Source organism: Pteronotus mesoamericanus, unplaced genomic scaffold (genome assembly GCF_021234165.1).
Source record: "Pteronotus mesoamericanus isolate MK-2021 breed Mesoamerican mustached bat unplaced genomic scaffold, CSHL_Meso_final contig_221, whole genome shotgun sequence".
In the NCBI taxonomy this organism is placed as follows: domain Eukaryota; kingdom Metazoa; phylum Chordata; class Mammalia; order Chiroptera; family Mormoopidae; genus Pteronotus; species Pteronotus mesoamericanus.
Window position 1 is genome coordinate 6,492,557 of NW_026555092.1, and position 111,815 is coordinate 6,604,371.

Sequence of the window (111,815 nt, forward strand, 5' to 3'; positions counted from 1 at the left end):
CCTTGCAAATTATTTTAAAATATTTTTTATTTTCCATGTACATTTATTTATACCAAGTGGTTAGTTTTTACTTTTTTGGTGAAATTAATCATTCAGTTATTAAAGGATGCTAACTTGCTAACGAGCTCTTCAGATTTTTATGAAGCCTAAGCCTTACTTAGGATCCTACTCAGCTGGGTAACTGGGATTCAGAAAAGACACAGGAGCAAACTGTATAGAAAATAAAAACTTTATTTTTTTCAAGTTTACAAGATAGTTCCCATTACATATAACATTATGGTCAAAGACTCTACAGCCACGAATGCCCGCAGTCACATAAATATATCCAATTCAATCAATGCCTTTTCCTGCTAAATGAGGCATGAGTAATCTGGAGGGTCAGGTTTTGAGTAGAAGTCGTCCTTAATGGGATGGCTCCTGTCAGTGCATTAGGGACTAGCCAATGAGCCTCGCTTGCGAGAGCTGTCTGACTCAGAGGAGAGGAAGAAACAGAGGGCCTGCTGATTGGGGATGGGCCAGAACTAGATTTTTCTCTCGTGGTTTAAGATATTTCAGAATCTCAGAATTCAGATTTGGCTTGTATAATGTGAATCTGGGGAGTTCCTACTTTTGGATGAAAAAGGAAACCAATTTAGTAGTAAGAAATAGAAGCTTGCTTCAGAGGGGCGCTACTTGCTCCTTCCTGCAGGAGCAAAGAGAGGAAGGCCCCAAGCTCACCACCCCTTGGCTCAGACCCTCACTCTCCCAGGAAGAGGGAGAATAGCTGCCCTTCCCCTACCTTTCCCTCCTGCTTCAGTGGCACTGACACCCATTCAAGGGAGGGAACATCTAGAAGCTCCATGTGCTGCAGCTGGAGTTTGCCAGATTCTACTTGGGAGCCTTAAAACTGAGTTTGTGTAAACTGCGAACAAGCTGTGGCACAAGTTTCCTGGGACACTAACTTTGACACCCTCCCCTCCCCCCACAATTTGCAGAGCTGAAGACAGGAACACCCCAAACCAAATAAAAGCATCTAAATCTGGAGCAGGAATCCATTCTCCTGGACATCACCAGCTGCCCCAGGGGGACTGGACAGGGTGATGCTAAGGCACAGTCAGTTTTACATTCGAAAGTCAAGCCACCTCTTAAACCCACACTTGAAAACTCCAGATCCCTCACTAGAGATAGTCCTCACCACGAAATGTGCAGACCCATCTTATAGAACCCACAGTCCCCAGCTGGGGGAAGGGTTCATCATGTGGCTAATTTCACGGGGACTCTTTAGTAAAGAGGGCTTCCCCCTTGATGAAAGGACCGCTAGTGTCCTTGGGCCCTCAGCTCCCAAGAGCTCTTGGTGCTACCCACTTATTTTCCTTTCCAGATCTTTGTGCTGGGGAGGAGGAAAACACAGGGTAAAAGAAGAGCACTGTGTTCCCTGGACAATTCATTTTGGCAAAGAGAAGCCAGGTCCCATTTTCTGCCTGCCGTCTAAATGAGGGCGGCAACAACCAGAAAAGAGCAAATGTGGCTCTGCTCAGAGAGCTTCCTCTCCTCTCTTGGTCAATTTCAAGTTCCTTTTGCAAACACCTAGGTTGGGCAGTCAGGGCAGGAGGGAAAAGGCCATTGAAAGAGGGGTCTGAGTCATAGTCTAGGAATAAAGAGCTTTTCCCAAAGGGCAGGGAGGTGGGGGTATCTGTGTGCATAATGGGGGTACCACTCCACAGCCTCAAAAGCCTGAAGCAAAGCACCCACCCGGTAGCCTATGTCCAGGGCAGGAAACCAACAGTTATACTGCTGGTAGGTAGAGAGCTTGGGGACTGAAGAAAAGACCACCCTAGAGCTTTCTAAGATCAATTATTAAGCAAGGCAGAACAGCATCTGGGCAGCTGTGCTGAAATTAGACCAAGGCAAGGTCTGCCTCAGACTACGTAACTGCCCCCCACTCCCAAGCCATCAATGGAAACAAGTCCAAAGCAGCAGCTAAGTAATGAACATTGACTTCAACTCCTCTCCAGAAACCTCTTCCCTAAAGTTGTAAGTCCTAAAGCAGTTTCTCAATGAGTTCTGAAGGAATGCGCACAAACAGCCTTTCCCTGCTGTATGGGTGGCCTGGACTTGGGAGGAGTCTGGCCTCTGTGTGCTGCAACATCTCTGGAAATGGGTATGAAGAATCTCTGGGCATAAAGAAGTTTAACAGGTTGGTAAAGGATGCCTCCTACTGAAAAGCCAGACTACATCTCTCTGAGGTGCTTATATAGTCACTCCTCACTGCAGCCTGGGAGGGGCTGAACTTCCTCAGCTCCAGAGGAGTTTATCCTTCCTTAGCAGATGCCTGGGGTGGTCTTGGAGGGATGGAGCATCCACAAACACAGTTGGGATAGAAGGCTGGGACTAGTGCCTTGCACCCACCAATCTTCCCAGAGGTCAGGCTGGGAGATGTTCCTGCATTTGGCCCAGGCATGGAGGAGAGGGTCCAGCAACTTCATTTAAAACAGGAAAGTCGTTCTGGCTTCTGATTTCCCATTTCAGATTGAGATTTGAGATGTGGGAAGGCTGTACCATGGGAAAAATGGGTGTTGATCAAAGCAATCTCCTCTTTAGTTTCAGAGATCTGGGTAAATATAGGCCCAGAATACCCTTCATAGGACTTAAAGGTTTTAAAGTAAGTCAAGTACATTGACAGTTTTGCCCAAAATGTAGTTATGAGTTCTTAGGCTTAATTTGACATTTTGGGTCCAAAGGCTAGGGATTGGCCAGAGCTGAATGGAGGTGGCTGTGAAGTACACAGGGCAGGAAAGGGACAAGAGCCTACACTGATGTCTAAGAAGGAAGAGAAGGCTACAAGGGTGAGCATCTGTTGGGGGAAGAGTGCTTCTGGCAGGGGGAAAAGTGGAATATTCCTGTTTCAAGAACCTAAGAAGTGGAAATTCACACGAAGAGGAAATTCACATGAAGCCTTAGTCCCTTCTCTCCTTTGGAGGTAAGCCCCCAGGGCCTTGTCTTTGAATAAGAGTCAAGCTGAAGGCTTAGCATTTACTGTCTAAGAGAAGGAGTTTCCAAGATTGTGCCATTTGGTTAAAGGGGAAGTGGGATTAAAAAGGGGACTAAAGCTTCTAGGACGGGAAATAACAAAGTCTAGAGTTAATCAGTGTCTAGTGCCCCACAGTTCAGCAAACTAGGAGATGGAAGAACAGGAGGGAAACCATCCTAGACAGCAAACCACTGGAGCAGCGACAGAGGTGCTATCGTCACAGAGAGGTATTTTAGATAGCTCAATTACTATTTTCCAAGGAAACTTTATACACCCCTTTCTGGCTAGAAAAAGGAGGGAAAACCTGCTTCAGAGACCAGACCCCTTACCTATAAAAATTACATATACATTCACTGGGAGTATGTTCTACAGCTAAGGAGATTATAAAGACTGCAAGAGATGTTATTACAAAAGTCGGCCACATTTATCCTATCACAAGTTAACAGCAGTTCTCAATCAGGTCATGGACGAAGAGTGCAACTCTGCCCCAAGAATTTCCTTTTTTTTCTTCATTTTTTGAAACAACATAAAACAAAACAAAACAAAAAACCCAGAAGAATTAAAAGCACTGTAGCTGCAGTGAGTCTACTGTTCTCTCAATCCAACTGTCTCCTGCTTCTGCACAAGGATGAACACACGGGGCTGCAGCTCATTCTTAGCAAAACTCTAAGCTTCATCCCTTGCAGCTATTGGTTCTGATTGTGTTCTCGCCAGCATTCCAGGGAGAAAGAGAGAGAGAGAGAGAGAGAGAGTGACAGAGTTCCCAGTTGGTTCCGGTCTCCAGCTCCCTTCAGGAGTGAAAAGGATCTCATGGGGAAGGTTCTTCATTCCAGTTCTTAGAGAAAATCAAGCTCCAAAGCCTGGTGGAGGGACACGAGGTCTCCATGGTTTGTGATCCTCCAGAAAGGCATGTTGTGCTGGAAGAGAGCGGGGAGAGCTGGTTAACCCGACTTCTTTTGGGAAGTCATATGTACCCAAACCCCTTTCTCTACAGATCTCTCCCCAAGGTACTTGGTAAACCTCTCTGCTGCTGCCCACCTCATGGGGTTGTCAAAAGGATCAATAAGGCATATGTATAAGGACTTTGTACACTATAGGACCCACAAATGCGAGAGATTGCTACTAGGTTTCAGTGGTAACTCTGCTTTTATGAGAGATATACTTATTCCAGCTACTTTATAGGGTCTTCAGGATCAAATAGAATAGCCACATAAGAAATTAGTATTAATAGTACATTTTTTTTAATGATGGCCCAAATCTTGTCCATGACCAAGATTTGGAACATACAGATCTGGGAAATAATAATCCCATTATATAATACAGCCAGAATTATGTCCAGAACACTGTGTGCTATTCTGAAAGAGGGCTTTGACAAATATAAGCGTTAGAAACCATGTTTTATGAAGCTGAAGGAGATTCGCTTTAGTGATTGTCTTGTTCAAACTAGTTACAAATTACCCAAAATTTTGAAGTCCTAGAACAGTTCTTTTGGCATGTAACTCAGTTTTCATGTAGCTTGGTGTTCACACATATTTAAAAGGTTTTTGGATGTAAGAGGAAGCAGACTTGTTATGTTGTGCTCAGGAGTGCCAGACTAGGACCAAGAGGTGAAAGGCAGAGAGAGAAACTTAAGTTCAGTGGAAGGCAGAACATCCTAACAGTGAGGACAACCCCACAGTGGGACAGGATACCTGGGAAGCAGCCTCCTTTATGTTTAGGTATGTTCAAACAAGGACTAGAAAGTCTGTTAAAGAGGCTGCAGAAAGGATCCCTTACAGGGTGGAGGCTGAACTGCACAAAGGCTTGAAGGCATTTTCCAACAGGTGTATTCTACGGTAGATGATTATAGGCATCACCTCAGAGACACCTATTCTGCTGATGACTTGAGTTGTTCTTTATCTCCCTTCTCCCTTCTTCAGACAAAGAAACACGGATACCTACATCTACTAGTATCTTTCCCAGAGGGCAAGAAGAACTTTAGAATCAAAACTCCAAAATAACACAAACATGTGGGAAAATAATAAAGGTCTTTGAATTGCTACATAAAGTGGCAAATGAAAACACAATGAGTTAATAATGCCAACCAAATCACCACCAATCTCACAGTTCATTAATTGTTGCTCATGGTTTGTATGTCACTGAATGAAGAAAATTAGGACAGCAGTCCTAGTTGACAAGTTGACAACCCACTGCCTCCAAGTTTAAGAAATACAGTTGCTGGAAGAAAATGGGTAGAAGGGAAAGAACTTCGTCTGTAGATCCATCTAGCAGATAAGGAAACTCAAAGAGGCTAAGTAAATTGTCCAACTTCACACAGTCAATTAATGATTCAGATTTGGATTTGTGTGATTTTTAGATTCCATAGCCAAGGCTCTTCGATCTGTTTCCTGTGTTTAGAAGGGACAACTGAAGATGAAGGGTTAACATCAGAACAATCTTCCCAGAGCTCAGAAGCAGGAAGGACTTTGTCCAAACAATGCCCCATTGATTGTAGTGGTTTTTGAAAATCTGAGGCCTGGAAAAGTCAGAATTATTTGCCTTTTTGTAGCCAAGTCTCAAGCTCTTCAGAAGGCACTGCCTGAAGGGCAACTGTGATATAGCTGCTTGAGAGGTGCTGACCCACCCCAGAGAGAGCTCAGGAGCGAGATCACCCCTCAGAGTTGAGAGAAAGAGACTAGAGCTGTGCCCCCACCCTACCCCATCACTGACTAGAAGCAAGCTGTCTCTGGGAAGGTGATGTAGCCTTAGGTAAGGCAGCTTCTGCGGAGGGCAATTCTGGGAGAGGGTCTGGGTGCACACCACAGCATCCTCTACAGATCATAAATTCTCTGGTCAGTCTTCCCAAAACATTACTTCTCTCAGCTGAGACACTGATAACATCTCAGTAACAATGAGTTAATATTTTATGAGTCAGTATTACTCTGAACTATAGATTTTTTGGCCTGTTCATTTAAATATACACTCAATGTGTGTTATCAGACAACTCAGAAGTCTGATGTCCTCCTCAGGAAAAACTGAGCAGCCTAACAGAAAAAGTGCTTCTGAGAAAGCCACTGACTCTCCAGGTAGACAGATGATCCAAGGGAGTACACTGAAGGTCAAGTTCAGAGTCTCCTTAGAACTGTTTTTTTCCTTTCCAAAGCATATACAAATGAGAGCTTCAGGCCCTGAAATCCCACTCTACATAGCATGGAAATATGGCTTTAAAAATTTCAGCTTGCAAAATGAGAAGCCATTTCTTGGATTCTAAGCTTCATTCAGCTTGAATAGCGGGTGGATGCTAAAGACTTATAATCAGCAGTATACACAGAAGGGGACTAGAAAATTAACTGCACTGCTATGGTGAAGGTTAAGACTTGTTATAAAATATACCACAAAGAGTCACAAAGCTGGTGAAATGAAGTTTCAATATTGTTTCATTCCTTAATTTCTTCTATAGATTTCAAATGGAATTAGACAAATCTGCTGTTTCTCCTGATTTTTTTTGGTAAGAGTATCTATCATTTTCTTCTGAATTCCTAGGACTCCTCTAAGATTTTCAAACAAGATTCCATTTATCGGATATTAGAATGTATATGACAGGCTTTAAATTATATACTGATAGACCTAAGATGCTGTGCCTGTGGTGCTTTTCAATATGTAGCTGGTGCTTTCTCAACTTCTTCTATCAGTAATGTTGGGATTACTATGTTAATGAATGCTAACTGGATTTGGGGGATATATTTTACTTTTTCTTCACCTTCAGAAATGAGTTATGTCATTTCAGTTTGCAAAAGATTATCTTTTTCATTTGTTGCAGTCATTACTTCCTCCAATTCTCAGCACACTCCTGGCCCACCTTTCAGTGTCATTATCTACCTACTGTGCTCCAACCAGCTTCCTGCCTCCTTCTCCCTCTCAGGTTCTCATTTCTATAAGCCAGACCACAAAGTCACAGCTTCAAAATACATTCTAAGGAGATTCAAGTCTATTTCTATAAGAGAGAAAGACTACTTCTCCAAAGAAGCAATATAATTATGCCTAAGCCTATCCCGATCACCTACAAGTTATTATTTTAATTTCACATTTCTTAAATTGTTTATGAGGTTGAGCATTTTTCATGTTATTCGTCATTTGGGTATTTTCTTTTTTGGTGAATTCCTGGCCATTGTGTTTGCCCATTTTTCTATTGGATAGGTGTTTTTCTTCCTATTGATTTGAACCTGATCTTTACCTTTTTAATCAATTTTTCCCCAATCTGTGATTTATTTTTAAATAAAGTAGAAAAAAATATCTGAATACCTGTATCAAAATTACTTCAAATTCAACTTTTGCAACTGAGCTCAAGATTCTCCTATCACAAACTGGCATCTTTTTAATATGTTCATATATCTGCCCATAATATCACCCTTATCCTAATCTCCAAAGCTAGAATCTTCTAAATTATCTTTAGCTCCCAGCAGACTCTGTGATTTCTTTCTTCATAATAAATTCCTCTGTCATTCCTCATGTCAGTTCCTGACCACTCCCCTGCTGTCTTAGGTAAATCCTTTCTCTCATTCCTCCCTTACAGTGGTGCTATCTAACTGGTCTCCTTGCCTCCAGCATGAAAGAAAACTGTATTTTTTTCCTCAAGGGATACTTAATTAACTTTGGTACTGGCATCAGGCAGGAGGCCATGAACTGTCTGAATTACAAGAAAATAGAAGTTTTACACGTTTTAAACATTTGAAAGAAACATGATGATAGTATCATTTTAAAAATGTAGACATACAGGGCACAAAAAGCATGTCTAGGCATAGATTTACAAAATTGAAGAATTTTCAAGCAAATTGAGCAGATTTTATAATCAAAACCATTCATTTTACAGATGAAAACACAGGAATCCAGAGAGATTGAGTAATATAGTCAAGGGAATACCTAATTATTACATATTTATACATTATTGTATATTATAAAATACAGGCAAATATTTTATATAAAAATATTAAAAAGTAATTTTATTTTATTAATGGTACAAAATCCTTTTTGCTATTACTATTAATTTTGGGGGGGAGTGCTAAGTGACTATGCATTATTATTTAAGAAAAACTCGGGTTATTACTTTTTGATACAACAAACCAAAAGTTGAGTTCTAAGTTCAGCTTATCTTGATACTTGATTATTTAAAAAAAAGAAAAGAAAAAAGATAACTCTCAGAGATCTGTAGATCCAATACTCACTTTTCATTGTTCAAAAGTTTTTTATTGAAAATTAGTTAGTAGCCCTGGCTGGTGTGGCTCAGTGGATTGAGTGCTGGCCTGTGAACCCAAAGTCGCCGGTTTGATTCCTAGTGAAGGCACACACCTGGGTTGTGGGCCAGGTCCCCGTAGGGCACATGTGAGAGGCAAACACACACTAATGTTTCTCTCCCTTTCTTTCTCCCTCCCTTCCCCTCTCTGTAAAAATAAATAAAATATTAAAAAAAGAAAATTAGTAAATTTCTACCTTTTCTACTGTCGGTTAACTGTTTTTGACAACTGAAAGGTACTGTATTTTCAAATTTTAAAGAAGTGTTTGAATCCCAATGAAGTGCTTCATTTTAAAGTGATGACTTTAAAACAAGTTAGAAAAATTCTGTCTTCAAGTGTGGAGATATGAGAATTTTCACAGATGACAGAGTTATATCTAACTCAAAAATAAAATTAAATGATTATTTTTTAAAAAAGGCACTGCCCTCTACAATGAAGATGGAAGACAGGGCCACATCAGGTTTAATGATGGTGGTCCAATAGCAGGGTTCAAAGAGTTTAAGATTTCTGAGTGGCTGCAAGGAGGTGAAAGGAGAGAATCTAACAACTTACAGAAAAAACCACTTGGGGGAAAAAAATGATCCTCTTTCTTAAAAATGGGAGAGGGAAGGGAAAAGGGAAACAGCACTGTAAATGCACGACAGACTGCTAATATTCTGGGGCTTCACCATTTTTCTAATTGTTCAATGCATTCCCACACAGACTAGTTTCTTTACCATAGTTACCTGTTTGGCTGCAATTTCTTCATCTCGTCCATCTCCAATCACGACATATGTGACTTTCTTTCCAAACCTTGACACAATTCTCTCAAAGCAACTCTCTTTACCTGATGAGAGAAAGCAATCTCCTATTAGGACATTCCACCCTACCTTTTTCCCGACACCAAAGCAAAGGGATGCTTCTAGGTTTACCTGCCTGTGCTTAGATAAAATAAGTGGCAGCCTCTGTAGTTTGCTTCGTGGGGAGTAGTGGTGGCAGCTAGAGATCCACCAGGCCCTTTGGATCTATAATTGGGAGGCTAAGTGACTGAGGCTGTGTGAGAACTGTGCATACCACTTCCCTCTTCCACATCTCCTGTATTTTACAGTTTACAAGGCAGTTTTCAAGTTACTCTTATGAGATAGGTATCATCTATTTTTTTAAAAAAATATTTTATTTACTTTTAGAGAAGGGAAGGGAGGGAAACATCAATGTGTGGTTTTCTCTCAAGTGCCCCCTACTGGGGACTTGGCCCACAACCCAGGCATGATCCCTGGCTGGGAATGGAACCGGTGACCCTTTAGTTTGCAGACTGGCGCTCAATCCACGGAGCCACACCAGTCCGGGCTCATTTCCTATTTCAACAGACGAAATGGGACTAGTGACTTACTCTAGATTCAAATAAGCTTATACCTAGACTTTGGCTTTCTGACTCCAAGTCTAGGACATTGTGCCATGATGAAAGGATATTCCTGAGAGGAAACTGTTGTAGTGTAGGAAAGAGGAAGTGGGAGTGTAAGACCCTGATTTCTTGTTAGTAATAGGAAATAGACAAATAGTCATTCTCCTTCCAATTCTTCACTTCCCAGAAACAGTCCTAGGCATAGGCCTTATGTCTTTCAGTGCGGGAGGAGCCCCAGAGTACCAATGAGTATGGCAGCCACATTTGTCATATCTGGAATTTCCTCACTTTCATACTTTGTAACTGCAACTGAGATACTATATCACTGAACTTGACCTTAGGAAGTAGGTGATTTAACTCCACTGCAAACTGTTTTTAGATATATGGCAACATATCAAAATTCAAATCCCATCTGGAACCTACATCTAAAACATGCACAGATGATACTATATTTTATGTGCAGAAATAAATACAAAGGAAATTATTTCCATTGCTTTTCCTTCACCATCTCTTATACTGTATTTCCCTGCTTCTGCCACCTTCTTCAGTTAAGCAAGGTCCTAATTCTGCTTCCTTTTTCACTCAGGTCCAATAACCCCATCCTTTCCTCTTGTCAAATCCAGTGTTCCTGAGTGAATAAAAAAAGGTAACTCTTCCTCAAGGCACTTGACTGCCATCTGCTGGAAAACTGTTGTAATAAACACACAAATTCACAAATCTAAGATGACCATATCACAATTGACAGGCACTTATATACCCATACTTAGAAGTCCTGCTTGGTACAGCCTAACTAAAAGTGGGTCACGGTGAGTAGTCTTGTCTTAGGTCTGCAGCTTCCTTGACAAAGGCCAATCTTTATCTTTGAAATTGTCTACTGTCTTTGTGCATCTAAGAAGATAACGTACCTCTAAAATGTCAGACTCATCACTTTTTCCAGACCGCTCAAAGGCACGTTCACCAGCACCAAAACACCAGACCACACTGTTATTTTGTCCACATACTGTCTCTATGTTCTGTAAATGTTAACTATCCTGTACCCACCAATGTAAAAGAAGTATGTGTTTCTCCATTTTGCTTTTTATCTAATCTCAGATATTTCCCTGCTTGCTTTCCCCAGCCTCTGTACTCTAAGACCACTGAATTTCCTGTAATCCCCTTAAATCTTCTCCTTTGATTTTAATACATAAAATAAGCTGCAAAACTGCCATTCTCTCAATCCACTGAGGTTTTGCTTCCTGGCAGCTGTTGGTTAGTTTGGCTCAAATAAACTCTTACAAGACTTTTTCTCAGGCTTGACACACCTCAAGATCCAAACATTTAATTATCAGAGAGCCCCAAGGCTGAGTTCTTACACCTCTATTCTCCATCTGCATTCACTCTGACCTCACCCAGTCTTAAATAATCATAGGTACACAAAGAACCCCCAATCATGTATCTCCAGCCAGTAGCTCTCCTTTGACTTCCAGAATCAGATATCCAATTGCCTACTGGACATCTTCACTTGAAAGTCTAATAATTATTACAAACTTATCGTCCAAAACTAAACTCTTAATCTTTGTACCTGAGCTTTCTCCATCTCAGTAAATTACATCTTCATCCTTTCAGTGGCTTAGGCCAAAATTCTTGGAGTCATCCATAACTCCTTTTTCTTTCACACCTCACATCCAGACTATCAGCAAACGCTGTCAGCCCTGCCTTCAAAATATATCCAGTAACTGACTACTTCTCAGCGTCCATTGCTACTACCTTGGTTCATGCCACCCATGATCTCATGCTGGATTATTACAATAACCTCCTCACTTGACTTCCAGTTCCCTCCTCAAGATGCTACATAGCAGCCAGACTGATAACTTTAACTTGTCAGATCATGTCACTCTTCTGCTCAAAACTTTAAAATAGCATTTCATCAGAATAAAAGCCAAAGTCTTTAAAATAATCTGTAGGCCCTGCTGGATCCTCCCACTTTCCCATTTAACTTCTGTGACTTTATCTCCCAACATTCTTCTTCCTTGAACATGCCTCCAACCTCTTCCACTTGCTGGTCCCGCTCCATGGCATGTTCTTTCCCCAGACATAGGCTAATGGCAAATGCCCTCCCCTCCTTTAGGTCTTTGCTTAAAAGGTAACTTTTCATTGAGACCTTCCTTAAGTATCTTTTTAAAAACAAGATCTTCTCTCCCTGTTTATCCATACCACTTATCACCATCTGATATAGTTTGTTCTACTTGCATCTCTATTGACTCTTTCCTTCCGCTAGGCGCAAGGACTTTTGTCTTTTTAAATTACTGTTGTATCCCTATCTAAAAAAAATGCCTTGCACATAAAAAAGGCGATCAATAAATATCTGGTGAAAGAATGGAAAAAAATAAGTATCAATTGGTGGGTTTATAACCTCCACAGATATGGTGTATTAAAATAATTAAACCTGGTTTAGTTTTGGTGGAAAAATCTGATCAATAGGCAAGTAGTAGATTAAAAAATAAATGATCACAGCTCATCTTTCATCTCCAGGTCCTTCCCTCCCTTGCTACAATAAGAAGTATGAACTCTAAGTATAGACTAAAGGGTCTGGAGGGGTAAGAAGATGGTTGTCATAATCCTCTTTCTCACACATAATGATCAGAGAGAGGCATTCTGCTGCCTTCTCAGTGAAACAAGCTAGTTTTGTATTAATTTGGTGACAATTAATTACTTCAGCAAATATTTACTGAGTACCTACTATTTCATATACAGGTATACCTTGGAGATACTGCAGGTTCAGTCCCAGACCACCATATTAAAGCAAGTATAGTAATAAAGCAAGCTGTAATCCTTTTGCTGGTGAAGGGTCTTGCCTTCTATTTGTAAAAAAAGTAACATCTGTGAAATGCAGTAAAACAAGGTATGGCTGTATCTGGTACTGAATACATTTTTAGAGGTTAAAAAATACCTTCATAAATATAGTCTCATTTGATTTTCAAAACCCATCTCTGTTAGTTTCTCATTTTACATAAGAAAACTGAGAATATGGAGATAAAGTAATTTGCCTAAGGAAAGTCCTAGTAAGTGGGGAAGCAAGTCCTTATTATTTTTTTGCCTTTTCAAAAAATTGCAGTAAAAGAACACACAACCTAAAATTTACCATCTTAACCATTTTCAAATGTACATTTCAGTAACATTAAGTGTACTCACATTGTTGTGCGACACACCTCCAGAACTTTTTCATTTTATAAAATTGAAATTCTATACCCATTAAAGAGCTCCCTATTTTCCCTTCTCCTAAACCCTGTTTACCAGCATTCTACTTTGGTTTTATGAATTTGACTACTCTTGGTACCTTATATAAATGAAAACATACAGTACTTGTATTTTTGTGATTTACTTTAGTATAATGTCTGTCAATGGTAACCTGTGACAAGATTTCCTTCCCCTTTAAAGCTGAATAGTATCCCACTGTATGTACATACATTTTATTTATCCTTTCATTTGGTGGGCATTTGAGTTACTTCCACCTCTTGGCTATTGTGAATAATGCTGTTATGAACATGGTGTGCAGATATTTGAGATCTTGCTTTTAATTCTTTTGGATGTACACCCAGAAGTGGGATTGCTGGATCATATGGTAGTTCCATTTTTAATTTTTTGAGGAACTGCCATACTGTTTTCCATAGCAATAGCATCATTTTACACTCTGACTAAAGTGCACAAGGGTTCCAATTTCTTCACATCTTTCACCAATGCTTGATATTTTTCTGTTTTTTGATAGCAGCCATCCTAACAGATGTGAGGGATTTAACCATTTTAAATATACAGCTTAATCCTTGATTTTTAACCTAGTGACTTTTCTATTATACTATACTGCAGTGCTCTTTCTGTGAAAAAGAAATCTGAAATGAGGCAAAAGTAGACTTCTAAATTAGATACTATGCTCTTTCAAATATTATAAAGGAAAAGAGCATAGTAAGTTTTAAGTCCCACAGATCTGGAATTGAATTCTGTTTATGTAACTTGCTATCTATGAAGTCTTGTGCAAGCTATATAACTGTTAAGCCTGCCTGACCTGCTTCATCAGCATTACCAGAAGACTTCTGTGAGGGCTACAGATATACATAGTGTCTAACAGAGAGAATGGTAAATAGTAAGTGCATCACAAATAGGAAATATTATAGTAAGACCAGTGACAACAGTGCAGAAACCATACCAATTTTGGTAGCACTATAGATGTTTTCAATAGGAAATATTTCTCCAAGCCCATATAGGAGAACCTTGGCCAGAGCTGGAACCAGCTGGGTTGTAGTGATCAGAACATTCACACAATTCTTTCTAGAAGTGAGAAAGGAAGTAAAAGAAGAGAGAAAGATGAAACCAAAGCAACCCAGGAGCAAGCATTCAAATGATCTTCTCTTTAGGATCTAATTATTAAAAACTAACCTTAAAGGGCATGCATGGTATATTTGTTCAATGACAATGCTCAGTTATTGTTCTAACTATTTCAGGTTTATCTACTTTCCACATAAAGGGCAGAGATTCTATAGTGAGCACAGAGAAGACACTTGCTTCTTGCCTCATTTCCCTCTGACCATTCCATCTTACTGCACTTGTTAGCAATTACCACCAACCCACGTCACTGATACCACTCTCCAGAAAACAAATGACAAAGACTTTCAGTTACAGAGCCATTTCATCTGAATGCAACTCAGCCCTTAAATGAGATGTGATTTAAGTCCTCTCCGCTCTTCACGTAACAGCAATATAAATTCCAGAATACATATTAATTTCACATGTTCTTTATAAAATTCACCAAATAACCTTGGTGTCACTTTTACTATTTGCTCTATTAGGTTATAGATCTGGTATTTCTACTTCGAGGACGGAAGCAGTAAGGGATATTGGTACCAAATATGACTATTTATTTTCCATTATAACCTTCAAGCTGAAATCTCCTAATCTGCTTAATGTACCCTTTTCTTTTCAATTCTGTCTTCCTGAGTTGATTCTGGTACATTTCTTTTGAGCTTCCTGTCCTCAGGATATTTGAGCTATGTCTCCTATATGTATTCTTTGATGTCACCAGGCCCATCTCATGGGCTGAAGAATGAGTGTTATTGAGTTTTAATTTTGTGAGCAAAAAGTAAGGGGATAAAAAAAGGCTTTCATATATATTCTCTTAAAGCTCTAAGGTGTGTGGTTAGTGTTAAATGACCTTGCCTGCCTCCTAACCTAAATACTTCCTTGCTTCATTTAAACGCTCACCCCTACCCCAAATCCTTTTGTAGGAGCGGCCTGTCCTGGACTAGCATAGGAAAGTGTGTGTCTCTGAGAGGATGAGAGACCTAAAAGAACTATTTTCATACCTGGACTGGATGAGAAGTAAGGACTTTAATGCAGTTCCTAACCAGGAATCTGTTAAAACTTCGATCTCTGCTCGTAGTCTCTGCAGTGCTTCCTTTCTCTGGGGACTGAGAAGGCCTTTGGGAATAAAAACAGACACATTTATCATATGACAACATATCCTTGCCGACACTGAGGAAAAAACTTCTAAATTCAATTTAGAAATAGTGTGCCACTGAAATATTCTACTGAGCTAATATATTTCTCTTCTTAGTAAAACTTTAGAGTAGCCTACTCAAAATGCCTTTTTGACTTCCTTCGTCAGAATGTTTTTGCTAGAGGGCACAACAACAAAATCAGCTAATGAGAGCACTGTGATTAGATTCTGACACAAGGTCTTTCATCACAAATCAAGAGGAGAACCTGCAGAATGGTGGATCATGCCTTGAGTAGCACTGATTTAGGAATCACCTCAAGAACCAAAGCAGAAAAATGTGTTATAGCTGTACGAGTCTGCAGCATTTCTAATCTCTCTCTAAAGAAACCAGAACCCAGGCTGGAAAGGAGTGCTAAGATTACACAGAAATGTAGTGGCTTTTGGTCTGAGTCTTTCCATTACCATACCCTGCTCCCATGGTGACTGTACTTTTACCCCTTTCAGAACACGTCCACCTGAGATTCCAGGTTAAATGGCCAACTCTCTGAATGTCATTTATTTGTACAGTATTTACTTCTGAAACAACTCCAGCTGATAATAGGCTAAAACACAGTTTCAGATCAGACAATTGAGCATAATGAAACAATTTATCTGAGAGCATTTTATCAGACACTTGAGTTATAACATTCAAATAATAAATCTGGCCCTGAATTTTCTATAGTGAAGGTAAAATGAGAAATCCCGAAGTCTATTACTAACATTCCATAAAAACAGAAGACATTTCTATGAGGACTAGAACTGTGTATAATTTATTTGCACACTGATAGTTTCATAATGCAAGCCTAGAATTAGATGACTCTCAATGTTTCTAATAAAACAAAACCAATACCTCTGTGTCATGTATGATAAACACATTAAGTATATATACATCATATGCTTAACGAATAACATGATGTGGCACCTTTATAATTCAAAATTTTTACAAAATAGAGGTGGACATTACTTTAGGCTCAGGGGATTCTCACAGAGGGTTATATTACTTTCTTCAGGAAACTAGGTCTAGGCACTCAGTAGGCAGAGAAAGAATCAGACACTTAAATTAGATTCCCAAAACCCAGATGCCTGTGATTTTTACCTGGTATTGGAGGGGTATAAAAGAAATGAACCAAACTGACCTTCAAAGCCCTATTTTTACTTCCTGTACCACAGAAAGTGGTAGCGTGGTATGGCAGGAAGGTTCTCTTGACCTGGGGTAATATTATCTCTAGGCAGTTTCTGGCAGTCTCTGGAATCCCTGAAACTTCATGCAACATTTTGTGTGTATGTAGAAGTTCAAGGGTGATCGTTCAGTTTTAAATATTTTCTCATAAGGGTATGATACTAAAAAAAGAACTACATAAATGTAAAGTAGAACAAGAGTTAAGGGATGTGAATTCCAGCTGTGATAGGTCATTAACTTGCTACGATAACTGCCCTTGTTACTTTCACAATGGACATCTATTCTCTCAAATGCAAAATAAGGAATTTAGATATCTAACATCTCTTCTAATTTAGACAATCTATTGCTAATTAATTAATTAGCAATTAATTTTAGGTCTGGTAGCACCTGACATATAAGATATTTCTAGGTAGGAAGAATTCCCAAGGTCCTTCAAATCATAACACATGGATACCGCCAACCTATACTCCTGGACCTAGTTTTCCATCTACTATACACTTAGTCACTAGTTCTATGTGACTTGTCCTGATACATCTGTAAAAAAAAAAAAAAGGGCAGCAACCTATTAACTAGTATTGACAGTAGTTTTGATTCCAGAATAAAACACACGTCATCAAATATAATCAATGAAACACATTTCTTTTAAATAGGACTTTGTCTAAAAAGAACAAGAGAACTTTGCAGTTATGCTAAAAGAAGTCCATGAGAAATGCAGAGCTCCTCCACAAAGGGTTTCATTCAAACCTTCATGTTTTTAAATACAGAATTAAAAATGTTATTATGGCACAAATTCATAAGCAGTTGCTGGGAGTTCTAAGAAATCCCTGGAAAAGAAAGCAGGAAATAAGCAGGAAACAAAATCAGACTGGCTGCATGCCACACTTACCGCCCACGTTGCTTTTATGCTTATCATAGATTTCTCTCACTTTTCGGTAACGGAAAGCCAGTTTTCTCATCCAATCCACACCTCCCTGTACGCCCACAGAGGAGCCATGGCTGCCACTGCCTCCTGAGCCACTGAAACCATCTGTTGAGAAACTGTAGTTGCTGCAGAGAGAGAGGATAATGAAAATTAAAATCTATACCTCACGGGGTTTTTGGATGAGTGACGCCTAGGATTCTCTGCCCTGTTCCTGTCCTCTAACACCAAGGCTAATGGCAGAACCTATCTTTCACTAGTCCTCTATCTCACCCCTATTAGCATGTCGAAGAAAGGATAAATAGTAGGGCTAGAGAGACAGGAACAATTCAAGCACCAGCATCCCATAGAGGCTGGCTTACAATACAGCATCCTTTCATTAATGACAGTATCTTACAGTGAAACTACCCCCCCAAAACAGAATATAATTTTTTTTGTGTATGCACATACCAAATGATAACAATTATATAAAAAAAGTTAAAAAATAATGGAAGTAAATAACCACAAATATTAATAAGAGTAAGATAATGGGGATATTCTCTCTGTGTGATCTGTTGGCTAGTTTATTAAGTTCATGGTTCAGACTGGTGGCTTTAAAACATGCACAAATTCTTTAATACTCTCTTCTAGTTCTTCTCCCTTTGGTATGTACTGTGTTTGAATGCAAAAAGAATGTGGTGAAAGTGATGGTGTTAGACTTCAAAGACTAGGCTTCTCTTGCTCTCTCGGAGAATTTATTCTGAAAGAAGCCAGCTGTCACATGAAAACACTGGAGCTGACCCATGCAGAGGCACACAGTGAGGAACTGAGGCCTCTTGTTACCAACCACCGGTGAGAGGCTGAAAGCAGATGCTCCAACTCCAAACAAACCTTTAGATGATTTTTAGCTCTGGCCAGTAGCTTGATTTCAATCTTAGAGACCCAGATTCAGGACTACCTAGCTAAGTCACTTTCAAGTTTCTGACTTACAGAAACTACAAAATGATCAATGTTTATTATTTTATGCTACTAATTTTTGGGATAATTTGTTATACAACAATAAATAACTAATATAGGCATACCTCGGAGATATGGGTTTGGTTCCACACCACCCCAATAAAAGCAAATATTGCAATAAAACAAGATTGGTCAAGATTTCTGACTTCTATTTGTAAAAAATGTAACATCTGTGAAGCACAAGAATATGAAGCACAATAAAATGAGATATGCCTATACAGTTAAACAGCCTGGGAGGGACTAATACTTCCTAAATAAAGATTTTAAAATGACTGACAGAATTATAAATAAGTTAGTTTAATCAAAAGTCAAAACATAGTTCAATTAAGTTGTGTGATATTCTATATTTAAGAAAATAAAGCTGCCAAGACATATAGTAGGCAATTACTGGTTAGCTACAGTAATATCTCATAAGAACAGTGGGCTGGGCATTGCCCCACAAACCAAAAGGTTGTGGCAGGTTTGATTCCCAGTCAGGGCACGTGCCTGGCCTGGATTGTGGGCCAGGTCTTCTGGTTGGCTCTTGTACATTGATGTTTCTCTTTCTCTTTCTCCCTCCCATTCCTCTCTCTCTAAAATAGTAAATAAATAAAATCTTTTAAAAAATATAACCAGTGTGAAAGCACAATTCTGACTAAAAATGTGGCCAGAGGGAAACCAGTATATTCTTTACTTTGGAATGCTTTTTCCTTATCCCATCACTGCTACCCATTCTTCAAGGTCACACCCAAATTCTATTGCACAGAAAAGGCCACTCTAATGTTGGCAACCATCTCCTCCCCAACACCCATCAGAACTGTTTTCTTTTCTGTGCTCTGTCACATTTTCTATTTTCACTTCACTGTGTGGCATTGTTAACTATGTCTGTCTCCTCTAACAGATTGTGAACTCTTTTAAGGCTGTGTCTTATCGTCTTTTACTCTAAACCTAGACAGTGTTTTGTTCATAACACATGCACTGATGTTTATAGCATCATTGTTTTTATCACCTTAAGTCTTGGCCATTGTCATCAGAAGCCACATCTTCCACATGCACCTGGTCACACTCCTGTTAAAAGACAAAACCATATACTACTTCAGTCCAGTGAGTAAAAGTGCTATTACCACCACGACATATTGCAAAAACAATGGGATGACGAAATACCTTATGGCTTCTCTTACAGGTGGAGGATCACTCTTACTCCCCTTGCTGCCCACCTTCTTTTAAAGCCTAATTCATATACCACAGTCTCCCTGAAATCTTCCTTGACTACCCCACCCTCATTTATGCTCTTATCTCAATAGTTCATTTTTCCAACAGCTCATGAGTATGAGTACAAGCTCCCTTATGCTGTGAGGTGTGTCCATGATCTATCGTATAGACTGAAAGTTCTACTACACTTAACGCCTCTTATGGCACGACCCCTATCTTACTTCTCCTTTGTACCCCTCTAGTCTAGTCCAGTGACCTTATGTAGCATATACCCAATATATTCTTGCAGACAAAACAGACGGTAGAGTGTGGTATGAAAACTGAGAGTGACTGAAACAGAAATTTATAAATTCAAGCTTGGTACTCAGAGAGGTTGTCTAAGTCAATCTCCTCATGTTATAAAAATGAGGTGAGATGATTTACCCGAGTGGTAGAAAAAAACTAGAAAGAGCCTGGGTCTTATTCAAATCCAAGGTTCTTTCCACCAAGGTCACATTACTCCTGACATAAAATGCCACCCACTGCCTAACTCTCAGACACACTCCTCAGATACCACCTACGACAGTGTCATCATGTCCACATGCATCAGAATCCTCTGGGGAAGTTTTTAAAAGGTATGTATTCTTGGGTTCACCCCAGACCTACTTGAATCAGAATTTCTGGGAGTGAAGTCCTAGAATCTTCATTTTTATTTAACAAGATCCCCAGGTGATTCTTATGCCCCCTAAAGTTGAGAACCACTGACCTGGGGGGCAGGAACACATTCAGGTCAAATTCTTCACAGAACTTTCAGTCCTGAGTGAGGACTATGTCTAGAAAATCATTACAAATACAATTTGGCAATAATTATTGGCATGTAGTAGGTTTTCAATAAATGTTTGCTGAATAAAAACTCTGATGTCCTAACTTATCAACATGTGAAGTTGAGGAAAGATATTAAAGCACTGTGGAGCTTAACAAGAGTACAGGAGTTTAGAGCTCTATTAATTTAATTTGTTGGAGAATTGTCCGTTAAGTAGAACTAGGTTGTATTTTAAGAGGAACAGAGTTATTTCGTATTTATAAAATGCTATCTTATTTTATTTAAAAATTTTCACTATTTTTAAAACTAGGTAATATATGTGGTACACAGTTTGAAGTTCAAAAGGACATGAAGTGACACATCTGCTCCTTCCTATTTCTATGTCCCAACAACACATTCCCCTCCTGAGACAGAACAACTGTTACTAGTTTCTTGTGTAGAGTAACTACTTAACTGACGCCCAAAAATGGGACAATAACTTTCCTAACCTGGGATTCACACTCTGGTCTTCTGATTCCCAGTTCTGTGTTCTTTCCACTAAACCATGTTTACCTCAAAGGTGAACTCGAATATCAAAGCCAAAAATCCCCCAAGAAGCTCAGCATTTCCTGGTTTTCCTTGCATCTAACTATAAAATGATTCTGGGTATCAAGGTTAACCTATACATGGAAAATCAGCATGTATAAAATATAATGAGTCACAGCAGTCATTTATAGATCTGACAAATCCAGAGACTCTTTTAAGGAGGTAAAATCAAAGAACAGTCAAATATACTTAAAGCACAAATAATCAAACCCACCTTATATATTATTTAATATACATGAATAAATTGGATTGTTGGTTTATGTATCAAGTGTTTTGCCTAATGGGTTGAGATTTCCTCTAGAACAAGATTGCTTCCAGAACAAAAATCAAATTTTTGGGCCAATAAAATTGAGAGCCAGAATCAAAACTGTGGTGGCCTAACCAAGGCATTATTCCTGCAAGACTATATAGATCTGCTTGGCCAGCCAGCCTCTCTGTACCCGCCCTAACCACATTTCCTCTAAATACAATAAGCATAGGTTCAATAGTTACTGAACAAATGATTCACTGAAGAACAGAAACAATTTAAAATGCTTACCTCTAAGTCATTGAAAAACAGGTGCGTATCAGCCACTTCAAAAATCATTTCTTCCATAGTTAAACCTGAGCCAATCACTACTGTTGGGTCCTGGAAGACAAAAAGAGAAAAATTTGCCTAACTTGGTACTCACAGCACTTGTTCTGATCCTTAAATATTTCAAAATTATTTTGGGCCAAGGCCAAACAACACAGACCCACAATAGTGCTTCCAACTATTACTGATGCAATTTCATTCACAGTTATAATAATCTGGAATTGTGAAAAGTTAAAAATTTCAGGGCTTTATTTCTTAGAAAACTAAACCTACTTAAAAAAAAAACAACCTTAATTTTCTGGGTGAGGGGAGATTCCCTGTTTCAGGAAAAATTCTACCTATTGCTAAAATGTTGATATTGTAACGCCTATTATCTTCTCTACACACACAGAAACACACACACACGCAGGGTAACACCAGAAGTCCGTTATCCGATAATCTCAACAACCAGGAAATAAATAAACAAAGGATGAAGAGTCAAAATATTTGTGGGAAAAGCAATGTACTTAGCCTCCTTCCACCCCCCAATGCATTTAGCTTTAACATGAACAACAGAGACTGTACACTCTGTTTAATTAATAAATACATAATTTATTTATTTGTATTAGAGTGAGGGGAAGGGAGGGAGAAAGAGAGGGAGAGAAACGTTGATGTCAGAGAGAAGAATCAATCAGTTGCCTCCCACACGCGCCCCAACCAGGGACCAAACCTGCAACCTAGGCATGTGCCTTGACTGGGTATCCAACAGCGACCCTTCGCTTTGTGGGATGAGGCCAATCAACTGAGCTACACCTGTCAGGGCTGTATGCTCTTATGCTATATACCTTTTTAAACAGCCTAGCTATGTAGCATATCAGTGTGCCAGTCTATACATTAAAAGCCTGTTGAAATTACTTCTAATAGAAACATCAGTGACAGTAGTAACTGGGAATAGTAAGAGAGCAAAGGAGGAAGATATTTTTATAAAATGTATTCATAGAAACAGAAAAATAAAAGCCTGAGGTAATTTAGCACAGAAATATACAGGTAATAACTCAAAAACAGCTCATCCCTCTACTAAAGCTGATGTTTATATTGATGACTAGACAAGTTAAATTCTGCTTGGTATATTTAAGAAGGTATGTAATCTATTTTAGAAAGATATTTTATATTTTACCTATATTTTGAATTTACCTATCTGGCATTTACTCAGCTAAATGAAATGTTCAGTTTGGGCTGTTAAAAGCGACGTAAGGGATAACAGATTGGTCTTTGAAATACATAATCCTGAGACTCCACTCTGTTTCGAGAATCATTTCCATACTTCATTTATACAAAATGCCACTCTCAAAGAACTTCAGCTTTTAGCACTTGTCCCAGGTCTAGTCTCTAGCTTTATCACCAACTCTGTCTGACTACGTAGCCTGCCTAGTACAAGCCATTAGGCGAAATTTAACATGGAAAGTATAAAAGGCCAACAAGGTAAGATGGAGGTAGTAGAGAAAGTAGTTTTGGTTGCCTGCCCATATAGCAGGAAAGGGAGAGTTACAAAAAAGGAAGAAATGTTCAAATTACCTTTCCATACTTCTGGGCGTAGGATCCAGTAAGAAGGGAGTGGAAGATAATGATGGTTTCATCCAAGTCCCACAGAAATACCCGCTGAGGGAGGAAAATATAAAAAATAATGGGTGAACGTCTTTTCTAATTACAATGGAATAAAGCAAGAAATCAATAAGAGAAAACTGAAAAATTCACAAATATGTTAAAAATTAAATAATACAATCTTAAATAACTAAGGATCAAAGAAGAAATGACAAGTGAAATGATACTTCACTCTTATATTCTCATTTTACTTTGAGATTTTTGAATGGCAAACAGTATGACATTACTTATGATACCTTCTTCTTCCTGAATATGATGCATTGTTCTTTCTGTTCTCCTCTGGAATATAGAGAACAGCTTATTCTTTCCTTTAAAGAGTTCTGGTTCCATACATTCAGAAAGGCTTTTTTGATGCTTTTAGTAAAAGCATCTAAAGTGAGATGGAAAGTTATGGGCATAGAGAAATGTGTTTTTACATTTCTCATTTCACTTGGCCAACTCAGTTGCTCTAGCCCAGGAATTAAAGGGTACACTACACAGACCATATTATTTTATGAGTTTCAGATATGTTTGATAAACTTAAGAAATGAGGAAAAAAACAAAGGTGGTAACTTATATGAGGTTCTTCCCATACTTCTAATTCACTGTCCTGGGAAGAGTTGGCATCAGCTTTCCTCTTGCCCCGGTTCTTTCCAGTCATGTTCTTCCTAGACTGGTCATCGGCATCTTTACTTGGTGTAGTCTGGGACAATGATGGGCTTGTAGAAGGGTCTCCTGGAAAGGGAAAGCAAGATATTTATTGCCAGTAGTCAAAGTCTGTAACAACCAAAGCAGGAAGAGAGTCAGCAGGTTTTCTGCCCTTCAGAATCATATTGCAGGGATAAAAAATGAAAAACCAAAGTAATCTTAAGTAATTTGAGAATGCAGAAGTGGGCGCTGAGCATCAAAAGTTCCTGACATTGCTAAGAGAGTTATAGCTAGAATTTAGATGCCTGCCTCCCATAGAACACATCTATGAAGTTATTTTACAAAAACAAAAAACAATAACAACAAACAAAAACTGACCCTGATCAAGCCTCTAGATCAGAGTTTCTCAACTTGGCACAATTAACATTTTGAGCCAAATCATTTTTGTTGTGAGTGTGCTGTCCTGTACATTGTATGATGTCTGGTTAAGGAACATCCTTGACCTCTACGTTCTGGATGCCAGTAGCACTCCCACCCAGTATGACAACCAAAAATGTTTTCATACATTGTCAAATGTTAAAGGAGGGGTACACAGCACAATATTGCCTCTAACTAAAAAAGACTGCTCTATGTCCATGTACTAACTTACAATAACATACAAAAGGCAGCAGGACATGTTAAACTACTCCATAAGAATATAATAAACAAGAGTTTCCATCAAGATTGAGGCATAGGCAGACACGCTTCGCCTCCTATGCAACTACAAAAAGAATTACAACTAAATCTCAAAACAAGTTAACACCCAGGACTGTCAGAAAATTGAACTGTATGGAAGTCTGACAACCAAGGATTTAAGGAAACCACATTCATCCAGACAGGTAGGAGGGGCAGAGAAGCAGAGATGGAGCAGAGAGGCAAGGAGACATGGTGTCGCATGGAGAGGCAGTGGCACAGGCATGGGCAGTCCCACATTCATGTGTGGTGGATAAAAATCAGGAGGGATACTTGGGAGCAAGTGATACCAGGCACAGGCCAGACCACACAGTCCAGGGTTCCAGTGCTGGGAAGATAAATCCCCATAACTTCTGGCTGTAAAAACTAGTGGGGGTTGGGCACTGGAAGAACTACTGGATTTCAGGGAACTTCACTTAAAGGGCCTGCAGTCTTAAAACATATACAAACCTACCCACTCTGGGATTCAACACCAGGGCAGCAGCTGGGAGGGCACCAGTTGCATATGGGAAGTGGGTGAAGTAACTAGAAATGGGGTGAGTGCTGGGCAAACCCCCAGAAGGAAGGCAGCAGCATAATCCCCTCTCTGAGTCCCCCCTCCACACAGAGCCACAAAGTGGTGAAGCTGGTTGCCCACCCCGTAGATTACCTAAGGCTCTTCCCCACACAATTTACAGGTGCCTTTTATAGGGACTCCCTATATGCACGGCCCATGGACATGAACTAAGGTGGGGCACTGCTGGAGGGAAGGAGGGTAATAGGCAGAGGAGGGCAAAGGGGGAAATATTGGGACAACTATAATAATATAATAAAATATACTTTGAAAAATATATAATAGCCCTGGCTGGTGTGGCTCAGTGGACTGTATGCCAGCCTGCAAACCAAATGGTCATTGGTTTGATTCCCAGTCAGGGTACATGCCTGGGTAGTGGGCCAGGTGCCCAGTAGAGGGCGTGCAAGAGCCAACCACACATTGATATTTCTCTCCCTCTCTTTCTCCTTCCCTTCCCCCTCTCTAAAAATAAATAAATAAAATCTTTAAAAAAAGAATAAACAAAATTCAGGGAAATAGTATGGGATAAACAATAGTTCCTTCAACAAATGAAGTATGTGAGTGACTAAAACAGAGATGGGGAAATTTATAGCTTAAAAGAGACAAAATACACATCTACCAATCACAATGTATGGACCTTACTTGGTTCCTCATTTAAACAAACTGTAAAAAGATAAACAAAACTCCTAATATTTATGAAACAACTGGAAATATGAATAACTTTTGCTACTTTATGATATTAAGGAATTATTGTTGAATTATTTTAGGTGGGATAATGAAATTGTGGTCATGTTGAGTACCTATCTTTTAAAATATGATGCTTGGAATTTGGGGAGGGAATTGGATGAAGTACAGTTGAAAAAAGACTGCCTATGAGTTGTTAATTATTGAAGATGGATGATGGATACATTAAGTGTTCATTATACTACTCTGACAACTTCTATGCTTGAAATTCTCCATTTTTAAAAAGTTAAAATTACTATGAAGAACAAAGATATTTAGAGAAATGATTTCAAAACTAAAGCATCAGTACATGTAATTATTTCAAAGTTATATAAGTTGGAAGTTACCATCTATATGTCCATTACTCAGAAGAGTGGTAAAAAGCAAGATACACAGAAAATTGCTTTAGTTGATGTAGAGCATTGTTCTGGAAAATGCATCAGTGGTAATAACAATAAAGAGTCCTTCCTCCAGTTATGTTACATGACAGCAAACCATCAAATTTTCATGAAAAACAGAGATAAGTAAAAAAGAATGTGCATGTATTTATTGAATGTGTGCTTAAAACCTTTAGGTCAGGTTTTTTGTTTGTTTGTTTTTGTTTTTTAACCTGGACATCATAATTCATCTATACATTTCAAAGCTAAATGTACAGATCTAAATTTGTAGGTTAAATTTCATGAATTTCTTTAGGTTTCCTTAGAATCTTAAAGGTATCCATGACATAGAAAAAGTTAAGAACTACTACTCTGAAGCTGAGCAGAAGTCCAAAACATTTAGACTAAAACTGGAGTCCTCCAATTTTTATAAAATGTGCCACGATTCTGAAGTTCCCTGGGACAATCATGTTAAAGCCATAGGGAGGGTAGTGTGGGAGCAATAAAAAGTCTTTTCATTCTTGGTACTTTTCTGTTCACAGCATCAAGTATTTTACACTCAACCTGGCAATGACTCATTACAGTCTGGTTCCAATGTCTGAAGACTTCTGAGAGGGAGAGCCAATAGCACAGTAACTGTAACTTAGACCAGAAAAAGATAATCATCGCCATCACCTGTTGGACGAAGTGCACTTAAGCCAAAGTTTTCAGAGCTGTGGTGCTTACCAGAGGAAAGTCTCTGTGCTGCAGGCGCAGGTACCATGACACTAGGCTTCTCTGTCTGGTATGTGGTTGCTGCTAATGCGGTGCTCTCAGCATCACTGTTAGTCTGGCCTGTGACTCCAAAGCTAGAGCTAGGGTAGCAGGCCTGGTACTGACTCTGACCAAGGATAGTATAGGTGGGATAGTCCTATAGACCAAAGAGATTAAGGGAGAAAAACAAGTCTTTTAGAAAAAGCAAAACATTAACAGACTTTCAACACAAGAGACTTTCATGTCCCTCTTATTCACGATTATTTTCCTAAAACATTAATTTGATTTCTCATTTGCCTATCTATTATCTTCTACCTAAACCCATGATTTTCAAAATGCATTCTGTTGGAAACCTAAGAGTCAAGAGGAGATGCCTTGGGGCTTTCTGGGATGAGGAGAAGGCTGTGAAGAAAAGGTTCCATGCATTCTACATACAATGTCCCTTTTTCTACTACAACAGCTGTTTTTTCTTTCTTTCTATTTCATGTACTGAATTTTTGGATAAATATCAGCATGGAATTCTTGAAGGAATATCTCTATAAAAAGTTTATAAACCATTGCACTACATAGTTGTGCTTCTTCTAAGGACAGAAGGACTTAAACAAACAAACAAAAAAAGAAGAACAAAAAGAAAAAAGAAAACCACATATCCCACATTAAAGTTTCCTCATTTAAAAACTGAGTATTTTTTCTAAATATTCAAAGAGGCCCTGGCTGGGTGCTCAGCTGGCTGGAGCATCATCCTGTACACCAAAAGGTTGCAGGATTGATTCTTGGTCAGAGCACATACCTAGGCTGTGGGTTCAATCCCCAATAGGGGTGCATAAGAGAGGCAACAGATCTATGTTTCTCTCCTCTCTCTGAAAATCAATAAACATATCCTTGGGTGAGGATTAAAAAGAACAACAAGACATTTGCAAAGAAGTTTTGGTGGTTTCACAAGCACATATATGTCAAAACTTACCAAACTGTACAATTTAAATCTGTAAAGTTTATTGTATGTCACTTATACCTTAATAAAGCTGTTTAAAAAATGAGTCAAAAACACACCTTAAAAAATTCCATTGATACTGATCTTGGTGATAGGTAGGAAGTTGCTAAATGATCAGATCATTTATAAAGAGTACATAAGCATCTACTGTAAGTGTGTATGTGTCTATGCACAAGTGGGAAGAGAATATTAAAGAAAAGAATAATACTAGCTGTATTCAAGGGAGTTAAAATTTTAGCAGGAGCTAACACAAAAACATTTTCAACAAATTGGCAGTAAATTGTATGTCAAATGAGTGAAATATAGAGGAAGACAACTACTACTGAAAATTGTGATAGTCAGGGAGCTTTCTGAGATAAGTGGGCAGAGAAGATAAATACACGAACAGGCTCTGAAAAGGTTCTATTAAGGGACCAGAAATGCTGAGTCTGGCTGAAAGGATCTCTGTATAATTTGGATACTTTAGGGAATGGTGGTTAGCCTATGTTGGGGCAGGAAATGGGGATTATCTAATTCAAAGCAACAAATAAAAATACAAAAAGATAATGAGCAGGTGAGTATAGGATAAAAAGTGGCATTTAGAGGAAATTAATCAGATAATGTTTTAGAAAATGAACAGACAGCAAAAAATGGGATATCTAGGTTTATTTAAAAATGGTCTTATTGGTAAGAATTCAGAAGTGATAGAGAAAAGTAGTTTTACTGTTGAAAAACAAAGGGACAGAAGAAAGGGTACAATGAAAGGTTGGTTTTAGATATGGTGAACTTAGGGAAGTAGAAGGACATTAAAGAAAATATGTCCACCAATCAGCAGGAAGCCTGTAGATAACCTAAGGTTAGGACTAGACTCTTTATTTCAGAGGTAGTAAATGGATATTGTAAATATGGTGAAACATTATTGGGGATGAAAAACATGTGAAAAACTAAATAGAGACTGTCTATGATAGAAGACGATATCAAAAAGAAAAGCTAAGAAAAGGGGGAGAGAGAGATGTATCCTGAAGAGTTCCAGGTACATAGTAAGAATTCAATAAATATTTATGGACTAAAAGAATGAACAAATGCAAGAACAAACATTTAAAAAAAAAAGGAAAAGAAAGAACCAGAATAGTAGTATGTTAATTGTGGCCAGAAAAAAAGATCCATGGATACAGGGGTTGATAATACTAATTGCTGAAGAGAAACAACAAATAAAAACAACAAAAGCACTAAAACATTACCAGTGATCTAAGTATAAAATGTTAATAGAACAAGGAATGAAACCATACCAGGAATGAGTGGCTAAATAGAAATGTGGAAGCAATGTTTATTCATTCCACAAATATTTATTATGTGCCTTGAAAAGGAGTGTCAGGCATTTTTATAACCTGTGGCAATATATAAGTGAACAAAATAGAAAAATAAATCTCTACCCTCATGGAGCTTACTTCTTAGAAGGGGTGAGGTAGGAAGCAGAGATACACACAGTAGATACAGGGAGCAGAAAGAACCCTATCACTGAGAGGCTTAACAGAGACATAAGAGAAAGTGGAAGGTAGCCTGAGAAACCATCCAGGGTGCTGGTTCTCAGAGCATCTAGAGAAGGGTCTCTCCAGCTCATACTGGTTGTTTTTTAGATTGGCAAATTGACCACAAAAAGAAGAGAGGAAGAGCTAGCTAGATGAACAAAAGCACTGTACCTGGTTTGAAATGCTGGAAACTGCTGCTGCTGGAATATTGGCAATTGTAGATGAAGTGGATATCAGGCTGGCATTTGTGCTTGAAGCTACAGGATTGAGAGTGTTGAGATATTAAAGGTATTATGTAAAATGCTGGAAGAAATTTAAAATATACTGTATTTTAAATAAACAGATCTACAAGGATATAGAGAACATTAGCAAAGGAAACAAATACTGGTTTTGCTCTTTTACATGCTATACTATAATTTAGACTTGATAAGATAAAACAGTTCAAACATTTTTCTGTTTCAACTTGAGTCTTCAACTATTCCTACTTAAGCCCTAGAAGGATACATACACAATGCACTGGTTCATACTAATGATACCAATAAATTAGAATGCAGTCCATCTTCTCCAGCAGTTTAAAAATGACTCACCTGCAATGTGGCCTACTGAAAATTAGTAGAAAATACAAGAGCTCTGGTAAATCCACATGTAAATCCTACAACATAGTATTTGTCACTTGCCTCAAATTATGCCTTTCCTGAAGTGGCATAATTCCTTTGAGAAAGAAAGATGGTCCTCCAAATTCTAAAGTACTTGGAGGTGTTTCTTGGGCACTACTCAAATAATGCATTTTAATGAATTATTAACGTGAATCAACAAACACTATGATCTGGCATTCAATTATTTTACCAGTAAGCCTGGAAAAACTCAGACAATATTAAATATTATTCTGGCCAGGTAAATATTTACCCGATAATTTAATTAGGCTGCCTATCTTGAGATAAGGAATTTGGGTTAAGTTTTTCATACCCATCTAAGAACCGCAGATTCCACTAGGGTTTTAATCAAATCCTCAGTGACAAGTATTTGCCACAGAGACTTTTTTTCAGGTGGACAATGCAACTGAGATTGAGGTCTTAAATTCCTCCCCTTCACTTATCATAAGCATATTTAGACATGGTTCCCACTGCAGTCAGAAACACCATAAGGGTTCAGCATCAGGTAGACCTGGCTATATGGGTAACTACCTAGCCCATTAGCAAGAAAGTCCTCTAGAGGGGAAGTGAACAGGAACCCTCGATTAAGAATAGGCTGATGAACAATGCAGGCGAAACTTGAGACTACTGGTCAATATCAGAGGAAATTTTTTATCTCTTTCCTCAAGGGAACTCTGCTTAGAAGAAAGTGTAGAAGAGATTAAGGTAAATTAGATATAAGGAATAATTACTGCTGCAACGCCAGCTTTCAGATGAAGGACCTGGGACAAAGAAGAGTTAATTTGTCCACAGTCATGGAGCTAATGGTAGATAATCAAGATGACAAAACTGGGATCTCCCAATTCTTCATCGGGTGCAGATTTAAAAACAAAAGCAGCAGCAATAAGATATGCAACAAAAGGTACAAATTTAGAGAATCAAATAAAACTCAAGTGGTAACTCCTATTGATATATATCTAAAGGCTATTAGCTCTCCAAATGCCAAGGGAAACTATCTTTGGATAAGTCTCCACTCCTGCTTTGACAATGGAGCTGTGAAATCACAGAAAGACAAAGCATCTGAGAACCATGCCCCCGTAGAGGTCCACCTAACTCAGTCAATACACAGACAGTTCTAATCAATGAGTATAGTTATAGAACTCTGAGAGGCACAGTTGAATCAAGTGACACTGTCCCGAAGCTGGAGGGTTAATGGTACATGAAAGTTGGTGCAAGATTTAATTTCTACTCACCCCTTTGCCTGGATTATTCTCCCTGGCCTGTCCCTCTCCTCCTCACTGCATGATGGCTCCTCCTTCTCAGAGAGACTCTCTCTGACTTCTCCATTAAAACTAACTCCTTTACTGTTTTTCCAATAGAAATTTATTCTTTATTCCTTTCAGAGTAATTTTCAAAATCTCTTTTTTTGCTTGCTTGTTTTCTTATCTCCTCGACTAGTCTGTAAGCTCCATGAAGGCATAACCTTAATATCTTACTCATTATCTCCAATATCTAGTAAGGCACCTGGCCTACAGGTGAAGTGATGCTCAATAAATACTTATGGGATTCATTTATATCTTGTATACATATAAACTTGTAAAATTCATGTATGGCATGTCAAGGTCATCAAAATCAAGGAAAGTCTGAAAAACTGCACAGTCAAGAGGAAAATAAGGAGACAGGACAAATGAAATGTGGTATCATGGATGGGATGCTGGAAAGAAAAAGGACATGAGGTAAAAACTAAGGAAATCTGAATAAACTATGGACTTAGTTAACAATAACATACCAATATTGGTTGATTAATTTTAACAAATGTTCCAGTCTAATAAAAGATGTTAATAATAGGGGAAATTGTGCAAAGTGGGAGGATACATATATAACTCTATACCACATGCTCATTCTTTTAAATAAATCGAAAACTCTTCTAAAAAAATAAAGTCTATAAAAAAAAAATCTGGTCAATGAAAGACTGCTGTATAGTACCAACAGCCTCAGAGCCCAAAGACATTTATTAAAAGATTGAGTTAAAATTAACTGAAATTTTTGTAATTACTTTTGCCACTTGAATATTAATCATTTAACCCATCTCAACTAAAGAAAATTACCAGAGTTTGGGCCACATACAGACAGTCTAGCAAGATTGATATCAAGAAGCTAGATCTACTTAATCAAAGGGTTTTCATTGTACTGAGGTATCAATGAAAGGTTTTGGTCATAGTTGATCAAGCCAGAAGGGGAATTTGTTTTTTGAGATAACTTCCCTAAGAAAGAAGAGCTGTTGTCAATTACAGAATGCTTTGGGGTGGAATAAGGGAACATTGCTGTTTTGACCACTTAAAAAAAAATCAATGCAATGTTCTTTGTTTTTATTCTGTGGAATGACTAGCTATTTACACACAGGGGTAAGGAAGAAGTCCTGGACAGCTAACATTAATTATCCGTGCTAAAGGAAATAAAAAGTGGGAGTGAGGAGAGTGAGTAGAGAACCCAAGCAATTTAAATGTGTGAATAATACTCCTATTTCATTTTAGCCAATTGTTTCAATTTGTTTTCTATCATTTTTTTCTTCAAAATAAGTGGCAAAAACCAAAAATGGATTAATTCAATGGTAAACTTTTTATTTAAGAAGTTTTTCTATTATAATTGACATTCAATTTGGTGAACTTCTGCCTTAAAATCTCTGTCTGCCACAGTGTTAATGAACAACACAATGTACCAATTGGTTAACCAGAAAAAGGGAAGAAAATGAATTTAGATATTTGTCACTCTAGGTTCTTAATTATGGGAGGGTTGATATTGATACAAGTTTAATATTAAAAATAATAACTTTTCAATAATAAATCACTCATGCTCTGGGGTCAGACTGTCCAACATCTTGACTTAATTGTTTACTTTTTGACCTTAAACAAGCCCCTTTGCTTTTCTGTGTCGTATGTTCCCCTTCTTTAAGTTGAAATATCTATTGCTTATAACAATGCTAAGAGCAGAGTAAGCACTTAATAAACATCAGCAATGATAATTAGCAAAAGGTGAGGAAACCAGGTGAATCTAACAGAAGGGGAAAAAATGTATTAACAACTCAGGATAGTGGATAGCAGAGTTTAAAATATATTTTCACGACCCTTTTATAGCAATGAGTTCTAAAGACCTTCAAAAGGTGGTTCCTCTTGTTTTACAAAGAGGGAGAAGCAAGCATAGCTATTAAGTTTACACCTTGGAAAAGGGTTAGTAACACTAGAAAAGAGAATCGTATGTTTTTCTTTCATGACCGAGATGTAGTCAACCTAGATGTGGACCTCAGGGATCTATCCGTTAGAGGGATTTGGCAACTAGATTTGCCTGTAGTTGGACTCAAAAAGGCCTCCCAACCTAGAGAAATACTTTATTAAAATGAAAAGGGGTAGAGGGCAAGACAGACAAAGTCATGCTCTTTGAGGTTTTTTTCACTGCTGGGTTGTTCTCATTTTAGAAAGAAAGAAGGGGGAGGGAACAAACCTAGAAAGAAGGGAAAATAAATAAGAGGAGACTTGGTAAACAACAGAAAGTAAAAGTAGCTCAAGAGCAATGTCTTAGAATGTAGTGACCAGTTCTGTTCTCAATGGACCAAGCAGAAGTAATTCTCAATCATTTAACTGAAAACAGTTAAAACTGAAAATCAAAATATTTTGTTTAACATAATCTACATCAAAACACTTTATCACCGAAGTTTGTATCTTCAGAGTATCTCAGACCAGTTTTTCCTGTCCCACCCTTATTCCCTGGGCACCCATTTTATAAGGAATAAAATTCAAAAGCTGGGCTATGTCAGGAGTAAGGAGACAGATGAGAAGCCAGATACATGGACATTAATTCTCCATCTGGATCAATGGTAAATTGCCTGCACTGGACTTGGAAAGGTTGAGCATTAATTCCATAGTGCCTTTTGAGTTTCTTGGTCTTCATTCCTAATAGTCCCATCATACTTCTAACCTTTTAGAGAAGAACGTGGGAAGGCAGAGATGTTTAGAGTTCAAGCTTTAATGCTATGCTTTTTATCATGAAATAGAAACAAGGCAACTTTGTGAGCAAAAAAAAAATGCTCTCACCAGGAAGTGGTAAATAGAGGTAGAGGTATGACAAAACCACAGCAGAAAAGCAGCACATATCTTCCAAAGCAGCACTCATTTCACATTCCACTCTATCTGGACTTCATATACAAGAAGTCAGCAAAGTTCTAACCCATGGAGTCTTCTGCTCATTCACAGAACAAAATGCCACTGAGAACAGATAGGTTTTCTGAACACCAAACATGCAAAAGGAAAGGCTTCAATTCTACCAAGCAGTTCACATTCAAAGGTTAAACTACTTACAAACCACACCCCCAGGTTCTGGTTTGCCTAACATGAAAAGCATGCACAAGTGCACATATCACCCCCTTCTATTTTAGAAGACAGAGCTCCTATTACCCAATTTGCCGGAGATACAGAGAGATTAAAAACAAAAACCAACAATAAAAAAACACACACGACCATGCCTATTTACCTTGAATGGGATAAGAATAATGTGCTGGGCTTGGCTGGCTTGTGGTTAACCCTGTAGTGCAGGTAAGAACACTGTGTTGACTTGGAGATGAAGTCTGAATTAAACCACTTTCAGGTTTCATACCTGGCCACAATGCACCTGAATCAGATAAATTGGACCAATTACAACAATACACTGGGACTGAGGAGCATGGTTATGCTTTCAAATATCAGCCAGTAGTTTAAAATATAAATCTTAAAAGAAAAATAAATTTGCTTGTAAGAGAATACTACTGATTCTCTCACTTATGTACCACAAGCAAATACAATTTCCAAGAACTGGGGAATGGGGCCAGAGAAACAAAACTCTTGTCAAAACCCCAATAGTGATAAATACCTATATCTATATATATATATTTTTTCATTTCAGTAGTTGGGGAAAATTGACCAGGGTTCAAAAAAGAAGCTACTGAGACCCAACCAGAGTTATTTGTTGTAAAGAGTGCCTGATATTCATGTACAGCAACAAATCACTTATCTGCACTGTCAAGGCGGGAGACATTCCACATAAGTTAAAATTCACTTACCCATGAAACAAGCACCAGAGTTTTCTAAAATGTATTAAATATTTCTCTGCCTTCTTAAGCTGGTTAATTTGCTGCCTTTGTTTCTTCTGATTAAGAAAGACACACCTGCTCATTTTTATAAATTAAAACATTACAGAAATATGTGACTTAGAAAAATCAAAGTCATCCAGACTTAATCACTATGAAGTTTCCGTAAGAATTACTCAGGTTCTCCTATGTATTGACTAATCTTTTTTCTTAATTTTAATAAAAATTAAAAAAAATTATACATACTGTTCAAAATTTGCTTTTCCACATACCTCTAAGAGACATATTTCCAAGTCAGAACATATAAATCTATTTCATACTGATAGACATCATAGCTGTTCAGTTTTACTTTATTTTTATCACAATGCTCCTGAAACAATCTTTCTAAAATATATTTATATCTTTTCCTGCTTTCTCAGCAGGGAGGAAATAGTAAGCATACCTTTAGATTTTCTCACAGTTATTGTTAAAAGAGTATATTGTGCTGTGCTATATATACTATAGAAACAGAGGCTATTGTGATATGTGAAGACATTTGCTCAGTAATAAATAAAAATTATGGTTCTATGATTTGTAGATTCTTATACCACTTTGTCTTTTCTCTGTGATTTGTCACTTCTTGACAATCTCCCATCTACCTATCTCCTTCCTTTTTCATTTGTAGTAAACTAGGAAACCAAAAACAAAGCTTTCCTTCTACATGAGAGCCTAAGGTTGTCCTTTATAAGTGAATAGTTTTTGTGATAACTTTGGCTATGTAAAGTCTATTTATTAAAAACAAAACAATACAAAAAACAAAACAAAACCTTACTGTCTGGTTATTCACTGTGTTCTGAAAAGCTATGGTTGCTGGATCAGTGTAGTTGAAGCTGGTAATTTGTTTCAAGAAGTTCACCAATCAAACACATTCCAGGTAAGAAAGTCAATACCAACATCAGCCACAGCTTCCAGTTCAACATTACCTCATTTCATTTAATCCTAATCTGATAAGGAATACATAGAAATGTAATGCTTTAATAATAAGAATCTCTGCTTCACCAGGGCACTGAGATATCTTAGCACAACTTGGACCTGTAAAATTTGTCAAAAAAGTAAATATAAGAATAGTAAAGGGAAAATTTTAAAAAGGTTGATAATGGGACATGATAATTGCTTTGACCCAAACTAAAAGCATTAAAAGAAAAAAGTGATGTTCTTTTCTCACCTATTAAACACAAGAAACGACTTATTTGAGACTGAGGAACATCACCATCTCTATCATGAATTAAGAGGACTGACTCCACCCCCATCCCACCCCCACAACACAGTTCATGGTCATTTAAAAATTCTTGTCCAGGTTAGTCATAGCCAACTATCTTCCAAAAGCAGAACTGATTTCCAGCAAAAAAAATTATTTAAGGTTATTCTTGTTATATCTGATTTCCAGCAAAAAAAATTATTTAAGGTTATTCTTTAAACATTTACAATGTGAAATTTGAATATTAGTGCCATGATTCTAGGTGGTATCATAATTTTTAGAAAACAAATTTCATTTCAATGTCATAAAAACTTTCAGATTTTACTGTAATCAATGTGATTTTTTTCTAAATAGGTTCTGAACCAGAGATGTTGGATTTGTGAACGTTTTTTATTACACTGTACTAAAATGCTACCTTAGTAAAAATAGTATTAACTGAGAATGTTTTGCTAGTCTCATTATTTAGTATCATTTTAAAGTTTCAAAATGTAAACAGTCTATAAACTGGATTTTTTTATAAGGTCAAAAATTAAGGCAAAATGTCCAAGTAGGGGAGTAGATTGTTTTGAATGTTTTTGGCCAGAAATACGATGTAGATATTTAACACATAATTATTTTATGAAGACTAGAGAAATAAAAGACAATATGGCACTGCCTCCAGTGTTACTATAGCCTTGCTCTTTAATAAGCATCTTCCTTTAAAAGCACCCTTCCAAGAATCCCAAGTAATATGTGGTATGATTTGACTGTAGAGCACTATTTACCGCCCATAGCAAATGATGAAACCAAATCCTGGTTTCCTGACTACTAGTCCACTGCTCTATGCCTACAACTACAAAGCTTCTTAGGTCATTTTAAGCACAAAAAGTCTTATATGCAGCAGCAGCTGAACTAACAATGGGTAAGGAAGTCTGTCTCTGAGTGCTATTCTCCTACTGCCCCATACAGGGGTCTTATCATGAACTTTGTATCCAAGTCTCTGAGCACAAATGAGAGTCACCATTAGTTAGTTAATAACCAAACTAATCTGAGCAGTTCAGTTTATAGTAACACATATCAGAGTGGTGGATCTTTAGAGATTAGTTTGGTTAGGAATTGAAGTACACATTAATGCTAGGAAAAAACAACAACACATGAAAGAATATCTTGGTTTGTTGATTTAATAGCTCACTGGTATGAACTAGTATAAATACTAAATAATTTACTCTGATTACTTATCCTAGTAAAATATAAATATTTTTATAAATGTAAAGTAAGTAGATGTATATTATAGAAAATTAGGAAAATATATAATGTAAGGAAAAAATTCAGTCTTACCACACAGAAAAAAATATAGGCAGTTCTCACTTTGCATGGTTCTAGGATCAAACTGTATAGTGCCTGGATTGTTAATTTCACATTTTTTTTCTTCCAAATTAGTCTCTACATACATATTTTTAAAAAATACTAACTGGGGATATTATATTGTATTTTCAGTTTTACATACTGCTTTTTTCAATTAATAATGTTTTCTCAAGATGTTAAATATTCTTTAAGAATATGATTTATAATGGCTACATAGTTTTCCATTCTATGGATACACTGCAATTGAACACATTCCTCTCCACTGACTTTGTGCGCTGTATCCAATCTTTTACTATTATAAATAATGGTATGATGAATATCATAGTAAAATTTTGTGGATATCTTTAGTACCATAGGATACATTCCTAGAAGTGAATTACTGAGGGAAATGGTATGAACATCCTTTGGCTCTCAATATATAGTCAAATCTCCATCTCCCATAAAGATCTTTTAAAAGAAGTCAGAATAGTGGCAGCTAAGGCAATCTTTTATGAGCCCTGTTAAAATAAATAATTACCCTTTTCCTCACACATTCAGGTCTCACTAGAAGTTAAACCTCTAATCCTCTTTCTACCATCCCACCAAGTTTCTATATAGCTCTGAAAAAATAATATGACCACTATTCCTTTACTTTTAAATATTACTCATAGATTTCCTGGATTTCCTTCCTCTAGTCTTTCTCCTTTCTTTAAGAGGAAAAGTTTTAAATTCCAAACAACTGTGAGACTATCTTTTTCATATAGACCTAAACCAGTGATTTTTCAACCCTTTTCATCTCATGGTACACATAAACTAATTACTAAAATTCTGTGGCACACCAAAAACTGTATTATATTTTTTTGCCAATCTGACAAAAAAAGGTATAATTTTGACTTATAAAAAATAAATACTAATAATTTACTCCCCTTTTTGCTCCAAAGTGACTTTAAAAAAAAGATTTTACTTATTTTTTAAAAAGATTTTTATTTATTTTTAGAGAAGGGAAAGGAGGGAGAGAAACATCAATGTGAGGTTGCATCTCAAGCGCTCCCTACTGGGGATATGGCCTGCAACCCAGGCATGTGCCCTACACTGGGAATTGAACCAGCGACCCCTTGGTTTGCAGGCCGGTGCTCAATCCACTGAGTTACACCAGCAAGGGCCAAAGTGACTTTTTAAAAAATCAGATGCCTATACTTGTATATAAGGATTCTGGTACCAGTAATTAACCAGTAAGACGCAACCTTATGCAACATGACCAATAAGATACAACTCTATTATATGACCTATATATTTATGGTTCAATACAGGGCATTCACACTAGATGGCTATTGTTGTGTTGGCTGTTGTTATTTCTTTATTTGACAATCAAAAGGAAAAGCGGTCAGTGCCCATGACTAAATAGTCAGGTATTGTATGTTTTAAAAATCCTTGTAGCACACCAGTTGAAAGTTGCTGACCTAAACTATGAGGACTTCTAGGTTAAACAGACCTGGGTTTAATTCTAATCATAGGCATTTTTACTAATTGTATGACCTCAGGCTAGTCATGCAATCCTTCTAAGCCTGTTTCCTCATCTATAAAAAGGGATACTACTACTCCTTACTTCTGAGGTTCAAGAGAACAGATAAAACAATAATGTAAAGTGTAAAGTATTTATTCTTAGCATACTGCTTGGTATAATAAGCACTCAATATATATTAGACAATATTACAGTGAGACTTTCTGAAGCCCTGTTTACACTTGAAATAAAATAACAGATTGGCTAATCTAGTTTTAGTGCTAACAGGAAGCATTAAGATGACAAAATTTTCAAAATCTTCACAAGAAGAAATGTTTTGTATTTGAGTGAACACATAAAAAAAGCCATGTTAAAACATAAGAAAATGTCTTAAAAACGGTTACTTTAAAAAGTATTCCAAACATCTGTTTATAATGTCCTGTATGAAATATGAGAATATGCTACATCTATCATTCATACTACCCCAACCTAAATCTCTCTCCAGTAAGTCTCATATATTATTTAAAGTCAAATTAAACTAACGATTACCTCTCTCTGAATTACAGATAGATGAATTTATAAAACAAGCTTCCCTGGTTCCCAAATAGTAAACAAAAACAGAGTAATAAAAGAATGTTATGACCAGTATTTCTTCACCATATAACACTGTTTCCTTTAAGTTTTCAACAAAGATTGATCTATTTTACAGAATTTTCCTGTTTCTTTAATACAAGGGAAACACAGTGATCACAAAAAGATACCATAATATCTAAGATCTATATTCACATGGCACTATGTTAGGTATTATATAATCTGAGTTCAAAGATATAACAGGAGTGTTATTTAACACTGAACAATAAGAATGATCAACAATATAATAAAGGGCTTTGGCTTGCTAATAATGAATTTAAATCAAAACAGAGAATTAAATAACAAGGTGAAAATACTTACTTTATATTTGCTAGCCTATTGTTAGCCAGCTAATGAAAATTCAGTTTTAATACAAACACAGACACAGACAGTTCTGTTTCCAAAAGGACTGCTCAGTCTTGGCTAGTTAAATATATCACAGATGTAACATTTCAGTATACCAGCTGAAACTGACAGGCATGCAGACATGGACTACAAACGGGGAAATGAACAATGAGCATTTCTGTTTCTCTTCTCTTGCGAAGTTACCAACAACCACTATCATGAAACATAATCCCCCATTTTTGTTTCTAGTAGTTATCAGGAGCCACAGAATGCCTAAAAGTTAGAAAGGAGTCACTATCATAAAAGATTAGCTACATGGGCCAGGAAAAGTAGCAATGTAGAAACCAAAAGCAGGCAACACTAATACATCCATAATCTGTGGTGATCTGTCTGGAAGATTTTTCCAATTCCCAGCTAGTTTCAGTTAAGGCAATAGAGATAGAATTTTATTAATATGTTGCATATTTAGAAATAATACAGTATTCTTTCAATTTTTTTGACACCACTTCTAGGAAAGCAGGGAAAAGGTAATAAAGCACACTAAGTAGTGTGCTTTATATACACAAAGAAAATTTATATACACAAAGAAAATTCAGTGCAGATATTAAGTGTCCAAAGAATCTCAAACTGTCTTCTAGTAAATGATTCTAATTTATAGTTCATGTCCAAGATATCTAAAACCAAAAAATAAAATTTTCTATGCATGGAAGTTTGTACAAAGTTGGGGACTTCCTCCATCATTAGGCACATTCCATGTGGGCATTTAGATTACCTGGCTTTAGCAAGAAACTGGTCACCTCAAAATATATTTATTATGTTTACCTAACTAAGGTAACATGTTTGGTATAAATTAAGTAAAATCCATAGTAATTTCTCAAACAAACAGGTACTGAAAAATAATGCTTTTGTATTACATGCATCAAATATACTGTTGGAAAGCTGTCTACACAACTTCTATCACACCTGCAATGGAGTAGGTGCTCTGCAAAGAACAACTCATCTCTTGGCTTCCTCATCAGCCATGCTTGCTTTTTGGGGGAAGATTCTAGTTTTTGGAGGATAAAAGTCAACATACTTAGAAACTGCTTATAATAGGACGCCTTACCAAAAGGAGGTAGTCCGTACGTTTGGGTTGCCTGAGGGTAGACAGCATACGGTTGAGATTGCTGTAGTGTCTGGTACTGAGTTTGCCCAGGATAAGCAGTTTCGGAAACAGGAACTGAGAGGATATGTGCATAAGGTCTAGAAAAGTTCAAGACAACAAAAACATGCATGTGTGATTTTAGTAATGAAAAACAGGAGAAATAGCCGATACCATTAAATGCAAAATACCAGCAATGAAGAAACTAACAAAATGCTCATCCTATACAAAAAATCTTTCTTACTGTGGTCAAAAAGTAGAGCTAATATTTCCTTTCCAGGTTCTACCATAACCTACCTAAGAAACAATTTTATAGAAAATATAATATTTTCAAATTTCCTCACAAGGTCCAATTTGTGGTATGCTATGTATACGCCCCTTTGTGAGATACAAGGATGGATTAAACTTGTTTATGTCTTTATGTCTACATATAAAATAAAAACTAAAATAACAGAAAATTGGACAGAACAAGATTCACAACTGGCTCTCTCTCACTCTCCACCCAGCTCTCTGGGCCAAACAAAAGTTGTAAGAGGAAAAGTGGGGCTTGGGAAAGAGGGTGAGGCGACAGAGAAAAGACAAGCAACTAACCATTAGAAAACAGGGAATAGGAGTGGGCTCAAATATTGCCAGATTAAGCCTATAAAACAGGAGCCAGGTAAATAGTAAAATCTGGGAAATCCCAGATAGGACTCAGAATTTCCCCATGATATTTAGGCCAGAGTATACGGCTTCTAGTTGTGGCCAATCACATCAGGTTTAACTAGGGATTTGAACCCAGCAGTGAAACTTCTGGGAATTTAGACTAGCTCGATGAGCTGGTCATTTCATTCATGTTATGCACTGAATTTTTAGATACCAGTTATATTATATGGTGAGTTATTGCTGCACTTATGATATAAAAAAGTGTTATATGTGCCATATAAGTAATAATGATAAAATACTGGAGGGAAGGGATATTTCGGACGGCAAAAACATGAAGGAAGGCTATATAGAAGTGATGTGTGAGCTATGCACATAGGATGTGGAGGAATGGATAAGAAAAGGTGTTCTAGGAAAACAGAAAAACTCCGAAAAACTACTGAGGAAGGAAAGCAAGGGCTTCAGCCTGCAAGAAGCATAGATTATATTAAGGGAAGTATATAAAGGGAAGGGAAGTAGTGAGAGACAGAAAGATAGGTAGCTAAGACCTTGAATATTAGGCTAAAAGAGCTCAGACAAATCAGAAACAAGTGGGAGTCACTGAAATTGCTGAGCAGAGTGACAAGATCAGAGCTGCTCTTTTAAATACAAATTAGTTTGACATTTTTTGTAAAATGGATTACAAGGGAAACAAACCGGAAATAGATGTACAGTTACAAAACATATACAGGACGTCTGAATTAGGATACAAGGCATAGCTAATAGGGTATTCTGAATACAGCTTGTATGCAAATCTCTTCTGAATGAGTAAATGAATTTGGAATATGCAACATATTCCCATCTCAGTGAATGGTAAGAGACTGAATTTGAAAATTCCTATTATCCTTAGCCAGATCTGAGACCAGGAAATAGCTCAGGTCGTAGCTGTTAAATCAAATTTAACATGGGGAATTACTTAAAACCTTAGTGATTAATCTCCAGCTACATTGAAGATCATATTCTTTTTCATACAGTGTCTTTGTAACTCAAAGTATTTTGTTATCACCTTCATAATGATCTTAGAGAAAAGGTTTAGTCATTTCAGAAAACCACAGGAAAATGACTGGCTCAAGGATGCTATTAGTGTTAATACCAGATTGGAATTTGGAAAACTCATCGAGTTAACTTTTTGATTACAGTATTTTTTAAAAGATTTTATTCATTTTTAGAGAGAGGGGAAGGGAAGGAAAAAGAGAGGGAGAGAAACATTGATTGGTTGCCTCTCACATGCCCCCACCTGGGAACCTGGCTCGCAACCCAGGCATATGCCTGGACCAGGAATTGAACCAGCGACCTTCAGTTTGCAGAACAACGTTCAATCCACTGAACTGCACCAGTCAGGGCTGATTAGGGTATTTTTTAATTGATGCAAAATCAAGGTATATATGGGCACAAAAGTGGGGAAATGCCAGTTTTCTTTTTACAACAGCCCCATAGGCATCACTCATCTCTATTACCAATTTCTTTGTATACTGCATTATATAAGCACATAAGAATATATCCTAGTTTAACAAGCACATGTGTAAGTTTTGGGTTGGCCAGAAAGTCATATTTTTTTCCCGTAAAATAAAAGACACATATTTCATTTTCACTAATAACTTTATTGATTTGGATGTTTTGAGTATGTCGGCTATCTCCTGCTATTGGCTTCTAGTGGGTAGAGGACAGGGGTGCTGCTAAACATCTTCCAAAGTGTAAGACAGGCCCAAAGCAAAGAATTATTTGGCCGAAGTGCCAATAGTACGAAGAAACTTTGCAAACCACTTCTGATACGTTCGATCAGTCACAGCACCTTCTCCATACACTGCATGGAGTATATCATTTTTTGCATTTCAGTTGCATTTTTACCTTTTTTGAAATAACAAAGCATAATATGCCAAAGATGTGTATTTTCTTCCATTTTCAGTATTCAAATGGCTGCATAAAAATTCACAAATTTTGACACTTTTTTAAAAATGCACACTGATATGATAGCTGTCACAATACAATTTAACAAAATTTGTTTCGAATGAAGTTAAAGACAACTAAACACTACTAGGGCCACTGTATGGAAAAACGTAAGACTTTCTGGCCAACCTAATATTTATGTACATTATGTATAGTATCATCAATGATGATGATGCATTAATATGTATCATGAATGGTAGCTTGAAATATGTACTGTTCTGCACCTCCTCATCCTGGAAATGATTAACTTGGTGAATCTTAAATGCTGATCATAACCCCTCACAGGCTCAAAATGCTTCTTGGTGACTTCAACGCACTAAACCTGTCTAACTTCAAGTCCACTTCTACTTTGAGGACATTCAACAAGAAAATGAACATAGATTGGGCTGAGAAGTTCTAGTGTAAGGCTGGCTTGAGTTGTTTTTATTGGTCTATCAAGGTAAAGGAAAGAGAAAATGATCAGAGGTCAATCAGTGATATGCTTTGATCACTACCAGTATTTTTCATTTTCAGTGCCTATTCATTTAGAGAAATCTTCCAGGTAACAGTGATCCATTCTAGACAACCATCTACTTTTTTAAAAGGGTCTTACATGGACTCCATATTTGGAGGGAATAAAAAAATTGGAGTAGGGACACAGAGAACAAGAGAGGTGAAAATAAGTTAAATGTCAACTTAGTTAGTTAAATATCAAGTTAAATTTTTCAATGAACCTAGAGAAAAAGTGTATGAATTTCAAAATAGTTATTCAACTTACTTTGCAGAATACATTTGTGAGGTATAATCATTGGATGAGCGAGGGATGTAATCGGTGCATGTCATAACTGAAAGACAGATATCACCAGGTAAAAAGTTAAAACATTTCAAAAATAAAATGAGAATTGCGTATCTCACTGTATAGTCTTTCAAAATACATTACAGAATACAGCTTGGGCATCAGAAACTTAAAAAGACTATGTAATAGAAAATAATCTTATTTTTTTAATAACAGATTAGAGACTTTCAGACAGTAAAAGAAACCAGAATGTGAGGGATATGGTAAAAAGCTGAAGGTTAATACCAGCTGATCTCTATCTTTACCTTTCCCTGGGCTGATTTAAAACTACAGATGAAGCAACCTAAGCTCTTAGCTGTGCTCATAGGCAAACTTAAAAAGCAAGACCCATATCTAGGAAAACACACTATACTTCTTCAACGTATTCATTTTCTAGGTGCTTACCCTCTATTTTGGCCATGTGGATGACTTGCAGGAAGACCGATTTATGGGGGAATACCTAATTTTATTAGAAAACTACTGCTACTGCTGTATATAATCAACAGCAGAAAAGATGTAAATAAGTTTCTATACTACTATTTTTTCAGTTCTGTGGTAAAGGCTTTAAGTTTGGCAAAGCAGAGACAGACCCGAGGAACTGATGTGATGCTCTGATAAATGAGCAAGGAGAGAGACTTGCACAGCTTGACTTCTAGAATAGCTGCTGTGAAGGCTTGACCCTCACGTTTTCATCTTGGATAAATGCTATGAATATTCAACTCAAGTCTGACAGACAGCAAAATCCTATTCATAAGGCACTATTTCAGTCCATGTTATAGACAGAGTTATGTCATAGAGCTTGTACCAGACTCCTGAACTGTTTAAGAACTTCCTTCAACATCTGTAAAGGAGGTTGCTCTATTATTATAAATAGGGACTAGGAGTGAACCAATTAAGTTTATGTCTAGCTGGGTTCCCTCAGTGTCTGATCCAAAAAAGGAACTCTGGTCAAGAGCAGATGAGGGGAATAATCATGCTCAACAATGAGACAAATGAACATCTATTGAGTTTACCATTTAAGATTTTGTCCATTGCCATTGTTCAAGGTCTAACAATAATGACTGGAAATTTGGAAGTCACATTCATCCATAGTCATTTTGACAGAAATGAAGGAAATCTCAATTAAATCTGAATTTCTTACTATCAATCACAAAGAATGTAAGTTCATTTGAATTCTGTATGATGGTTCCTTCTCTGCTGACAAGTACTTTCAAAAACCCAAACACTTCTCCTCCTGATTTAAGTTAATTCTAGAAGAGACTGACAAAATATCCTAGGAGTTTAGGCCAATTTTTACTTTTCTAGAGGATGCATGAGCCTTGATCTTTGCAGTATTTGGGAACTATAAAAGGATTATAAAGAGTCAAGGCCTAATCTGCTATTATATTAGAGTAACAGCAGTAGACATGAGGAAATACTTTGAAATATATTCTGAAGGTAAAACTAACAGGGCATTTTAATGGATTAGTGTGCAAGGGGAAAACAAGATAACTTCTAGGTTTTCAGCCTGAGAAACTGGAGGGATAGTGAAACCATCCCTCCTAAGATGGGAAAGTTTGGGAAAAGAATAGATTTGATGGGAGCTAAAGAAATAAAAAGCTTTACACATTTTATGTATGACTTTTCCTTTTAGAGCTAAATTGGACTGGAAACATAATCATGGATGAGAGAATGCAGAGAGAGAAAACATGGTGGACTAGAAACAAATACTGAGGGTCCACCAACATTTAGAGTTCAGACAGAAAAAGAAGGGCCAGCAAAGGAGAAAGGTGGGAGGAAAAGTAGTGAGAGGCAGGATAAGAGAAGGCAGAAATGCCCACTAGAACTAGTACTTGCAGTTAGTGAAAGTAACTGATGACCTTGACAAGAACAATTTCATTGGAAAAGTGGTATAGAAGCTAACTTTGAGAGGGTTGAAGAGTGAATGGGAAGGGAGAAATCAGATGAGGGCAACTCTTTTCAGAGGTTCCAATGGGTCATGGAACAAAGAAGAGGTCTACAACTAGTGAGGGGTATGGAGCCAAAGGACGGTTTTTTGTTATTAAGATGGTAGATACCGGATCATGTCTCTTTACTGATAGGAAGTATTAAAAAGAGAAGTACGTGATGATGCGGAAGTGTTCTTAGCATAACTACAATACCAAAGTCCTAGGGGAAGGTGAGAAGGGACAGGATATGGAGCACAAATAAAAGGTCTTATCTTTGACAAGAGCCAGAATACTATTTCCATTCTGACAAAAATGATGTAAAAAACCATGAGTACAAAAACAGGTAGCTTCGAGTATTTGGTGGTGGTGGGATAATGGGGGGGAGGGGTTTCCTGTCTCCCGCTTCTAACTGAGAAGGAGTCATCAGTTGGGAATAAGAAATGGTAAGTGAGTACTGGGTACTTAGAAAGGAAAAGAAGTGGTGTGAACTGTTAAAAGATAAAACTCATTAGGGAAATGCAGTAAAATTTCCAAACATTCTAGGTGCCCACTTGAGGCTGAATAATCAGCTAAATAATTTATTCAATAATGTTTGGCTGTTAGAATGCACTCACAGAGAAGGTAAAAAGTTGGATTAAATTAGAACTAGGGTTTAGCAAGGAAAGCACAAGAGTCAAAGTTATTATTGAAAGTATTTGTAAGGGAGTAATTATAATAAAGAACCATAGAGTCTATGCTGAGTACGAAGGGACATGACAACACAAGGGATATCATGGGCACTGGACAGGTCATCTACATGGATGCTGAAGTCACAAAGAATAGTAAGAGCCTGACGGAGAAGAAAACAAAGAAGATCTAGTCTTTAAAGAGCAAAATGACTAGGAGTTCAGTCTGAAGTAAAAAGAAAGGTAAGGGGAGGCATAAACGTGAACTTCAAAGGAACTACAGTGTTTGAAGGAAAAAAGAAAAGAGAAATGATTTGAAGGAGCAAAAAGACAACTTACTTTCTGGCCCTAAAATATGGTAAGAAACAGGTCTTTTCTTGGGGATGAGTTGGACATTCAAAAAACTAGAGGAGAGCCCTGACTAGGTGGCTCAGTTGAGCATCGTCTCCATATGCCAAGGTTGTGGGTTCAATCCCGCTCAAGGCACATACAAGAATCAACCAATGGATACATATGAGTAAGTGGAAAAACAAATCATTGTTTCTCTCTCCCCCTCTGCCCCAAATCAATAAATTAAAGTTTTAAAAAACTAGAGGAGACATTTCATTGATTATAGCAGTTTCCCACAGTATGGATAGTTTTCTGTATGGATCAGAACCACCTGTCTTCTTGAAAATACAGATTCCCATCCACATCAGATCTTCGAATGATAATCCCTGAAGATGAAGCTGAAATTATATATTACAAATAGGCACTCCAGACGCTTCTTTGGTACAGCAAAAATTTGAGAACCACTAAAATATTATCTTTGAGAAAATAATATATACAACTCACTACCCACCTCATAGCATGCTTTTTAAAGTCATGTTATTTTTTAATACATGGAAAGTATATAAAATTAACCATAATCATCTTAAGAGGAAAAAAATATCTGAAAAACAAGTGTCTTTTTTTTTTTTTAGTGTCTTATACAAATTTATTCTTTTAAAGAGTGTGGTAAAATAAGGGCAAAGCCATTTATTTCCAGTGAGGACTATTTGCCCTATAAAGGCAATTTGCGGAAGTGGGTGTGCTAGAGAAAGCTTATGTTTCCATGAGGAAAAAACAAACAAACAAACAAACAAACACTACTCACTACATATTTTTCTGCATGAATGAATATAACTGTTCTACAGGAGAGTGAGAGTTAGTAAGTGGAGGATATATCTTACTGAACTGAATCTCCCTGAGGGTCCAGTATTAATCTTAGGTTCTTAAGGGGATTACTTTTCTTTTTTGGCCTGAATTGATAGTATAATTCAGTTTTGGAGAAGGCAGAAACATATCAAGCCTTCTGGGGTAACAGAAGTAGACCCATAAACTTTTCTGATTTTGAGTAAGGCACTCTTATCTTTAAAACATCCAACAGTCCAATAGAAAGGAAAACATAAAATCACCAAGTGTGACTCCTGGGTAAGTGAATTCCATGTGATTTAGTCTCATATATGTATGAACACACACACACTCACAAGGAAAGGCAAGGCTTCTGAACATTCTGGGACAAACGAGGCCCAACTGGTTAAAACCAATTATAAAAGAACAACCTCACCTGGTTTATAGAAATATCGCTTCTGTCATGCACAGAACGTGGTACTTACTTTCATCTGACATGGTAAGGTTTGAAGCAAGGCTTGAAGTTTCAGGTTTCTGATCATTGACTTCGGGGTTGCTTACTTGACTGGGAGAACCAGAATGAATAAATTAGCCCCTGACTGATGTGCTGCATTGCTAAAAGTAATTAAATCAAACTCATTTCTTCTGAGGCTATACAAGAAACAGCAAAGGAAGTCTTCATGATATCCTTATTCTTGGTTTTTAGCAACCACCTGAAGAGCTATGACCAGGGTTAGTGCCCACAGCATTCTACTATTCTTTCTCATATTCCTATGCCCCTTCAGTTCTTATATCACAGAAATTCCAACTAAGTCACAAGCAAGTCAGATTTTCTCTAAAGACAATGTGGTAAAAGAAAAATTCCACAATACCTAAAAATGCTTTAAGACAATGGTTCTCATAATAACTTGAGAAGTTTCTTCAAGTTATATATGCTTGCTTCCTGGGATTCTGAACCTTAAAATGGCTCATTCCACTGTATTTCTCTTCTACCCCAATTAAAAATAAGTAAATTTTAATTTGTTATTATACCCAAGACTAAGTAACATCATTTTTGTTTGTTGTTTAAAATATAAGGAAAATTAAGAGAAATTGCAAAAGATGAATCATGTAAATTGGGAGGATAAGTCATTGTGTTGAACACTTGAATGTTGAGAAGATTCTCACTGAAATTCTGGAATGGAGGTGATACTAACTTTCATCGTTCACAATGTCCTTCCTCTTCCTTCTACTTTAATTTTCACTCTTCAATTATTCCCTCAACTACTAGTATAGCATGATCTTTGGAAGTACAGATTCTAAGGCCAGACTGCTTGAGTTTATATTCCATTCTGCCAAATCTAGCTTTACGACTTTAGACAGGTCACTCAACTCTTCGTGCCCTAGTTCTTCAACTGTCAATGAGGGGTAATAATAGAATCCACCTCACGGAGTTGTTATAGAGATTAATAAATTAATATATAAAAAGTACCTAGAGCAGAGACTAGAACAGAGTAAGTACAATATAACTACAGCTAGTATTACAGTACAACTTCTCCCCAGTTGAGGCATCCTTCCTACACTCATGTCCTAGGAAGAAATCTACTTTGCTGTTCTATACTCTAGGGAGAAATGAAGGACACTGTACCAGAGGCTCCAAATATCTGGAAAGATAACACAAAGACTAGTTTCTACACAGATAATTTTTTTAAAGAAATGTTATTTATATTAAAAAAATACACAGCACCAAAATGCTTAAAGCTCTCATGTCTTTTCTGAACAAAACTCTAATATTGGACTATAGTATCAATAAAGTTTTTCTCCTCTGGTATATTCTGAATGTTCAAACATTTTTTCCTCAGTTGAGAGAAAGGAAAGAAGGGAAGAAAGATAATTTTAGCGACTTGGAAATAAAACACACCAGTAAAGTTGGTTGGACCACCAAGAGTGTTTAAATGCCTGCTTGAGATGTAATTATGATCGAAAACTGAGGCTGGTTTTTCTCTCACAATGTTCAGGTGATTGGAAATAAATATGTAATAGGTAGAGCTAAGTTTAACCAAGGCTGTGATTTTGCTAGGTAAGTACAACACAGAGGAAACAGGGAGGAAGTTAAGACTATTTGCAAGGGACTGACTAAAGTAACAGATCTTACAATTTAAGCAGCGTAAGAAAGATATTGAAGACTTTTTTTGAGAAAAGGGTCAATGGTTGATAGGGAAAATATGATATATCATTTCATTGCAAGTGTATAGTAAGACACATGGATAGTGTGGCAGTAGAATAAATGAGGTTGAATGTAATGTGTGGTAGTAAAAGAGTAGGATTCTTGAAATTAAGATGTTAAGAGGTGATGCGATTACTGGTTCATATAGTTGGTGGACAAACAACAGGAGATAAGAACTGTGGAAAACTAAAACCAATGATGTTGTAGAAGCCAGAGCATGAGGTGCATAGAAGCTGCCTCTTTTCTAAAGGGAAGCAGAGCTAATGACTGAGGCATCCCATATCTATTTGGTAGTTAATGCCTAATCCTCTGCACTTCCCTTACTTCTTATTTTTCCCATTTCATACTCTCTACATCTGACTAAAGAATATTCACCATTGTGTCTCCTCCATATATCTCAGGCTCTGACAGGTAACATGAGTTTGGTACATACTGTGGAATAAATAATGAATGGATAAAAAAATAAATAAATTAGCACTTATGTTTTTCAAGAAGACTTTTGGAAGGAATTTTTATTTTAAACCAAATAATTTCAAAATGTAAAGACTGATGCTAAAAACCATAAAAAGGGTAGTCAACCTAAATCATGCCACCACCAGCATGTGAAAAAAAGTATATCATTAAAAGGAAATTCAACTTTACATACCTTAAAGTTTGCTCTCCCGATTCCTGCATCTTGGCTTTTTTAACCTGTAATAATAAATATACAAAGAATAATGTAGTGATCTGTTTTTGAAATCATCTAGCTACTCAAATGTCAGGGTAACATGAACTAATAAATTTCAGGATAACTGTCTTGTCTTGCTTAGATTTACTTAATTAACCCTTATTAATATTGATGAGTTAGAGATAAACTTTGTTTTTCACAAACACATGTTTTTTAACTTTAAAGAAAAAAATGTTTATCAGATTCAAGGTAAACTGTTTATCAGGATGATATATTTAAACTTGGATATAAATTAGTTGGTTATAAATTTTAACAGATACATAATTATATCACCAAACAGTAAATATGGAACTCTTGATATCATCTACCCAAAATTTATTTAACAAAAATGTCTTTACACTTAAATTACCTACTTAGAAAAAATAAAGATAAACTCTTATTAGGTTACCAGTAATTAAAAAAAAATTCTTCACACTATTCTGTTTCTTCCCCAAATTTTCATCTTTCCTAATTCCTTCCGAGGTAAAAACATTTACATTAAAAGTTTAATCCACAAATGAAAATCAATGTTTAACACTGCTAATGATTTCCCAGCTTTCATGTTACAAGATAATCTGATAGAGCTCTCTGGCTAGAATAACTAGTTACAGTAGAAGCATGCTTAGTACACTTAGCCATACAAATTATGAATACTTAAAAGTATTTCAAGCTAACAATAGGCAAAAATGCTGCTAAATAATTTTAAACAAATGTAACAGGAGGGACTATAGCTACTTAATATGATTACATCTAACATTTCAGATACTGTTCTCCTTAATTTGGGCAATTGTATGTCCCCCTATAAGTCAGGGATAGGGCACACGTGCTACCTTGGCACTACTGGCAGGTAAAGGAATTAAAAAGATACAGATATACACGTACTTCACTATATTACAAACACATAGTCCAGAAATAACAGAATGTAAAATAGTGTGGCTACTAGTAGTTCCTCAAGACAAGGGAAATAATAAAAGTAAAATAAATACATGGCTCATAAAATTTTTCATTCTTGGTCCCTTGATTATGGCATATCAATAGATGTTACATTTAATGTTGTTTTAACTTTCTTAGGTACCAAAAATAAAGATAAAATAAAGAAAAAGGGGGCATTAAAAACCCTCTAAATTTAAAAACAAAATTACAGAAGCAAATGGAAAAGAAATAACAAAAACGAAACTGCTTGAGGTAGATAAACCTTTACTAAGCATGATATTAAATTCAAAAGCCACAAAGGAGAAAATGCATTGGTTATGCAAAAATTCAAAACTTCTATATGATAAAAGATACCTTAAACCAACCAGGAAGTCAAGGAATCCCAGGCTGATATACAGACTGGAACAAGAGAATTTAACAAACATACAACATGACTTTTCTGAAAGGGGCAGGAGAAAAACGAGCTGACTTAATAAAGTTAGAAAACAGTATTTTGACTGGAAACTGCAAGGCTAAAGCAAAGAAAAATTAAACTATCTGCCCTCCATAATTTCACAAATGACAAAATACAGGCTTTTGTTAGAAAATGTGCTGCCCTTCCCACTTGAAGATGACAGTATTTATATAATGTCAGATAATAATGTAATTTTCCAATAATAGGGATGAATTTACGCTTAGCTTACCCAAAGACCCTCTTTGTGATCAAAGAAATGTATTTATGAGCTGGTGGTTTAGTAACCAAAATAGTCTCTAGTCTTCAAACAGTAATCAATACAAAGAGAACTAGATTGAAGAATCTATTTTATGTTAGTCTTAATTTTAGTAGAACCACAGAACACTTTAGCTAATGAACTAAAAAAAAAAAAAAAAAAAAAGTCTGTCTTGGAGCAAAATTTTGAAATATACCATAAGGCCTTCCAAGTAAAAACCATGGTCTCACTTTTTTATTACAGTGCCAACCCAGTATAAAAAGTACCCATAAACAGAAATGAAGAAAATATACCTGAAGTCCTACCAAACAAAAAGACTGGGAGAGGAAAATGTGTTATCAGCTAATTTTTTTACCTTTCACAGCCCCTTGTGTGTCTTGATTTGGGTAATTACGTCCCCTTGTAGGTCAGGGATAGGAAGCATGTACTACTACCTTGGCACCAGAGGCAGTTAAACTCAAAGGATACAGACATATTTTATTGGATTACAAAAGTACTGGTTCAAACAACATAACCCAGAAACTCACAGAATGTAAAAGAGTACAGCTACTTTAGTACTTTAGTACTAGTGCTTCAAAAGGTAAAACACAGAGTTACCATATAACTCAGCAATACCACTCCTAGTTATATAACCAAGAAAAATGAAAATACACATCCACACAAAACACTTGCACATAATGTTCATAAAAGCATTATTCAAAATAGCCAAAAAAATGAAAACCACCCCAATACATATGAACAAACAACAGTAAAATGATGATATTGAATATTGAGTTTGATATATACATTCTAACTTTTTTTTAAAGATTTTAATTATTTATTTTTAGAGAAGGGAAGGGAGGAAGAGAGGGAGAAGAACATCAATGTGTGGTTGTCTCTCACGCGCCCCCTACTGGGACCTGGTTTGCAACCCAGGCACCTGCCCTGACTGGGAATTGAACCAGCGACCCTTTGGCTCGCAGACTGGCACTCAATCCACTGCCACACCAGCCAGGGCTAAAATTTTTTTCTATACATATAATGTCCTTTCAAAACTTGAGTTCAGAGAGCACTCCTGATAGCCACAAAGGAGTTTTTTAAGTGCTTCCAGTTTGCCAGAAATAGTCTTGGTTTATACCTCTTATCCCAAACTGAGTTTGGTTAGTGCCCCCTTTCACTCTTTAAAAGAGCTGCAGTTTGGACAATAATATGAGCTGCTTCAGAGCAGTTAAAAAATGTGAAAACTGGGAGAAAAACATTGACTTAGGTAAATAATGACCACTGGGAAAAAGAATTTATGATTGCAGAAAATGGAGGGCTGACTGGCAATAAGGGAAAGTGAAAAATAGAACCTGTGACTATGATTTATGTTGCAATGTTTACAATGACCTGAACAAATCTTAAAACTTAAGATAGAGCAAGTAAGAAGTAGAGAAACAAAAGAGGGGTAATCCAATAAGAAAAAGACAGATCCCCAATGGTAACATCTCTTGATATGCAGGTAAACAGTAGGGTTAAAAATCTTGGCTTTATTATCATCAACTTGGTATAGAACCATTCTTTCCACTCAAGTGTCCAATCTCCACTATGGCCTGTAAGAATTTATTTTTCTCCTCAAAGTCTGACATTAACTCTTCTATTCTAATTAATTTTCTTTGTTTTCTTAGATTTTGTATTTATTTAGCATCCATTAATCACAGAGCCAAAAATTGTTTATATCTCACCTGAGCCCACATTCTGAACCACCTCCTTGATCTAACTCATACACACCAAGTCAGTATGCCCCTTGCTCTAAGTCAACTCAGGGCCAGATGAATACCAGACAACGGCCTCTATACATCAAGCTCCCTGGAATTATTCAAGCTAACCAATCGTAAACTCTTTACCTTGCCTTGCCTTGCAATATTTTGCCTGCAGAAACCCCAATAAAGGTGGCCTATCTATGCATTCCCCTACTTTCTTTCTGCCTCCTAATCAAAACCGGAGCTTTCCCCTCCTCCTAATCTCCCCAGTGGCCCTGTGTGGCATGCCATGCCTCTAATTTTTAAGGGAACTGTGAGTAACATTAAACTTTTCCTTCAAATGGCACTGAACTCTCCCTGTTGTCCCTCAGTTACCTTTATAAATTAAGACCCAGGCAAAAATCAGTAAGAAAATCATGCCCCAAGACAATCACCATTTACAGTCAGGAGAAAATTTGTTTTTAAAGTGCTTTAATTGCTTATACGTTATGTTAAATAAATTGAGTAAGAATGACAAGGAAATGAAGCAGAGCAGAAAAGAAGACCAGCCAGCAGGTCAGCCTCACAATTCTCATTACCTTAAATAGGTAAGGTGTAACAACTAACAACAATACTCATTTCAACAACTTATAAAAGTCTTTTGCAACTATGATTAGACCTTTTACTACATTAAAAACTCAAGGAAGTAATTTTTCTTGGTACATTTAGTGTCTCTATTTTAGCTATTTGTCCTTACAGTGTCTGATAAACACTGCTGAGGATGATTTTCAACCCTATCATTTCCCTGATTATTAATGTCTCAAAAGTGCTAGGGAATAACATTCCAAACTTCTCAAAAGGTTTTACCAATTGATTATGTCTTCCTAGTTTTATGCCTAAGTGAGAGGGCTAAAAAAATAATGGCAAAATACTGTTTTTTGCAATGTATAATGTGCACTTTTTTGCCTAAATTTTTGAGGGAAAAATAAGGATGTGCATTATACATGGGCATAATTATTACATACTATGGGTATAACAATTCCATGTATAATGCGCACAAAAACATGGGTGTGCATTATTCAAGGGAGTGTATTATACATGGAAAAATATGGTAATCATCAGTATACATTTCTCGACATAAAGAAAAATATTAAAAACATATTAAAGGACTTTAATATTGAAGTGGAAGCTGGTGTCTATCCTTCTGTAATGTAAATAATACATCTAGTACATGAAAAACATAACCTATTACCTGCTTTCAAAATTCAAATTTTTCTGTTAGATTTTCATAAAGAAAGGTAAACATGTACCACTCTATATTCTCTTTTACTTTGAAATCCAAGAGGCTCACTCAGGATAGCAAACTGAATCAGTATTTATCTAACTTCAAAAAGAGAAATTCAAGACAAAAGGAAAAGATTCTTTAACATAAAAGTATCTTAAAAGAATAGTTATTATTGCTTTCCTTTTTTAAATGCTAAGGATCAAAAAACAGACCAAAAAAAAAAAAAGGAAAAAAGAAATCATGCAAGGCAATAAATCCGTATCACCTGTGGACATTTAAAATGATTTTTATTTATATTAACTATTTAAAAGAAATTAAGAATTTAACCTAGTCTCTAGGGTGTTATCTTTTTAAGAATTAGCTAGTGGTCAGCTTATACTTTCTTTAACTACTACAAGTTAGGTCAATTAGAGAAATTTAGGTAAAGATAAAACTAAATTTTCTATCAGAAGTGGTGTATACTGCTTGGTAAATACATGTCCTCTTTTATTTTCTAAAAAATGTAAGGACAGCAACTAGGTTTCTTTTTCTTCCTATTTTCTTCTGGTCTGTCCCACAACAGATTGAAACCCACAGCACATCCTGCTGCCGTCTTGCCCACAGCGATGGTCAACTGCTCTGCCCTTCCCCGACACCTCCCCAGGCCACATATCAGACCCAGCAAGTGTTCTAAAAGGAAAAATCCACTGATTTTTTAAATGACATTTCCAAATACAATACTAACTTTGTGATGCTGACTTCTCTAAGCAGACTCTTTAGCATTGTTAGCAAAATATGCATTTAAGAACATAAAAAATTGTTTTCTTAGAAGGAAAGCATTAAGGAGTCGTTTCCTTATTTTTATTTCTCATTTGGAATCTGCAGTATAACTGAATAATATTTAGAATCTCTTACAATTAACTTTTCTACAATCAACTTTAAATTGTTAAAGGAAATACTTACTGGTTGCTCTGGTAAATCTTGCTCTTCCTCCATGAGGACCAATATTTCTCTATTACACTTACGTGACTGGATCACAAATGTCTCTCAGCAGTCTTCACAGTCTGTTTAAAAAAGAGGGGGAATTCAAAGCTTTATGTACCTAAAAGCATTATCATTCAGGCCATCAGCAAATTATTTTTTAAATATTTTGCTATCCCAAGCTTTCCACGTGAGTTCCAATCGCAAAATCTCAAACTTGCACGTGGCTTTTCAAAACTGACATGCTGCACTAAGTCAAAATAGGTATACACAATCATTTTTATACCTTGCAAAAGCCAACACATGGAACCACTTCTGCTGTACTTAAAATGTGGTTACTATACTGCTTACTACATTAAACATTTTACAATGACAGCCATGCGTTGATAACTAGAACAATTTTTTTTAGGATTAAAGCTATATTTTTTAATGATAAAAACTAGCCTAAGAAGTCAGTAAGTTTGATAACATCTAACCTGCTTTCATGTGGAACATTTACATAACTGTTAACACAGATACACAGAATCATTTTAAATATAACAAGTTGGAATATCAATTAAATACTTTCCAAACCATCTGTATATATAATTAATTTCAAGGAAAACTCAATTCTCTGGATCTACTTTAATAATGCAAATAAGTAAGTGAAACTCTGAGTTTTCAAATTAAGGAAAAATAATCATGTAAAGCTGGGACCCAATTTTAGTCAGAAATAATGAGCTCCACTAAATATATCGTCTAGTCAATTATTTCAGGAAAATTTTTACCTTCTTAGATCCTGCTCTTCCTGCCTTGATTTTTCAAACTAACAAAGAAATATAGGACTCTAGGCCCCACATTTACTAGTAAGAACATCTTATTGTGTCTGACATTTTCTATAGACATTAGAAAACTTAAATACATTATAAAAAAAGAAAAACTCCATTACTATTTGACAAAATGAAACTAGCACTTCTCCAAAACAGATGTCATCGCTTACGCGTTTAATCAAGGTCACACCTGTTTTCACTTCTACCAACCACTGTAATCAACTTAATACATAAAGCTAAAGCAAGTATAGCAGAATTATTGCAGAAGTAATAAAAATAGATAAACATGAAGAGAAAAATAAAAAATCTTCAGTTATGCCAATATACCACTACTTCTATTGCTTTATCTTGGTGCAATACAACACACTTTTAGAGCTGCACTCCAGATGGGAAAAGGAAAGAAAACATGTGTAAGGGAGACATTCAAAAATGTCCCACTCTGACACAGCTTTACTCCCTGCCCTGATCTAGAATGTCAAAAGAAAAGAAAAGAAAGTTTAAAGGTCAGAAGCACTGGATGCTCAACACACTCACGTGTAGCTCATACACAGAGCTTCAGAGCCTCAAAAGCCGAGTTCTCATACTACCTGACGTAGGTAACTAGTGCTGCAGAATTACAGTGCGCAATAACTAAAGCTCACAGGCGCTATCTTCTCTGCACTTGTTTTGCTCTACTCAGAACAGCATAATCAATGTGACGTGAAACTGACTCACAATTATGAAAGATGAAACATTTTTATGTTTTGCCAACTTATAGCTATCTTAGTTATAAACTGGTTTTTCTTTACTTCATGGGATTTTAATAATGTCTAAATGAACATACAGTACATCTACCATTTCATTCCATAAGAAGGAGCAAAATAGGGCCAAATCATCAAGAAAATGTAGTGCCTTTAATACCTCATTTGTTGAATTTTTTCGTGACCTGCTCTCACCTAAACAAAAAGTGACAATATCCCATGTTTTACTTAATTGACGGCCATAGCTACAATGACTGTAATCTCTAATTAGTAGATTGTCAGCAAGGGAGAGGGAGGGGATATGTCTTCACATGGGTAAAGGGTTCTAAAATCTATCTCTGGGCAAGAGGAAGGTTAGAAAAATTGTTTTGTTTTTTAAAAAAGGATACTCAAAAACATGTACTTTAATTTTGTTTTTAAACACAAAAGCTAACTTATTTTAAAAATATGAACAATATTAAAGGAGAACATAGATTTTTATTGATCAAAAAGAGGTTATGGGTTTTAAAAGGCAAGAAATACTACTCTTTATAGTGGGGAAATAAATTTTTCAAGCTAGATAAAACTAAATGTTAGAATCTTGAATTTTGCTTTGTTAGAAATACAGTAATATTACAGTGATTTTTATAATGGAAATGGACTAATTTTCTATTTTTCTTGAGATAAATTCTATGGTTAAGTTGCAATAAAATCTTCTTTAAGAGAACAATGAGAAGATATTCCTTTCCACGTCTCCCATTTCTTCTATGCAAATAAGCATTCTTTACCGTTTCCATCTTTAAAAATTACCTTTATTATCTCAGCTTTTAAATTTAGGAGAATAAAAAAGGCATAGATAATTTCTACAGATAGAAAAAAACTTTTTAAAACAACAACCAAAAAAGCAATCTTCAAGCAAAGCATTTAATTTATTACAGAATCTTCTGGGATTCTACTTGCTATGCATCATATGTGTGAAGTATGCACATATACTGTGGTACATATGTGTATAAAATATACTAATAATGACAAATCACATAACTCCACATAATAGACATCTAAGATACTACTTTCTATCAATATAATATTCATTCTTCCTTTCAAAAATGTGTATTTTTAGAAGACCTCAAATGTAAGAACATGCTAAATACAAGAATGCAAATATTTACCTCGTTTCTAGCATGTATCAATGTGCTACAACGTTTAATATTAAGATCTCACACCATTTTCTACAGTGGCACGTGCTTACAATCGAAAGTCAAGTTTACTTGCAACCAGATGAAGTGTTATATAACACAGACACAGTGATCCAGTACTTGATAATAACAAAAAGCGCAGAATTACAATACAAATCTTAGCATTCTCATTTCCATGTATTAGTTTTAGAGTTTAATCTAATTATGGTGTTGGGGTTTGTCTTTTTTTTTTCCTTCACCTTTAATGTAACCTGACATTATTCTACATTCAATGAAATTCATCTTTTAAATATCCAGTAATATAATGGTTTGACATAGAAGTGGAAAGTGGATTCTTAATATAATATAAATTAATATAATTACAACTTAGCTAAACAGCCAATGAAATTACAAAACAATCTCTGAATTCATTTTTTGTTTTTAGCAAGTATAAGGCATTTGGATAAGTAATGTATTTTCATAATTTTCTAGTTGCAGTTCTTGTAACTGGTTTCTAAATACAGCTGTTTTACCACCTTTTTTTCGAGTTTGTTAGTACCCATATGCCTTCATTGACAGAAATCTGGAAAAAATCTACAACTGAGAACAGAAATAGTATTACCCTATCCTGCAAACAGACAATAAAAAAAAATAGAACTTTGGTTTGAGTCAAAAAGATTGCACAATAAATATTTTGACTTCTCATGCTCATAAATAAAAGATCTTTTTGTAATATGACAACCACAATTTTTAATCCTTAGAAATCAGAAGGGAAATAATTAGAAACAAATAATTTTATTTCAAATTTCTTTAAAAATTCCACCTTCATAATTTGTTTTATATCAAGTTCAACACTATTTACCCTATAGTTGTAAATGGCCACAAGCAAGAACTTAGGTTACTTCAATATGTAATTATAGCTGTTAAATATAGAAAGGAAAATTTAAAATTCTATATATAAATATTTAAAAGCACAGTATAAAGGTCGATTTTTTTCAATGAAAGCCAAGTGTGTATCACTCTTAATCATAACATCAAGAGAAGTGTCTAAATACAGCAAAACAGTCTGACTGTAGGCCCTAGAAGTGAAACTTGCATGCAACTAAGTGTGCACAGAAATATTCAGGAGTTACTGAGTATCTTTAATACAGTTCTGAATAGAAAACAAGTAGCTCATAAATTTGATCATTAACTACATTGTATTTTACAAGTCTATTTACTACTCTTTCCAGAACCTTATATGTGTATCTTTAGAGTACACACACACACCAAAAAAAAAAAAAAAAAAAAAAGCTAGAGGTTTTCCTGGAGAAAATTAACAGCATCCTCCCAAATGTAATTATATCTCATATAATAGTTACAAACAATAGTAGCCTAAAGAACCATAACACAGTGCTCTATAACCCCTTAAGATTTTATAAATATGTGGATTACTTTAGGATTTATAAGAAATAATTAGCAAATGTTTAGCAAGATATCCTCAAATATAATTATCTGTATGTCTTGAAGAATGAAAACAAAAAGCAAAATTACCCTCTTCAAATGGCTTTAAGATGACTGCCTCAAATACTGTTATTTAACAATAACTGATCTATTCTAAAGGGGTTCTATCAAGGAATTCAGAAACAAGTGTCCTAACACCCAAAGTACCAAACATACAGCCTAAAGGCAACTCTTCAAAATAAATTCTAATTTATAAACTAGGAGGCTTTAAGGCAAAATCAGAAAGATGTCAGGAAAATGGTTTCAAAACATAATTTCTGTGGTCTCTTGCAGAACAGCGCTTATTAGCAGTAAGTGTTGGTGGGATAATATTAACTAGTAATTTGGGCTTCATAATCTACAGAACATACATATTAGGTTTCAGATAAGAAGTAAACAAAAGTTTATTCCAATACCTACAAATTTCCTACTGAAAATTAGGCAAAAATAACAATGAATATCTTGGAGGAGAGAAGAACAAATAGAGGCAATTGGGAATATCTTCCCTATACCAGTCTTTAAAACCAATTATACTGGGAAGGATAGAGAGATCATTAATCAAGTATTTATAATACACCAAGTGTTTTTATATTTGTTGTCTTCCCTAATTTTATCTCCACAACTCTCCTAAAACATAGGAGGCATCATCCTCATTCTATGGACAGCGCAACTGAGATTAAGGGATTTAAACAATTTGCCAGAGAATTACAGCAATCAAGTTTCAGGCTTAAGCAGAAATACATCAGGTAAAGAGGCTACAGGACACCGGTGAGGGTTGCACCACATTGTGGATGTCCCTAATGCCACTGAATAATATACTTTAAAAATGGTTAAAATAATTTTTGTTAAGTATATTTTTCCACAATAAAAAATACAAAAAACCTATGAGACTATAAATACCAATGATCAAATCTAGTGTTTATAAGTGGAGAAAAATCAGTATTTAAAAAATATTGTCAGAAAAACTGAATACCAATGTGGAGAAAAACATATCCACATAACACACTATGGTTAATTTTAAATATATGAAGAACTTGTAGTATTTAAAAAATTTTGAAAGAAATGGAATAACATATTTACCTCATCTGTGGAAAGAAATAAATTTTTGAGCAATAGATGTGTAAGCAACTCATCAACGGATCCGGTTATGTAAAATACACTTTCATGCAATGAAAAAAAAAATCTAAAATTAAAAGAATAAATGCAAGCAATACCTACAATAATTACAACGCATAAACTTTAATGTCTACAGCATAAACCCAACCAATTCAACATTTATCAAACATCTGTTATATGGCAAACAATGACTAACATATTCATCCATCAAAGAATACAAGCAATTTAAGATCAAATCAGCATTTGGGAAAAAGGATTCCCACTACTAAGTAAATTCTAATATTTTTAAGATATCACTCTATACCTATTAAACTACCAAAAATAAATCTAAACAACAAAACCTAGAGTTATCTGAACTTGAGGGAGGTAGAACATATTTAGGCACAGCTTTAAAATCAGACAGTTCTCCAGTTAAAGAGTATAAAAGAGGTCATAAAATTGCCCATGATCCAAATAATTTTTCTTGTTTTATTCCTAAAGTTAAATAGAAGGGTAAGAAGTTAAAACTCTTTTAAAAAAGAAAGTCTGTTCACAGAAATGAAAAATTAGAAACAACCAACACATAGCAGAATGGTTTACCTATCCTGTAATTCTACAACTAAACAGTCTATATTAAAATGAAAATTATAACCTATTTCAATACAAGCTCACTTAAAATGTGAAAAAAATAAGATTTTACATTAATTATAGGATAATAATAGCTCAAATATAATTTCTTAAAAATCAAAAGCAGGTACAAAGGAATATTATGCTGGATGCTTAAGGTTTGTATAAAAAAAGGTTTAGGCATATTATTTTAAAAATACTTCTCTAAAAATATTCCTCAAGTAGTAAGCTAAAATTGGACATAAATTCTACATTCTGGCTCATTCATTTTCCTCAGGAAAAAACTTCAACTTTGAGAGGAAAGCAATTTAAATTGCAGTGACCCTCCCTTACCACCATATCTTAAATAAATTCATGACAACACTACAGGCAGAAAGACTCATTTAATTTTCTTGCTCTGTCATCTCTTTTATAAGAAGTCAAGTTAGAAAGACCCTGCACATAAAATGAAGGGTTGCTTCATTTTATGGTTCTGAGCAAAAGTGTTCAACTTCTAATAGTTAAAGAAGTTGGTATCATAAGACATTTCACATTTGGTTTCACCCTTCTTGGCAGAAACTATCCTCTCTGTGAAGGCAAGAAAATGTATAATATATGATGCTACAACCAATATACAGTATTAAACTGTTAGAGGTAATCCTTATTTTAGGGTAAACTAAAATCAGAGGTGTGAAGGCATTGCTTCATGAAGTCTGTAAGCAGCAGAACCAGTAGTAGAATCCAAGATTCTGAACTCCCTTGTCTTTTTTTCCCACTTCATATAGAATTGAGCATACTAACTTCCCTTTTAAAATCACATTCCTAATACTATGTTAGGCTATTTATTCCTTTTCCTTCATTAATTCTCCAACTATTCTGTTAAATTGCTTTGATCTTGTGATATAATAACATGTTTTTTAAAGTTTTAAAATGTTTTAAGTATATAAACTTAAAACTTCTTTTTTAATGTGTTACCTGGCATTTCAAGGATCTCCTAAAAATTCTCAAGTGAGATTATTTTTATCTTATTTTTTAACTTCTGTACAGTCTAGCAAAAATAACAACTTGTTTTCTCTTTAAGTCTTTAATTTACAATGCACAGGCTCTAATCTACTGTTAGTTTGAAACAGGTTAATTTTAATTGCAAGGTATATGAAAATAAATTTTTACCATTTCTAGTCAGAGATAAGCATCATTTTAGAAAAACAAAATTTCTCCCAACCTACTAAAACCTCAAAGTTATTAGTGAAAGAGTTCCTTGTTTCATTAGTTAATAATTATGAATTCTTCAAAACTCCTCCTCTGACCTCTACTGTGGTTGGTATATCTGGCAGCTAATTTTGTTAAAACTGTTAATTTTCCCTTGGTTCTATTATTGCTGTCCTAAATTCCACAATGGCAGAGACCACCTTCTTCTTTTTAGTATCTGACAGCACACAGTGGGCATTCAATATTCATTCAATCAAACACAGTTTCCAGGTTCTTGATTCCTCTAAATATTCACTTAAACCAGTTCATTAAGAATCTTCGATATATTTAGAGGCTCAAAAAATTAAAATCTTCAATTTTCCAATTTCTCATCACAGGTGACTAATCACAACTTTAATTCTTCATTAGGTTTTGTTAACTGATTTGAAAACATCATTTTAAAAGTTCGTGTTAAATGAAAAGTTTCCTTCAAAAAAGAGCAAGGAATGATAAGCTTTATTTCAAATTTTAATATCATATCTTCAGAAAGGAATCACAGCACAGGTACTACTTACTCAGAGGTTAGGAGCCCTTAGGTTTCCCTCCTTTAATAGGCTAAAGCTGTTTGTCTTTTTTTTTTAATTTTTCAATTTTTTTCAATTATAGTATATATTCAATATTATTTTGTATTAGTTTCAAGTGTACAGCATAGCGATTAGACAACCACATACTTTACGAAGTATTCCCCCTGATATTTCCAGTGCCCAACTGGTACTATACATAGTTATTACAATATTACTGACTACATATATTTCTTATGCTGTACTTTACATGCCCGTAACTATTTTTAACTACCAATATGGAAGGCTAAAGTTTTAAATTAAAAAGAAAGGGAAGGAATGAAGGGAGGGAGGATCCACATCCTAATTCTTAGAACCAGTAAATATTAACTTTATTTGGAAAAGAGTCTTTGCAGATGTAATTAAATTAAGGATTTTAAGATGAGATTATCCTCAATTACCTGGGTAGGCTATAAACGCCATCTCCTGTCCTTACGAGAGAAAGGCAGAGGAAAAATTAACTCGCACACAGTGAGGAGGGGATGGAAATACGGATAGATGCAGATTGGAGTGATATGGCCAAAGGCTGCCCGCAGCCACCAGAAGTTGGAAGAGGCACGGAATAGATTTCCCCCCACAGCCTATGGACAAAGTGCATGCAGCCTTGCCAACTCCTTGATTTCCGACTTCTGGCCTCCAGAACTGTGAAAGAATAAATTTCTGTTGTTTCAAGCTTCCAAATTTGTGGTAATTTATTATGGCACTCACAGGAAACTAATACAGATAGCAAAGAAGTTTATTTTGTTTTTCACTCGTTTTTGCTACTAACGCTCTGCTTGGGTTTGTTGGCCATCTGGCCACCGAGTGAAGTATGCAAGCTGAAGACAAAGGTGGGAAATGAAAAAAAGTATGTAAATAAAAGAGAGGATGATTAAACACACAGCTGCAAAAATACCTCCAAACATTAAGAATAGTGTGAGTGTAAAACACTCAAAAACCTCCCAAGTAATTGGACAATTTGCCTAACAGAACTGTCATATAATTACAAAGGTAGCACTCTCTTGCTTTCACTCTGGGTCAAGCCCTAAATTCACAGTGGAAGAAATTCCCAGCTAACGTAGTAATAACACTAGCAGTCCCAGGTGTTTCATGAATCTTAAAAAGCCTTACTGATCTCATGCCTTGAGAGCAAACTCAAGTACAGTCCCTGACTTACAGTTTGACTTACAATTTTTCAACTTTATGATGGCGTGAAAGCAATACACGTTCAATAGAAACCATATTTCGAATTCTGAATTTTGATCTTCTTCCAGGCTGGTGATACGTGGTACAAAACTCACAATGCTGCAGCAGCTCCCAGTCAGGCACATGATCACAAGGGTAAAGAACCAATACTCTACTGTCTAGTGTGTTGCCAGCATTTGTGTTCTCAGCATGTTTAAGGCAGGCGAGACTTAACTATGATGTTTGGTAGGTTAGGTATATTAAATGCATTTTTGATTTATGATATTTTTAACTTATTATGGGTTGATTAGGACATAACTGCATCAGAAGTTGAGGAGCATCCATACTACTATTTTTGTAAGATAGCATTTAAAATCAGTATACAATCACTATATTGTTTGATGTGTTTTGCTTAGGAAAAAAATTACTCCTAGGGTTAAACCTGAAAGATAGACAGTCCTCCCTTCCAGTTGATCTTAACTAAGAATCTTAGGCAAACTATGCATCAAGATTGAAGCACATGTTTTTTCCATTTTGATTCAAGTTCCTGTTTTGTATTTTTCTTATAAAGTCATTTTTTATATCTATAGAGTAACTTGCTTCTCCATAAAAGCATTTACTAAACATTTCACTTTAAATTTTATAATACTGTGCTAAACACTGTATCAAGGACATTATAAACTGATCATAGGATGATATAAGATAATCAGAAATTTTTGTTACCAGAAAAATGTGACTTTTCTAACTCAGCAAATGACTATTCTGTGCGTGTTTTTTTCTTAGGGGCCTTCTTTGTTGTGTATGTCTTAAATAGAGCCCTAAAATCCTTTCTAAACAGTAAATATTCACAGAATATCTCAAACCAGGAGAACACTAGGTTACAGGGTAGAATATGTTAGGTATTAAAGACATATTTTGAAATAAATCATAATTAGTGTATTCTGGCTGCTGTTGGTCAAAAATTTATGTCAGCGCTGAAAACGCCACTTAACACTAAAATGTATGGATTAAAAATAGAAATATAAAGCCTTGGCTAATTTAACCAATAAAAGCTGTTAATTAATACTAACTTCAAGCAATAAATAAGAGTAAATTTTAAAAACTTACACTTTTTTCTTCATAAAGACTCTTAATTGAAACAATTTTCCCAGAGACTCTCTTTATTGTTTTCTGGTTGGTCTAAAAGGAAGGGATCAAATCTATAGAGGCCAGCAGTCTCAAATTTCGGAATCTCCTCTGACTAAAACTTAAAAAGGACTGCATGCAAATTAAACTCATTCACTAAAAGTAGAGTATACGACTTATATACCATTTTGGAATAGATATGAACTGAAAAATATATTTGTGCAATAAACAGAACGAAGACTAGTAGTAATACCTTGTAATTTGGTTATGATGTTAGAGCCAGAAGTAAAAATTAAAATAAAGTTATATTAAATGTAACATAGTATCCAGGATTGGATCTTGGAATAGAAAAAGGACATTAGTGGAAAAAATAGTGAAATCTAAGTTTGGGAAGCCTAGATTTAGCTAACAGTAACGTACAAATGTTGGTTTCTTGATTTTGACAAATGTACTGTAATTTTTAAGACTAGGTACATTTGTGGGGAAACTAGGTAACAGGTATATGGAAACTCTCTTTCACTATCTCTGAAACACGGCAGGAAATCTATTCCAGAATATTATTTTATTATCCTATACCTAAAATTACTCCAAAATAATTTTCCATAATAAAAAGCTTGTCTTTAAAAAATGAGGTATCAGTACATACTTACTAAAATGGTTAAAATAAACAAAAGAAAACTGGCCATACCAAGTTGACAAAGATGTGGAGCAACTAGGACTGTCATAAATTGCTAGTATGAAGGCAAAAAGGTGTAGTACACTTATTATGGAAAAGTCTGACAGTTTCTTATAAAGGTAACCATACTTATAACATGACCCAGCAATCCCACTCTGAAATATCAACCTAAATGAAATGTAAACTTATGCTCATCCCAAAACCTGTACATGAATGTGTACAGTGGTTTTTTCCATATATACACCAAAGATTAGAAACAACTCAGACGTCCCTCAAACTGGTGAATGGATAAACAACTGCTGTCCATCTATACAATGCATTACCTAGCCATTCATGGAACAACCTGGATGAATCTCCAATGCATTATGCTAAATGGAAAAAGCCAAGCTCTTTTTACTTTATCTCTTCTAGAAAAAGGAAAAGAAGAAGAAGAAGAAAAAGAAAAAGAAAAAGAGAAAAAGCCAGACTCAAAAGCTTACATACTATAAAATTCCATTTATATGACATTCTTTATATAAGAACCAAAAATGTATCAGTGGTTGCCAGGTGCTGGGGCCTGGGGAAGGGACTGGCTACAAAAAGGCATGAGGGAACTTTATTGGGGTGATGAACCTGTTCTGTATCTTGATTGTATTGATAGTTTACATGATTGTATGTGTTTGTAAAACTCAAAGAATTGTACACTTAAAAGGACGAATTTACTGTATGTAAATTATACCTCGAAAATTGTAATAGGATCTCTTTAGATTTTTTAGAAAATTAATCACATGAAGTTGGATAAAATTCTATGACTAATATAAGCAAGCAAAATTATAAACATAGATGGCTCAATAAACACTTTATTTATGAGTACAGAGATTTGAAATGTTGGCTAATAAAATTATAAACATAGTTGGATCAACAGTTTATTTATGAGTACAGAGATTTGAAATGTTAGCTATATTACTTGATATCATAACAGAAGAGTTTCCCATTAGTTAGATGACTTAAAGTCAAACTGTATAAATTCTTATTTTTTTTATTTTAAATGCTACTGCCTTCAAACAGACACTCTTTCCCTACCAAAATGGTAGTGGTAGAAAAATTCTACCCCTATGCTAAGGCACTAACGGTAGATCTATACAATATACAATTCAGAAGCAATGACACCTAAAATAGCTGACATTTATTGCAAGACAGAAAAACAGAAAGGATGGAAGGGAGAAAGAATGAAAGAACATGCAATGAATCAAGTAAACGATCTCTTTGCAAAACAAATACACATTTATCAAGCCAAAAGAATTATTCTACAGCAAAACACTTTGCAAATCCCATGATGCCATGAAAAGACTGATCTGACAAAAAAAAATAAAATAAAAAATAAGAGAGAGAGAGAGAGAGAGAGAGAAAAGAAGGAAAAAAATAGGAAAAATGCCAAAGAGAATTTTATAGTTTTAAAAGAGGGAAGTTGCATAAAAGCCCACATCAGCCCTGGCTGGTTTGGCTCAGTTGGTTGAAGTGTTGTTCCGTAAACCTAAGGACTGCAGGTTCGATTTCCAGTCAGGGTATATGCCTGGGTTGTGGGTTCTGTGCTCAGTCTGAGGGCACATGCAAAAGTCAACCGACTGAGGTCTCTCTCTCTCTCCCCACCACCCCACCATCTCTCTAAAAATCAATAAACATGTCCTTGGGTGAGGACAAAAAAGCCCACACCACTGACTCGAGTATCATTATGGTTGTTAACATTGAACAGCACTGTTTTCTTTAAAAAATACTTAAAGGGCTTATAGGCATAATACATTACCAAAAGAGTACAGAAACTTGTTAAGCCATCTTGTTTTATGAGATATGTTCTTAAGAAGATTGTGATCACATTTTTATAAAGTCAGCCATTCCAAATGCACTATAGGAGCTTACTATTTAATGAGGCCAATTACTACAAGGAAGAAATGGGATTCTGGATCAGAAGGGTTCAGCTCCATCAGCTATGAAATCTTGAGCAAGTCAGTTTCAGTTTCTCTTGCAAATACTCATTTTAATATTCAATCAATGAATACTTAGGAAAATTTTGAGTGTAGTACCATGCACAGTGCCTGACACATAGTATAGGTATCTCAAAAAAGTTAGTCCCCTTTGCATTCATAATCATCTTGCTAGGCACTGAGAATGGAAAAATAAATCAGGGCCATTTTCATAAGGCATTCACAGTTCAGTGGATTTCTTAGTTTGAGACCACAGCAAATCCATAAAACAGGAAAAAACAGTAAATCTGACTTCACCAAACTTAAAAACTTCAAAATTTTTCTATGGAAGTCAACTGATTTTTCACTAATGATCTTTCCTCAGTCCACATCTTATTTGCATTTTCTGTAGGATTTGATGATGCTGACTGAATGCCTCGCCTGTACTATATTCCTTTTGGGGTACCTGAAAATTGCCTTCTTCGCCCACAAGCGCTAGGTCCTTTAGTCTTCTATAAATACACACACACTCACACACACACACACACACACACACGTATATTTTTTTTCTCCTAAGTAATTCTACTTCTCTGATGAACTCTGACAGATAATCCAAACTGAACGAAGAGACAATCTATAGAAAAGACTGCAACAATTAGTGCATACTTCCTCGTGCTTTTTAACTAGTATCAAATAGCATCAATCTTTTAAAATTTTTGCCTAATGCAGTAAGTAAAACATTATCCCAAACTGCATGATTTCTATCATTGATTATAAATAAAAACAAGTGTTTTCAGTTTGACTTATTTCTGGTAAACTGCCTAATATTATCTTTTGCCCAGTTTCTATGAGGTCGTTTATCATTTTCTTAATATTTGGTATCAGCTCGTAAATCACGGAAATTAGCCTTTTCCCTTATCTTATGCATTTTCTCACCTCGCCTTTTTTTATGGCATATTTTGCCAAATGTAAGTTGTAATTTTCAGGAAACAAAATTTGTCAATCATTTACCTTTGCAGTTTCTAGGTTTTGTTTTTTTTTTTTTAAAGATTTTATTTATTTATTTATTTAGAGAGGGAAAGGGCGGAGAAAGAGGGAAAGAAACACTAATGTGTGAGAGATACATAGACTGACTGCCTCTTGCACATCCCCAACTGGGGGCCTAGCTTGCAACCCAGGCATGTGCCCTGACTGGGAATCGAACCGGTGACCCTTTGGTTTGCAGGCCGGCACTCAATCCACTGAGCCACACCAACCCGGAAGATGACTGTATTTTTGCCAGTGTTCTCTTTGCTCTTAGAAAAAGAAAATTTCAGAGGTTCTCACTCTGCCATCATTGGTGACATCCTCTGCATTTGACTTGAGAAACTTTCAACTCAATCTTTATACTTACTAATTTGCTATTCAGTCTACTTTTTATTTTTAAAATGTCAATATTTACATTTATTTCCTCTGATATTACTAATAATGCTCTTCTTTAAAATCTCCTTCAGTTTATACTATTCACTATTTCCTTTAGTGTTGCTTGATTTTGGTACCTCCTATAGTATTAATTTTTCTCAAATGACTAATTAATCTAGGTTATTAGTTCATATTTGTACTTGGAAGTTTCAATTAAAGTTTTTCCTCAGGGTAGATGAGAATCTTTGTTCAACTGTTCTTATGTGTAGATTCTAGTTACATACATCCACGTCTTACGCCTATGAAAGAGGGATGAAAGAAAAATGCAATTAGGCAGAATCTGCAGGTAACTTGCTATTTGAATATGAATCCCTATCTCTTCTGAACATCATATAAATTATTAGGGATATATCTGATGTCTTATGCCCGGACTTTGACTTCAGAGAGAGTAGCTGTCAGAGCTTTATATACTAGAAAGAAATAATGTAGTCGGAAGCTCATTTTACTTTTTGCTTCCTCTGCCTTTGTAATAGCAGTCTATAGTTGTTACTTCAGATTATTCTTGCTTCTTTCTAACCTCAAAATTCATTCATTTATAAAATATTTACTTAAGTGTCTACTCTATGTCAGACACAAGTTTAGGTATTGGGAATTTAGTGAAGAACAAAGTCCCCAGCCTCACAGAAACGTATTCTAACAGGAAGACAGATAAATACATAAGGCAATATTTCACAAGTAACAAGAACTATGAAAAATTAAACAAAATAAAGAATACAGAGTGACTACAGGGAAGCTATTTTAGATAACATGATATTTCTCTGAGGTGGTAACATTTCATCAAAGATCTGAATAATGAAAAGGAAGAGCTAAAAGAAGATGTGAAGGAGGGCTTTCAGAAGTAACAAGTATGAAGAAACTGAAAGGGTAATATTTAGGCATGTTTGAGAAATAGCAAAAAGGCCAAAGATAGCCAGTGAATGAGAGGTAGAAAATGAGGCCTGAGAAGCAGGCAAAGGGCCAGATCATCAGCCTTGTAACATACAATAGAGTTTAGGAAGGCAATGGGTGCCTTAAGCAAGAGAATTACATGATTTGATTTATATACATTTATATACACTAAATACTATGCAGAGAATAGACTATAAGGAAATATGCCCTCTCCAAGCAGATTGTTCAATGTGTTTGGAAAGCACTTCTCTGGACTTTATCCAGCGGACAAACACCAGATGATCAAAACTGAGAGCAAGGGCCAGGAAACTGATGAATGCTCCAGGCACCCTTCCATTCTCCATATTTGTTTACTTAAGAGTCTAGGATATTTCTGAAACTTCTACTTTCAGCTGTGATTTCTACTAATTTCTCCATTGATCCAATCTCACTGTTTCTTTCAGAAATTTACTAAAATCCTATCAGCTAATGGCAACTGCTTTTAATTTACTACCTTTTACAAAACATCTAACAACCCTACTAACATATTTACTTTAAGTCCTTTGTACTCAAGAGTCTGCTAAAGTAGACACAAATATCCAGCAGACCTACATTCAGCTGATCTCCCTTAAGGCTCTTTTTAAAGAGAAACTTTTAGCTCTCATAATTCAGGCCTCGGCACAAATCACACTTCTGTGGCCACAAAAATGCAACCAACTACATCTTCCCTGCTAGGCTTTCTGTAGGCAGGCAAAAGCCATCACCATGCTGGTCAATTCCTTCCATAAATAAACAGTCCAGCCAAGTGACTGTGGAAAAGTGGATAAATTCTTCCAGCTTCTTTACTTGGGAGGCATGACTGATAACATATCATGGTATTGTCAGCTGTAGGAATATTTATAGTAACTTTACACTTAACAGAACACTATCAAACTTACTGAGAAAGAATATTTAAAAATACACTTAGGCTGTACCAAATTCTTAATAGGAAAAATATTTTATCAGGAATAGATTCTCTAAGTAGAATTGTTTTAACAATTTCTAATATTACTTCTTGGAAAATCATCCTTTCAAATTGTGTATAAACAATCTTTAATAAAAATTAACGCAAACTTTTCCCCAGAAATTTTCATTAAAATAGGAAAATGTGTTCCACAGGAAAAATTCCAAAACTGCAGTAAAAGGTATTGAGAAGGAATGAGTTAATCTCAATTAGATGTGTCAAAGTGAGCTAAACAATAATCCAACAGTTCTACTACATTCCTTCCAACCCTCCATGGACGGACCTCTGTTTAGTTTTTAGTAACTTGTCAGTCACAAAGGATAAGAATTTCTCTAATGCGTGGAGATCCAGGCTCCACAGAACTCATGGACTCCAACTTTATCTTCATCTTCCTTTAATCTGTGAAGTTAACATCTCTTTACAAATCACAGTATTTTCTGTAGGTGCTATGGCCCAACATACAATATACTTCAACATAAATATTCTAGAAATATGTTGCTTCCAGTAATATAAAAAAAATTGTATCCTATTTCATCCATTTTTTAAAGTCAAAATTTTATATGTTTGTATATCAATTAGCTCTCCAGTAATCTGGATAAAATTTACTATATACTATATTAACAGAACCAAATCTTTTGAAATGTGTCTTAAGTTGTCAGAAGAACTGTAAAATCTAGGTTCAATTCTTTTGTTTTATTTCTCCAAACTTATTTACTCCTTCAAAAACCCAACAGCCTTAATTTCAGTGCTGTCATTTCAGCACAGAGAGTAAAGAATAGTGAAGTGAATTTTAACACTTGTTATTTTTTATTCAACATGTTTTTTTAACACTTGTTATTGGGTTAGCCAAAAGGTTTGTTTTTTTCCGTAAGATGGCTCTAGTGGCACTTAGCTGTCTTTAACTTCATTTGAAACAATTTTGTTTGATTGTATTGTGACAACTGTCACATCAGCATGAATTTTTTTTAAAACATCAAAATTGGTGAATTTTTGTGTGGCCATTTTAATATTGAGGATGGAATATGCAACGTTTTCAGCATGTTATGCTTTATTATTTCAAGAAAGATAAAAATGCAACCAAAACACACAAAAAAATTTTGTGCAGTGTTATGGAAAAGGTGTTATGACTGATCAAATGTGTCAAAAGTGGTTTGCAAAGTTTCATGCTGAAGATTTCTCACTGGATGATGCTCCATATTTAGGTAGACCAGTTGAAGTTGACAGCGATCAAATCAAGACATTAATTGAGAATAGTCAATGTTATACCACATAGGAGATAGCTGACATACTCAAAATACCCAAGTCAATAAAGTTATTGGTGAAAATGAAAAATGTGTCTTTTATTTTATGGAAAAAAAACACATGAACTTTTTGGCCAACCCAAATTTTCAACATAATTCATCTCTGTAAGAGGTAGGTTTGGCAAGCTTGGCGCATTAATTCTGGAGCTACACTACTTAGGTTTAAATGAGTAGTGTGAGAACTTAAACAAGTTATTTAACTCTCCTGGGCCCCAAGTGCTTCATATATAAAATGGGAATAATAATAATAATGTCTTTTTTATAAGTTTGTCATAAGCTTTAAATTGAGTTAATATCTATAAACCTTAGAATAGTGCCTGACACATAGTACACATGACATAACTAGTTGTTAAAGAAATACAAAATAGCCCTGGCTGAGAAGCTCAGTGGATGGAGTGCTGTCCTGTGAGTGCTGTCCAGGGCAGTCTGATTCCTGGTCAAGGCACATGCCTGGGTTGCGGGCCAGATCTCCAGGTGGTAGCATGCGAGAGGCAACTGATTAATGTATCTCTCGCACACTAGTATTTCTTTCTCTCTCTCCCTCCCTTCACCTCTCTCTAAAAGCAATAAAATCTTTAAAAAGAAATAAACAAATAAGTAACTTAGACATATGATAGACTCAGGAAAGAGATCTGGTCTTGAATAAAAATCAATTCATTAACTTTCTGGCTTCTGGTCAAGATGGAGGCATAGTAGATAATGATTCGCTGCCTTGCACAACCGAAAGAAGGATAACTGACAATTTAAAAATAAAAAACAACCAGAACAGTCAGAAAATTGAACTGTATGAAAGTCTGATACCCAAAGAGTTAACGAAGAAACACTCATCCAGACTGGTAGGTGGGGTGGAGACGGGCAGCCAGGCTGGAGCAGATGTGGAGCAAGGAAGTGGCTGACGGACTAGGCAGTCCCACACTCACATGCAGACAAGCCAGGAGAACAAATGGGGAGCTGGACAGACCACGCAATCCAGGGTTCCAGGGCAGGAAACTTAAGCCTTAAAACTCCTGGTTGTAAAAACCTGTGGGGGTTGTGGCAGCAGGAGAAACTTGCAGTCTCACAGAAGAGTCCATTAGAGGGGCCCACAGAATCCTAGAATATACACAAGCCCACCCACCAAGGAATAAGCACCAGGGCAGCACCTGAAAGGGCACAATCTGCTTGTGGGAAGCAGGGAAAGTGACTGAAAGTGGGGCGAGAGCCGAGCAAGTGGCACTGTTCCCTCTTTGACCCTTCCCCTAAATAGAGGAAAGTGGGTTGTCCCACCCTGGTGAACACCTAAGGCTCCCCCGCTTACAATGTAACAGATGCACCAAGAAAAATATGGCCCAAATGATAGAACAGCTCAAAACTCCAGAAAAAGAACTAAGTGACGAGGAGATTGCCAACCTATCTGATGCAGAGTTTAAAACACTGGTAATCAGGATGCCCACAGAAATGATTAAGTACGGCCACAAAAATAAAGGAAGAAGTGAAGGCTATACAAAGTGAAATAAAGAAACACAGACAAGGAAGCAATGGTGAAGGGAAGGAACCAGGACTCAAATCAATGATTTGGAACAAAAGGAAGAAATAAACATTCAACCAGAACAGAATGAATAAACAAGAATTCAAAAGGTGAGAAGAGGCTTAGGAATCTTTGGGACAACTTTAAATATTCCAACACCCAAATCATAGGGGTGCCAGGAGGAGGGGAGGAAAAGCAAGAACTTGAAAACTTATTTGAAAAAATAATGAAGGAGAACTTCCTCAATATGGCAAAGAAAATAGACATGCAAGTCCAGGAAGCTCAGAGAGTCCCAAACAAGTTGGATCCAAGGAGGAACACACCAAAACACATCATAATTAAATTACCCAAGATTAAAAATAAGGAGAGAATCTTAAAAGCAACAATAAAAAAGGAGACAGCTACCTACAAAAGAGTTCCCATAAGACTATCAGCTGATTTCTCAAAAGAAACCTTGTAGGCAAGAAGGGGCTGGAAAGAAGTACTCAACGTCACGAAAACCAAGGACCTACATCTAAGATTACTCTATGTAGCAAAGCTATTATTTAGAATTGGGAAGGCAGATAAAGTGCTTCTCAGATAAGGTCAAGTTAAAGGAGCTCATCATTACCAAGCCCTTACTATATGAAATGCTAAAGGGATTTACCTAAGAAAAAGAAGACTGAAATTATGAACAGTAAAATGACAACAAACTCACAACTATCAATAACTGAACCTAAAAAAACAAAAACAAAAACAAACTAAGCCAACAACTAGAACAGGATCAGAATCACAGAAGTGGAGAGGAAGTGGAGATCACGTGGAGGGATATCAGCTGGGAGGGGCAAGGGGAGTATTGGGGGGAGGGTGGGGCGGGGGGATGTACAGGGATTAAGAAGCATAATTGGTAGGTACAAAACAAGAGAGGGGGAGGTTAAGAATAGTACAGGAAATGGAGAAGCCAAAGAACTTATATGTACTACCCATGGACATGAACTAAGGCAGCCGGGGGGCAGGGGGAATGCTGGAGGGAGGTGGTTGCAGGGGGGGGGGGGATAAAGGGGAGAAAAAAATGGGACAACTGTAATAGCGTAATCAATAAAGTATACTTAAAAAAATCAAGTCATTAACTAGCTCCTATTAGTTTTTCGAGTGGCAAAATATTAAAATTACTATGGGTAAGGTCAAAATGACAAGAGAGTCCTATGAGAGATTAAGCCAGTTGGGCCTGTAGCCCTGATACCCTTTTTCACTTGGCTTTGATTCCAAATACTCTACACAAGAACTTTCTCTACAAGTCCTCAGAAAAAGCTACTTTCAAACTTCTGGACAATACGACATTGACTGTCAACCACATTCTGGCTGCAAACATGCAAAACTCTTCATGGTCACAAATACTTTCAGGAGATCCAACTGTGAATTGTGAACTACTAATAGCTAACATTGATGAATGTTTTTTATGGGTCAGGCACTGTTCTGAGTAGTTTACATATATTAGCTCATGTAATTCTCTCAGTAAGTCTGTAATATAGGTCCTATTTATTTTTATCACCATTTTACAGATGAGAAAACTAAAGCACAGAGAGTAACCTGTCCAAGGTTATACACCTAGTAAGTCACCAACCTGGAACTTATGCCCACGCAGCCTAGTTTCAAAGCCTAGGGTCTTAAACAACAGCAACGTGCATCAGTATGGAACATTCCGGAATGATTTTAAAAAGCTGACAAAGCTAAAAGTGTAAGCCATGCCATGCTACTGTCACCAACAGCCAGAATTCACAAGCTGAGTACTGAGAAGATACTAAGAAGGCAAGTTTTCTTTATCCCTTCTCATTCTCCTAGGCCTCCCAAGTAAATATGAGTTAATATAAGTGAAATGCTTTAAGTAGTGCCTGGCACATAGTAATTGCTCATTAAGTATTAAGAGGTAGTGGTAAAAATAGTCAGAGTATGCCTACTAACCCTGCCTCACTCTAATGGCTACCACGTATAGGAACTGTTGATATCTCTACCATCTTTTTCCCTTTGTCATTACAGGAAATCAGTTAATAAATGCAGTCAGTCCATTGTAACAAACCCAAATGACTCTTCAACCTATTCCTTTCACCTGACCATAACACAGTCCTCACTTCAATTCTTGACTTACAGAGACTGGACTGGGGCCAGAAGAAAGTAGAATAAAGCAGCTTTGTAACTTTTTGACTAGTTGCCAAAAGCAGAAGCAAAGTTTGTGAAAAGCAACTTAATCTACCAAAACTTTGACTGTTAGATGGAAACTAGCAAAGAATTCTAACGATAAGAAGCTCTGCATATGGCTGAGCATATTCAACCTCATGATTCTTTATTATTGCAGTTTTAAAAACGATGTGCCTAGACACAGTAAAGAACAGAGATGAAAGCAACAATGATCAGAGCAATAGGGTCTCTGCTTTCTCAATTGTTCTGCACAATTATTTAGGTTAAAAGCTCAAAAGAGTCAAGATACATTTCAGAGGAAGAAACTAGCAAACCCAAACATTTTCAATTTCAAAAAGACAATACTGGGAAAAAATCTAGCAGTCACTAGAATTTTTCAAACTGTAGGCACAACACATTAATAGGTTATATCAGCTTAGTGGAGACCAACAGTTTGTTTTGAATGAAATACAAGAAAACAAAATTAAATAGAAAAATATTACAATGTATCACTAGTAGTAAAATAAATATTATTTCATGAAACTTGTTTCAATTTTAAATATTAATATGTGCATATGTGTATAAATACTGGGTAACATGGAAAATACATCATAAAGAAGGTTGTGATAAAAAAAATTTGAAAGCCACTATACCAGAAGATAAAAAATTGGTCAGTCGAAAAGGAGGAAAATATTTACTTCAAACTACATATGAAAAAACATTCACAATTTTGGTGGTTCTCTATATTACAGTTCTTTAAATGCAAGACTCTAAAAAGAACAGCAAAAATGAAGGCATCTCAGTAAAAATCAAGTTTAACAGTTATCCAAATAAACAATTTCACAAAATGCGAGGTACTGAAACTAAATATATACCAACAAGAGATACACAGAAATGAGAAAAAGCTAAGATTTTCAGTTCACCTAGCTATCAAATGCCACATCAATGTGAGAGATGACCTACTCTCTTTGCAAAAGCTCTTGTTCTCACTCTCAAGAACCACTTATTCATCAGTATTTTCTAATCACTGCTTCCTAATTTATAGCAAAGACCTGGTGAAAGGAAACGTAGATTTGTAAAAATCAGTGATTACTAAAGGTTTTTTTAATATTACACTTATGTACTATTTTTTTAATCCTACAATATTCTTTAAATTCTGAAATACTTTAAGAAAAAATCATACAAACATTTAGGATTATGTGTCGGTAAAAATAGTGAGATGATCATCAATGTAATAGAAAAAAATTAACACCATCGTGCTAAATTAAAATTGCCTCTTATTTTGAAAAAAAAGGAGGAACAACAGGTGAATCTGACCTAAATCTTTTTCAACTACTATGGAAACTAAAGAATAAAGTTCAATTCCACCTAAGAGCTAATCATTCTAATTTATCCCCATAGTAACAGTGCTGATACTACCAACAACCAATTTTCCTAAATCCAGTAATTGTCACATTATTAAATTTTAGGTGAAAGAAAACTATAGAAATTTTAGGAGATAAGCTGATTATCAAATCCACATATAAAAAGAGTTGCTTTTGAAACAAAAAAAATGTTTAAATCAAAATAAAGTACATTCTGAATACCAACAAGTAAATCATCACAGCAAAGCTTAATTTTTCAACTCCATAAAACACTTTTCCCACCAAAGGAGGGAGGCATTAAGACAAAAACTACTATAGAAAAAAATTATTTAATTAATGTCTGAATGAATAAGGGAAGTTAATATAGAAGAATTAAAATAAGTAGTATTCCTTAACCAAGTGTCACTTCTTACTGGAAATAATTATAGTTTTTTTCTGTTAACCAGAATCCATAACTCTCAATTGTTTTAAAAATACTTAGAAAAATAACTTCTCACCACATCTGAGTTTCAGACTCTTTTATTAAGTTGCACTAATATAAAATCATCTCTTTTCCTTAGAAGTGCAACAATTTTTTAAAATTTGAGAATACAAGCATAAAAGAACATTAATATGATGAATAATATTCTAAATGACTGTTTTAATTTTTTAATTTAAAAAGGAATTGGTTTGTGAAAGTTCCCCATCTCTTTTCTAAAGGAAAGAAAAAAATACTAATTTAAATATATTACTCTAAACATGGTAGTCCTAAAGAGATGAATGTACTTAATTTTGCACAAATTTCAAAAGTTGGAAATGAGAATGGAAATAAGTCAGAATTTTCAGTTTTAGTTGTTTTTTTCCCTTTTATTTCGAAGTTGTTAAATTCATATTGGGAACATTAAGATGTCAGAGTTTAAAACTATTACATAAATTTATTTAATATTCTACAGCTAAAAGGAAAAAGAAAACTAAGGTCAAGGGTTAAGACATTTGAGTGACATAGAATATATTTTACTTATACAGCCTGTTCTCCAAATAACGCAAAAGTAATTAACTTCCATGAGATTTTTTTTTAAGAGTTAAGGATCTGGTCCTGCTTTGCTTTCTTAATATATGATTTTTGCCATCTAAGAAACATAAGTAGTAAAGGGCTTGTAATTTGCCCTAAGCCCATGTTAACACAAAGCCCAGGTAACCCCACCCTCCTTCTCCCATGTCCCAAGATTCCCAATCAGAAGCAGTATTCTTCTGTGTTTCAGAGAAATTGGATTTTTTTCTTAACTTAAAAAGGAAGAATCACTAAATTAGTAGAACTCGGTACAAAAAGGTCATGAACTCTGGAGACAGACTAATTCAAAATCCAGCTCTCCTGCTAACTAGCTTTGTTACTTTAGGCAAGTTATATAACTTTTGTCCCCTCGTTTTCTCATTTGTAAAATGAAGATAAGAACGGTACTTAATTTATAGGCTCGTAAGGATTAAAAAGTCAATATACATAAACAACTTAGAGCAGTTTCTGGCACATAGTAAGTGCTATGTAAAGTTGGCTTTTATTTTTACTGTTTACCATTACAGATTTTTACAGCTCAGTTGTGAAAAAGTTTCCTAAATGAAAATTATTTAATTGTACCTATAAAGAACATGATTTTATATTAAGCTGTGATGCAGAATAACACAAGAACCTTAAACTCAAATAATCATGAGAAATCATTGAGTATTCTGAAAATAGAAAATCATAAAATCTAGCTGAAAAATATCACATACCACTGTCACTCATAAGAAGCAACACTTTCTTAAAGTTAAACCTTTTTAAATTCTAATTATGTTGTCTCTTTTTTTGCTTCACCCTGGAGATGCAGGACTGGCATTTACACTTATATACTGAATTTGGCTTTATTTGTATTCATCTGAATTAAATGATTTACACTAATTTACACTGATGTCACCTACTTCATGTGAATAATCTATTTATGTATTATTATAATGGTACATAGTAGGTATCCAAAAGAAATACGCTGAAAGAAACATATTACAGAAATTATGCTACTTTCTAGGGTGAATAAAAAAAAATCTAAGCAGTACAAATATCACCCAAGCTAACAAGTTAAAGTGCATCCATCACAATCTGTAGTAACATCTTTGAGATATTAAGTACTGACTGGCTTGGGTTAATCTGTTGACTTACAGTAAATCAGCATTATTGACAGGTTTTCTTTTCTGATTTAAAATACTGCTACATATTTAAAAGGGCAACATAGTGAAGATCAATTTTATGAAGACTGTATTTCAAATATCTATTTTTTAGTATAAGTAACAGAGAAAATACCCTATTTCTATATTTAATAATTAGATACTCCAGGGCTTAGGTTTATGGGACTAAATAAAAATATCAACATGACGATGTGGCTGCTGTTCCATTGTTTCCTATGTTATGTTCTCTGCCAATAAAACATGTCAAAAAGTCCATTTACAGCGTAAGCCATATATTCTGTACAAGAATGTGCATTGTATTTTTAAGTTAATCAGCAGATAGAAGCCCACCTAATTGCCATTTTACTATAAATATAACAGTTCAATCTCTTGGTATAAACCAATTAAGTGAATATATGGGAAGAATAAACTATTCCTAATATTCTTAAATACATTTCAAAATATTTCTGTGTTGAACTAATTTGAATAATTCTTCCTCCATTTAAATCATACATAAATTAAAATATCCTGTTTTCACATGCAGAACACAAAAATCTTTCAGACAATCTACCAAATAAAGAAGTTCTATGAGCCTTTATCTGTAAGCAAAACAAATAGAATGGAGCCATGTAGTAGCTTAGACAGATCACAGAAACTCATACCACAAGGTACAAATGGTAAGCACATGGAGGAGGTATAATTTGTTTCTTAAACTTTTAAAACTGCATTTTCCTTTTAAAACAGATCCTAAACTCAAGGATAAAAATCAAAACACGTAAAACAAAATACAGAAGAAAGTAAAATGGCAAAAGATAACAATAAAAAATAAACCAAAACAAGAAAACTGGTAGGCATAAGATATGCAAAAATATATTTTAAACTGAACTCTCAGGGTTATAAACTAAGATTTTGCCAAACTAAAATAGAAATTTCTATAGAAAACCAACAGTAAGTCTTCTCCTGAACTTTAAAAACATACAGCTGGTCCTCAAATAACATCGTACTGTTCTAACACTGTTGAGATGCACAGGAACTTAACTCTTGTTTATATCAAGTAGTCTATGGTAAAATTGGTCTCATTATACGTTGTTTCACTTAAAGTCACAGAACCTACCAATGGCATTAAGTGAGGACTTATTGTACACACTAACATGTCTACAGTAATTTTTTTTGTTTTTGTTTGGCAGCTTTTGTAACAGGTGAAGGCTTTTCAGTAATTAGAAAGTTTAACAGCGTTTTGTATGAAGATCAGGAGTATGAACACAACTGTTCCAATGAGACTATAGGATGTTCATTTCGTGTAAGGGCTTTCACGCAGAATTTTATACCACAATAGGCAGAAGTGATTTTAGAAAACTCCCTAAGGCTTCCAACTTCTTCTGCACAAGTTTCTTTCCAGAGTCCTTCTTTGAAGGCAAAATGACTTCAGCTTTGAATTTAAAAATCTATCATAGATGTATTACCCTAAAACTTTAATTCCAATGACATAAATGTATTGAAATAAAGCACTAAATACTAGATTGTGCTCACCAGCCTACAGCTTTGATGGAACTAAAACCTACTTCTCTGTGTCCATATACAGGACTTCTTCATTTGTGTGCATGTGTGTGTGTGTGTATATATATTATGTGTATATATATGTATATAATTATATATATAAATTAATAAGATATATATATATGAATGAATTTGGATAAATCATCACCAATCCTTTAAGCCCTGATTTCCTTATTTGTAAAATGAAGCAGTAATTTTGAACTCCATGATTTCCTCCAGTTGTAAACTCAAAGAAATCTATCTAGGGTTAGGCTTAGAAATGCTCAAAAAATAAAAAAGTTCAGAAATGAAAAAGGTTGAGCCCTGACTGGTGTGGCTCAGTGGTTTGGTCATCATCCCGCAAACTGAAGGATTGCCAGTTCAACTCCAGGTCAGGGCACATGCCTGGGTTGCAGGCCAGGCCCCCAGCTGGGGGCATGGGAGAGGCAACCGATGGATTTTTCTCTTACACATCAATGTTTCTTGCCCTCTCTTTTTCCCTCCCTTCCCTTCTCCCTAATAAACAAAGAAACAAACAAACAATTTTTTTTTCTAAATAAAAAGGTTGAAAGAGGGTTTAGCATAAAACCAAATTCACATCTATCTATGGAGTGCCCATGCTAAAAGAAAAAAAAAATGTCCACGGACCTAGAGGTAAAGAGGCAGTCAAACAGAGTCAGAACATGTCCACTGGGGTTAGTTCTTAAAGATGGGAAATGCTGAGGCCACGTTGAACAGAAGCTCGAGTTTCCAGTGTAGATGCTGGGGAGAAGGTACTGGTCAGGAGCTTTTAAAGGGGCTTCCCTCAGCAGTTAGATAGGTCCTGAAAGCCAACAAGAAGGGTCCTTCTCTGTGGCTTCTAGGACTCATATGGCTAAGTTCCAAAGTCCTTTGCTAAAAATAGATGAAGGGACCAGCCCAATTTTGGAATAAGTCAAGGTCTATGCTATGTTCACATATGTATATGTATCATGTAATGAAGGAGACTTTTCTATACATCATTAAAGAAAAGCAGATGCTAAAAGCTCTATTTATTCTGTTTGCTGAAGTACTAAATTTTAGAGCACAACTTATATAATTATAGAAACTGATCACACAAAAGCATTTGCAATCAAATGCTAGACACACCATAAAAATCGGAAAAACAAAAATAAAAATTGTCCAACCCTGTATCTCAAAATATACCTCAGATCACAAAATTTGGGAAACAGGACACTACCCATTATTAAAACCAATTCCTTCATTTTAGAGATGACTAAAAGCCTCCAGAGAAATTTAATAAATTAAAGTTTAAAAATGAGAAAAACATGGTTTTAAGACTAAGGTGGAAAAAGTAAAAAAAATAAAAGAAGGATGTTCTAAGAAATAAAGTACTCTAATGTCTGGCTTATGAAGAAACCAGAAGAAAAGCAGAAAATTGTCAACACAATAAAAACGAAGAAACAACGTGTAAGAGGCAAAGATAAAGATATATATGCACCCTGAATTCAACGAAAGAAAATGTACTTTGAAATTACTATAGTGAACTCTATAGCAGAAAACGTTTCCATTCCCCCTACACTAAGGTTTTTGGCAATACACTTAAAAATTTGAGGGTTAATAATCTCTCAAGAAACTCTGTCCTCTGTCATAGCAACTGTCCGTAAGTTAAGCACAAGCAGAAAACAACTGATTATCCCACAACATCGCATTTTTGCCTTAGGGACGCACGTCTCCATTCTCATGAAAGAGAGAACACCAAAATGACAAGACTCCCTCATGAGCTGTCAATTAACAAGATCACTTAAGTCCAATCGCTTGGCCAAGTAGTTTACACGCGCCTGCCACCTGCCATCCTGTTCTAGAGAGAGCCCCCAAAACTGTGCTCCAGCGAACGCCTTTGTTGTTCCCTAACTACGGAAGCTACCAGAGTTCAGTCTAACCAAGCGCCTCTAGGCAAAACCTCCCCCTGGCCGGGTAAATCTGCCCAGACTGGGCGTTTAGCACAGCCCTCCGCGAGCTAAGAAAAGGCGGGAGAACCCCAGGCGAAGCACAGATGTCACCTACTAGTCCGGGGAGGGGTCAAAAGTGAGGAAAGTTCGAGGACAAGTATCTAGGACCCTGTTTCACTGCGGGGGATGACCACAATGAGGGGACGGGCCGTCCAGCTGGGTAAAAGAAATGCGAGATCCAGGGATCAGGGGTAGTGGAAGAGGTGCTAACGTGCGAGTAAGGGGAAAATCAAAAGGCAGTGGCGGACGGAAGCGCTGAGGCAACACACACACACACACACACACACACACACACACACACACGCAAGAAGCCGGGTCTTGTGTGAAGCGGGTGAGGTTGAGGAAAAACTGCGAAGCGAAAGGTGAGCGAAGCGAGAAAGGCTAAGTTGAGGTGAACTAGGCGAGGCCACCGTGAGGCAAAGGGCTGAAGTGAGGGAAGCACAGCAGGGACAAGGGACAGGCAAAGAGAACCCACACCCACAGGGACCAGGACATAACTCTTGACCCGTTTCCCAACAGGCGGTACTCGTCCGGCCTCACTCACACCCTGTCGGCAGCACAGACTCACCCGAAAGCTGCAGAGGCCCCACAGTCGGACATAGGGGCCGGTCCAGACCCACAGCAGAACCAAGCGGGTGGAGGAAACCGCGGCGTTAGCGTGACCCGGATGCGCATCCCTAGAAACCGGAAGTCACCGTCCAGGGTCACCTCACAATCCACACTTAGTTCCACCAGAAGCCTCTGGGCGCATGTGTCAGGACTTGCGGGGCGGGGGGCCCCGCCTATTTCTCCACTTCGGAGAGCCCCGCCCCTGGTTACGCCTCCCTCGGAGTCTGCTCTTATTTTTGTAGGTCTTTTCTGTTCGTGCTTCCCTAAAGCGAACAGAAGGAGAAATGCCGTTGTTGGATTTAGAAAAACTGTGGAAGAATGGGTGGGAAATTTTGGAAGACACTGGGGGGAAGGGAGCTAGTCCAAGGCGATGTTTTTAAGCCCTAATATTAGTTTATAACTAATATTGTATTGAGCTTACAGTTAACTTATGTTTCATGCACATTATTTTATGGAATTACTTTATCATAAACAAAAATTTTAAATTTTTCGTTAACTTTGAATTACTTTAAATTCCTCGTTAACTTTAAATGAGTTGAATTCAGGGTTTGGTGGAGGCCTGAAATTTATTCAATTTGGGGGCTCTCTTTAAGAAAATTCAAAATTCAAACATGTTTAAGTTGCTCTGGCTGGTGTGGCTCAGTGGATTGAGGACTGGCCTACGAACCAAAGGGTCGTCGATTCGATTCCTGGTCAGGGCACATGCCTGTGTTGTGGGCCAGGTCCCCACTAGGGGACACAGGAGAGGCAACCACACATTGATGTTTCTCTCCCTCTTTCTCCCGACCTTCTCCTCTGTCTAAAAATAAATAAATAAAATCTTTAATTTTTTTAAAATTTTCACTAACACCAAATACAGAAAAATCACCCACTACTAATTAACTGCTTGATATACTTCTAAAATACCTTTTTTTTCTTTTTTTTTTTTTGGTAAATTTTGTGGCTGTCGTCTTGGATCACCTCTTCCTCTGTCAATTTACCGATACCACTTATGTACTAAGATTTTTGACTCCTCTTTCTCACCCCACATTTATCAGCAAGATCACAGGACCTGACTTCAAAATCTGTCCAGAATCAGATCATTTACCACCTCAGTAAATGTGTAACTGTTTGCCTTTTCACACCCTTGATCTCCCACAATTGATTAACAGAGCAGCAGTGGGCTTCAGTTAAAATGGTGATCAGATCATGTTGCTCCTCCAGTGGGTCCCTATTTCAAAGTGAAAACCAGAATTCTTACAATGCCTACAGGATCCTCAACATTCGACACCACCCCCTCCCCAGCACAGCTGACCTCATCTCCTCTCTCCCTCTACTTAAGGCCCATTCGTCTTGTTTGCTGTTCCTCAAACATGAACATAGACTCAGGGTCTTTGTGTTTGCTAATCCCTCCACCTAGAATGCTACTCCCCCAGAAAATAACATCATTCACCCTGTCACCTCCTTTACCTCTTTGTTCAGATGTCTCCCTCTCAATAAGACCTTCCCTGACACTCTATTTTCCCCCAGATACTATATTTAAAATTGAAGTACCACCATCCTCCCTGCACATTTTAATCCAATTCCGCTCTTAATTTTTCTGTTACAACATATACTCCATCCAACAATTTGCTAGTGATTTTTTTAAATGTCTCTCTCCCCATACCCACACATACCAGAATGTAAGCTCCATGAGGGCACACATGTTTGTTTTGTTCATGGATATATTTCAGCACCAGAACAAAGCCTGACACGTTGTAGGCACCCAATAAATATTTGTTGAATCAAAGGATAAATTGGTCATGAACCTTGCTATTGCTGATCTGAAACCACGCAAGCTGAGCCACCAACTCCACCAGGGGGTGCCCATGTGTAACCAATGTGGTATCCTCAGCAGTTACCCCTACAGCATACGCGTACTCTTAATGCTAAAACAGAACCACAGGAAGGCACACAAACTCCTCCACGGAGCAGAGTGCTGTACCTAGTAGCAATAAAAACCCTGCAATGTCTTCACAGTCCTTTGAGAATAAAGTACAAGCTTTCTGCTGTGCTCCAGAAGTCCCTAATTGGCCTGCCCTTCCTAACTCTGATGTCAGGTCCAACTTTCTTTCCTCTGAGGTACTGAGCTCTAGCCTTTTTTTCTTTTTCTTTTCTTTTTTTTTGGTCGTTCTTCTTGTACAAACCAAGCTTTCTTGCCTCAGGACCTAAGCATGTACTATTCCCTCTCCATCTTGAACAGTTGCCCAAACTTCCAAATGACTGGTTTCTTCTGCTACTCTCCATTAAATTTCACTTCTGAAGGCTTCATACAGGCCTCCCATGGTCCTGCTTCCTGCCTAAAAGACCTCTCACACCCCCTTCCCATACCTTATCTTTTCTTCACAGTCCCCACCACTATCTGAAATTGCTTTTCTCATTCGTCACTAGAAAGTAAGCTCCATGGGGGTCTTTGTCTCTCTTGTTCACTGCTGAATTCTCAGCCAGCACTAGAATGGTTGGCATATAGTAAGTGCTCAGTAAACAAAATAAATAATTACTAATATTTACTGAAGTTTTGTTATGTGTCACTGGCCATATGTAGTAAATACACAGAGCTCATGTTTTTCTCTTAACTCTTGCAAATACCTTGGGGAGTATTATGATTATCTCTATTTTACAGAGCAGGAAACTGAGGCAGGGATAGATTAAGAACTTGCTCGAGGCCACAAAACTAGCAAGACGCAAAACTAGGACTTGAACTGAGACTGTGTGACTTCAGAGCCCATGATTTTAACTATTGGGCTATGTTCTTTTCAAATTGTAGGAAGAGTAATAGGTAGCCAAATATGAATTCATTTACTTCCTAACTTTTTCTCTGATGTCATGCATTTATGCTTACTTTTGTGGTCAGTTGGAGTGGAAATATTGGTTGGGATTTTTTTTTCTTTTTCCTACACTACTCCTGGTGACAGATATAAAGAAATATGGTAAAAATATGGTTTTGTTCAAACTGGATTATAAGTATTTGTACTTAGATTATTTGCTGTAGATCTGAAATACTTCATTCAAAATTAACACAAAGAAAGGGCTATTAAAATAGTCTAAAAATATTATAGCCAGATATTTCTAAACAGAAACCAAAATATAAATCAAAACACAAGTCTAGTGACACTGAAAGTATCTATAAATAAGGCCTGTGAATTACATGTTTCCATTTTTTAAAAAATATTTTATTTATTTATTTTTAGCGAGAGGGGAAGAGAGAAAGAGAAACATGGGTTGTCTCTCATGCCCAAACCGAGGACCAAACCTGCAACCCAGGCGTGTGCCCCGGCAGGGAATTGAACTGGCAACCTTTTGCTTTTTGTGTTGACGCCCAACCAACTGAGCCACACCAGTCAGGGTTATATGTTTCCATTTTTAAAACACATAATGAAAGTATGGTCAATGTTCTAGAACAGTTATCATTTTAAACACTCCTGATTGACATAACTGAAGTATACTGGGCTCTATTGTACCTAAGACAATCTTATTATGTATATGACTGTTGAACCTCTAAAAGTGATTGGTAGGATTGTAAAATGTTTTGACCACTATGGAAAACAGTATGACATTTCCTCAAAAAAATTAAAACTAGTCCTATTTATATATAATCCAGCAATCCCATTTCTGAGTATATATCCAAAAGAAATGATAGCAGGGTCTCCAAGAGATATTTGCACACCCTTGTTCATAGCAGCACTATTCACAATAGCCAAGAGATGGAAGCAACACAAATGTTCATCAACAGCTGAATGGCAAAAAGAGGTGGTATATTACATACAATGGAATACTATGTAGCCTTCATGCTGTCTTCAGGCACAACATACACACAGGTCAAGGGCCATTATTAACAAGAAAAAATATAAATTCTATCTCATGTAGTCTTAATATCAAATATGGAGAGCCTGATTTTTTTAAAGATTTATTTACTTTTTTTAAGATTCACTTGTACTCTTGTTTTTACATGCAGCCACATTTTTGTTCATTAGATTATTTTGCAGACATCTTTAAAACCCCTAGTCTAACAAGTAGAAGTTGTCTCAACTCAAACTGGATGATAACGTTCCAGTAAATGCAGGGCATGGTCACTGCAATGTATAACAAGCACCTGAAGGAGTAAAAGCACCAGTTAGTGCTTTCCTATTGTCTGGCTCCAACTATTTGCTTCTGGATAATTGATTTTTAAAAAGCCATCTGTGGCAATTTAGTTATTGCTGTAAGAAAGATGTGGGTCACTTTTGCCTACTTGGCCCTGCATAGAGATTATTAGTCTTATTCACATTTTTGCCCAAATTTCCACCAGCAAAAAGTCTTTGGAGTGGAATAAATTCACATTTTCAAGATATGCAGTAACTATTGCTGTCTACAGAACAAAGCATTTCCAGTCTCTTGAGTATATTATCTTCAGATTACCCACAGATATCTTTTCCACATGGTCATTATTATTATTGTTCATATTTTTCCTCAACAAATCAATATAATATGGCAATATCCAAGATCTCTTGTTTTATAGAGCATGATTCTTGAACAAAATTCAGGTGTTAGCAACACCTGACATAAGAGCATACAGGATTAAAATTACAGCATGAAATCTATATGAGATATTGGGTTGGCCAATAAGTCATATGGTTTTTTCCATAAAATAAAACATACATTTTTATTTTCACCAATAACTTCATTGATTTGGATATTTTGAGTATGTTGGGATCTTCTGCATGGTATTACATTGATTGTTTTCAGTTAATGTCTTGATTTGATCTCTATCAACTTCAACTAGTCTACCTGACAGTGGAGCATCATCCAGTGAGAAATCCCCAGCATGAAACTTCGCAAACCACTTTTGACACGTTTGATCAGTCACAACACCTTCTCCATACAGTGCACAAATTTTTGTGTGTGTTTCAGTTGTGTTTTTACCCTTCTTGAAATAATAAAGCATAATCTGAAAATGTTGCATATTTTCTTCCATCTTCAATATTAAAATGGCTACACAAAAATTCACCAATTTTGATAAGTTTTCTTAAATGCACACTGATATGACAGCTGTCATAATACAATCTAACAAAATTGTTTTGAATTAAGTTAAAGACAACAAGTGCTGTTAGAGCCATCTCATGGAAAAAACCAAATGAACTTTTTGTCCAACCCAACCAATATAAATGGGACATTTTCTGCACCCTTACATAGTCAACTTTGTATTCACTAAGACCTCACCTGAGGACATATTTTGGTTATCTATTGCTATGTAACAAACTACCCCAAAATTCAGTGACTTAAAACAACCACTGTATTATATCTCACAACTTTCGAGGCAGTTATTTGGCCAGGACTCAGCTGGATGATTTCTATCTTCCATATGCCATCAACCAGTCAGTTGGTAACATTCTAACTGGCAGCTAAGCTAGTCTCCAGGGTCCATCACAGCCTTCTCACGTGCCTGGCACTTGATGGGTATGGCTGAAAGAGTGGATTCAGCCGCTCTACTCTCCTTGTAGTCTCGGAGCCTTTCCACGTAATCTCTCCATCAGGATAGTTGAACTTCTTACATGGCAGCTCAGGCTCCATAGACAGGTCTTGGAAGCTGCCATTCTCTTCAGGGCAGCTTGGAAACTGATACAACATCATGTCCATCCTAGTTATTTGATCAAAGCCATCATAGAGCTTATATCTAGATTCAAAGGCGGCAACATAGACCCTGGCCATTGTCAGAGTAACTTTGACCTATTGCCACTACTGTTATCTGTCTGATGGTCACCAGAGAGTTCCTGAGGAAACATTCACTTTTATGTATATCACCTGGTTTCTTTAGCAACTGAAATAAGCCATACATAAATGGACAAATATTATATGTTTCCACTTGATGAGGTACCTAAAATAGGCAAATTCAGAGAAAGAGAAGGTGGAAGAGAGTTTACCAGCAAGGTGGGAGAATGGGAAATAAGGAGTTGTTATTGGTACAGAGTTTCTGTTTGGGATGATTAAAAAAGTTCTGGCAACAGATAATAGTGGTGATTGTACAACATGCCAATGTACTTAATGCTAATGTACTGAATTGTATACTTAAAAAATGGTTAAAATGGCAAACTTTATATTATGTATATTTTACCACAATAAAATATCTGTACAAAAAAAAGCCGTACAACAGAAACAATGTAAAATTTTCTACAAAACAACTAGCCTGACTCTTCAAAATGTCAATGGCATTTAAAAATTTAAAATGATAGGGGAATTAAAGAGAATAAAGAGACCCAACAACCAAGTGCAATGAGTAATCTCTGATTCAATCTTCATTGGACAAAAAACAACCAAACTGTAAAACAAATTCTTTTATTTTTTATATAAAGGTCAAATTTTATTTTTAATTAAAATTTATAAAATAAATTATCTTTTGAAACAAAATTACAATTAACATTCCCTTGACAAAGTATTACTTTACATTGGTAGTGAAAACTATTTTTATCAGATATATACTGGATACTTAAATCTTGGGAATTCAATATTGGAAAATATTACCCCAAACATTTAATGCACAGTCTTTACATGATGGCATAAACATTTGTTTTGTTTGTGTATTTTTTTTCTTGTGATAAATCAGTACTGATGGAGTATAGAAATATACATTTTGGAATTCTCTATATAATTGTGGTAGCTGTAATAAAACTGTACACATTGGAAAACTCACTAAATTAAATATACACTTGAATAATAACGGTGGGCTGAACTGCATACACAACTTACACATCAATTAAGCTGTTTAAAAAATTTCATATGGTTCTTATGAAGGATTGAATGGTCAGTAATTTATTCATACCAACAAATTCTAGATGTCATAAATATGAAAATCTTTTGAATGAAAGAGAAATTTACCCAATACCACTTAATTTTCTTTTTATATGATAAAGAAAATAGCTGTTAAACATACTAAACCTGTGGGAAAGAGTTTTAAGAGTTCAAGTATGATTGTACCTATTCTAATGGCTTGTTATTGTGAGTATTTCATAGTCTTTTTTTTTTTTTTTGTAAAACAAACTAAGCTGATTGAAGATTGATGGTGAGCCTGTAGGCTGTGAATATCTTTACTTCATTATTTTTCATATTTTTTAAAGATTTTATTTATTTATTTTTAGAGAGGGGAAGAGAGAAAGAAAGAGAGAGAAACATCAATGTGTGGTTGCATTTCACGAGCCCCCTGCTGGAGACCCAGCCTGCAATCCAGCCATGTGCCCTACACTGGGAATTGAACCAGCAACCCTTTTGTTCACAGGCTGGCACTCAGTCCACTGAGCCACAGCAGCCTGGGCTATTTTTCTTATTCTTTGCGAGGGCCATCTCCATTTATATTATAGCATTCAATTGAGCTTTATCCATTGAGCTGCCTTTATTTATCTTGAAAACTGTTTTTATTTGCTCCAGTATACACCCACAGGAAGGCTTTGGCTCAGGGTTGTTAGGATGTATTAAATACATTCTTGTCTCACTTGAGAAAATTTGAACATAAACTCACTATTAAAAGATACTATGGAATATTTATTAACTTTCCTAGATGCGGTAATGGTATTGCAGATATGTAGGAGAGTGTTGTTGTCCTCAGGAAATACCTGAAATATTTAAAGGGTAAAGGCCATAATGTCCATAGCTGTCAAATAGTTCATCAAATTAAAAAATGCGCAGAGAAATTAAAGCCCATGTAGCAAAATATTAGCAATTGTTGAATTTAAATGAAGGGTATGTATGTGTTCATTGTTTTATTCTTCTGACCATTCTGCATATTGGAGAACACTTGAGAGTTTCAGAATCTTGATATTTCAGCAAAGACCAGTATTCACAGAGGACACCTGCTGTTTGTGCTCAGCCAGCATACATACGTGTCTCTGGTAATAGCAGTTCCATTTATTTTCTGGGCATTGCTGTCCCCCAGTGTATGCTTGCTTATGATGAATTTCAATCAAAGTGCCCTCTCCTTCCCTGAACAAGATGGGTAGATGCACAATCCAAGTCAGGTCAATCAGAGCTCCCTTGGAAGAAATTCACCTTGGGGAAATTAACACAAGGCACATCTGACAGTGCCTGGAAAGGCTGCTCATACCACTGCTACCTATATCACTGGAGCTACCCTGTGGGCTTTTTCCAAGTCTTGATGTTCACTTTTCTATTCAGTGAGCCCTGTCATCTCTCCAAGAACATATCTTTGCTGTTGTTGTCATTAAAAGTATAACTGGTCACTGATGTTTTTAACCAATGAACCATAGGTGATACAATGTTTTATCTACAAAGATGTTTTTCTACAAAGATGTAGAAAAATGGCATAGACAAAATTTCTAGCATGAAAAATCTACTGCTTTTATATGACAGTTTAATATTTGCCAGGAAAGAGAAAAATTGTGGGATGAGCTGTGAACAAAAACAAAAAAACAATAAAAAGCATTCAGAGTTTGAATAAATAAACGGCGAGAGCGGCATTAAATTGACTCGCTCCCTGGGATACAGTCTCACTTTCCTACCAAAGCAGGCAATGGAGGTGAAAGTAAATGGAAAGTAGAAAGAGCGTCACCTATTCCACTGAGCAGGGAATCTCACCATAATATGCTGTCGTTTACCAGGCACCCACTGACCCAGGCACTGTTAGTCCTTCACAACCATCAACTCACTGAATTCTCCCAACAGCACAATTATTTTCTATTATTTGGCTATATATACTACTCTGATCATCCCCACTTTACAGAAAACTCAAGGCTCAAGGTTGTTAAGTCACTAAGCCAGCGTCCCAGAAGGAAGAGGGGCAAGATTCCAAACACAGGTGTGTGACTCCAGCACAGTAGCACCGGGAGGGTGAGCCAGCTCCAGTTTCCTGGTCCAGCCTCAAATCAGCATCCAGGAGTCAAAAGCCACGCCCCGCTCAAGTTTCTGAGCCAATCCCGAGAGTGGTCAATGGATTTTTTTGAGAGTCTGCTTATCCCCACCCACTCTGGATCCAGGAGATTCCTTTGCAGACACCTCTAGCAGTGCTCAACTGCTAGCTGGAGGGTCCCCTGAGTTACCCCTGCTGTCCACAAGAACTGGGTCTGGAGACCCCTAGCCTCCTTTCTGCCACACCCTCCCAAGGTATGGCACTTGTTAACCCCCGTTTGGCCGTGTTAACTTCCTCTACAGGTATTAGTTTTCTCCCACTCACATCTCCTTGACCTACTGAAGCCTAATGGTTAAAAACAATGGCTTTGGAGCCAGATGCACCGAGGTGCAAGTCCCTACATCGTCACTGCCTACCTGTGTGTAAGTTGCTTCATCTTCAGGCTCCCAATCTAAAAACAGGAATGATAATGCTACCTATTTAGTAGGGCTGTTGTGAGGATAAGATGCACTAATTTAAGCAGCAAGCATGTGGCACAGTGCATGGCACTTTGTAAATGCTTGATAAACAGTAGTTATTATTTTCATTACTTTCATTGTTATCACCTTGTTATATATAGTCTGTCAAGCCTCTTAACCACTTCCTGGTTTGGGGCCTAGATCATCTGTCTTCTTTTTTTGTCAAGTTTTTTGTTTGTTTGTTTTGTTTTGTTTTTTGTTTTTTCTCCATGGAAGTGAATTCCAACCCTGGGAGGGCTTCCAGCTCATGGGTGGATCTTCTTCATTTAGACAGATCTTCCAGAAACAAAATTTAGTCTCCCTGACTTTTTCATTAAACTTATTTCCAGGTGGAGTTTTGCTGCATGCCCACCAATTTTTATCTAGAACTTGAATGTAGGGGACATGCCTCTGAGAGCATAAATAAAGGAAAGGGGGTTGTGAAGACGGGGCTGGAGCCTGGGCTCTCAAATCCACTGGGCAGGATCCTGCACCTGCTGTAAGCCATGCACACAACTTCTCATCTCTGAACCTCAGTTTCCTCGGCTGTAAAATGGAGAGTCTTGCTCTTAACTTCAGAGACAAAGGGAGAATTCCATGAGATAATGGCTAGAAAGCCCATGTGCCTGGCACAGAGTAGGCATGCATAATGTCAGTTTCCTTTACTCTGGCAGACCATCACCATCTTCAAATACCACCACCAGTATCCTAAAAGAGAGGCCCCACCCCTAAGGAAAGATCAGGGCTCCGCCCTTCTGATAACCACTTCTGCCTCTCCCTGGTCGTTCCTTTTACTTCTCTGAATTGTAGTCATTCTGAAGCTGGGTGTGGGGTGACACAGGACAAAGGGATTGTCCCTGGGACTCAGCCAGCTCCAAAGTGGCCTTGCTCAGATGCCATTTGGCCAGAAGCCAGACTCGCTGTTTAGAAAAACACATCCATTCTGGGCACCACTACCTAAGGGAAAACTATGAGTGGCTTCAAAAATAGCAGTAAAAATGATTAATGAGTTAGGAAATAGGGCCTGGAGAAAAGAATACAGAACTTAGATTGTTTATGTTAAGGAAGTGAAGGCAGGAGGGGCAACGCTGGGCACTGCTGAGAAACAGTTTTGAAAGAGCCAGAGCCAAATAAAATACGAAGAAATATACTGGTGAGTCTATTCTGCAGACCAGAAGGGGTGAGCAGTAGGGCAGTGGAAGTATCCTGGCAGGTCCGTTGAGACAGAGGCCTGAAGTCGGGTGGCCTCTTCAAGAAAAGGAATGCAAAATTATCACCACAAAACTTCTTTGCCCTTCCTGGACTTTGGAAGGGGTCCGTGCAGGCCAGGGCACTGGATCTTAAACTCTGTTGCTTTCTCAATAAATTCACCTCTAATTAAGGGTGCAACAAATAAGCTGGTATCAGTTTGGGAAATGGTCATAAAACATGATTGTTCTACAAACTCTGCCAGGGAATGCTTTCTCTCCCTCCTTCCCCTAAGGCCTCTCTAGCCAATAAAATGTGATGCAAGCCTGCCCTCCTCTCAGAATTTTTACCAGATGTAGCCTTTCCCCACCACAGTGGTTTGGTGCCTCCTTTTCACATGTGTACCAATCATACCCTGTGCTAATTTGTGCCACTCCACTGTATATGAATGATCTATTGCTACATAACAAATGTCTCCAAATTGTAGTAGCTTAAAATAACACACATTCATTATCTCACAGTTTCTGAGGATCAGGAATGCAGACATGGTTTAGGCCTCAGTCATCTTAAGGCTCAGCTGGAAAAAATGTGTTTCCCAGCTCACATGATCATTGTCAGGATTCACTTCCTCACAGGCTGTTGGACTGAGGCCTCAGTTCCTCAAGAGCTTCTGGCCAGAGTCCTCTCTCTGTTCCTTGCCACGTAGCCATCTCCATCACGTAAGCATGGCAGCTGGCTTCAACAGAGCAAGCGAAAGAGGGAGGGGGCAAGAACAAGCATGCTAGCAGGGGTGAAATCACAGTCCTTTGTAACCTAATCAGAGAAGTGACATCCTATCACTTTTGTCATATTCCATTCATTAGAAGTGTTTCACTAGGTCTAGCCCATATTCACAGGTAGGGAATTACACAAGATCATCAATACCAGGAGGTGGAGGTCATCCAGAACCTTGTCAGAAGCTGCCTACCAGAAAACACAGAGAAGCAGCCAAAATGTGAACACAAAGGAACAGACTCCAAATGAAAGGACAAAGAATTCTCCAGAAGAACTAAACAAAATGGAGGCAAGCAATTTATGAGATAGAGTTTAGAGTAATGATTATAAAGATACTCAATAGCAAGAAAAAAGACATAGCAACCATAAAAAAGGACCAGTCAGAAATAAAGAATGCAATATCTGAAATAAATAATACACTAGAAGGAATAAAGAGTAGATTAGATGAAGCAGAGAGTCGAATCAGTGTTTTAGAAGATAAAGTAGAAAAAAATACCCAGACAGAGCAGCAAAAAGAAAAAATAATTTTTAAAACATGAGGAGAGCTTAAGAAACATTTTGAACAACATGAAGCATAACAACATCCACATCATGGAAATACCAGAAGGAGAAGAGTAAGCAAGGGATCGAGAACCTATTTGAAGAAATAATGATAGAAAACTTTCTCAATCTGATGAAGGTAAAAGACACACAACTCCAGGAAACTCAGAGTCCCAAGCAAGTTGGAACCAAAAAGGTCTACAGTGAGGCACATCATAATTCAAATGACAAGGCTTAAATACAAGGAGAGAATCCTAAAAGCCACAGGAGAAAAGCAGGTAGTAACCTACAAGGGAGCACCAATTACACTGGCATTTGATCACTCAACAGAAACACTTCAGGTCAGAAGGGAGTGGTGTGAAATATTCGAGGTGATGAAAAGCAAGGACTTACAACCAAGGCTACTTTACCCAGCAAGTTTATCGTTTAAAATTGAAGGAGAAATAAGGAGCTTCACACACACACACACACACGCGCGCGCGCGCGCGCACGCACGCACGCACGCACGCACGAGTTTAACACTAAACCAGCACACACACACACACACACACACACAAAGGAGTTTAACACTAAACCAGTACTGCAACAAATGTTAAAGGGCTTGTTTTAACAAGGAAGAAGAGAAGAAGGGGAAGGAGAGAAAGAAAAAAACAGAGGAAAAGAATCTAACAAAAAGAAAAAGAAGAAGAAGAAGCTGCCTACCGTAGTGGTCACTTGTTCTATCTTGTCTCATCACTGCCTGCTGTTGTCTTACCTGTCTCTGCCATTCTGTTATGAGCTCCTTGAAGACAGGGACCACGTTTTACTCATCTCTTAGTGACTCCTAGTGCCTAGCATAGGCCTCTTGGACTTGTTAAGTGAATGTAAGTGCAAGGATAGGTTTAGATGTTTACAAGTAATACATGATGAATTTTTTATGATAGCTAACCTCTTCTTCGAAAACAACAAACTTGTAAACTATCTGCATGTGCAGTGGTAAAGGATTGATTAAATGCTCTATGTTACAATCATGCAATGGGTATTCTAAAGGCATTAAAATGAAAAATGTTGGACAATAGTAAATGACAAGGAACAATTCTTACAATATTGTACATTATTTTAGTATTGTACAACATTGCATATAATGTGTTGTACATTTAGAAAGCAAGTTACAAAAGTGTGTGTATTTACTATTTTTAATTATATTGTATTGATTGTGCTATTACTGTTGTCCCAATTTTTCCCGCTTTGTACGCCTCTACCCAGTACCCCACACTCCCTCAGGCAATCCTCACACCGCTGTTCATGCCCAAGGGTTATGCGCAGGTTCCTTGGCTATTCCATTTCCCATACTGTACTTTACATCCCCATGGCTATTCTGTAACTACCTATTTGTACTTCTTAATCCCCTCACCTCTTCACCCTTTCTCTCACACCCTCCCCCATCTGGCAATCACCAAAATATTCTCCGTATCCATGATTCTGTCTCTGTTTTTGTTTGTTTTATAGATTCAGTTGTTGATAGATACGTATTTATTGCCATTTTATTGTTCATAGTTTTGATCTTCTTTTTCTTTTTTAATATATATTTTATTGATTATGCTATTATAGTTGTCCCATTTTTTTCTCCCCTTTATTCCCATCCACCCTATACCACCCCACCCTCCAGCATTCCCCCCCTTAGTTCATGTCCATGGGTCATACATATAAGTTCTTCGGCTTCTCCTTTTCTATACTACTATTAACCTCCACCTGCCTATTTTATACTTACCTTTTATGCTGCTTATTCCCTGTACTTTTCCCCCTATTCTTACCCCTCCCTTTACCTTCTGTTTTACTCTTCATAGTTTTTGGTCTCCTTTTTCTTAGATAAGTCCCTTTAACATTTCATATAATAAGGGCTAGGTGATGATGAACTCCTTTAACTTGACCTTATCTGGGAAGCACTTTATCTGCCCTTCCATTCTAAATTATGGCTTTGCTGGATAGAGTAATCTTGGATGTAGGTCCTTGCTTTTCATGACTTTGAAAACTTCTTTCCAGTCCCTTCTTGCCTGCAAGGTTTATTCTGAGAAATCAACTGACTCTTCTGCAGGTAACTGTCTCCTTTTCTCTTGCTGCTTTTAAGATTCTCTCCTTACCTTTAATCTTGGGTGACTTAATTATGATGTGCCTTGGTGTGTGCTTGCTTCAGTCCAACTTCTTTGGGACTCTCTGAGCTTCCTGGACTTCCTGGAAGTCTATTTCCTTTGCCAGATTGGGGAAGTTTTCTTTCACTATTTTTTCAAATAAGTTTTCAATTCCTTGCTCACCCCTTCTCCTTGTGGCACCCCTATGATTTGGATGTTGGATCATTTAAAGTTGTCCCAAAGGTTCCTAATTCTCTCCTCATTTTTTTGAGTTCTTGTTTCTTCATTCTGTTCTGGCTAAATGTTTTTCTCTTCCGTCTGCTCCAAATTGTTGATTTGAGTCCCAGTTTCCTTCCCTTTACTGTTGGTTCTCTTCCCTTTACTGTTGGTTTCCTGTATATTTGTCTTTATTTCACTTTGCATAGCCTTCATTTTTTCCTCCATTTTATGACCATACTCAACCAATTCAGTGAGCATCCAGATTACCGATGTTTTGCACTGTGTAGCTGATAGGTTGGCTATCTGCTTATGGCTTAGTTCTATTTTAGGAGCTTTGATCTGTTTTTTCATTTGGGCCATATTTCTTTGTCTCAGCCCACCTGTTACATTGGAAGGGGCGGAGACTTAGTATTCACTAGAGAGGGACAACCCAGGTCCCTGTTTTGTGATGGTGTCTGTGGGGGAGGGGTCCGAGAGGGAACAGTGTTACTTGCTCAGCTCTCTGCCAGCTTTCAGTTACCTCCCCTGCTACCCACAAGCAAATTGGGCCCTTTTGGTGCTGCTTCCTGGGTGGGTGGGTTTGTGTACATTATAGGACCCTGTGGGTGTCTCCAATGAACTCTCCTGTGAGGCTGGGAGCTTCTCCTGCTGCTGCAACCCCCACGGGTTTTAACCTCCAGAGCTTTTGAGGCTTTCCTTTCCCACACTGGAACTGAGAGTTGCTCGGTCTGTCTCACTCCTCAGCTGTTCCTCCGGTTTATCTGCCTGCAAATGTGGGACCACACAGTCTGCCAACCACCACCTCCTCGGCCAGTGCTCCAGCTGCCACCTTGCCACGCGTCCTCTCCACCCAGGCTGCCCATCTCTGTCCCTCCTACTGGTCTGGATGAATGTTTCTTTTTTAGCTCCTTGTTTGTCAGACTTCCCTTCAGTTTGATTTTCTGGCAGTTCTGATTATTTTTTGTTTTTAAATTTGTTGTTGCCCTTCTTTGGGTTGTGCAAGGGGGCAAAGTATATCTAGCTATGCCACCATCTTGGCTGGAAGTCTGATCTTCTTTTTCTTAAATAAATCCCTTTAACTTTTCAAATAATTGTTTGCTAATGATGAACTCCTTTAGTTTTTTCCTGTCTGGGAAGCTCTTTATCTGCCCTTTGATTCTAAATGATAGCTTTACTGGGTAGAACAATCTTGTCTATAGACTCCTGCTTTTCATGACTTTGAATATTTCTTGCCAACCCCTTCTGGCCTGCAAAGTTTCTTTTGAGAAATCAGATGACAATTTTATGGGAACTCCCCTGTAGGTAACTAACTGCTTTTCTCTTGCTGCATTTAAGATTCTCTCTTTATCTTTAACCTTTGGCATTTCAATTATGATGTATCTTGGAAAGTGCCTCTTCGCATCCTTCCTGTTTAGGATTCTGTGCTTCCTGGACTTGAATGTCTGTTTCTTTCACCAAATTAAAACAGTTTTTTTTTATTATTTTTCTAATAGATTTACAATTTCTTGCTCTTTCTGTTCTCCTTCTGGCATGCCTATGATGTGAATGTTGGACCATTTGAAATTGTCCCAGAAGCTGCTTATACTATCCCCATTGTTTTGGATTCTTTTTTCTTCTTGTTGTTCTGATTGGTTGTATTTTGCTTCCTTATGTTCCAAGTCATTGATTTGACTCTCAGCTTCATCCACTCTACTGTTGTTTCCCTGTCAATTGTTCTTTGTTTTAGTCACTGTATCCTTTGTTTATGACTGGATCTTTATTATGCTGTTGAAGTCCTAAGTTCCTTACGCATCCTTGTAACCAGTGTTTTAAACTCTGCATCTGATAGGTTGCTTACTTCCGTTTTGTTTAGTTCTTTTTCTGGAGTTTTGATCTATTTTTTCATTTGGGCCATTCATTTTGTTTCCTCACTTTGGCAGCCTCCCTGTGTTTGTTTCTATGTATTATATAGGGCTCCTAAGATTCCGTGTCTTGGCAGCATGGCCTAATATAGTAGGTGTCCTGTAGGGTCCTGCAGCACAGCCTCCCCTATTACCCAAGCTGGGTACTCAAGATGTGCCCTTTATGTAGGCTGAGTACACCCTTTCTTGTAGTTCAGCCTTGATTGCTGTTGGCAGGTCAATGCGAGGGACTTACCCAGGCCAGTCAACTGCAAGGACTGGCTCTGACCACTTATTACCAACCCTCATCCTCCGTGGAGGATCAGCTATGTGGGGACAGGGTAGTAGTGCTCCAACTTGGTCTGTAGCTGTCCACCGGGTGTGCAGGCTCTGGGGTTGCCCGGGTGGTACCGGCCAAGGTCAGCCCCTCCCTGTGTTTTGCCTGAGGCCACCCTGCCTGAGCTGTAAAGCAACCTGAGATGGCTGTCACTTGTGCTGGGTTTGGAGATTCCCAGGCAAAGCCAAGCTGTGAATCTAGGCTGGTTGCTGCTAGTGCCAGGCCTGAGGCTACTTAGCAAGAGGTACAGGGGCTGGGTGTTAACTGAAGGAGGCTCTTGCTTGTCTTAGGAAGTTATGAAGCATGAGCCAAGACCAGCCATTCATATGGAAACGCCGCATGGATGGGCCCATAAGTTGGTGGAGGAGAGCTGCAGGTGATCTCCAGGGCCAGGCAAACAGTATTAGCCAGATTGATGGAGTCACAGACATGGCACCTGCCTGCCGGCTCTGTGGCTCTGAGGCTCTGTGGCTCTGTGTGTGGAGAGTTCAGAGAAAGGACAATGACCTCTGCTTGCCTTTCTGTCAGAAAGTTGTCTGCCAGCTCTCACCTTGATACAGGACACTTCAGTTCCTCCCTGTATGCTGCTGGTGCCTTTCAAGCTGCTACCCCAGTGCTGGAGCTCAAAGTGAATGAGCCTAAGTAAGTCTCTGTGTGGGCTGTTTTAGAAGAACTAATTGGGACTACAGAAGTTTCTTCCACCAAAGCAATCCCCACTGGTTTTTGCAACCAGAAGTTATGGGGACTTATCTTTCTGGCACTGGAACCCTGCCTGGTGTGGGGCTGGGACTCCTCACTCCCAGGATATAACCCTTGAATTTTTATCTGCCACAGATAGATGTAGGACCAGCCCATTCCACACCTCGACGCTTCTTACCAGTCTGGATGATGTGGTTTCTTTAATTTCCTAGATGTCAGACTTCCATTCAACTCTATTTCTGATGATTCTTAGTGATAGTTGTTCTATATTTTAGTTGTAATTTTGATGTGGTTGTGTGAAGAGAAGGTCCCTGTTGACCTATGCCACCATCTTGACCGGCAGTCCCCTGTGTATTGAATATTTTTACAAAGCAAATATACATATAGAAAAAATCTAAAGGATTTAATCAGCTATGAATGGCCATGAGGTGCACATAAACCAATTTTAAGCTGCTTAAACAAGCAGGCATTTTGATTTTTGTTTTGTTTTTGTTTGTTTGTTTGTTTTAATCTTTGTAACAAGATGACTGGAAGTAAGCAGCCTCCGACCTCGGTTGTCTCTGGCTCAGTATCACCTCAGGTTTTTTGACCTTCCCTTCATGCTTTTCACTCCACTGTCACAAGAGAGCTGCCCCAGCTCGGGACATTACAACCACATTCAAAGCAAAAAGAACAAGAAAGAAGAAGCCCCAGTCATGGCTGACTCTCTACTAGGAAAAAAAAGGCTTTCCCAGAAGAACCCCCTGGTGTCACATGGACACTCACAGACACAAGGGAGGCTGAGGACACAAGAAACAGAAATTTCATGATTGGCTCAGAAAATCATGATTTATACCCTGGTTACACTACCACTCAAATAAACGCGGAGGTCATTAGCAAAGAAAAAGGGAGAAGGATTATTGGGTAGGCAACTAGGTGCTGCTCCCTTTAGACAGGACATGTTGCTGCTTACTTTGTCACAGAGTCACCTCATTCCTTCTAGTCTTACACCCAGATTGCTGTACTTAATTACTCACCTGCTAGCCACTGAAGGCATCTGAGCTTTCAACACATGAACATAAGGCTCAGGTTTGGAAAGTGTGGAAAAAAACTGTTAATTGTCCTCCCTTATCCATTATTCCCTTCCTCTTCTTAGTAATGAAGTAAACTTCTCCTCAAGATGTAGCAGGGTAAATGGCTGCCCAGCTCCAAATCATATTTTCCAGCCTCCCTTGCAGCGCGCTGGGTGTGACCATAAAAGTACTCACCACTGGAAATTGAATAGCATTGATATGAGCATCACTACTCCTACATCATTTCTAAATACATACATACACACATAAATGTTGTTAGCCATCTGCTTCCTCTTTGTTCCCTTTTCCACAAGTTGGGAATTTATATGTAGAGGTGGAGGACTGGCTTTGCCAATGTCCTAGGAGAAGGCAGGGCAACGACCTTCTTTGAGTCTGTGATCAACAAGTTCTGCGAAAGAACAAGATTCAGGTAAGCTCTGGGAATCCTTCTAACAGAAACTTCTAGTTTCTCTAGGGCAGAATCACCAGGAGGGCTTGTTAAAACACAGATTGCTGGGGCCTACTCCAAGAATTTCTAATCAATAGGTATAGGACAGGGCCCAGGAATCTGTATTTTAACAAGCTTCCAGCTGCTGATGCTTCTGGTCCAGGAACCGCATATGAGAATCAGCACTCTATAGCAAACACATCGAGTGACTCCTCTTCGGCTACATCTTATCCCTACATATCTCTACTCACTGTCCCATAGTCCTGAGAAAGTCCAGTGTACGCAGAACTGAGTCACTGCTGTGGTCAGAGAAGTAGAGTCCTGTGACTGGCAGCCCTGTGAGTGTCACAAGGGGTAGGAGTGGGAGGGAAGCTCCCCCCAAAAAGGAATGATGGGCACACAAAAATAGATGTTCTCCAAGTGGTAACCGGTCAAGCTGAATTCACAGCTCGCTCTCTCCATCTGGAGCAAGATCTGCGGAAGCAACTTTTTTCCTCAGTATAGAAAGCTCCAGAAGAGGAAATTTGAAAAAAAAAAAAAAAGAAAAAAGAGGGAGTCCATGGACTGCCATGAGCTGTTATCTCTATTCAAACCTACTTCTATTTTCCTGCCCAAGAGAGGAGATTCCTCCCTTCTGGAGGCTGGCAATCCATTTCACGGCCGCCATGGTGGCTGCAGAAGCATGAGGAGGCAATAGCGCCCGTTTTGACCAGCGAGGCCACCGCTCCGGCTGCTGTGCCATCATGCCTGCTGTAGCTTTGGTCAGCCTCAGAGAGACTGATGCTAACACACAGTTCCTAAAAACCCTCAAGTCTAATTTTTTTGCATCACATTTTATATGCTCACAATGAACTTTCTCCTTCAGAAAACTTTATAAGAAAGAAAAAAAAAATTTGTTAACCTCAGTAATCAAAGCCGTAGTTTTATAAGTCTGGATTGTTATCTATTAAATTTTCTTAAAATTTGGCCCGCCTGCACTTATAAACCAATACGATATTTGAACATAGCAACAAAGGGTGTGTTAAAAACATGTTAATATCTACACAGTAACCAATATAATACGCCATATTAATAACATAAAGGACAAGAAATAAACACATGATTATCTCAATAGATAATAAGAAACATTTGACAAAATACAGCACCCTTTCATGATAAAAAATACTCAATGAACTAGGAATAAAAGGAAACTTTCTCAATCTGACAAAGGGCATCTACAAAACCCCCACAGGTAACATCATACCTGATAGTGAAAAACTAAAGTGTTTTCCTTAAGGTCAGTTTTTAATATCAGTGGCTGCCAGGAGCCAAGGGGGAGGAAAATAGGACGTGACTGCTAATGAACAGGTTTCCTTTTGAGGTGATGAAATTGTTCTGAAATTAGGTAATAGCAGTGGTTGCACAACCTTGTGAATGAATACACTAAAAACCACTGAACTGTACACTTTAAAATAGTGAGTTTTATGGTATATGAACTGTATGTCAAATAAAACTGTTATTAAAAATAAATATATTTACAGCAGGGCAACTTGGGATGCTATGTAACTAGAAGGGGAAAAAAATCCCATAATTTATGGAAGTTTGCTTGGTAAAGAAGGTAAACCATTTATCAGCCTAATTTAATTTTGTTGAAGAAAATTCCCCTGTAATTTTCAAGTGTACTTGGCCCGTTATTTCCAAGGGCCCTGTAATGATGATTCAGTAGGTCAGCTTCAGCCTGAAATTTTGCTTGGGGTCTAGCACGGAGAGGAAAACATTTTGCAAGAGGGAGTAAGAAAAGCTTTGGAGCCCTGGCTGGTGTGGCTCAGTGGACTGAGCGCTGGCTTGCAAAACAAAGGGTCACCGGTTCAATTCTCAGTTGGGGTGCATGCCTGGGTTGCAGGCCAGGTCCCCAGCAGGGGGCACACGAAATGCAACCACACATTGCAGTTTCCCTCTCTGCCTCCCTTCCGCTCTCTAAAAATAAATAAATAAATAAAATCTTTAAAAAAGAAAAGAAAAGAAAATAGAAAAGCTTTGGAGTAGACTGCTGGAAGGTAGACTGGGGCCAGAGAGAAGCTGGAGGAGATGGTAGCAAGCTGATTCCCAAGGAGGGATGTAGCCAGAAAAAAATTGCTCTCAGCAATAACAGTCGTGAAGTTTTAGTGATGTCTTGTTTTGCCGTTTTGAGTTGGTTCCTATACTATGCTGAACTTCTCCCTCCGTTTCCCCAAAACTTCAGTGGAACCTAAGTGCCAGGGACACTTGGGGGAATGAAGGAATCAGGAATGCATCCGGAACAGGTTGAGAGGGCCTGCAAGAAAAAAAGTGGCATCAAAGGAACAAGAGTAACTAAGAAATAAACTCTTCCTGGCCTAGCGAGGGGGATGTTGCCCCACCTTCACTCTATCCCTTGCCAGAATCACAGGAATCGGGGGAAGAGGGCTGGAGATCAAGTTAAGGATGGTTTTGGTTGTGCGTAATTTTTTTAAAAAGCCCAATTTGAGATTAAGGAAATTCTATTATTTCTCATAACAAGAAGTCCTAAATTAGATGGGTTCTCGGTTTGGGTAATTCAGCAGCTTCACCTGCTATCTGCAGTTTGCTGGCTTATCTTCAGGCCACCATAAAGCCTGTTTGCATATTAAAGTGAACCCGTGCATTGGTCAGAATTCTTTTAGTTGCTAATGTCAGAAATCCACCCTAGACTGACACAAGGAAAATGAGAGTCCACAGACACTTCAAGCATGCCTGGATCCAGGAGGGCATCAGAACTCTCTTTCCATATTTCGGATTTATTTGGTTTTGCTTGGCTTTACTCTGACAGGCAGCAAGACGGCTGCTGGCAGCACCAAGCCTTCAATGTCTTGTAAATCATGGTGGGGCTGGGGTGAGGAGATGGGAGAGAAAGAGAGAGAGATTTTCTTCTAATGTTCCTGTGACAAAATTCCTGAAGGGATTCTGATTAAGTCATAGGCCCATCCCTGGACTAATCACTGGAAACAAAGGACGCAGGACTTGGATTGGCCAATTTTGGATCTTCTGTTCACCTCTGGGACTTGGGGTCAGAACCCCCAAACCCACAAAGACTGAGCTGAACTGGGGACAGGAGGAATGATTTCCCATAGGAAAACAGGCTGAGTAACTAAAATGGGTCTGTTACCCCCCCAGAAGGTGATAGGACTTGAGGACCCCAGGATTCCAATGCAAACTAAGGCTTAATATGCACCTTCTTAGAATGATGCCAGAAGGAAGGAGTGAAAGGAACTGGAAAATTTGGAAGGCTTACTTTGTGCTTTCCCAGGATCACAGAGCTAGGACATGGCAGAGCCTGGATTTAAATCCATGCCTTTTCAGTTCCAAAGTGCATGCACTTAGCACTGCGGGGCTAGGGGGAGGGCCGGGGGGTGCAGAGCAAAGACAGAGGGCCCAACACAGAGAGGAGCTATACTACTGTGATCGAGAAAGAGGTCCAGCAAGCACCGCAGGAGAGCACTTAGCCCAGCCTGGGAGCATGAATCAGGAAAGGCTTTCTGGAGGGGGAGATGTTTGCCTACTGATTTTAGAAAGAGAGAAGAAGGGAGAGAGACATCGATTTGTATGCTCTTATCAAATAAGCTACCCAGCCAGGGCTGGAGGAGGAGATATTTGAACTAAGGCCTAAAGGACTATAATATTTTGTCAAAGGAGTAAAAGAGAGAAGCAAGAAAACCAGTTGTCTGTGTAGGCAGGGGAGGCCACGAAAACCAGTTTCATCTTTGGACAGTCACCGTCTTCTTGGGGTTGGGACTTTCTCGTCTTGTCTCCTCCTAACTCTGCTCCACGCGATTGCACCATAACCAGTCATCACATTTCTGACACTATTGTTCACTTGTGGGATTTCCAGAAACATTCTCACAGTGGTTGGGACAGTGGCCTGCGTTCTGCGAGCTACTCTCTACGTGACTATGGGCTAATCACTTCCCTTCTTCGGGATGGAGTTACTCATAAAACTGCAGCGGACAAATTGACTGTGATGGGTGTACACATCTGTGACTGCACTGGAAACAGCCGAGTTGATCACTTTAAATGGGTGAATCGTATGGAATCTGAACTATTATCTCAATGAAGCTTTTTTGAAGAAAATTGTAGTGAGCGAGGTGATGGGAAAGTTTGGCCTAAGCCTGCAGGCCTTAGCAGGGCTGTTGCCATCAAGGTTTTGCTACTTCGTAGCCCGGTGACCTTGGTACCTTTTTTTTTCCCCACCCTATCTCTCTCTCATTTTTCTCACTAGGATAGGGGAGTCCTTATCTTGTTTAGGTGGTTAAGGAACAAGTTTGGTCTGGGGTTGGAATGCGAAGTTAGGATTCTGGCTCTGTGACTGACAGTCTCTCTGTGCCTCCTCTTCCTCCTCTCTTTAGTGGAGATGATAAACTTCCTAGCATTGTTGGGAAGATGGAGTTGATACCCATAAAGTTCTGAGAACTGCTCCTAGCATATGGTTCAATAATTTAACAAAAAGAGTAGCTAATTTATTATATCTATTCCATTTCCTGGATTCTATTTGGGATCTTCCTGACAAGTTGTAACTACCCACCCAAGTCCCCTCCTGGACTCCCCAAGAACTGAGGATTCCCCACCCCGAGCCCTGCCCTCGAGGGAGTGCCCAGTTTGGGCAGTGGCCTGCCAGCCATGCCCCCTTCCCTGAAAATGCCTTTCCTCCCGGAGTGGGCTTCCACAGTCCCCAGCCGTAACTGAACGGACAGGGGCGGACCCCTCCCCCAAACTGGACCAGGCAACTCCTCTTTCCTAAAAATTTGGAATTAGGACTCTGAGATGCATTAGCAGGTGGTACTGGAGCTGAGAGATGACACAGCTCCAGGCTGGGCCATTTTTGTGCCACGTGAATGGAGGCCTCACAAGGAATGCAAGAACGCTGTAGCCTCAGAGGGAGAAGGAGGGAGGGGTTCTAGGTGGAATCATGGTGCATTTCCATTCAGTCACTCAACAAACTTATTGAGTACCTACTATGTGCCACATTGAGGGATAAAGCAGTGAATTCCTGCCCTTGGGTATAATGGGACACCACTGAAAGGTTTTATGCAGAAAAACAACACAATCTTATTACATTTTACACGGTCACTCTGGCTGCTCTTGGAGACTGGGTTGTGGGGAGACAAGGAGAGAAGCCGAGGATGTCACAGCAGTCCAGGCAAGAGATGACGACAGCTAGGACTAGGGTGCTGATTAGGGCCAGTGTCCTGAGTAAGACTAGGGAGGGAGTGGTGAGGGTAAGTGGGAGTCTTCATCTATTTTGAAGTTTCCAGTTCTTGGTTCTAGTTCCTCATGAGACCTGCCTACTTCCTGTCCCTGAGTTCATCTAGAACTGCCTTCTGATGTGAAAAGGAACCTGCCATTTGCGTGAAGCACCTCTGACTAAGACACCTTGGCTCTTCAGGCTGGTCTAATTCATCACCCTCCAGGACATGAGCAGTTTCCTGTTCCTTGTGTTATGGAAAGTGTTTTCTCTTACTACTCTTATGAGTAGTAGAGATGGGAAATACAAACCTCCTGAGGGATACTTTTCTGTGGAGAACTTTCAAAGGAAGCGGTCAAAGAGGATTTATTTTACAATGTGGGAAAAATGTTTATGATACGTCCTATACCACTTCCAGTTTTGCCTGCAGCATCAGGTAAAGGAAACAGATAATAGAAACTGCTGCTAAAATCTGTAGCTAACTATGTGCCAGGACTTGTCCTAAGATAGATTTAAAATATTTAAAACATTTAGTATACATAAATAAATAAATATATGAACTCACTGAAGTTTCAGGGCAACCCTGTGAGGTAGGCTATCATTGCTCCTATTTTACATATCAGTAAACTGAGGCACAGAAAGGTTGTGTCTAAGTCACAGCACTAGTGAGTGGTAGAACTATGATTCATCCCAGGCATTCAGGCTCCATACTCTTAGCCAGTGTTTCCCAACCAGGGGCACTAATGGCATTTTGAGTGAGATGATTTTTTGTCGTACAGGACTGTCCACCCCACCCGTTGTAGTGAGTTTAGTATCCATGGCTTTATATACCTGAACTCAGTTTAATCCTTTCCCAGTCCTGTGAGTTAGGCAAGGTTACTCTCATTCCCATTTCACAGAATAGGACACTGGGTCCCGGGGCAGCTTGCCCTAAACTACCCAGCTCATAACAAGGGGAGTCGGGATTTGAACCCAAGCACTCTGACTTCAGGTCCTGTGCTTTTAACTACTTTGCTATCCTACCTCACTATGAGTTAAGAGAACAGATGAAAGTATGGAATCCCCTGGCCAGGCAGCTCCTTTAAGGAGAGTCCAGCAGGTCTTACAGAGTGGGCTCGCGAGCTCTAGGGAGCCAATCCAGTCTGAAAAGCCAAAGACGAGCAGGAACCAGTGACCCTTTCCTTATGCAGAACCGGTCAACAGGGAAGGGGGAAAAGGGATGGGATTAGAAAAAGTCTAATTTTATTAACCTGTAAAGGGCACAGCCCAGGAACTGGGGATAATCAAAAAATGGGAATCAGGAATTCACACCACAGCGAAGCCAAAAAAACGTCTGGAACGCAGGACTGCTGGAGGAGTGCCTGGCCAGCTCCTCCTCCTGCAGCTGCTCCTTCCCTTAAGGTGTACGGCTGCCTGGGCCACCCTCGATACTCCTTTGCCAGTAACTCTGTACCTTTGCACAATCAGATACAGTCACATGTGGTTAAAGGCAGGGCTAATTGGCACGATTTTGGACAAAGCCATTGGTAGCTGATAATACCAAGAGTCGAATCTTCTGGCTCTGTAACCCCGCTCAAAAACAATTCAACAAAAGGCCAGAGGGCTGGAGATATCAGGGCCTGCCCTCTCTGACCTTGTACATTCAAACCAACTGCACCTCATAGGCTGTGGAGTCCAAAAAGTAATACTGTGACAAGAGTAGTGGGCCATCACCCAGGACATCGCCTCACTCCAAATTCAACCTTCCCTCCAGCTGAAGTTCAGCTCTGGGCTCAGGGGCCCTGCCCCTGCCCCTTAACTCTGTCTTCCATTTTCTGCCATCTTGGGCCTTTGAACTCCTAGGGGATTTTGACTCAAACTCTCTGCCCTGGAGAAACCTCTTACTCCTCCGGCCTCAGGAGGAACTCCCCATCCAAGGCAAGCCGTTAGGGCCTGTGCCTTACTCAGCAGTCACTTGTTTGCGAGTAGAAGAAACCCGCTCACACTGGTAAAGGGAAGAATTTATTTTGAAAACGGAGGAGTCTCACAGAACCCAAGGCAATAATTGCAGCCATGAAATAGGAGGTGGCAGTGGGACCCTTTCTTGATTCTGTTTCTAAAGAGATGGCAATACATGGATATCTTATCCCAAAGTGAATGGGAGGCCTTGTCCCATGCACAAGTTATAATGGAAAAGAGTAGAACCGGTTTTACCGATCTTGGACCTCTCAAGCAGATCAAAGATATTAAAAGGTGGTCAGAATATGGAAAAGGGAGAGGATTTGATGAAGAGATCCTCTTCAGGGTCTCTCCAGGGGCTGACTTCTCCCTAAGAATCCTGAAGATGAGCGATACCTCACCAACTATTTTGGCTACACATATCAAGAGCTTTCCATGTGCTAGACCCTGTCCTATGTGTTTCACGCATTAATTCATTTAATTCTTCCAAAAACCCAGGTGGTAAGTGCTGTCTGTTGAAGCCTAATGCCCTCATTCATTCACATATCGTAAGTATTCTCCCACATAATGTTGT

General features: G+C 37.4%; 1 protein-coding gene across 2 annotated transcripts; it reads right to left on the bottom strand.

Annotated features, from left to right (window-relative positions):
• Nucleotides 1-1,043: 1,043 nt before the first annotated feature.
• On the bottom strand, nucleotides 1,044-85,559 carry EYA3 (EYA transcriptional coactivator and phosphatase 3). Of its 2 annotated transcripts, XM_054571833.1 has the most exons (18): nucleotides 85,455-85,559; nucleotides 56,914-57,014; nucleotides 51,284-51,327; nucleotides 48,917-48,996; nucleotides 44,630-44,696; nucleotides 41,209-41,345; nucleotides 34,476-34,613; nucleotides 29,491-29,576; nucleotides 26,794-26,977; nucleotides 23,630-23,769; nucleotides 22,969-23,052; nucleotides 21,379-21,468; nucleotides 19,251-19,309; nucleotides 17,234-17,394; nucleotides 14,995-15,109; nucleotides 13,842-13,963; nucleotides 9,006-9,106; nucleotides 1,044-3,927 (listed from the first exon to the last, which is right to left on the bottom strand). In XM_054571833.1, the coding sequence occupies exons 2-18, from the start codon at nucleotides 56,944-56,946 to the stop codon at nucleotides 3,847-3,849; spliced, it is 1,722 nt and encodes a 573-aa protein (XP_054427808.1). In that variant the 5' UTR covers nucleotides 56,947-57,014; nucleotides 85,455-85,559; the 3' UTR covers nucleotides 1,044-3,846. The 2 variants fall into 2 exon arrangements, with proteins under 2 accessions (XP_054427808.1, XP_054427809.1); XM_054571834.1 differs by lacking the exon at nucleotides 34,476-34,613.
• Nucleotides 85,560-111,815: the final 26,256 nt, after the last annotated feature.

Bases quoted from the DNA above. Each gene is read 5' to 3' on its own strand.
- EYA3 (XM_054571833.1), bottom strand. From the start codon at position 56,946: ATGGAGGAAGAGCAAGATTTACCAGAGCAACCA. The intron at 51,328-56,913 runs GTAAGTATTTCC...TTATTATTACAG, and splicing joins AAGATTTACCAGAGCAACCA to GTTAAAAAAGCCAAGATGCA. The intron at 34,614-41,208 runs GTAAGGCGTCCT...TATCTGATTCAG, and splicing joins GTACGGACTACCTCCTTTTG to GTGCATTGTGGCCAGGTATG.